Source organism: Zootoca vivipara, chromosome 1 (genome assembly GCF_963506605.1).
Source record: "Zootoca vivipara chromosome 1, rZooViv1.1, whole genome shotgun sequence".
Taxonomy (NCBI): Eukaryota; Metazoa; Chordata; class Lepidosauria; order Squamata; family Lacertidae; genus Zootoca; species Zootoca vivipara.
The window spans coordinates 112,074,787-112,182,909 of record NC_083276.1 but is presented as its reverse complement, the minus strand read 5'-3'; the positions used below and the strand labels follow the sequence as shown (position 1 = coordinate 112,182,909).

Here is a 108,123-nt window from a genome sequence, read left to right as displayed (position 1 = left end):
CCTGTCTGGAATGGATTAATCCACTTTCCATTACTTTCAATGGGAAAGTTCGCTTCAGGTTAAGTACGGACTTCCAGAACCAATTACACTCATACTTTGGGTTAAGTACGTTTCAGGTTGAGTACTCTGCGGACCATCTGGAATGGATTAATCCTCTATCCATTCTTTTCAATGGGAAAGTTCGCTTCAGGTTAAGTACAGACTTCTAGAATCAATTACACTCATACTTCGGGTTCAGTATGCTTCAGGTTGAGTACTCCGCGGACCCGTCTAGAACGGATTAATCCACTTTCCATTACTTTCAATGGGAAAGTTCGCTTCAAGTTAAGTACGCTTCAGTTTAAGTACTCCATGGACCGTCTGGAACATATTAATCCACTTTCCATTACTTTCAATGGGAAAGTTTGCTTCAGGTTAAGTATGCTTCAGGTTAAGTACAGACTTCTGGAACCAATTGTGTACTTAAACCGAGGTACCACTGTATTTTCTTTTTTAGTTTCCCTAGCTGAAGAGACAAGTCACTTTCAAATGGAACAGTCATCTCTTGGGGACTGGACCAGAACCATTTTCGTTTGCAATAGCTCCTATAGTCAACCTGGGAATGTGCAATAAGGAGAAATAATAATAATAAATGCTGTACTGTTATGCTCAGCCAACTTCTCCAGATAAGACAACACCTTTCCTTCAAAAGGTGGTTACTGCAGGACTTTGGCATTTTGTCATATTTGAGTCTACAAGTATACAGGTTAAGCATGGGGGGGATGCAGTTTAAACACACCAGCAAACCTGAATGCCATTGCTCCCATATCACATCGAGAGAGAGAGAGAGAGAGAGAGAGAGAGAGAGAGAGAGAGAGAGAGAGAGAGAGAGAGAGAGAGAGAATCATAAGTTATCCAGATCCAAAACAGATCCCTGCAGCAGCAGAAACATGAAAATAAACACAAATATTCTGCTAAGGAAGCAGAAGCAAAATGTTCTTTAAAAAGAACTGACTGAGGTGTTTGATCCTTTCTCTGGAGTTAAGATAACCAACCAAAAGATTGCAATTACTGTTGTCTTAGAAGCTCGTTTCAAGGCAAAGACTGCAGAAATCCAGGAATGAATACTGTCCTCTCCAATAAGCTTTCCAGCCAAAGAAATCCAAGGCTTCCTTCTGTGCAAGGACAAATGCTCCCCAAAGCCAAACTCCTGGGGGCAGATGTTCTAGCCAGATGTGCTGCTGAAGTCAGGCATCTGATGCATTTCCAACAAAAACAGGTACAGGAGGACAGTTTTTATTACACTTGTTCATCACGTTTTGCCTCGGTTGCAACAATGCAGTGCAAGGGCTGGTTTTGAAATGGTTTGCAAGCATCATGTGGACCACTGAAGTTTTAAATAGCACTGAAGTTTTAAATAGTTGTGTTGAGTTTCTCCACCAAAAGCAGGTTATAATTCCTTATTTAAAACCCATTAGTCACCCGCAAATGATGAAATTAGTATGCTAGCATAACTTGCTAGTGCAAATAAAACTAGGGTGGGCATGTGTCCTACCTTACAGAAAGGTTACAGTAAGGGGCCTTGTTAATACAGTTAATACCTGAACAGGCACACGTCTTCTCCCTTTCTTCTCCACAAGGGTGAGATATATTTTTATTTCCAGAACAATAATCTTCCCCAGCCACTCTGGGTGGCTTCCAACAGAAAAATGAAATAAAATAATCTATTAAACATTAAAAGCCTCCCTAAACAGGGCTGCCTTCAGGTGTCTTCTAAAAATCTGGTAGTTGTTTTTCTCTTTGACATCTGATGGGAGGGCGTTCCACAGGGCGGGCGCCACCACCGAGAAGGCCCTCTGCCTGGTTCCCTGCAACTTGGCTTCTCGCAACAAGGGAACCGCCAGAAGGCCCTCGGTGCTGGACCTCAGTGTCCAGGCAGAACGATGGGGGTGGAGACGCTCCTTCAGGTATACTGGACCGAGGCCGTTTAGGGCTTTAAAGGTCAGCACCAACACTTTGAACTGTGCTCGGAAACGTACTGGAAGCCAATGTAGGTCTTTCAAGACCGGTGTTATGATATGGAAAAGTGACCATGCATTTAGTATGGGCAACAAAATTATTGCTTTAGCATTGCATCTGAAGCAGAGATCATGGCTTTTCCCACTTCAAACCCCCACACATAGAAAGTTTGTCCTTAGTTTACTAACCATGGTTGATTTGCTAAGCAAGTGTTGGTTTCCTGCATGGAAACAACTAAGGTTTAATTACCATGACAGACCAGCTGGGACACGCATCCCCAAACTTCGGCTTCCAGATGTTTTGTACTACAATTCCCATCTTCCCCGGCCGCTGGTCCTGTTAGCTAGGGATCATGGGAGTTGTAGGCCAAAACATCTGGAGGGCCAAAGTTTGGGGATGCCTGAGATGCTGGGAAGACGGATGCCATCTGGGACATATAAATTGAATAATCATTATTATCTAGTTTTCCCACTTGGAAGGAAGTCTTCAGGATAAGCAAGGTCCGTGGTTTCTTTGATCTGATGGAAGTGTGTCTCCAAAACAAAGATAACCCACATTTTGTACAACCAGGGATTGCATAATGAGATTTTTATCTTTGGAAGCTCTATTATTGCTGCTGTGACAGGGAATAATAAATCCTTATATCTGGAGAGCAATATATATATATACACACACACACAGTATATCTAAAAGACAGACAAGCCCTTGTCATCTACGGACATAACCCTCAAGCATTTACTACATACAGAATAGCTTTCCTGAAGTTCCATAGAAGCTCATGGCACGACTCCAGAGTGAGTCATTTGCAGATATCGGAAACATTTGCAGATAGGTATAGCTGGAATCTAAACAGAGCTGCAAGGATAAACCTCTTTGCTGTATAGAATAAAAAAGAGATTACATAAGAGTCAACCAATTCCTGAAGGCTTGTTAAAATACAACATTTGGCATTTAGTACGACACACAGCACTGAGGAAATGTTTGCAATTTAGACAAATTCTTGCTTTTTACAGACCTGAGATTAGAGACTCTTAAATTGTGCTCCAAGCATAACAGAAAGCTCCGAGCACACTGAACTTCGTCAGTACGGACCTACCATTATAATGTAAACTGATATCATCAGTGCTGTTGCAGTCAGTAAATTCTGCTCCTGCCACTTTAGATAAATTTTACCCAAATTAACATGATTTCTATGTGGTTTTAACTTACCTTTGGGAGGCCTCGTAATTAGTCTCAGCTGGTAGCACTTAATGGCAGGCAACCTGAACTCCAGCAGCTGCTTTGCTTGTTCAGCCTTGGACAAGAACCTTAATTAGCAGCGAGGTTTTAGGTGCAGTTTTCCGCTGTTGGCTGTTTCCCCCTTACTCTCCTCTTGAATGTTTTTGGGCTTTGAGACTGCAGTTACTGTTGTGATCCAGAGGAATCTCATAGAATCGTAGAGTTGGAAGAGACCACAAGGGCCATCCAGTCCAACCCCCCTGCCAGGCAGGAAACACCATCACAGCATTCTTGACATATGCCTGTCAAGCCTCTGCTTAAAGACCTCCAAAGAAGGAGACTCCACCACACTCCTTGGTAGCAAATTCCACGGCCAAACAGCTCTTACTGTCAGGAAGTTCTTTCTAATGTTTAGGTGGAATCTTCTTTCTTGTAGTTTGAATCCATTGCTCCGTGTCCGCTTCTCTGGAGCAGCAGAAAACAACCTTTCTCCCTCCTCTATATGACATCCTTTTATATATTTGAACATGGCTATCATATCACCCCTTAACCTTCTCTTCTCCAGGCTAAACATACCCAGCTCCCTAAGCCATTCCTCATATGGCATCGTTTCCAGGCCTTTGACCATTTTGGTTGCCCTCTTCTGGACATGTTCCAGCTTGTCAGTATCCTTCTTGAACTGTGGTGCCCAGAACTGGACACAGTACTCTAGGTGAGGTCTGACCAGAGCAGAATACAGTGGTAAGAGACCTGAGTGCCAGCGCAGTACATTTTCATAGGGTGATAGCTAAGTCATACTTAGAGTAGACCTACTGAAATTCAGTGAGTCTCTTCTGATTATGGTTATTGATGGGAGTAACCCATTAGCTTCGTGAAGTCAAACAGATCCTGTGGTTCCAAGAAACCTAGAGGTAATAGGACTTGGAAGGGGCTAGGTGCAATTTTAGTAACAAATTAGGCATATGACAACATTGAGTATTTACTTGAGAGCAAGTGTGACATAATGGTTGGAGGACCAGACACAGACTGTAGAGACCCCAGTTCAAATCCTTGATTGGACCATGACAGTCACCGAGTGTCAGGGATTGGGTTCAGGAGGGCGAGATGGAGAAGGAGGAATGGTGGAGATCACCCACACACTTCTCCTGACGCTGCAGGAGAAGAGGGAGAGAGCTTTGATTGACAGCAGGGCTTCGGGGGGTGGGTTGAGGAAAGTCACAGCTCAGAGAGAGAGAGACGGACAGAAAAGTTGGGAAGTGTTAGAAGAAAGGGGGGAGAACTGTGGTAGGGCAGCCACATGACACGTTGTCACTGGAAAGTATTTCTGATCCCCCTTCTCCCAGAACGTGATGTTTGTTAAGAATGCAGGAATGAAGGACTCAAAGACGTTTGACCATGAGTGGCCACCAAAAGGGAAGATGCTGTTGCTAGGGAGGAGGGAGGAGGAGCCCAGACTGGAGCAATGCCATTGTTAAGGCTTGTTGCGTTCTTTTGCCTCTCTCTCATTAGGATTGAATACAACTCATTAAAAAGGACTCTACCTTGTTTTCTCTGTTCTTGCTGCAGCCAGAGGAGGGTAAGCTTTCCCAAAGCCTTGACAACCTTGGCACTGGGTGACCTTAAACCACCACCCCTCTCTCTTGTTCTCTTTTTCACCTCAAGTCATTACGATGATACAATGGGATGGGTTATATCCATCCATGTATGCCAACCTGAGGACCTCGGCGGACGGGTGGGATATATAAAGTGAGGAGAACATTTGTATAGTGCTTTTTTGAATGGTCAAAGTCTTTTCACACCCAATAGTTTAGAGCTGGATATAGCAGCACTGACCAATGCTGTACGTTGCCTCACATTATGAACAAATATACCAGGCAAAAGAAATGCAAACTTTTTGCTGCCTTGACCTACAGTGGAAGTTGGAGTTCTTGGGAAAGTCCAGAATAAACGATAAATTGCAAGAACTCAGGCCAAAAGAAGATGGATTTCAAAAAAATCTTCACAAGGTTTTATTGATGTGATGCAGAGTTTAAATGGGAATCAATCCCAATTTTGAAGGCAAATAAAGATAAATTCCAGTAACAATCAGGACAAGGCCCTGTTTCGACTATTCATCAGCAAAGATTCACAGGTCCAAGTGTACCAAGTATGTTTGCCTATCAGCAGCTTTCAACTCAATCGACCACAACAGACTGCGGAATAAACTCTCAAATGCCAATATAGACAATGATTATTAATCCAGGAAGTATTTCATGGCACTGAAGCAAGCATTAGAGCAGGTGCGAGAGGATGCCTGTCGGAGGCGTTCAAGACATCAAAAGGTGTCAAACAAGGCTGCATACTAGCCCCTATACTTTTTGATTTTTTGACATAAATTGTCACCCACATGATAGATTACAACGCCCCATCGTCCCTGGTCATTGGGGCTGATGAGAGCTGGCATCCAGCAACTTCTGAAGAAACACAAGTTCCCCATTCCATGGCATAAATTAGCTATATATGCACACATGCCTATATAGGAGCAGCCCCAGCCATGTCATCATTCCCTTATCCATTCCCCTTTTTACAGGCTTGCAGAAATGGCACTCTAACTTATGCCTGCCCAAGCCAACAATAGGAACATTGTTTTAAAAAATAGATGGCTCTCTAAACATTTAAGGCATGCTCCAAACATATTTAAAATCCAGATGCTATGGCTTGATGAGACTGGTATGAATAAACTTTCAAGTTTGGAGTAATCCTCATTATTAGAAGTCGTTTCCCGCCCTGATCACGGGGTTTCAAAAGTGCAACTGAAGGCATTTGAGACTAATTGGCTGCTTTGCGATAGAGACTGTTTCTACCAGGCATTTCTAAGGATATATCCCTGAATTACAAAAAAATGGGGGGCAGACAAAAAACACTAGCAGCCTGCAAGAAAGAGTCCAATCTCCTTGGGGTCGGGGTTTTCGCTTGCTGGAAAACAAAGAGCACTGCGATGAAGAGATCTGCATTTGGAACAACATAAAAATCTCCCTGTGAAATGAAACAGCCATCTTGTGCTGAACTGAAAAAGAGTGAGAATTCTGTATGAGGAAGGGAAGACTGTGGCCAAAGTCATTATGCTGTGTGTGGGAAACCTCCAGCCTTCCAGATGTTGTTGAACTACAACTCCCATAATCCCTGGCCGTTCAGCAACATCTGCAGTCTCCACATTTTTGCATTATAAAACCCAGCGCCCAGAATCTCTTTGGCGCACTATTTTGTGAGGAGGTGGCTACAGCTCCCAGGACTCTTTCAGGGGTGGAGAATGGCTTTTTAAAAGTATGGGATATGCACAACTTTTGAAAGATATGTGGCTGTTCCCACTCACCCAAGCACAGGTGGTCTGAATACAAATGGGTGGTCTAGGCATATGGGACTCCGAGATGTGGAAGCTGCAGGACAGTGTCTCTAGATGTTCCAAACCCAATAATAAGGCCATGATTTTGGATGTCAACCGTCAAGGGCTTCGTCCTCGTGCTATTTTACCCGAAGGGATATACGGCAATAGGAATTTATCGTTTATGCAAAAGCAGCATCCTGCTCGTTATCCGCAGAGACTCTCATTGCATATTTGCTCCCTGAAGTCATCGTAAACAGATGTGGGGAAAGGTTGTGGTTTTAATCAGGCATCTTCTGCATCCCCACTGGACCCAATCACACCCATGTCTCTGTGTCTGTGCTATATGACAAAATATCACTGTTTCCACAGTTCACTGACGTATGGTCCAAATTGGCTGTCACATGCATTTTTATCAGCTGATTCAGCCCATATTTTTTGTGACTAGCCCAAGGTCACCCAGCAGCTGCATGTGGAGGAGCAGAGACGCGAACCTGGTTCACCAGATTACGAGTCTACTGCTCTTAACCACTACACCACACTGGCTCGCTTCCTCTCCTCTTCTTTTCTGTTTCAGTAGCATCCCAGAAAGATGGTTGTGTGGGATGGAACACTGGGGCAGACAAGTCACAACAGTTCCTAGAGTGTCCACTAAGAGGAACTCACCTGGAGGGACACCTGACTAAGTTCAGTTCCTGTTCCTCCAGATATGCAGATGAGATGGATTAGCTGGCAGACAAAAGCCCCTAGCCAGCAGCCATTCTCTCTCTTAGCCTTTTCTCCTTCAACGGGAACACATCTCCAGAGAATCTCCAGTTAGGATGGTTCTCCCTCTTGGCCTGCTGCCAAGAGAGATGCCAGATGGAGCCTTACTTTACTAAGTATATATGTATGATATGTATATATTTGTAACTTTTCTACGTAAGCCTGCCTTTCTGAGATTACGCTGTTAACTCAGGATGTCATGTGAGTAAACTCTATCTTATTTTAATACTATTGTGTTGTGTATTTCTTTTAAGAGGGACAAAGGGGATTTGCCAGGAAGTATAATATTGAAGTATAATATTGTTGCAGAGGTTCTAACAAACCTAACGCTCACGCTTTGCTGCGCACAAAAGGGGAATGTCACTCTGCTGATATTGGAAGCTTGCTAACACAAGCTTGGATAGGATCTATCTAATAATATATCCTAATCCACACCCCTAACATTCCCACAGGTTGAACATGCTCATTCTCCCCACCCCACCCCCCACCCCTACCCCACACCACCTGAAGAGCCCTAACTGAGTATGGTCAGTTCTGAATGGCTAGCCCAGGCATAGGCAAACTCGGCCCTCCAGATGTTTTGGGACTACAATTCCCATCATCCCTGACCACTGGTCCTGTTAGGCAGGGAGGATGGGAGTTGTAGTCCCAAAACATCTGGAGGGCCGAGTTTGCCTATGCCTGGGCTAGACCTTGGATGTGGCCCTTCCAAGGTCTACTGCCTCCTATTATTTCCACTGGTAAAGAATGAGTCCCAGCAAGTGAAATGAATTATCAAGAGTTCGCGGACATGTTCCAGCCAGGCATAGACATTCAAGGAGGGTGCAAAGCAATGTTGGTGAGGGGCGTGGCCAGTGGGAAGTGGGTGTGGCCTCATAAGAGTCTCGAGGGGCAGAGAGGCCTGTGACGCCACAAGACTCCTTGGGGTTGCCTTGGTCCTTGCTGCAACAGAGCAGCACAACTACCTGGTAGCGTAGCTTGCTTGGGGGGGACCGCACCAGATTCTGGGGGGGCTGTTGTGCAGCATGCTTGCTGCTGGGCATTGTGGGGTGGGCTTTCAGGTGGCAGGGAAGCTGGAGGTCAGCATGGCATTTGCTGGGTGTGTTGGTCATTACAAGGGGCGGAGCCACAGCCCATCTCTCAAAATGGCAGCTACAGAATTTTGGCAGCTCCTCTAAATAAAGCTCAACTGTGGTCTGCACCAGGCATCAGCAGGGGTCCCTACGCCACTTCAAGTACCCTTCAGGGAATTCATTTCCAGCGGAAGGCATCGTCGCTATCAGTGAGAAGGCTGACGCAGTTTGTAACATAAATGTTTTTATTTTCTGCTAAAATATTTGATTTGTTTTAGTTCAGTATTCTACTGATATTTCCGTACTTTAATATAAAAATAATAGTAGTAGTAGTAAGAGGCAAAATTACATTTTCCCAACTATTGGCACCATTACGGAAAAGCTTAAAGGATGAGACGATTGGAACTGAAATATGTCAAAAAGCTATTGAAATGTACATTTCCTGAAAGGGGAGGGAGGGAAACGAATGTCAGGATAAAGTCTCTGTTCACTGAGAAACGTGGCATGGTGCTTGGCTGTAATGTTCATAGCAGCAGCCATTATTCAGTTATTGAATCTCCAGTGCTGACCATTGAACGCTGCTGTTGAATGGAGCCACCGAAACACAATCAGAGCTACAATGTGGAAATGACACAGCGCAGGCTTCTACCCAAAAGGAGGCCTGGTGAAGATAGTCTACTCCTGTGGCTCCACAACAAAAGAAGGGGCAGGGGGAGCAAGTTTAACATAACTTCTGGCAAGACTTCACAATTCTATAAACCTTTCCCACAAGGATTAAGACGTTCAGAAGCGAGTCCTCCGTGCGGCATTTGTCACGGTCAACGTTTTAAAGCTAGACTTAATGTGAGTGGTTTATTGAAGAGGAATCGACATCTAACAGACCTGCTCCAATAGGTACGGAGCTCTTGGTATAATCTCTTGGTATAATCCTTCTTTTCCATACTGTCAACAAGGGTTTTAACAGGTTGAGGGGGGTGGGAGGGTGAACTCTTAACAGGTAACAGAACCTCCACCTTGCTCAGATTAATTACAAAATGCAGGAAATGTTATGCCATGCTTGGTCCAACGTTCTCTTGCCCGCTTTGCTAAACTTGCAAGTCATCTTGTCTTCCCTTTTGAAATTTTGACTGTTAACCCCTGCAGTTCCCAAGTCATGTATACATTTGGCCCTTTCGTTTTCCAAACACAGGAAATTTCAGGGTCTGAATGTCTGTGTGACTGTTCAGATGATTTCGCCGAATTCCGAATTCCAAATATAGGCGCTGAGCGTGGTAGGGGAACCAAAATGCACCCTCCGGCCCAGATCTCAGTCGCACAAAGGACTGGATCACACAGTTGCTCCCCAGCCTGGAATGATAAACACTTGGGGCCTGCACATACTGAAATTTAGACACATAAACCCTATGTAAATAATCTGCAGCAAGCTGGGGTGCGCCTGGTGAGAGGGCATATAAGGCACAATCTCACTCCTTCACTGCACATAGCTTTTGCCTACAGTCAGAGAAGGTGATCTGACCCAACCCTGCGTCACTGTTTCCATTCCAGACCTCTGCAGCGACCCGCCCATGGTTTATGCATAGAAGACAATGCATGAACGCAACAAGTCCCTCTGCTAAACAGAATGGGGCAACTTGAATATTGCATGTGTTCAGAGCGCATACACAGATTCAGTTGACTATGGACAAACAGTGACCCTGGCCACCTGCTAACCGTGTCACATTTGCCTTTTTTTTTTCAAAAAAGAAAAAAAAACCCCCTCTCTCATAGAAATGGTCCACAGATATTTGTGAGGATAATATACCAAAAATAAAAATAAAAAAATCTGCGTGTCTATACTCCTACAAATACAAGGGGCCAGAAAACACAAGAAGAAGATAAAACTAATCTGGACTACAACATGATCTCATAGTAAACAATAGAATACAACGTGCAATAGTGCAATTTCTTCTTGGCTGCTCCAACAAGGCAAGTCTTTTAATTTATAGAAGTCCGTGGATCGTTATTATTATTTTTCCTGACACGTGACATTTTTGCACCTAGTTGTGCCTTTGCCGTGGGTTGGTGCTTCTGCTGGGTTTTTTAGCAGAATCGCTTTGTCCAGGTTCGTTTCTGCCCTTCCCAGGGTGGCGGAGTTTCTGATCCCAGCGCTGAAAAATAAGAACAAGCAAACATCTGTTTCAAAAACAGCGCCACAAAGCTCATGGAGGAGGTCCTGTTGCAGGTTCCACCTCCTAAGAGTTTGTTCGAGCTTGATCCCACCCCTCTTTATTTTCAATAAACTCTGTTTTATTGCTGTATCCTTTACAGTGGCGTAACATTCCTATTAATATTTTGATCTCCAAGGAAACATCCATGCCTACTTTTAGAAATGTTGGCCGCCTCCACGCATTGCTATGTCAGCATTTACGTCAATACTAGTTCTACCAAATAATGTCCGACTTCCCCTTTAAAATCAAAATTCTATAGTAAAACAAAAAAAAAGGAAGAACTCCTCGCTAAAACAACTGCAGCTGCATTTGTCCTCTCCACTCAAAAAAATATGTGCTGCTTCTCATCTTTTGAATAAAAACAATTCAGACTATGCTTAAATGCTAACTAAAATCTTTTATATCTCTGTGTGAAGGTGAACTGCTTTGATATTTCATTTTTAATTAAAAGAGACATCACGGTGAGAATAGGTCTATCTACTGTCTCTCCTCCATTTCCGGTCTAGCACATGGCATTCTGGCTCCACACTGTAAATGGGTTCTCAGTACTGAAACAACTGTTTTAAAAACTGAGAACGGATCTCACCTATACTTTTGCTTATATAAACATAATATGACGTAGCTGCCAAGTCTCCAGTTTTCCCCGGGAAACCCCCGTTTTTCCAGCTGTCCCCAGCTGAAAAAATGAATTTTTTTTGTTTTTTCCCGGTTTATTCTGGCGCGGCGGCCATTTTGGAACTGGGCGGAGCATGCTCAGAAGCGACTTTTGATGCTGCTGTGCCCAGTTCCAAAATGGCTGCAGTGCGACTTATGGTGCGGCAGCCATTTTGGAACTGGGCACAGCAGCATCAAAAGTCACTTCTGAGCATGCTCCGACCAGTTCCAAAATGGCCACCGCGCTACTTCCGGTATGCTAATTTCAGTCCAGTCCCTTATTTTCCAGAGAGGAACTTGGCAGGTATGTAATATGAGTACATATTTCTATAGTTGCAGGTGGGTGAGCGTCACATTCATCTTTTGCTGAAAATCTGCCCAGAATGATTCTACACCAGGCAACTGGTTAATTAGGGACCATCACATAATATTCTGGGTTTGCACATAACACTAAACCATAAGTTATTAAGCTATGCTTTATTAAACTGTGGCTTAGTATGAATCCTGACCAGCTGCTTCACAATGCTTTATTTGCTACCAAGAAGCCACAATCTGAAATCAGGATTTGTTGTTGACTTTATAAACCTCGGTTTGCTTCAACTATGGCTTGGTGTTCTGGGTGAACATAGCCCTTCCTTAATCATTGTTGACCACCCCACCTCAGATGCTCCCCACAACTGCAAAGGAATGAGGCAAGAGCGGCTGAAAAACAAAACAAACTTGGGAGAAATGAGTCAAGTTTTGCCTTGTGTTGCAGTCTTACCTTCCAAGTCCCGGACTGCAGAATCCGGAACCGGCAGCCGTGTGACACCGGAAGTTGCGCCGACGTAACTTCCGGTGTCGCTTTGCCCTTCTATGGGCACCAAAAATGGCCGCCGCCAGCTTTGAAAGTCGCTTGTACGCATGTCAGGTAGTATGTCGACGCAACTTCCGGTGTCGCTCCGCCCATCTATGGGCACCAAAAATGGCTGCTGCCGACACTGGAAGTCGCGTCTATGCACTTCCGGACATGCGTAGATGTGACTTTTGAAGCCGGCGGTGGCCAATTTTGGTGCCCATAGAAGGGCAAATTGAAAAAAAAATGGCCGCCAACAGGAAAAAATAACGGAGAAAAACAGGAGACGAAGTGATACGGGGGACCACCGGGAAAAGGTAAGTAAAAACGGGGGTTTCCCGGGGGAAACGGGGTACTTGGCAGCTATGGTTGCAGTTTGTGGGACAAATCATGCACTGAGAACTGTTCCTTGTTATACTGAGAGGGTGAGGAAACACCATGAAGATATTTATCACCATGGTGAGTGTAATGTTTTGTTGGAAACTTAGTTTGGAAAAAGTTTGTGTTAAAACTGCCCCTGGATTTTTTAATATTATAAACATCCTTTGAGAAGAAAGGGGGAAAGAGGTAGATGAAGGAGAGATGGGTGCTGATTTGTAAAAATGTTAAATGCAGCTGCAGTCAAATGCACCATAAAACATACCAAAGTGACAATATTATAGCTATAGGGGAGATGGGTGGCGTGGGGACCCAGTGATTTACAGTTGCCTTTTTAAGGTATTGAAAATGCCAGAATAAAGATAAAGATGATCAAATCTGAGTCAGAGGAAATCAACAAGTGACGAATAAATGTGTTATTTGTTCGCTGTGCTAGAATGAGAAATGCAGTGGTAACATTCAGCCTTTTGTTTTATTTTCACTCTAAATTGGAAGTCGTCTTCACTTGGTTTGGCCATGCTATCCATGGCCTCCAGATGTGCTTGGACTCCAGCTTCCATCGCCCCCCCCCCCAGCTAGCACAGGGATAGAGGAGCTGGAGTCCGTTCCCGCCTCTGGTGTAATGCAAAACAACAGCAACAACTGCAGTTTTAATTCACTGCATCAAGTTGGTTCCCACTATTTTGAGCCAAAGGTGGCTTCTGATATTTTAAGAAGATGGCAGTTTGAGATGCAGAAACAGAGGCGGTATTTTGTATTGTACGGTATGCCTCGGTTTGCATCTGACGAAGAAGAAGCAATAAAATGTACAATGAAGATCACACACCTTATAACAAGCTGACCCAATACAAGATGAGTCATAATAAAAATGAAACTTTAAAATAAACAACTTATAAACAACAACAACAACAACAACAACAACAACAACAACAAATATCAATTAAAGTAATATTCAAAAATAATAATCCATTAGACTACAATGAAATTAAATATCAGCAAATAATGATGAAATAGAAATTCACTCTTAACAATTACAATAAATTACTAAACTCTAATCTAAATAAATAAATAGTGTCTGTCGTTAAGGTGCTACAAGGCTCTTTGTTCTTTTTTTATGCAATAGCCTTACACAACTACACCTTTGGATATTACCTCTTTGCTTGGCTAACTACTGTGTTTAAACCCCAAACCCTGCCCCAAATCTATTTTGGGGACAGGGGGTGGTGGAAGAGGTAGCAATTCAGTTTTCATTATATGCACCGGCCTATTTAAAACCACAGCAAGTTGTCCAGCTCGGACCGAGGTCGTTGCATGATTTGTACACACAAGAATGTCTGTAAGATTAGCCCCAGGGGTGTTATTAGAAACACAAGAAAACAAGAAATAGGATACCATCTATATGAATGAACGGTGCATAGACACACGATTCTTAAACGTTGCCCTTTCCCCCTCCAGCATGCTTTTAATCAAGCAATCCCAGGCCACCCTAGCGATCGTATTAACTGTGCAAATGAACTGGCCAACACCAACGTGATGACTCAGCCAGAAACGGGGCTTTAGTTTTATTTATTTAAAAAAATAAATAAAGCCTAAGTGAAGCCACCTGTGGAACCATTTGAGAAAACAGAGCAGAGAAAACCGTCAAGTGATGTGAGTGCAACAGCCGGGCGAGACAGCGACCAATAGTATGAGGGACAAACCACAACTTGTGGCTTCTAGGGCTGGGGGCCAAGACTATATGTTTTGTCCCATCTCATGCTCACACTCGCCCTTTCCAGTAACTGTCACTGTGGGTTTCTCTTCATGCATTTTCATCTCCTCTGCCATCGTTCAGCCCGGACACTGAGGTCCAGCTCCGAGGACCTTCTGGCGGTTCCCTCCCTGCGAGAAGTGAGGTTACAGGGAACCAGGCAGAGGGCCTTCTCAGTGGTGGCGCCCGCCCTGTGGAATGCCCTCCCCATCAGATGTCAAGGAAATAAACAACTATCTGACTTTCAGAAGACATCTGAAGGCAGCCCTCTTTAGGGAAGTTTAATTTAATGTATCATGTTTTATCGTGTTTTTAATATTCTGTTGGGAGCCACCCATTTCTTTAAAGAGGACGAGTCTCTGGTTTCTGTCAGATGGTATAAATATTATTATTATTATTATTATTATTATTATTATTATTATTATTATTATTATTCAACAGTGGAACGGTCTCCCTGGGGAGGTGGTGGTCTCTCCTTCCTTAGAGGTTTATAAGCAGAGGCTCAATGGCCATTTGTCAGGGATGATTTAGTGCAGGCATCCCCCCAAACTGCGGCCCTCCAGATGTTTTGGCCTACAACTCCCATGATCCCTAGCTAACAGGACCAGTGGTCAGGGATGATGGGAATTGTAGTCCAAAACATCTGAAGGGCCGAAGTTTGGGGATGCCTGATTTAGTGTTTGTGCAGGGTTTTTGTGTCAAGAGTCATGTGGGTAGATCCTTTATTTATATATTTATCAGTTGACAGCACAGGTGTCAAAAAAAAAAAGGCGGTGGGGGGGAGGAGATTCCAGCTACATCTGTCACGCAGAGTGGTCAACAACGGATGAAGGATCTAAGTGATGATGATGTAATCCTGTCAGCCAAAATGGAGGGTGCTATCAGTCTCTGCTGCTGGGTAAACTTTAAAGTATATTTTCTTGCAATTTCCTGTTTCTCTACCTCCTGAGAATCTCCCTGATGGAAATGGCAGGACTGTCATTGAAATATCATCTCTCAACAAGCAACAACATTTTCCTCTCCTCTTTGGACCTATATCTTCTAATCCAGGCATCCCCAAACTGCGGCCCTCCAGATGTTTTGGCCTACAACTCCCATGATCCCTAGCTAACAGGACCAGTGGTCGGGGAAGATGGGAACTGTAGTCCAAAACATCTGGAGGGCCGAAGTTTGGGGATGCCTGTTCTAATCTATACATTTGCTAGTTGTCAGGAGGGCAGTCGAGACTCATTGTCTTTCACCCAATACTGGTTGTCTTAAAGGCAATCCAAAGGGCACCCTACCCTGTAAGCTCATCATTTCCAGAAATCTTTTTTTAAAATCTGTTGGCCCTCGCTAAAAGGCAAATACAACATTACTGATTCATAGCTGAGATTGTTTGTTTTAAGAAGTTGCCAATCCCACATGCTGGGGTCGGGGTGTTGAACAATTGGCTTCGGAGCGAGGGTTTGGAGAATATGACATTAAATACGAAATGCATATGAAAAGCCATTAAGTTTGAATAATATTTTTAAGGTTCCAGATCAATTTGGCTTGAGAGAAGCAATTGCATTTTAAAAGAAAGGTGTCAAAGCAGGGTTGTGCAATGTATATATTCTGTTTGTGGTGAATGAACCTTGAGGTACTTTGGATGTGCTTTAACACACAAAGTTTGAGCTACAGAGCTCACATCATTTTAGTCATGTTGCCAAGTCATTCAAAAGCGGGGACTTGAAGTTCCCGACTTAATGCTCTCTAAACCACTGAAGGGACAAACTGAGTAAACTATTATTTCATGTTCTTGGCAGCGGCAAAAGAAACAGAAGGGCAAACACAATTGAGAGAAACAGATATGGGGCTTAAAGAACAGTGACAACTTGAACGGAGGCAGCGAAAGGATCTCTACCTGGTCAGATATAACTAGCAGCAATGGATAGAAACCACTGGTAACCTGTTCACTGGTGTTGTATCCACTTTCAAATGGAGTTAGCTGCTTACCTTCCAAGTCCCGTACTGCAGAATCCGGGACCGGCAGCCGTGTGACACCAGAGGTTGCGTCGACGTAACTTCCGGTGTCGCTTTGCCCTTCTATGGGCAACAAAAATGGCCACCGCCGGCTTCGAAAGTCGCTTGTACGCATGTCAGGAAGTGCGTCGACACAACTTCCAGTGTCGCTAAGCCCATCTATGGGCACCAAAAATGGCCGCCGCCGACACCGGAAGTCGCGTCTATGCACTTCCGGACATGCGTAGATGCGACTTTTGAAGCCACCGCCGGCCATTTTTGGTGCCCATAGAAGGGCAAATCAGAAGGGGAAAAAATGGCAGCCGGCAGGAGAAAATAACGGAGAAAAACGGGAGACAAAGTGATACGGGGGACCACCGGGAAAGGGTAAGTAAAATCGGGGTTTTCCCGGAGAAAACGGGGTACTTGGCAGCTATGGTTAGCTGGGGTGATATTGGCTATTAATCCACCTGTCAGAAGCAGCAGTGGGTTTACTGCTGACAGAAACCAGAGACTCGTCCTCTTTAAAGAAATTTGTAATAATAATAACAATTTATTACTTATACCCCGCCCATCTGACCGGGTCTCCCCAGCCACTCTGGGTGGCTCCCAACAGAATATTAAAAACATGATAAAACATCAAACATTAAAAACTTCCCTAAACAGGGCTGCCTTCAGATGTCTTCTGAAAGTCAGATAGTTGATTATTTCCTTGACATCTGATGGGAGGGCATTCCACAGGGCGGGTGCCACCACTGAGAAGGCCCTCTGCCTGGTTCCCTGTAACTTCGCTTCTCACAGTGAGGGAACCGCCAGAAGGCCCTCGGCGCTGGACCTCAGTGTCCGGGCAGAATGATGGGGGTGGAGACGCTCCTTCAGGTATACTGGACTGAGGCCATTTAGGGCTTTAAAGGTCAGCACCAACACTTTGAATTGTGCTCGGAAACATACTGGGAGCCAATGTAGGTCTTTCAGGACCAGTGTTATATGGTCTCGGCGGCCGCCCCCAGTCACCAGTCTAGCTGCTGCGTTGCATATTAGACCTGATTTGGTATTTGAAGGGTGCAGAGGCTTCCTTGCATGCAGAGAAGCATACAAAGTCTCTCGCAGAGCTGAGAGCATGCAGGGGACTGGAGGGGACAGGAGAAGGAGAGAGGAAGTTCCAATATCGTGTGCACGGGACTCGCTTCTGCTGCATCACCGGATACAGCATCACGGGCATCATTTCTCTACCTTCAAAAGAGCTTCTCTTGTCCCCTGGCTGCTTCCTGGCCCAGTTCTGAGTGCTGGTGTTTTACTTCTAAAGCCCTAAATGACTCGGAGTCCAAGTGCCTGAGCTGCTAAGCTGATACTTCAATATCAACTTGACCATATTCTAACATCATCTGCTGATGCTCTTCCCCTGTCCAAAGCGAACCAGAAGGCATTGGCTTTTTCAGCTGGGAGCCTCTGGTTATGGGATGTATGCCCTTGCGGGGGGGGCACTAATGTTTTTTTCTTTTAGCCACCAGGCAAATAGCTATTTATGTGACTGTGCTTATAAAACGCTTTTCACATTCTTTTAAGTTTCATTGACTAAACCTTTATCTGCTGACCTCTCCTCTCTCTCTCTCTCTCTCTCTCTCTCTCTCTCTCTCTCTCTCTCTCTCTCTCTCTCTCTCTCTCTCTCGTTATAAAAAAAATGCATTAGTGGTGTTTTTTTGGGGAGGGTCATATTTAAATCTTGTAAACCACTCAGCAATAAAAGGGTGGTATGAAAAGTTTTAAAAGCTTTAAATAAATAAAGGCTGGATTGTGATCAGAGAGATATTTGTGCACCCTGCTACCTTCCAAGATACTGTTGGAGGGGGAATGTTTTCTGTTGCAGATTCCAGGCTGATAAAAGTGCCTGTCTGTTATCTTGATGGCATTCCGATGCCGGCAAAGAGATATATTTGCTCCAAGATCCTTTTGCCTTGTGAAATCTTTTATTTGTCTAGTTCCCAAGCAAACAGAGACTTCTCCGGCTGACCTCAGGGGATGGGCAGAGTTGTTTTGGGGTAGGAGGAGTGTGTGTTGTCTTTTAAGCATCCTATTTCTAAGCCATTTAGAGTTTAAAGGCGATGGTCAGGCTTATATTCAAAGTGCTTTATTGCATAAACAAGTAGTAATGTGCATTTTTTTATCATCATCATAGCAGGTGTAAACACAAGATAGTGCGGCTGGTACTAACTTGATGGCTTTCAAATTTATTTTGAATGTTGACATGGTTTTGGGGCCTCGGTTTAGTCATATTTTGTTTTATGGCACATGCCTAAATATTAATATATTTGGGGGTGGAATCACTTTACAGCAATCTTTGGAATGTTTACATGTTCATTTATACTTTTCAGAATAAAGAGTATGGTATGAGATTTGGGATCACTGAGAAGGAGAACTTCATTTGCTGAAGATGCCAAAGGCTGGATTCCTCTGCAAGCTTAGGTCAAACATGATCAAACAAGTCATGAAACTTTGTCTTACCTTGACTTTTTTACCAAGTCGATCCTTCCATTTCTCAGCTATGGAGCCTTCTACCAAGAGCAACCTACACATTTACAGGGAAACAACATCAACAATGCATTGTAATATATGATATGACGATATTATATTATATTATATTATATGATGATGTGATGTGATGATGTGATGTGATGTGATACACACACACACAGGCATAATGAATATATTTAGGGACAATCTTCAAGAAGGGAAAAAAGCAACATATGAAGGCAGAGGTCACCAATACGATGCCCTCCCATCTATCCCTGCCAGCATGACCAATGGTAAGGGATGATAGCAGTTGTGGCCAACTATGAACTACCACTCAACTGCTGGTCACTTCCCTGGCAATTGCCGCCACCACCAGCCCATATCCCTACATCCCTAGAAGTGTTTTCTGGCAGCTCCATTACTCGCTGAGGGGAAGGTACTTATGTTAATTTCATTTCCACACTATAAACCAGGGGTCAGCAAAGTTTTCCAGCAGGGGGCCGGTCCACTGTCCCTCAGACCTTGTGGGGGGCTGGACTATATTTTTTGGGGGGGATGAACAAATTCCTATGCCCCACAAATAACCCGAGATGCATTTTAAATAAAAGCATACATTCTACTCATGTAAAAACAAGCTGATTCCTGGACCGTCCGCGGGCCAGGTTTAGAAGGCGATTGAGCCGGATCCTGACCCCAGACCTTAGTTTGCCTACCCATGGTCTAAAACCTTGAGCAGTCTGGGCCAATGTGTCTACGGGAGCATCTTCTTCCATATGTACCAGCCTAACTGCTGATACATCTTCAGATGAGGCCTTGTTCAGCATACTTACAAGACCTTTGGAAGGCTAGGTCCCAATGCGCAATGGGACCTTTCCTGTAGTGGTACAAACCGATGTCGCATCCCCTCTTCAGGAAGGCCCGCCATAGAGAGCGGGGGGGGGGAAAGAAAAGTTACCTCGAGCGCTCTTCGTCTTCGTAACCCATGATGATGTATTCTTCGTTAGCACTGAGAGGTGGGCAGAGGCAGCCAGAGTTTGTGTACAAGTTTACAGTGTCCCTAGGAATGTTCACCAAGGAAGATTTTAGTATCTCCTTCACTTCCACTACTGCGGTGACATCGTGACATTTGGTCTTCACCTCCTTCACTTTAGCTCGAATGACTGGAGAAAAATAACAGAAAGAGGAGTTAAAGTTATGGGACCCGGAGCTGCAGAAGCCTAAAGCTTTTGCTCCTTTGAATATTCCGTCGCTTCTCCTCCTGAGACCAATGCCATGTCTGCTTGTTTGTTTTAAATGGGAAGTCTTCTCGTCATGTTATGGTGCTATTTATTTTGTTATCACGCTAATTATTATTCCACGCGGGGGCCCTGCAACACAGCGGCTTGTTTGTTTGCCTATATATACTTCTTCCTGTCCAAATCAGCTTCTATGGCAGCTCCTACTCTGCATACTTTTATGAAGTCTAAAAAAAACACCAGTTACACAAAATATAACCACCCGTAGTTAAAATACACTATCAAACAAGCCAATCGAAACACTGAAATGGATAAAGACCCATAATCAAAACACACAATAAAACAGCCTCATTAAAATGAAAGCACCATTAAAAAAAGAGGATGAGACATTGAGGGAATGTCTGTATAAAACAGGAGAGTCTCCAAATGCTGGCAGATTGGCAATACAAGTGGCGCTTCTAATGTTTCACCAGGAAGTGCATGCCATAAACCCAGTGCTACCTTTGAAAAACCACCCCCCTGTTGCAACGAGAACATGTGGCAATGTTCTAACCTAGGCACCCCCCAAACTCAGCCCTCCAGCTGTTTTGGGACTACAACTCCCATCAGCCCTAGCTAACAGGACCAGTGGTCAGGGATGATGGGAATTGTAGTCCCAAAACAGCTGGAGGGCCGAGTTTGGAAATGCCTGTTGTAACCACTCTCTTCCATGCTCGCTTTCGCCATTTTCTCTCCTCCTCTCCCCATTCTGTGCCTAGTAATCCATCCTCATTAGTCCTTTGGGGTTTTCGCCCTCCATTTTGGAGGGATGGATGCACTTGTGCCCAATCCTGTCATGGCATAGCTGCCAAGTCTCCCGTTTTTCGCGGGAAACCTCTGTATTTAAACCCGTTTCCCGCTGTTATCCCGAATAGAGAAAAATCCCGTAAATCCCCTGGATTTCCTACCTGCCAGGGAGGTTCCTTCTGCGCAGGTCTGGACATGCGCAGAACCGATTTCGGGTGCCACTCTGCCCATGTCTGGGCACCGGAAATCGGGCAGCACTGGCACCAGAAGTTGCTTCTACGCATGTCCAGACATGCATGTCCAGCGACTTCCGGTGCCATGCCGCTTCTGATCCCAGATTTTTCTTACTGGAAGTTGGAGAGTATGCTCATGGCCTGGGGTCAGACTCCCCTTCTTCAAAGGATGAAGGCAGGGGGTCTAGAATACGAGAGGGAATAGTGCTCAGGGCCAGAAGCAGCTAATCAGCTGGAAGCATTTCCACAAGCAAAACCCATAATGTTTCTGGCCTAAGACATCCCTCCTCTGACTCAGAGAGCAACCCAGCAACAAGTGAGAGTTGCTCAGACCATCAGTCCATCAGGAGAGTGTGGAGTTTAAGCTGGAAACTGAGAGTTGAATGGTCAGGTGGGGATTTGACCAGGGCCGGCCCAAAGGCAAGGCTGGGTGGCGCAATGCGCCAGGGCGCCAGACAGCCGCGCTGGGAAACGGGGTGCGGGGGCGCCGGAGGGATCTTTGCACCATGGCACCAGGGCGCCAGATATGCTTAAGACGGCCCTGGATTTGACTCTCAGTGAGGGAGAGGGACTGTCCATGTGTGTTTGGACTCTCTGAGTGGTGTTAGTTAGGACTGCACTTTATGCTTCCTAACTTTCTTTCCAGAAGGGCTTTCTTTGACGGAAAGCACAAAGTCTGGGGCAAAGTCCAGTCCCCAGCCTTCCATCGCTGCCTCTACTGTTATACAAAAGCTATGAAGCACCAACAGGGGAGGCAGAAGCTAAGAAAGTCAGCTCTCCATTAACCTTCCCTGTTGCTGCCTCTGAAATGCCTTGAGCTAACACAGCAGCTAGGAGAGGGTGGGAATGCATCTCTCCCATATTTCCATCAAGAACCATCTTTATAATCCTATGGGCAGTGTAGTGTAGTGTCACCAAGGACCTAGGAGACCAGGGTTCAAATCCCCATTTGGCCATGAAGCCAATCACTGGGTGACCTCAGGCCAGTCATGGCCTCTCAGCCTAACCTACCTCACAGGGTTGTTGTGCTTGGAGAACCATATTTGTCACCTTAAGCTGCTTGGAGAAGAAAGGTATGATATAATGACAAGAGAGAGGAAGGAAGGAAGGAAGGAAGGAAGGAAGGAAGGAAGGAAGGAAGGAAGGAAGGAAGGAAGGAAGGAAGGAAGGAAGGAAGGAAAGAAAGAAAGAAAGAAGGAAGGAAGGATCTACAATAATCTAATCTTCACATTCTATTCTATGCATGGAAATGGAAGGGTGTGGGGAAGAGGAGCCATTTGACAGGCATTTAAAATTAATTCATTTTCCCCAGCAGCTCTGGCTGAGATCACTTGCCTCGTGGGGGTGTGGACTGGCAAGGGCAAATGCCAAGGAAACCGCTTCTATCAACCGTTTCCTGCTTCCACTGAACCTTCTGCCCTACTTCAAAGGTAGCTGAAGGCTGCTCTGCTTACCGTAGTTGTAATTGTTCCGAAGATAAGTCTTCTGGGTTGCTTTTATTGGCTTGCATTTGCAGCGCTCTGGGGGAGAAACACAACAGAAATTCCTTGCATCAGAGGAAATAAACACTCCAAAAGCCATAAGCCACACTATTCAATCTTTCCAGAATTTATTCATATATGCTGAAATGGTAGCAAGTCATTTGTAGTGGAAGCCCAGGCCCTGTTGAATTGTGTGAGTGCCAGCAACAACAGCTAACATTCCCTCTTGGAGAAAACTATTAAAGGTTCAGTACACACACACCCCAATAAAAGTACAAACAAAAAACAATTTATTCCTGAGCCTGAAGTTAATAAAACCATGTCAGGCTAGGGCATGTCATTTTAGGGAGTGAAACTAAATTTTTTGCAAATTTTGTTCACTGAGGAGTCTTAAAAATATGTTTTGGGGTGTGAGGAACTGAAATCTGCTATTATTTTTGTGACTGGACAACATTTAGCTTGGTAAGTCTATGCTTGACAAAAGTGCACATAAACTGTCTTTGGAAAACCACAGAATCTCAATTTTACCTTCTGGAAATGTCAGGCATTGCTAAACAACAATGGTTTATTTATTTTATTATGTACCGTGTTTCTCATATTTTAAGGCGTCCCTATAAAATAAGCCATGGCACAATTTTCATGCTTTGAAAAAATATAAGACATACCCCGAAAATAAGCCGTAGTGCTACCGTAAGTGCAGTTCTGGAGGGCCTCGCCAAAATACCCAGCAGTGCGCGCCGTGTGGAGCCCCGAGCCAGCGGGACCCAGCTGAAGCGCCGACAAAGCCTCAATCATCCTGTGCTGGGAAACGTTGTGGCTGTGGGGTTGTGGAGGTTACTCTGGCTACCCGGCGCTGCTCCTTTCACCCTCCGCTGTTTGTGGCGTGCAGCAGCAGCAAACTGGAAGGGCCAAGCAGCGCCTCGTGGTCTGCAGAAACGCTCACACAGTGCAGGATTGTTTTCCAATTATCTCGGGACAGTTGCTCCACCTGGAGCCATAACTTGCCTTTCTCTTTCGCCGTGTAGCGCCAGCGATTATTCCCCTCCTCCCTTTCTGCCCGCTCTCTCTCCCCTCCTCCCTTCCTTTCCCCTTGGCATGGGACCCGCTGAAGCGCCGACAAAGCTCCTGGCAGCGCTGCGCAGAGCGCCCCGAGCCGCAGCAGGAGTGGGTGAGGGTAACGGAAGTCGGAAGTGGTGTGTCTGCCGCGCGCCTTTCCTCTATGGTCTCTACGGGTGCCGCGGAGGAACCTCCTGGTGGAATTGCGCTCGCCCCTGGCTTGCGCTCGCCCCTGGTGCTCCTCCTGCGGCTCAGGGCGCTCTGCGCAGCGCTGCCGGGAGCTTTGTCGGCGCTTCAGCGGGTCCCGCTGGCTCGGGGCTCCATGCGGCGCACGCTGCTGGGCGCTTTGTCGGTGCTTGAGCAGCAGCAGCAACTTACCGGTTAGTAAAAGAAATAAAATAAGACATCCCCCGAAAATAAGCCATAGGCTTATTTTCTTGAGTAAAAATCAATATAAGACATGTCTTAAAATGTGAGAAACACGGTATTTATTAAATGTATATACTACCCTTCATCAAAAGATCTCACAGAATAAAATACAGGATAAAACAAAAGTAAATATTTAAACCGAAACAAGACAACAACCCCCGGTTCCCACATAATAAATAGTAAACGTAATATGAGTACTGTATACAAATGGCTGACAATCGTTCTTAATGATTTCTATGCAATTTTTCGATTTTACACACATTTCACTAAATTACGTTAATTTAACCAAAATATATTTTGAATCCCCAGGTCATGCTATAACTTTTTAGCGCCTGTCGTTTTGGGAATTTGAAAGTTGAAAAATTCGGGCACCAATCTACAGGTGCCTTGTATCTGTCCCACCTTTTATTTTATTTCTGGAGCACTTGACCAGTGCAGGGATAGAGGGGTATCATCAAACAGCTGGCAGGTTAGGATATGGGCATGGAGACTCTTTGTAGCTGGCCCTCTGAGCTACCCAACCCCCAGGCCACATTCCTTACTGCCCCTGCTAAACACACACATCCTTTGGGGTTTTTTTGCCTGGCTGGAGTGTGTTCTTGAATTCTGATAATTCTTCTAGTTTTCCTGGATGGAGGAACGAGAGGGGTCGACATAGCCTGCTACAAAGGAAAAGGGCACATTGGTTTCTGGGCCTACATTTGCCTCAAGGCATGCCCACCACTGGCACGAGAAAGGGATCAGATAGCTCAGTTGTTTAGGAGTATGGTGCTGATGATGCCAAGGTTGCAAGTTCGATCCCCTTATAGGACAGCTGCATATTAATGGATCAAAGAGCTTCTATGAATGGTTACAATGGGGTGTGTGAGTGACTAAAATGTTTTGATTTGAAAGACAGTTAAATTGACCTTTTAATCTACTCTTTGATGATACCTGATGGGTGCTTCTATTTATATGTTTTATGACAAATATTGCATATGTGTGTTTTAAATTCTGTTTTACCTCTCTGGTTATTTGCAAGGGGTTATTGGGTTGTTCCTGTTTTTATTTTGATTGTGTATTTTGTTTTTTTATATATATTGTGATTTTATAGGGCAGTATGTAAACTTTAATAATAATAATAATAATAATAATAATAATAATAATAATAATAATAATAATAAACAAATAAATATTCCTGCACTTCAGGGAGTTGGAGTAACTCTACAATTCTATAATCCCTAGCTTAGGGGAAGGAAACAAGCAGTTTGGAGAGGGGAAACTACCCAATATCTACTCCCCCCCCCCAACTGAGGCAGATTTAGAAGAGTGTGACCAGTTCAGTCGTATTGGGGGCTGAGCCAAGAGGGCGTTGCTGGGATGCCAAAACAATGATGTAGAATGGAAGGCGAGGGGCAGGGGGCACCAAATTTTGCCATCGCACAAGGCACCGCTGAAATTTGAAAGCCCAACGTCCGCCACTGCCTCCAACCAAATACTTACAGTGGAGAAAAGTGAAACCAAGGATTGAATGGCTCTGTAACATAGGCAGCCATCGGACCAAAAGCCTCCCTTTAGCATGCTTAGAAATTTTCACTCTCGACTATCAAATCAGCTGGTAAGGCTGCCCAGCAGGCAAATCTCCCCTGGTCAGCCAACTGGTGGTCTATACCAGAAAATAGCAAGGAAGAGGAAGGACCCTGAGGAAGTAGAGAGTGGCTGAAGGCTGAAGGCAGGAGGAAGTCTAGCAGAAAAGGAAAAATAAACTATAGAGTAAGCAGGATTGCTGAGGGAAGGAGACGTCCACAAGAGGCAGGAGGAGTTGGGTTATGTGTTAAGGCACAAAATGGGGGCAATGGGACAAAGGAAGGAAGAAGAGAGGAAGCAAAGGGTCTCAGAAAAGGTGGGAAATACATGCAATTTTTAAAATGTGAAAAGCAAGCACAACAAACATACAGTGGTGCCTCGCTTAACGAATGCCCTGCTTAACGAAATTTTCGCTTAACGAAAGGTTTTTTCTAGCGGAGGTTGCCTCGCTAGACGAATTCGTTTTCGTCAAGCGAATCGCGGTTTCCCATAGGAATGCATTGAAATTCAATTAATGCGTTCCTATGGGCAAATTTTTTTTTTGAAAAAATCCAATGCATTCCTATGGGATTCGCTAGACAAATTTTTTCGTTATAAGAAAAGACCTGTGGGACGAATTAAATTCATCTAGCGAGGCACCACTGTACATACATTTGCAGGAATGTGGCGGGGGGGGGGGGGGGAGAATGGTCAACTGGAAGCGAGTATCCGGGAATATTGTCACTAGTGAGAGAATAAGAATGCCCACTGTGTTTTTCGCATGAATCTTCAGAAATTTGTATCTCAAATCGAAAGAGGCAAGGGGGCGGCTGCATTCCAGCCTTTGCAACTACCCTTCCCTTTAATCACCAGCTGAAAGGTGAGCCCCAAACTTCACTGAAAAGATGGGTTTGGGGCTAGGCACTTGAGGGAGAGAGGGCAGTACTTGGGACGGGGGGGGGGGGAGAGAGTGTGTTTCTAGTCATAACATAAGGCACAGCAAGGGATGATGGGTAGAGTCACATGAGAGAGCAGGGGACCTCTGGGTGGCAGAGCAGGAATGGAAAAGGTCACTACAAATACACAGCCACTCTCAAGATTATAATGGCTCTTTGGCTGCATAAAACTCAGGCGACTGAAGTATTTGCACCACTCTAAAATATAGTTTTTTAAAAACAGAAATCTGGAGAATCTTTGAAGCAACTTTTTTATGAAAGAAAGAAAGAAAGAAAGAAAGAAAGAAAGAAAGAAAGAAAGAAAGAAAGAAAGAAAGAAAGAAAGGCTGGCTGGCTTATGAAACAGACAAAAATGTCATTTCCTAGCCAAAGGAAGAGGGGTAATATTTATACATAAGGTTTTGCCAGCTGACGTTGCCAGGGATGAGACTTGACTTGATTCGATTTTGCACAGAGACATTATTCACCAGCGAAAATAACACACCAACTTTCTTTGGAAATGCTCAGCCCAAGGTTTTTTTTCTTTGAACAATAGGGTATAATCCTCACTGGAGGGCAATGCTTAGAATGCAGAAATAATAATGCTCTGTGTGTTCCTACAGCACTTTTTAGAATAGCTCAAAGAGTTTCACATACATTTTTCTCATTGTTAATTCTTATAGCAAGGATGGGTAACCTGGGGCCTTCAAGAGGCGGTTGGACTACAACTCGCATCCTTCCTCACCACTGGCCATGCTGGCTGGGGCTGATGGGAGCTGGAGTCCCAAGAACGACTGGAGGACACCAGGTATCCCCATCTGTGCCTTACGAAAACTGTTTCCTGTTCCTGGTACAGAAGATAAGGAGCTGGATGGACCAGTGGTCTGATTCAGTAAAATGCAGTAGCATCCTTTGACCCTAACCTCTAGTGTCCTTGCATATCTTTATTCACTTCCAAACCAGATAAAAATAAGATGTCAGGCTATTGGTCTCTCTAACCCAGTACAGTCGTACCTTGGATCCCGAATGCCTTGATACTCGGATGTTTTGGCTCCCGAACGCTGCAAACCCAGAAGTGATTGTTCCGGTTTGCAAATGTTCTTTTGGAACCCGAACATCTGACGGGTTCCGCGGCTTCTGATTGGCTGCAGGAGCTTCCTACAGCCAATCAGAAGCCGCAATTTGGTTTTTGAATGTTTTGGAAGTCGAACGGACTTCCGGAACAGATTCCGTTCGACTTCCAAGGTACGACTGTACTGACCATGAGGGTTGCTTGAGGAATTCCAGCTTCTGTAAGTTCCTATACAAACTGGCCCCATCCTAATGTGTGTGTCAGAACTTGATTCTCCACCCGCATTTTCCTTCCCAATTGTTCTGAATACAGTTCTCAAATTTTTTTTAAAAAAAGCTTTGAAATACACTTCACAGTTTGAGAGAAGATGCATTAGAAATATGTTTTTGAATTTGTATGCAGATTTTTTTTAATTGACAGATTAACATAGGATCAGGACAGTACAGTGGTACCTCTACTTACGAATTTAATGCGTTCCGAACGCACATTCGTAAGTAGAAAAAAATTGTACGTCGAATCCCATAGGAATGCATTGGGAGAAAAAAATCGTAAGTCGAAGCAACCCTATCTAAAAATTCGTAAGTAGAAAGAATCCTATCTAAACCACATCCAAGATGGCAGACGGAGCTCCATTCATAAGTAGAAACATTCGTAAGTAGAGTTATTCATAAGTAGAGGTACCACTGTACTGATTTGTGGGTGGGCATATAAGAAAGTAACACAAACAAGAAATGAACTGCTTCCCCCATCCTGATGGTCCACTATACTATTAACAGTTATATGACTCCAGCAGAGACCCTTCCCAGCCCTGCCAATAGAAGGAGGCATTCAATGTCACACTAAGTAAAAATTCATTAGCAGAACACTAGCTGAGCTTGTGTGGAAGAAGTTAAATGCAGTATTCACTATAGAACACAATTCAAAACTGAATTTAAAAACACACAGGGTAAAGTCTTGGCTTGCTTGATTCCTTGTTTATTTGCAGGTGCGGGATGTGTTACTTAACAATTTCACGACGAGGGGAAGTCGTGAAGTAACGCGCCCCGCAACTGCGAATAAACAAGGAATTAAACAAACCAAGACTTTACCATGTGTTTTTTTTATTTAAAAAAATGCAGTTTTCTAATTGTGTTCTATTGTAAAGAGCAGAAAACCAGTGTGATACTCATGGCCAGTGTGCAACAGATTACTGTAATTCTAGTACTTCCTGTTGCACAACAAGCTTCTGCTAGTGCAACTGTTGCATCAGATTTCACACTGCACAACCAATATTCTTACCCTTATGCTAGCACTATGGCCATTCACTGGTGATAAGACAATGCTGAATCCAGGCCAGTGATTCCTACATTGCAGGGGGTTGGACTAGATGGTCCTTGGGGTCCCTTCCAACTCTACAATTCTGTGGTTCTACGATCCGTTTACCTGGAGGTGCCAGGGTTTGAACCGGGAGCATTTTGCACACCAAGCATGTGCTCAGCCACTTAAGTAAGTAAAAGGCAAATTTATACATTTCTCCCTGCAGTGCTCTTGATGTGGGGGGATGATGATAATAATAATAATAATAATAATAATAATAATAATAATAATAACAACAACAACAATAATAATTTATTTATTTATTTATTTATACCCCGCCCATCTGACTGGGTTTCCCCAGCCACTCTGGGCGGCTTCCAACAGAAAAATAAAATACAGTAATCTATTAAACATTAAAAGCCTCCCTAAACAGGGCTGCCTTCAGATGTCTTCTAAAAGTCTGGTAGTTGTTGTTCTCCTTGACATCAGATGGGAGGGCGTTCCACAGGGCGGGTGCCACTACCGAGAAAGCCCTCTGCCTGATTCCCTGTAGCTTTGCTTCTCACAGTGAGGGAACCACCAGAAGGCCCTCAGAGCTGGACCTCAGTGTCCGGGCAGAACGATGGGGGTGAAGACGCTCCTTCAGGTATACTGGACCGAGGCCATTCACCTTGTACAAAATCACTGCAAAAAGGGGTAGGCTGGCAGAAAAGTAAGCTAGGCAAAAAAGAAGCAATGAAATAGAGGGAGCAAAAAGGACGGAGGCCATCCACTTTCCATAGGGGCATCTTGTCACACACTACTGAATAAACACAGAGTTTGAGTTGCAGCCCCAAAGGGCGACAAAACTAGTGACTTTATCAAACCTACTGGTCAATGTGGTGTGTTTACAATAGATCCACAGACAGGCTAGAATCCTAACAAGAGAGAAGTTCTGTTCGTGGGGGTGGGCTGGTGTGGAGGGCTCCCTGGTCCTGAATGGGGTAACTGTACCCCAGAAGGACCAGGTGTGCAGCCTGGGAGTCATTTTGGACTTCTCACAGTGAGGGAACCACCAGAAGGCCCTCGGAGCTGGACCTCAGTGTCCGGGCAGAACGATGGGGGTGAAGACGCTCCTTCAGGTATACTGGACCGAGGCCATTCACCTTGTACAAAATCACTGCAAAAATCACTGGGAGTCCATGGAGGCACAGGTCAATTCTGTGCCCAGGGCGGCGGTCTATCAGCTCCATCTGGTATGCAGGCTGAGACCCTACCTGCCTGCAGACTGTCTCGCCAGAGTGGTGCATGCTCTAGTTATCTCCCGCTTGGACTACTGCAATGCGCTCTATGTGGGGCTACCTTTGAAGGTGACCCGGAAACTACAATTAATCCAGAATGCGGCAGCTAGACTGGTGACTGGGAGCAGCCGCCGAGACCACATAACACTGGTCTTGAAAGATCTACATTGGCTCCCAGTAAGTTTCCGAGTACAGTTCAAAGTGTTGGTGCTGACCTTTAAAGCCCTAAATGGCCTCAGTCCAGTATACCTGAAGGAGCGTCTCCACCCCCATCATTCTGCCCGGACACTGAGGTCCAGCTCCGAGGGCCTTCTGACGGTTCCCTCACTGTGAGAAGCAAAGCTACAGGGAACCAGGCAGAGGGCCTTCTCGGTAGTGGCACCCGCCCTGTGGAACGCCCTCCCATGAGAAGTTAAAGAAATAAACAACTGTTTGACATTTAGAAAACATCTGAAGGCAGCCCTGTTTAGGGAAGTTTTTAATCTGTGACATTTTATTGTATTTTAATCTTTGCTGGAAGCCGCCCAGAGTGGTTGGGGGGACCCAGCCGGATGGGCGGGATACAAATAATGAATTATTATTATTATTATTATTATTATTATTATTATTATTATTATACCCAGCTTTGTCCAAGAAAGAACCTACTTTTTTAAAAAATGAACCTCAGAAGGAAAAACCCTTTAACTACAGGATTTTAAAATCTTCTTTTACATCACTTCCAACCTTCCTCATCACAGAAAGCAATTTATATAATTTTACTCTTAGACGGGGCAAGCCTCATAGCAACGCAAGAGGCAGCTTTTATAAAATACAACTTTCAAGGGAGACCTGCTGCCATTTCAGTAAAGGATGGCGTACGTATTCGAATGTGAAGCAATCCTAATATGGCAGCCCCCAGCCCAAACGGATACATCTCTCTTTGAGCAGGACCCAATTTTAACTCACAATTGCATTCAGCCTCCACCATGGCTTGCCTCTCTTCCTTCCCCTCTCCAAGTCAAAAAATCTTATATCAGAAAAGCAGGGGAGGGGGCTCCCATGGTCCTCCAAGAGGGTCCCACGGGGCTTTCCTTATCTGCAAATGATGCACAGGCATAATTTCTCTGAGAAATAATGGAACTGCTCGTCATCCCATCATCCCTGGCCAGAAATAACGATCTGTGCATCAATTGCTATGGGACCTGTCTGTATCCATGCAAGTCCTCTGCCATCTATCATCCTCCAAGCCTCCTGAGGTGTAGAACAGAGATCGGCAACCTCTGGCCCATGGGCCGGATCCACCTCAAGGAGGCCGTTTATCCAGCCCACGAGCCGCCCAGTCACCAAGCCGCCAGCTTGGCAAGTCCCCTGCACGCTGCGCTAAACCAGCACAGCGCGGGGACTCACCGAGTGGTGCCGGAAATGGCATCCAACCGCTTCTGCGCATGCCCAGGTGCCCAAAATCGCTTCTGCGCAGGCACGATTTTTAGCTTCCGGGCATGCACAGCACGGCGCCGGAAATCGCTTGTACGCATATCTGGGCCACGGCCGGAAAACGTTGCCGACGCCTGGTGTAGAAGATACTGATCAAGATGGACTCGCTATCAAGCGCTTCCTCTTACGGCCACGGACAGTATCATGGCACACATGTAGGCTCAACTGAACAGCGAGCCACGATTTGTGGACACCACCCATGTCTTCCCTCCCACATTTCAACATCACACTGAACAGAAGTGGAAGCTGTCCTTTTGCATGTCTGTACAAGTAACCCTCACTCCCCAAGAGTGCTCTCAAGTTGATGGGAAAAGGGATTTTGTGTCGGGAGAGACATGGAGATTAGCCATGTGGACAGTAGATTTGCAGGACCCTGATAAAGCAAGAACTACCCGTAAACTACCCGTAAATTCAGCAGCTGCATTTCATGAATGTACTGGCTCTTTGACACATGAAGGATAGAGTTCACTTGCATTCAGCACCTCTAAAGTTTTGCTGTTTTCTTAAATCTCCAGATATCTTTTCTTGTTTCCTGTCTGGCTCTGTGGGCAGAAACAATCAAAGGACCTTCCCACCACCACCCGGCCATCATGTTGCTGTCATGACATGATCACGACACATCATGGCGTTATCACGCCACTGTCGTAACACATCAAAACGCTATTGGGTCACTGCATTGTTAAGATCTGCTCTCAAGACAGTGATACAGATAGCTCAACTGGTCGAGCATGAGGCCCCTTAATCTCAGGGTTGTGGGTTCGAGTGCCACATTGGGCGCAAGATTCCTGAATTGCAGGGGGCTGGACTAGATGACCCTTGTGACCCCTTCCAAATCTACCATTCTATGATTCTATAAGAAAAAGAAGAAATGATTAGATAAAATGTACTCACCATTGCCGGCGCCTCTACAGTTGCCATTATTAGACTCCATAGGGAAATCTGGCATGAATTGTTAAATATGTAAAGAAATGTTAGTATTTTTAATATTGGATTATGTCAACACAGCCACATCAAAATGCTCAAATTTTAATACACTAAATATTAGAAAATAACAAAGACTATATTAATGGGAGGGATGGGGGTGTGCTCCCTATATGTAGACAATGGCTTAAAATCAGGACCAAGCGTATGATCCCAGGTCTCCTGGTAGCAAATGGAGTTGGCTGCACACTCAGAGCACTTTTGGGTGCTTCTATTGACAACTGGGCAGCCTAGCTTGTGTGCAGAGCTGGATCAGAGCCATTCTTTTTAACAGAAGCAAGAAAAAGATGAGGTGTTAAAAAGCTGGAGCAAACCTATTTGTTTTTAAACACTTATCCGTGACTTATGGCAGTGGTGAGCATGCCCTCTATCTCCCACCACGCATATGGAGAAATGCTTTTTGGCTCTCAAGAGCAGCGACAAAAATTCACAAAACAGTGCTCAAAACCAACCAACCTAGGGCTGTCAGCCAGCTAAAATGTGTTCATTAATCAACTTCCATTTAAATGGTAAATCACCCCATCAAGTAAGTTTAAATATATCTGCATATCACAAAAATACTTAAGGGTCTTTATTGAGATCCTGAAGTTGATGTCGTGTGCAGCTCAATTAATCAAAGGTCTCCTCTCATTGCTAGAAGGACCATTCTTGATATTTTCAGTTTCCTTCCCTAGGACAACAGCACATCAGAACCAAACCAGACTAAAAAACAAGCAAACTTTGCTACCCTATTAGTTGAAATGTTCATTTGCGATTAAAATTGCCCACCAGTTAATCAAATAAAGCTTTTGTTGCACTATCTGTTGGTCAGTGAATTAAATGTTGCAGCTGCACATAACAAAATCATTAACATGTTGCAAATTACTGTATCTGATTTAAATGGGTAGAAGGCACAATGCCACATTTCAATTTTTTTCCTACTTAGGAAGAAGTGTGCTACTTAATGTATTCCACATTTACAATGCAGCCAATGTTTACAGTGTTTCAGCATGTGAGATATAGATACTGTATATATTTTTACTATTATATCTACTAAGGGAGGAATTCAGTATTGTGCTATGGCGATAATTCTATCAGGACAAGAATTTCAACTTGCCATAAAGAACAACCCCTCCTCAACTCTCCCCCATGCACTATTCTGGGGGTTCTCCATTTGTGGGGGCACAAAGGGTTGAGTGGGGAAACCCAATTGCACAAGCAGAGGTCCTTGCACAGGACTTCCGCTGACGGACTTGTTAGTTGAATTTTGCCCTAGATGTTTGTTCACTATGCATTTGGACACCTAAAGAGCTCCTAAGTTTGGATACAATTGGATTCAATTATGAAAGTAAAGAATTGACTGAATTTTTCCAGTGGCGGACCTTGGAGTCTCAAATTTCAGAGACGCCCCCTTGCCTCTCGCCTTCCATTCTACATCATAGTTGTGCCCCCCCCCCCCAAAGCTCTGCACCCAGCGCGACCGAACGGGTCATGCTCCCCTAAATCTGCCCCTGACTTTTCAAAAAATTCACTGATTTTTTGTTGTTGTTGTTTCGTAGAATTCCCAAGCAACGAGGCTGCTTGAACATGTGTATGCGTGTATATTGCACTATGCATAAAATTCGGAACCGGCAGCCTGAGCATTAACTGCTACATTAGTAAATACTGAGCATGAGAAAAGAAAAAAAGTAGAGAGAAGAACAACAGCTTCACCGGATTCAAAAGCCTCAAGCGGCTCTCAAGGGCAGCGGTCCTGCATCCTTTACGAGCGTCTGCGGGACGCAGAGGGTGAACAGAACCCAGCCCAGTCCTCGCGGTCAACACCGCTGGTTGCAATCATGTGGGGCACAGAGGGTTCAGGGAGCCTGTGCTCCAGCCCAGCCCGCACCCACTGGAGGGGCTGTACTGCACTGCCTGCTGGCCCAGCCACCCACCCAGGGAGGGGTCCAGCTGGCCAATGAGGCTTTTGGCAGGTGAATCCCCCATCCCCAATGGGCGGTCATTCAGTGAGAGAGCTGGGGACATGGCAGTGAGGCCAGGCCAGGGACCCGGAACAGGAAGGGTGGGATGGAGATCCCTGCATGGGGGCACCTGGTTTGCACTCCCTAAAAATCGAGCACCCAGGGCTATGGCCCCCCTGGCCCTCCCCACGCTATGCCCCTGCTCAAGGTTTCAGGTCTTGCCTAGCCCCACCTGGGGCTGGCAGGGTTTGAACCAAGGATCTTTTTGCACACAAAGCATGTGCCACAATGCTGAGCTGTCAGGAAACTCTTTAAACCAACAATATGGTGGCCCCTAACACAATGTAAGCCGTATGGTTATTATTTTCCTCCTCCAGTCCTTTACCTCATAATGTAGTGGTAAATGCCAAACTCGTGCAATGAGTCCCTGGCAACACGCACTGCTCCTATACTGCATCCCCAAATTTCGGCCCTCCAGATGTTTTGGACTACAATTCCCATCATCCATGACCATTGGTCCCTTTAGCTAGGGATCATGGGAGTTGTAGGCCAAAACATCTGGAGGGCCGCAGTCTGGGGATGCCTGGCCTATACTGAATGATACCTCAGATGTGCCCACCAGGCTGGCCAAGATTTGTGGCCAAAAATTGCCTATACACTGACCTCCTTCATCTAGGCACTTCAGCCTACATCTCAAGTGGAATGTGGCTGTCACTGTGGTCTAAACCACTGAGCCTCTTGGGCTTGCTGATCAGATGGTTGACGGTTCGAATCCCCGTGATGGAGTGAGCTCCCGTTGCTTTGTCCCAGCTCCTGCCAACCTAGCAGTTCAAAAGCACGCCAGTGCAAGTAGATAAATAGGTACCACTGCAGCGGGAAGGTAAGTGGTGTTTCTGTCACGGTGTCTCGTTGCACCAGAAGCAGTTTAGTCATGCCAGCCACATGACCCAGAAAGCTGTCTGTGGACAAACGCCGGCTCCCTCGTCCTGAAAGCAAAATGAGCGCCGCAACCCCAGAGTCGCCTTTGAGTGGACTTAAGCATCCAGGGGTCCTATACCTTTACCTTTCACCTTTACTCCCCTAGTTACTCTGTGACAACATTCTCAACTCCAGAAACCAGATCCAAATTAACAACTAACTAGAATAGAAATGTTTTATTCTACTTTTAGAAGGCAGAATTATATTCCTTGGGGGAAAGTGGGTGGAGTGGGAGACGAGAGAGAGAGAAAGAGAGAGAGAGAGAGAGAGAGAGAGAGAGAGAGAGAGAGAGAGAGAGAGAGAGAGAGAGAGAGATGACTTCTACATAGTGGCCAGCGTGTTTGTTTAATTTTTTTAATCAGAATTTAGAATGTCATCATGTTCCCATTCAGTGAAAGAAAGTGTTCATGGATTTCAGGCTGGAATCATTCAATGAAACTATTGTGCTCCTTCTGGTCCTTCGTAATAGGTAACTTTGGGGCAATTTGACAGAAAACGACTTCTCTCCGCTTTTGAATGCGACTGCTCTTAAATGGCTGCAGGCTCTGCCAAGGCTGGTTTCAGTGCAGATCTTGTTTTTCAGCAGCGCTGGGAAGCATCTCCACATGATGGGAGGAAGATGTTTGCAAAAACCTCAATATGAGACATTCACTAGCTCCCTCCTTGCTTGGGCACTCAAAACCACTTGCGCTGAAACCTTCCCAGCAGGTATCAGCCCAACACAGCTGCAACAACAGTCTGTACTCTGTCTACAGACAGACCCGGGGAATTAGGTTTAGAATGGCTGGAGCTTGAAGAGCAGATGTCAAAATACAAGGCAAAGAGAGGAGGAGGAGGAGGAGGAGTTGGAATTAGCCTGAGGAGGGAGATGGGGACCAAGTCAAGCTGTTCTGCTGAGCCGAAGGCAGAGAAATGGTGAACGTTTTGACAAATCAGCAATGGCTGATGTTTTAAATGGGTCTGACTCCAACACTGTAGCATATCAGACATAGCAAACGTGGTGGCCCTCTGGATGTTGCTGTTTTTATGGCTCTGTTCTATTGTTTGTATTCATGCACATAACTTGGTGATTTTGAGGTTTATAAATGGTTTTACATAAAATAAATACATAGTACAGTATCATCTTTAACCAATAGCCAGGTTGGCTGGGGCTCAGGGAAATTGGTGTCCAACAACATCCCTGATATAAGCTATGCAAGAGCAAACTAGTGTGGAGCCAACAGGCGTTTTGCACTTTGAGAGGGCAGAGAACAAACTATCACAATGAAGGCATGAGCTGTAAAAGGACCAGCTGTAAAAGGACAACCCTCATCCACAACTTCTGCATTTTTTTTTTGCTCTTCCCATCTGTGCTGCTCCTTCTCATCACCTGACCATATGAATGCCCGCATTATATGTGCTCATCCCATATATATTCATTTGTCTACTCCATGTGTCCCTGGGCCTTCCAGAGCCCTGTATTTGTAAAATAGTTAACAGCCTTCTTTACTAGCTATGAAAAAGGCCAGATACACTGGACTGAGCCTGCAAAACTCAACAGATTTCTCAAAGCCTTACAGTGACAATCACCATCATAAATATACAACCTCATTATTGCTTTGACAATTAAAAAGGTTGATAATCTTTTCCCCACAACAAAGCTTGGTCAAAGTAATCTGCATGTCCTCAACCCCATAAATTTTTATTGCCCACTTTTGTAATTTAATCCCAGTGCTTTCTTTTCCGGTGCCATTCTTCCACCATCTAGGGAGAACCTGTTTGCTGGAAGAGCCAGTGAAATCAAAGGATCTCAATGCTACCACCACCAAAAGACAAACAAGCAGAGGGAGGATGCCATTCCTTTGACAGAGAGGGACATCAAGATGGTTAATCTGATTGAATTGCATCTGATGGTAAGCTCTTAGGAGACTGCTCTGCTGTGAGAGATCAGAGGGAAGTGAGAATTCTGCGTGAGAGAAGTGAGAATTCTGCAAGAGATCAGAGGAAAGCGAGAATTCTGCGTGAGAGAAGTGAGAATTCTACAAGAGATCAGAGGGAAGTGAGAATTCTGCAAGAGATCAGAGGGAAGTGAGAATTCTTGCCCACCCCATTGCTACTGTTCCTGCCATAGTAACACAATGGCCATGCCTGTCAATGTTTGCTCTTGCAGCATCAGCATCACAGCCACCAAGTGCAGGAAGTTATATAGAAAAGTGAGACTGGGTTCCATGAAGAAGAAGTTTCCTTCCTTTGGGACAATCCTGTCTCTGGGTCTTCACAGTGCAACCCATGGGGCTTCTGCTCTGAGCCACATAGTGCTAGTGGGAAATAAAGGCATCTCAATCTACGCAGCAGTTGTGGGAAGATGGAGATTAGAACCTTCCCAGGAGATTTGCTCCCCAAATTAACTGTGCAGATACATCCTTGCGTTTAGCACTTCGGTTACAGGGAATTTACATGATTTCCCCTAGAAATCCAACAGGACTTCCTTCCCTCTCAGCTAGCACATCAATGGCAATACTAGATTTTACTTTACTTATTTGTTGAATTCCTATCAAGCTATTTTTCCAAGGAGCTCAGCGCAGTGCCCCTTTTATAGCTGACAGATAGTGATTGGTCCATGGACACCACGTGGATGAGCAGGGATTTGAACCTGGGTCTCCTCAGTCCTAGTCTGACACTCTAACCATTTCACCATACTGGCTCTCAGCATGAGAGGTTGCATAGATTTGATGCCTACTTGTTTGATAGTACTCATAGTGCAATTTCTTATAAGCAGCACGACTCCTTGTTCCACAAAATAGCACTTACTCCTCTCCCCTATAGCAATGCTTGACCTTTTTAAAACAACAACACCGTTTCCCATGTTTTGTTTCTTTGCTTAATTCTGCAAATTACTTCCCCATTTCCATCACTGGTATTTAATAAAAGTAATTTATTTTTATTTATTTTTTATTTTCCCCTAAAGTAAGGCTGCAGTTCTCTCCTTCCCACAATGTATAAAAAGGGGGTGGGGTTTCATGCCAGTGAGACACTAACAAAAATAACCTAGTTACAGGTAGGTAGCCATGTTGGTCTGAGTCGAAATAAAATTTAAAAAATCCTTCAGTAGCACCTTAAAGACCAACTAAGTTTTTATTTTGGTATGAGCTTTCGTGTGCATGCACACTTCTTCAGATACCTATTCCAGGGTTTTGCCACCATTAGCTCAAGGGTCAAGCAAAATGTTGCATGAAACTTGCACAATTCAACCCCTTTTCTTTTTCTTTTTCTTTATAATTCTTTACAATCTTTTTCTTTACTGCTTGGAATGATGAGAAGCAGAGAAATCAAATCACAAGGGAGGGGGAGTACTTAACCCTTTCCTGCATACCCTCACCATATTTCTCTTTCAAATTACCCCTCTCCAAACTGATTTTGTTGTTGTTGTTGTTGTTGTTTGCCCCTGGCAGTGTTCGAAAAGGCTTCTGGGGAGCATTATTATGTATTTGTAGTTAACATCTGCTTCAGCCCTCTAAGCAGTAGGTTAATAATTGGTGGTGAAAAGCCACCTTTGGATTCCATAGGCATTCTGTTTTGAGTCTATCTAACAGTCTGTGAGCTTCGATCCTCAATGATTTCCTGACTTCTGCCAAGTTTAGGAAAGGATTTGAGGCTAGAGAAAATGGCAGGAAGGGGCAAGCTGGGAACGGATCGTGACAAAATATGGAAGTGCTGTGACTTCTTGGGTGCAACCACTTCAACGTGCAAACAGAAGCATAGAATCATAGAATCATAGAGTTGGAAGAGACCACAAGGGTCATCCAGTCCAACCCCCTGCCAAGCAGGAAACACCATCAAAGCATTCTTGACATGTCTTGGCATTCTTGGCAGTCTTTGGGAATTCTTGTAATGTGGGAATTTTAGACATGTGTGGTGGGGATGGTGCAGGAAAGACTCCATCAGTTCCAACCCCCAACCCTGCCACCCACTGTGAGTTGAAGGTCAGCCATTAGCAGCGAGGAGTCTGCTTCTACCCATGTAGAATGGTGCAAAACCCTGATTTCTGCAAGTTCTGCAGCATGTGCGACACCTCCAGGAGCAGAGGCTTACCATGTCTCAGACTCCTGGAGGACGGGAGGGACCCCACCAAGACAACACGAGGAATTCCCTGATCAGAAATAAAAACTCCTGAAGAGGGCTAGAGCAGGCATCCCCAAACTTTGGCCCTCCAGATGTTTTGGACTACAATTCCCATCATCCCTGACCACTGGTCCTGTTAGCTAGGGATCATGGGAGTTGTAGGCCAAAACATCTGGAGGGCCACAGTTAGGGGATGCCTGGGCTAGAGAGTCACATTTGTTAAGGATCCCCCACAATGTAAAGCAAAGGTGAGGGAACATCTAATTTGGCCCAGGAGTCTGCCCCGCCCCCCGCCCCCCCCAAAAAAAATTACATGTGATGTCAGGTGTGGGGCAGGTAGAAGGCAATGGCTGCAAAGATGCAACCAGGAGCCTCAGAGTGTGCTCCAAACTTTTCCTCTGGCACTTTTAAACTTGGTGCTAAATGCAAGCCCCACTAGGACTGGTTTGGCCCAAGTGGAACTGGTCGCTGTGAAAAGCAGGCATTGCCATCAGCTGACCAGCAGCTGCTGGGTTACAAGGATCTTCCTCTTGCATTCAAGGTGGGCTGCAAGAAGAAACACTTGATCCAGTGGTTTTCAACCGGTGTACCATGGCACCCTGGGGTGCCTTGAATGATGGTCAGGGGTGCTGCGGGCAACACTGGCCTCTTTCTTTCTCTCTTTCTTTCTCTCTTTCTTTCTTTCTTTCTTTCTTTCTTTCTTTCTTTCTTTCTTTCTTTCTTTCCCTTCCTCCTCTGGTGCCCTCTCCTCACATTTCTTTTTCCATCAGGCCACTAAGGCTGGGGGCATCATGTTCCCAGGCCCCTTGGGGGGGGGTTGGCATGAGGAGACACCTCTCTTTGGGGTGAGGCTGCGGCTCAGAGACCAGGGACAGTGGTAGCAGCTGCCCTGAGGACTCTTAAGGAGAGGAGAGGAGCAGCTCCTCCACAAAGGAGGGTGTTCAAATAGGGGTGAGGAGCTACTGGTTCTGCAGGCAAGAGTTGACATAACTGGGCTCCTGAGCCCCACAGGGGTGCCAGAGAAAGGAAGTAATTGGTCAAAGGGCCATGGACTCAAAAAGGTTGAGACCCTGTGTCTTAATCTAATGCAGGCATAGGCAAACTTGGCCCTCCAGATGTTTTGGGACTACAACTCCCATCATCCCTAGCTAACAGTGCCAATGGTCAGGGATGCTGGGAATTGTAGTCTCAAAACATCTGGAGGGCCGAGTTTACCCATGCCTGATCTAATGCCATGGTAAAGCCAGGTGACTGACAGGTGGGCCCATATGTCAAAAGTGGTCCAAAGATGGGGGGGGGGCATGTCAGGATCTGGCCCACCAGCCAGATCCAATTTCCTATACCTAACGTAGAACATACAAACCAACCCACACATAGAAAAACCTGCACAATGAAAAGTCTAACTGCACTTTCTCCCCTTGGCATCTAGTATTCTATACGAAGGGAAATTGTATGAGAGGGCATTCAGTTATATGATCCCCATGATGTGGTCTGAAGTGAGTCAGTCTAAGAACAATTTTGCCATGTGATTTCTGTCAACTCAATCCTAGAGAGAAAGTACAAAGAATGTATGGGCATCAAAAGGAATGAGACTGAACATTGACTACAATTGATGAAGATTGCTAGGTGTTCCTTATTCTAAGGAGCATCCATTGTCTGGTTATATAGTATTAGACAGGACATCTAGAGCTGGAAAACGTGCAGGAAAGGGTAGTGAAAATGATCAAGGGGTTACTTAGAGTGCATTCCTTATGCAGAAAAGCTTTTATAAGAGAGATTTAGCTCATGATTGACAGCACGGAGAAAAGTAGAAAGGTGTTGCCCGCCCCACAGCCACCCTCCAGTCTCATAATACTAAAAATCTGGGTTTATCCAATGAAATTGACTAGCAGGAAAGTAAGGGCAGACTAACGTACAGTCGTACCTCAGAAGTTGAACAGAATCCGTTCCAGAAGTCTGTTCGACTTTCAAAACATTTGGGAACCAAGGTGCAGCTTCTGATTGGCTGCAGGAAGCTCCTGCAGCCAATCGGAAGCCGTGATGTACGTTAGGGTTCCAAAGAACATTCACAAACCGGAACAATCACTTCTGGGTTTGCGGCATTCGGGAGCCAAAAAATTCCTCTTGCAAAGCGTTTGACTTCCAAGGTACGACTGTACAGTCATACCTCATGATACGTCTGCTGCGGGTTGCGTCTTTTCAAGTTACGGACACGCCGAACTCAGAAGTCCCAGAATGGGTTATTTCCATGCTCCGTGTGTCTGTGACCTGCGCGCATGCGCAGAAGTGCTAAATCGTGCTTTGCGCATGCGCAGAAGCGCTGCATTGCATCACGCATGTGCGCAGTTGCGGTGCTTCAGGATGTGGCCTTTTCATGTTGCGAACGGGCCACCAGAATGGATCCTGTTCACACCAAGAGGTACCACTGTACTTAGTTCCTCACCCAAGAAATAATTAGTCTATTAATAATTAGTCTATTAGTCTATTAATTCTCTGCAACAAGATGAGGTGATGGCCACAGGCTTAGATGGTTTTAACTTTGGATTAGACATTTGTCTAATCATATCATATCAAGGTATATTAACCAGGAGAGTGAAACAGAACCTTCAGATACAGAAGTATTCCCTTAAAGGCTGGTTTTGGGGGGCAAAACAGCAAGCTGGCCACTGTTAAAAACAGGATGCTGTCCTACGTAGATGGGCCCTTGATCTAACCCAAAAAGCTCTTTCCACGGAATATAATGGAAACTCCACTTCTGAAAAGATTTGCCCCTGTTGGCCCAGGATTTGAGGTTCACTGGGGAGGCCTGCTCCTGGCCCCACCAACAGCAGAAGCCCATTGCATGGCGACACGAGGGCAGGGCCTTCTTTGTGATGGCCCTGATTCCCTCTACCTGTTAAATTCCCTCCCCCTGGAGGCGTGGTTGTTGCCCGCACTCACTCAGTTTCCGGCAGCATCTTTAGACACTTCTTTTCACTCAAGGCTTTGGGGAGAGGCTGATATGTTTTAGGAACTGGTGAACTGTATTGGTGTGATGGTTGCAATACTGTTTTAAAGCAACAGCTGAGGTTTTAAACGGCTTTTGCTGGACACGTTGCTTTTAATCACCTTTTGTAAACCACCCCTTTCAAAATTGAACAAATCAACCGCTAAAAGAAGAAAGCTTTCAACCTTTCGAATGAATAAGTGACACACCTGAATAACAACCTTCAAAGGTGGAAGGAGAGAGCGTGAGGAACTAAAGGAGGCTGGCTGACGTCTTAATCATTTGAAACCAGAGAGGCTGTGTCATTGGCTGGTGCCCATTGGGAGTGGTAGGTCAGAAGGCTGGGAACCTAACAGTAGGTGGTGCCAGAGTCAACTGTCCCCCATCCTCCTCCCTACTGAGTTCTACAAGGGCAACACTGAGATTAAGGCGGAAGGGAATGTGACAACCAGGTGCAGGCTGGTTTAGGGAGGCTGAGAGGTTGGTGGGGCAGTGCCCCACCAGCACAGATGGACCAGCCTCCACTGCAGAGGGGGAATGAGTATGGAACGCTATGAGGGAGGACTGTCTCAGGTGATTAAAGACAGAGGGTTTCAGATATGTTGAGAGCTATGGTTTGCCAAAATCAGGGAGCAGAAATGGTTATAAGCAGGAGGTGGACATCTATGATGCAGCCATCTAAGAACAGGAAGCTACATATTCCAGGGGACCAGAAGAAGATCAAGAGCACTGGGGGAGCGGGTGTGGAAAGACGTCTGATTCTGCAGTGCTTTTGGCTTGAGTTTTCTGGGATCAAATTGGATTACTGAAGGGCGGAGGGAGGGGGGAGGATCTGAAATGGGCAAGGTTAGCAAGCCTCACTGAGGTTTTTTGTTGTTGGAATTGTGCAACAAGCTGTTTAAATTTTGGGCAAGTGGACATGGAAACTGGAAGGATTGGTCCGGCTTACTTTGAATGAAGAAGAATGATGGCTAAGTGGAGAGGGGGAAATCTGCAAATAGTGGATGCTGGAAGGATGCAGTGAGACAAGCTTTGGGGGGGGGCATTGGTGGACCCAGAAAAGCTTGAGCGTATTGGTTAGAAGACTGGTGGGCTTCAGAAACTTCAAGATCTGCTGAAGGATCATGCAGCACAGGGGGGCGGGTTGAGATCCTGTTTCTCTTCCAGATTTGTGCTGGAATGCCAACTCCCATCCTCCTGGACCACTAGCCACGCTGGCCGGGGCTGATAGGAGTTGGAGTGCACAATTTTTGGAGGGCGCCTCTGATGGGAGTTGCTGGGGAGGGGAGTGCCAGAAGGTTTAAGGTTAGGGTAGGGGGCAGAGATCCTGGGGGCGTCTTGGAAGTGTGTGTGTGTGTGCTGTGGGTAGGGGGGGTTTGGTGGGAGGTCAGGCCGGCGAGGCGGAAATGGCAGTGTCCCCGGGCGCGTCACTCACCGGATCCCTCGGCCGTGACGATGGCCTCCGGGGAGATGCAGACGCCTCGGTCGTAGACGGGCAGCTCGTCGCAGGCCAGGCTCTCGGGCCACGCGTGGCCGTACTTGACGAGCACGGGCTCGCAGCCGGCGCGGGCCCTCTCGCACACGGACTTGCAGGGCTTGATGGGCTCGTGCTGGAAGTCGATGGTGCAGATGGGCGCGTACATGGCGCACAAGAAGAAGAGCAAGTCCGCGCTGCAGTGGATGCCCAGCAAGCCCTCGAACTGCTCCATGGCCAGGATGGCGTTGGCCTGCGTGCTGTGGTGCAGGTGGTTGGGCATCTTGGTCATGTTCCAGGGCAACGACTTGCACAGCGGGATGCGCACCGGCTCGCAAGACGCGCCCGCGGCCGGCGGCGCCCAGCTCGCCAACAGCCCGCCTAGGGCGGCCAGCAAGGCGGGCGGCGGCAGCAGCAGCGCCACCATCGCCCTCGCCGAGGAGGAGCCCGACGGCGGAGACGTCCGCGGCGGCGCCCCCCTCCGGGGCAAGACCCTCGCGCCGCCGAGAAAGCTCTTCTTCCTGTCCCCGCGCGGCGGAGGGACTCCTCCGGGGTCCGCCGCCTTCTCCCCCTCGGGGACCAGGTCGACCCCTCTTGCAAAAGTCCGGGTTGAGGTGGGAGGGTGGGGGGTTGTGGAGATCGGAGGGAACTGGCTGGTACAAGGGGTGGGCGCTCCTCTTCTCTACATCGGGAAGGAAGGCGACTTTGGAGAGGCGCGCAGAGGGACTTGGAGACGTCGCCAAAGAAAAAGTTTTGGAGGAGAGAGGAATCGCGCTGCTGATCGATCTCGGCTCGGGCTGCTGGCTGCACAGGCGAGACCGGCTTCGCTTGTGTGCGGCTGGTGGAATCAGCCCCTTTTTCACTTTCCACCTCCTAGCCAAGGAGCCCCGGCTCCTCCTCTTTCTGCGCCGCGCGCTCCTGGTCCCACCCCTCTCCGCCGCCTCTCTGTTCCTTTGCAAGGGAGGAAAGAGGCTGTTGGGGGGTGGAAGACGAGAAGGAGCGAGGAACTGCATGACCTGAGGCTCGCATCCACTCCCATCAGTTATAAGTCACTGTTTGTCGTCTCCCACCCCTGGCTCTTCTGCTTATCCCCTTGGAAAGTTGCAGGCGCGCGCTCCTCTCCATCTGTTGCTTTCTCGTTTCTTCCTCCGGCTGCCAGAAAATAAAATAAAGGTGATCTTGTGAAGGGATTGACGCTCCGAGGTGGCGGGCGGGACACCCACACCGTCGAAGGAGCATAAATCTAAAAGTCAGGGGGCAGAGAACAGACTGGATTTCCAAAAATAATAATAAATACTTTAAAAGGCAGCAGCGCGTGCTCGCGCGCGCTTTCCTTCCCCCATAAATATCCCTAATGAAAAACAACGATGGCGAGGTGTTGATCTCCATCTCTGCTTAAGCCTTAAACAATCCTGTTCGAACTTTGTTTTCTTTCTCCAGCAACTGAAATAAAGGGAGCTCTCTCTCTCTCTCTCTCTCTCTCCCCGCAGCTGCCCTCTCTGCAAGAAAAGAGGCTTTTCATTGTCCTGGCTGTATCCCCGCTTCTCTCCCCCCCCCCAATACATATCTCTGGGAAAACTTGCTCCGCAGTGGCCAAAGGAAGCTCTTTCCACGTGGATCCAGATGCATTTAATCTAGGGGAGAAAATAGAAAGCAGATCTTCGCTCACCAGCAGCAATCCACCCAGCCCACCCCCACCCCTCTTTCCAGCTTCCAGCTAATCTCCTTTTCAGGGCATGGCAGAGAATGCAGTGACCTAGGGGGGCACCGGTGTCCCGCTCCATGGCAGGGAGATACATGCACACACACACACCGAGGCGGAGCGGTTGGGGGAGTAGTTTGAAACTATTCATCGGAGGGCGGCAGAACTCTCCGGGAGAGGCAACATAACAGGAAATCACCTTTGCTCTCTCTCTCCTTAAAATATGCCTTTGTTTTCTGCCGGTTCTTTCTCTCCCAGCTGATCCGGCCCAGAGGAAACTGATACCCTCTGTTCTCCCTCTGCTGCGTCTTTCCCAAAGCGCCCAGGATAATACACAGTGCTCATTGATTTTGACTTGCAGGGGAAAGTTAGAAGGGGATGGAAGGATGGATAGAGAGACAGAGAGATAGAAAGATAGATAAATAGATAATTCTGCTTCCCTTGAGATGTGCAAGAGGAGTTCCTAGCTGTTGGCATGGGCATAGCGGGGGGGGGCAGTTGCCCCCCTAAATCAAGTAAATAAATAAAAATACGTTTTGTTATTGATATTTTATTGATAAATTTTCAATTATAAAGCAATAATGTGATACAAAGAGTGTGTAAAGGGGAAAATATATATGAATATATACAAAAATATCCTAACCCATACATTCTTTATTATGTTATCATATTATCAATCCACTGATTAAAGGAGATCATTTCTTTATTCTTCTAGTTCCTGGCCTTTTTTTGTTGAACTGGAACTGGAATAAATAAAAATACTTAACAAACTGACTATTCACCTAGCAGATAACTCTGTTCTGTCCCCCAACATAAAGCCAGCCTCCCCCCTTAAATAAATCCTGGCTACGCGCCCATGACTGCTGGCTGGTGGGGAAGATCATTAACAGGGACAAGGAAAATAAAGCTGCACCCTACATTGAAAGATCTGTTACACCACTTTAACAGTCATGGCTTCCCCCAAAGCATCATGGGGACTGTAGCTTATTAAAAAGTGCAGTTAGGAGATCCCCTCTTCCCCTGTCAGAGCTACAATTTCCAGAGTTCACAAGTCTGAATGTTAAGCCATTCTGAAAACTTTAGCTCTGTTAAGGGAAATAGGGCTCTCCTGCAATTCCCACTACATGGGTGTTAAGTAGCATAATAGTGCTTTAAAAATTTGGTGCAGATGTGGCCTTTAATATATTGAATTAAATTACTGTGCCATTCATATATTAAATTGCATAAATTTGGGAACAAATAAGACAAGGTTTTTGTTGTTATTTAAGGCATGCTGTTGTTTTTTAAGAGAAGACTCAGGTATGCACTGCGTCAGGAACCATCTGTGAAGAGGCATACCGAGAATCTCCTGTGTGAGAGACAAGGAGGACTCCTCGTGGATGATACTTACAATCCATAGTTTTTACTATGTGCTAATATTTAAAAAAATATTAATAACAACTGTTTTAAAAATGTATGTCCCAATTAATCCAAAGCATCAGAATGCTTTTTCAAGTGATTAATTTAACCTCTTAATCAGGCATCCCAAAACTTCGGCCCTCCAGATGTTTTGGACTACAATTCCCATCATCCCTGACCACCGGTCCTGTTAGCTAGGGATCATGGGAGTTGTAGGCCAAAACATCTGGAGGGCTGCAGTTTGGGGATGCCTGCTCTTAATCAACTAAAAAAACCAGCAGCCCTATCATTTACACAATCTGAAACCACTTTATATAAACCAGAGAGCAAAGCAGCATTCAAGCCCTCAGATTTCAGGAGCCTTAAAGAAGCTTTACATTGGGGAAGTTATTATATTGCTTTAAATGGACCTAGTTGATCTAATCATGGCTAGCTTTCTGTTTGCAGAGACCATTGGTAAAATAAGCTTTGGTGTGTGTTCTCCTTCCCCCCTCCCACCTTTTGCAGGTGAGTCTTCGTCAGATTTCTTAGAGGTAGCAGACACACCAGTGCTCTGAACAGCACAGGACAGCAGGGTCTGGAAGCTGCTATTGAAATTTCCAATAATGCCCCCATGTGGTGTCACACCAGGGCATTGTGGGAATATCTTTGAGCAAGTGTCAGTAGTGGGACCCGGGTGGTGGCATGCTTATGCTGGGCCTGGATCTGGAATTTTTAGTCTTGTTTCGAAGGGATGAGATTGGCTTCATCTTCCCTTCACAAGCTTTCTGTGTTGCTTTCTGTATTTCCATCTCTCTGTCTGCCAAGACTCAAACTGCAAACCTGATTTCCAGTTAGAGACCTACTGTGTGTTTTGCAGAGAATGTATGGCAAGTGGGAGGAAGACAGGACTGCAAGAAATCTGTCTGCAAATCCATTACAGATCTGCTAATACAAATGGTTGTAAAAACTCACCCCAGGCTGACACTTGGCAGAAATGTTTGCCGGTAAATCACAGCCCCGAAGAGAATGTTTTGCTGGGATTCAATTTCCACAAACATCTGTTGATTTTGTGTGTGCACGTGCGAAAACCAAACAGCCATCTCATCCCACATCAACAGCAAATCAGATGGGCATATTATAGTTTGATATTATCCAAGGTTGCATGAGGATTTTGCAAGTTCACTGCCATCAAGTTCATGGTTGCTCTAGGATTTTTATCAGGCTCTGGATGTTAGCTAGTAAAGCTTTTCTGCTTTGCAATGCAATAACAGTGTTGCCATATTTACGAAGTGTTTTTACATATCTGAATATGAAGGGAATGGCCATAGAGCAGATGTGAGATACCTAGTTATCTCCCACTTGGACTACTGCAATGCGCTCTACGTGGGGCTACCCGTGAAGGTGACTCGGAAACTACAACTAATCCAGAATGCGGCAGCTAGACTGGTGACTGGGAGCGGCCGCCAAGACCACATAACACCGGCCTTGAAAGATCTACATTGGCTCCCAGTATGTTTCCGAGCACAATTAAGTGTTGGTGCTGGCCTTTAAAGCCCTAAACGGCCTCAGCCCAGTATATCCGAAGGACCATCTCCACCCCCATTGTTCAGCCTGGACACTGAGGTCCAGCTCCAAGGGCTTTCTGGAAGTTCTCTCACTGTGAGAAGTGAGGTTACAGGGAACCAGGCAGAGGGCCTTCTTGGTAGTGGCGCCCGCCCGCCCTGTAGAACGCCTTCCCATTTGCACATCTGGAATGTGTGGCCTACTGTATAAAGGTAAGACTCAGGTCCCTTGTTTCACCAACTTTTGCCTGTGCAAAAAATGGCATTTGGCCCTCGAAGCATTGCCCATGGGAGAATGTTGGCTGGAAAAGGTTCTCCATTCCTGGTATATGGTTATGTCCTTAAAACTTACTCTGGAGTTGCAACTACACCAGCTGAAATTCCTCAGCCTTACAACAACAAAAAAAAAGTATATTGGCTTCTAAATTGTGGTCAAATGGCTCTTTTCACCATGTAGATCAGCTCCTTGTGTATACTTAACCAATCTGTTTACCTTCGCCCCACAGTAAGTGCTTTCTACTAGCAGGGAAGAGTCAACACAGCTTAGGGACACTGTCAATTTGTACTCTGGCTAACACCTCAGCAGTTTCTAAACAAACTTCAGCTCACCTTAATTATCTGTGGCTAGTGCAGCAGGATAATTAATTCGACTTCGGCCAGATGGTTATCTGTCTGCCATGATACTGCAGTAAAAATCCCTTTCCCTAATTTCTCAATAATTCAACCCAAAGTGAGAATTGAGCAAAATTTTGCAGTATGTGTATTTTTAGAATTGCATTTCTCAATTTCCAGTAATATGTAGGCTCTGCACGGTCACCCACCTAAGACCCAGGATAAAGGTAAAGGTACCACTGAACGTTAGGTCCAGTCGCAGACAACTCTGGCGTGGCGACGCTCATCTCGTGTTATTGGCCGAGGGAGCCGGCGTACAGCTTCCAGGTCATGTGGCCAGCATGACTAAGCTGCTTCTGGTGAAACCAGAGCAGCGCATGGAAATGTTGTTTACCTTCCTGCTGGAAGTATTTATCTACTTGCACTTTGACGTGCTTTCAAACTGCTAGGTGGGCAGGAACTGGGAACTGGGAACAACGGGAGCTCACCCCGTTGCAGGGATTTGAACCGCTGACCTTCTGATCAGCAAGCCCTAGGCTCTGTGGTGTAGACCACAGCACCACCTGTGTCACCTAAGGCCCAGAATACTTGTATTTAAATACATATGCAGACCCTCCAAGTGTCCCTATTTTCTAGGGACATGCCTGATTTTTGGAAAACGATCCGGTTTATTATTTGATCCCAGAATATCACGCTTTTCCTTAGGATATCCCTATTTTCACTGGGAAAATGTTGAAATTATCTGACCCCCCCCCCCAAGCAGTCTGAAGGCAATCCTGTACTGTATAGGGAAGGGTTTTTTTAAAAAAAAAAGTTTAATGTTTTATTATGTTTTTATATATGTTGGAAGCCGCCCAGAGTGGCTGGGCCAACCCAGTAAGATGTGTGGGGTATAAATGGCAAAATTATCATCATGCAAGGGGACGTCCCTGTTTCCACTGGGGAAATGTTGGAAGGCATGCCATATGTAGTTTTGTTTCAGTGTTTTTAAGCAATTGTGTTGGCATTTGTGAACACCTCTCTCAGGGGGAGAGCGGCAAGCGCACACGTAGAGCTGTCTCCATGGGGTTTGTTCCATGGCACAACCTCTTGGCACCTGTGCTAACGGTCCATGGGTTAAGGGGGCACAATACTTGCCTTGCCCTGGGTGCTGGCAACCCACGCTAGGCCACTGATTTAATTTCACTGGCCTCGGGTGATCTATTGCTCTTGTTGCTGACCTACACCTGACTCAAGCCCTGAGACCTGCTTAGTTTCCACATGGTCAGTGCTAATGAAACAACCCCTGTGTTGCAGACTTGAGTCAAAATACCAAAAAAAGAGAGGCAACACGTTTTTTTTTTTAATTTTTCTGTATTTTTTCAATGTTAAGATATTATTATGTTCATGCTGGCCATTGGCCTCAATATAATGTATGACATAATTAATGATACAGTATATATTTATTTGATTTATTTTTTGTAGTTAAAAAACTGAAGAAGACCAAACCTAAACAGTATGATTACCTTGGATCACTGTCTCGCATGTCGTTATAGTTTATAAATCGCATGTCGTTATAGCTTATAAAGATAAAAACTGATATATTTCGCCCCTTGGAATTAGTTTCCACACAGTGGCAGCATCATTTGACCTTGGGCAACCTTTCTGGGTCCACAGGTACATTTGCAAACCAGAGGAAATGGTGCTGTCCACTAAACACACTCACACAATGCAATCAAGCACATACCACAACCTGTTCTATTGGTTCCATCCGGATTCTTCTTCCAAGGGGTCAGAGACAGGACACTGTGGATGCCAGAAAAAGCCTCTGTGGACCACGCTGGCACATGGCCTGATATCATTTTTTGGGGGGGGTACATTATCTTCTGTCCAGCCCCAGTATATAGATCTCTTTGCTTTTCTCTCAAGTTACATCTGGGCCTTTTCAGTGTTTCCAACATTTCTGAAGTAAATTCCAACTTGCGTCATCTGAAAGTCTGATTGCTTTATGTTATCACTCTTGTCTCCAGTAACCAAGGAAAATATTCACAGACACCACACGCTTGCGAGTCTAGACAGCAGTTATTTCCCAGAAACTACAGTGGTTTTCATTTGTGTCCACACAACGCTTCCATAGTGCCCTCCTTTCTGTTATTTCCACAGAATAGCCTCTGATGCCTTCAAGCTACATTTTAACTTAACAGACACTGATTTCAAATTCTTTCCTTCTTCAAATTTTCTGAAACAAAAAGAGGCGAAAATAATGCGTTCAACTTTCATTACGTAATTCAGACAATCAGACTTTGAGGACAGGACATACGCAGTTGTAGGCTGCAAACTCAGAACAAGATAGCACAATCCCCTTTACACCTACATTTACAACAGAATATCTGAAATAATGTTTCCTTCTTAAGGTGCAAACCTTGCTGTGGATAGGTTTGTGCCATGACAGATAGGCAAGTTACAGTGAACACAGACCAGCCTTCCCCATCTTGTGGTCGTCCCCCCCTCTGTGAAGTTATTGGACTCCAATTACCATCAGCTCCAGCCAGAATGATTGATGGCCAGGAGCAATGGGTGTTGTTGTTCAACATTTGGAGAACCACAGTTTCCCCAGCCCTAAGCAAACCATTGGAGAATCCTTGAGTTATTAGCATTCCCTCCAAGGGACTGAAGATGGCATGCTTCTTGCTGCTGTTGCCTTCCTTAAAAATAACAAATCTGTGAGCATAGGTTAGGCAAAGAGTGTGTGCAAGGTTGCACAATGCACATCAGGGGTAGATCTGCAAACAGGGGGAAAATGCTATGAATAAGTCAGAAATTAAATTGTTATTACAAAAGAAAAAACTCTATGGAAAATCGCAAATAATTTATTTTTGCTCTCCAGCGCCCTCTGGTGTTGCGTGTTTATAATGCATTAAAAACACTGTTTTTTGACTAATGTAGCTGAGTCCAAAGTCAAAGTGGGAATTTTAACTTCCAGGTCTAAGCCTACTGCTCTGAAGGGGCCTTCCAGATGTTGTTGGGACTCCAACTCCCATCCACCCCAATTGGCATGGCCAATGCTTACAGATTTTTGAGAGCTGTCATCCAGCTACATCTGGGGGTATCATAGATTCCCCATCCTGGACCATACTCTCTCTGCTAGTTAAACAGTTAAAGTCTAACATCTGGCTACACATTTATTGCATCCTGCATACATTCAAGTAATAACATATGCAAACAAGGCTATAAATTTGATCTGGCATCATGTTTTTGACAAATCCATATAGGCAGCTGCTTTCTGCGTTTCGCAGACAGAAGTGCAGAGAGAGGATCCAGCCATTGTGAACAAGCATCCCTTGTTACAAATTCTAAGAGAGATCGCTAAACTCTGGTCATAATCCTTCTAGTGATGGGGAGAAATATTTAGCAACTGCCATATTTCATTTCCTTTAATTATTGTAGTTACAGGGGCGGGGGGAACCTGACACATCAAATGTGACTTTTAGAAGGTTAAGTCCAGACCATAATACTTTAAAAAATATAATGTGGAGGGGGTGGAATTCAATAAGCCCCACACCCGCTTGAAAACCAGTAAGAGTGTCAATGACCAATGCCCACCAATTTGAAATCCTATTTTAGGATTTTTTTTTCCAATTTTCATCACTATGCCTTCTCATCCCAACCACCACACAGCCTTGCCCTGGTTTCACCTCTAGTATGTGTTTGTACTATGACATGTGTCCTTTTTAATATGAATTCAGAATAAAAACGAAAGTTTATACTTAAAAGTTCAACTTTGCCGTGCAGGCCTGTGATATAGGCAGACATAGAACAAGTCGTGAACTCAGACTCTTAGACACATGAGCAGGGGGTGGGGTGTTAGACCTTGCTAACTTAAATCGAGAAAAATATGATTGTAGGCTTCCACAGTTCACAAATCCTTTTAAATAAGTGTAGATTAAGTGTGTGTGTGTGTGTGTGTTACATATAAGACTCTGGACCAGCCTTCCTGGAGAGGCTAGTCTAGCTCCCTCCTTGTTGTTCTGCTGGCAGCTTAAGACCTTCTTGTTAATTTTGGAAATTAACTGCATTTAATGAAAGGGCTGGTGCTATGCTGTTTTTATTGTAATTATTTTCATGTTTTAAGTAGGTTTCATATATGTATATAGTCTTAATTCTATCATTAATTGCATTTTTAAAGTTTAATGTTTTCAGCAGTTCTTGTTTCTATCTGTAAGCTACGTTGAGTAGTCGTCGTCGTCGTCCTCCTCTTCTTCTTCTTCTTCTTAGGACCACTTGATTCGTTCCTCTGTCGAGTGATTTTTGGTTTGTAATTTTAGGGGTAGTAATCATCTGTGTGTACGTATTTTAAAAATACAGTGGTACCTCGGTTTATGAACACAATTGGTTCTGGAAGTCTGTTCATAAACTGAAGCTTTCATAAACTGAAGCGAGCTTTCCCATTGAAAGTAATGGAAAGTGAATTAATCCGTTCCAGATGGGTCCGCGGCGTTCGTAAACCGAAAGTTCGTAAACCGAGGTGTTTATAAACTGAGGTTCCACTGTAAACCAGAGTTTTGTTCAGTAAACTAGGAAGAACACCCTGCCCCCTTTTAACCACCCTCCCTCCCTGCCAAAACTCCCACCACCTACTAAAAACATTTGCCAGGTGGAAATTGGCTTGTCTGGTACTTGTTATGATGTTTGACATAATTACCGGTATCAAAATAAAAACAAAATCAGCCCCAGTGTGTTTCCACTCACAATGCTGTCAATTAGAGATCTACAAGAATTATTACATATACAGACCTTGGGGAGGAACATTTTCTCCTTCGTTATAAATCCTGACTCCGCAGAGTTCTTTTTTTTATTACTGCATTTCTCCAGTTGCCTTCTGTGGTTTTTGCCGGTTTCTCCTCTTGGCTTCCATTTGGAATTTAAAAGGTTTCTTCTCCCTCCCCCCCCCCCCTTTGAATAGCTGTGTCCGACATCAATGCCACGTCTCGACACGAAGCTGACTATTAAGAGTTGGACTCCATTGGTTTGTGTAGCTGAGTATTGCTTACTGACTGGCAGAGGCACGCTACGGTTTTGGCCAGGGGACATTCCCAGCCCTTCCTTTGAAATGTTCTTAATGGAACCTGGGACCTTCTGCGAGTGAGCTTTAAGTTTCTGTGTTATTTATGCATAAAGTAAAGGTAAAGGGACCCCTGACCATTAGGTCCAGTCGTGACCGACTCTCGGGTTGCGCGCTCATCTTGCATTATTGGCCGAGGGAGCAGGCATACAGCTTCCAGGTCATGTGGCCAGCATGACAAAGCCGCTTCTGGCGAACCAGAGCAGCACATGGAAACGCCGTTTACCTTCCCGCTGTAGCGGTTCCTATTTATCTACTTGCATTTTGACGTGCTTTCGAACTGCTAGGTTGGCAGGAGCTGGGACCAAGCAACGGGAGCTCACCCTGTCACAGGGATTCGAACCGCCGACCTTCTGATCAGCAAGCCCTAGGCTCAGTGGTTTAACCCACAAAGCCACCTGGGTCCCTAATTTATGCATACCCTCCAACATTTCTCCAATGGGAATAGGGACATCCTAAGGAAAAGCAGGACGGTTCTGGGGTCAGATCAGAAACTGGGCTGGCTTCTGTAAACCCAGGACCATCCCTGGAAAATAGGGACACTTGGAGGGTCTGTTATGTGATGGTTGCCGTCACCTGGTTGCTGCATGTGGCAGGACCGGGAGTGCCCTATCGTGTCATCTGATGTCATCTTGGGACACCAGGTGCTTCAACACAATAGATTAGAAGCTTTCAAGTCTCCAGCTAAGCTTAGTGGCATGGAGAAGCTATGTAACTTCTCCGTGCCACTAAGGATTTCAGTTATGATAGGAGACAGCATAGGACATCTCTTGGACTGGTGCAAGTGAGTTAAGAGGGCTGTGCAATGTGTGGGGAAACTTGAGGGATGTTAAATTATCTGCAAGTTGTATGGAGAATAGGGTGCCGACTAGCTCATCTGATGCCCCCAATTCTTCTCCATTGTTCTCCATTTGTTCCATGGCTACCCTATATCCCAGACTTGCACCTCATAACTCTCATCAAAACAAAGAACAAAAAGAGAGGAGGTGAATAATGCCTTTGTTATTAATTCAAACTTAACTGAACCCCTTTGTGTCAATACTCAAGTCATAACCAATGACAGAGATGGAGGAGAATGACATGACATCAACTGGGGAGAAGAGATCGCAAAACATACAAACCACCATGAGTGTCATGGTTAAAATGTGTTCAGTTGCAATCCAGAGCAGATTATATCACAATATTAGCTTTTAAATGAGTAGATCTGAAACATTTGTGAATGGATAAGGTTTTTACTTTTTAAAAAAATGGCATGATTTTTTTTTAATTGTTGGAACCTGTCTGGGGACTTGAGGGCGAAGGGCTGGTAACTAATAATAGGCAATACGCCAAGTCAGTGATGGTAAATGTACAATGCTTCAGTGATGCTGTATAAGCCACTGAGTCTGTTTGCGGTCCTTCATTTTCAGGAGGAAACCATCTGGAGCACATTTCTGAGGTTTCAAGACAGGCTGACATGCCCGTGTTTTCTCCATAACCGTAAGATCCAGAAATTCCTTTTAGAAGGCTTCTCCAGGATTTATCAAGAATTGCTTGTGCACTTAAAAACTCCCAAGTGGAATGGCAGTGCCCATTCTTATTTGGGTCGGTTCTTGTTCCATCTTGCCCTAAATGAGTCCCCTAGAAAGAGGGCCAGTGCTGCACTCAAGCTGGTGTTGATGTTTAAAGCACCTCAATAGTGGCTGGAATGAAGTGTGTGCAAGGAGAGCATAAATTTTAAGAACCTCGCTACCCTCTGGACCTGAATCTCACATGTTCTGAATAGATAATCCCTACCGAGGGAGAATATCCATTGCATTTTCAAGAGAGAGAAATAAACTCCTTGTCTCTATACCCATGATGATTTACAAAATACATTGAAGCCACCACCGTAATAAAACTGGAATCTTAACAAACATACCACTGATTCAAGGATGTTGGGCAACATCAATTCTCAATGAAATAAAAAACAGCTCACATATTTACTGAATCACCACAAGGAAAAGGCTGAGATGGGCTTCACTTAGGAGCACAATCCTTAATTTATGACTATAATCAGAGCCAGTTCTTCAGCAGCAGTTCCAAATCCCTTTTCATATCCTGCCATTTCACTATTAATTTCAGTTTATAAATTTCTCCACTGACACTGTGTCTACCAAGTGGGTCATCCTGACCAGCCAATGTTCTAGAAGAACTATAAAGTGAGTTAGATACGGAATATTTATTTTTTTTGAAACAGGATGTTATTTTCTATTGTCTTTGCCAGTGGTGTAGCTAGTCGCCTGGCCGCCCAGGGCGGCAAACCCGAAGGCACCCCTCCAGGGGGCGGGGCGTCCATCGCATGCATGTGTCGGGCGCCACGACGCATGCGCACAAAGGAGGGATACGCTGCGGCACTGCGGTGACACAGCAGCCAGCGGCAGGGGGCATCTGGCAGGCCTCTCCCTCTGGCCCTCCCTCCGCCCATCCTTACTGCTCTGGAGGCGGTTCTCCTCACAGCCAGTTTGCGTTGGCTCCGCAGGGGCTGGTTCTGCTCGCCCGCTACTTGGTTTTCTTCAGGGCCATCGTGAAGGCGGGCGAGGGCTGTGCTGCTGGCTCCTCCGGCGACGGCGTGGAGGAGCCAGGCTTGGAAGCCACCGGAGCTCTTTCTGCAGCACACCCCGGCCTCGCCTCCACGTGGGCGGCGAGGGGTGCTTGCAGCGGCGGCCATTGGAGGTGGTCACCCCCGCCCAGCTTGCTGCCCCCCCGCCCAGCCTGCCACCCGGGGCGGCACGCCCCCCCCCCATTACTACACCACTGGTCTTTGTACTCTTCCCCAGGAAAATCTTAAACTGTTACATCTTTCAATACAAATTCTACAGTTTCCACTTCCCATTTCACATGGTCTAACATCTCCAACTGCATTGCTAAACTTTCTGATTGGGTAAACCATTAGTCTCTCAAATATAATCTAAACCTGAATTCCTATTTACCCGTCAAACTTTTTTTCTTTTCTTTTTTGCCCCCAAAAGAACTGGGGTGGTGGCAAATTGGAAAAGGGGGTGAGAGGTAAGATGGTGTGAACAGTGAGACCAATAGATATTATGGGACAGTGTTACCATAACCACCAAGCTACTAGTTCCTAAGGAATGCTGGCTTGATTTTTTTCCCCAGTGAGTTATTTCATCTTTATTTACAGATTATGTTTGTACGCTCTCAGTTTCTGCAATATGTAGTAAAGTGAGTTAATGCGAGTGGATTTAGACACTACAGTATCATTACACTCTGCAGGAGTCAATAGGTATGCCTTTCCCTTTAATAACATGTTAGCAGAGAGTGCTGCCCAGGAATCTTCAGAAGCCAAAAAATATATTGTGTATATAGCGTAATTCATGAGTTTGGACCTGACACACCAGAAACCCTCAGGAACCTGACATTTAAAGTATGCCAAAAAATGGGTGAAGTTATGTCAAAGTGATGTCTCAGCCCACCATCACTAAGTTGAAAGAATATGGAGAGAGATAGATAGCAAGCCAGCAGTGAGATGTTTGTAAGCCTATTGATTTTTAAGTCGGTTAGGTGACAGCCATTAAAGTAAAGCAAATTTTAATGTGGATAGACAGTGCTGAAGATCCAAAAATGGGTCAAACATGCACATTTAACTATCTGTAGACTGAGTCAATGCACGTTGCTCGATGCTTAGAACAATGAATTTTCAATAGTCAACTGAGCAAAAAACCCAAGGAAAGCCACCAGCACGTAATACAGTGTAGTGTTTATTGTATGTAATGGAAGGTACACTTGAATTTCAAAAATTTAAAACATATAAAAAGTGGTTAAAGGGCTAACATTTTATCAACATTTGATAAATGCATTAAGAACGTTTATTATACAGCAGGGTACAATGTAGTGTTAATGCCAACGGGGCACCATGGAAATTAGTCTTTAAAAAATTCCACTATGTAAGCTTTATACAAACAAAACCACTTGCTGCTGTTTAAGATTGTATGGAGAAGACTGCTGTCTAAGCAGTCTTACAACAATTTTTAATATTAGATAGCATCGGTCATTAATTTGGGTGAGTGTTTCAAAAAGAAAAAAAAGTAGAAATGTTGTCATTCACAGAAATGCACATCCAAGTCTTTTTTCTGATAAGAACAATAGGTACAGGTTGTAACTCTCCCTATATGAAATAATTTACACACAGATGAAAGCTAGGAACACTAAAATAATCACTAAATAGAGTTCTTCCTGGAAATAAACAAGCCATTATGATTCCTGCATGATTGGATATGAAAAAAACAAACCCATAGTTGAAATAGTATTTCTCTTTTTAAACATAATTATGATTATTCTAAAATAAAAAGGAAAACAAATCAGCAAAATGTGCAACCTAAAATCAGCCAAGCTTATATTGTAGTACAACCATATTAAGAAACCACTGGTCAGAAATACAACTGCATTGGGAAAAAGTTTATAATCCACAAAACTCTTTGCCAGGCCATAAAATAAAACAGCTCCACAGTTTACACAAGTAAAACTGAGGCAACATAGATGCGTGCTTAGGTTGTCTCCAGTTAAAGCAGATATTCAGGCAGACGATGTGACACTTTGTTTGTACACAGCATGGTATGCATTTCGGAGCAAGACATACGGAAAGCAAGACTCCAGAAGATCCATGGTCAGGAATGGAGACTCCTGGACAATCTAAAGTGAGAGGAGAGATCACATCAGAAACCTGGCAAGGAGTGGAAATCCTGATGCTGCCAAAATGACAAGCTACCAGCAAGGAGCGGGGGAGAAGAAGGAAATGCACACAGGCTCAAAAGAGTAGGGTTCAAAAGCATTGCACGGTTTTTGCTTTTTAAAGTAATTGTTCTGCTATGCTGCCCAACAGTATTTTGACCATTTGTTGAATTCCACACAGCGTGCTTGTCAAAGCCTCTTTTACCTAGGATAAAACTTTTGGAACGATCACCGGAATGAGAGCTTACCATGTCTAGCAGTAGGTAAACAGATTCTCTGTTCCTTGTAGTGGTTTTGTCTGTCTCCTGACCGATTTTCAGTAGACTAGAGGATGCAAGCTAAAAAAATTCACACATAACAAGTAAGATTTCTACTAATCTAAAGCCACTTTACAAATCATTTTAATTTCACGACACATGCAATTTCAGATATAAGATTTAACATGACATCATTTGTAATGTTAGATAATGTATGGGGTTATGGATGTGGAGCATTCCACAACAATGAAATGAACAGGACAGACCAATTGTATAGCTCAATTTGTGTACTGGAATCCCTGATCAGACCAGTTATTCTGCAAGACAAAGTTCACACATGCTTACAATATTGACTCAAATCCTTTACAGTCATTGTTGCAATCACTACCATATAGAAAAAGCCACTTTTGGCCTGAAATCAAAAGTTAAGGTTGTAAATGTTAATCGCAGTACAGCTGAAAGCCTTGGTGGAAATGAATGATTTCTGTAGCAGGTCAGCCCAAAATAAAAATTGTACATACAGCCAAGAATTCTTTGAGACGGTCTTCAATGCTTCCCTTGTGAATGGTAAATAAAGCTGCAGCAATCTGGTTGATTGCTTTGGCCAGGCAATGGATATTGTTGCAGTGACCTAAACAAAAACACATTTGTGATATTACTTTAGCTTCACTCACACTCTGAACTTTTTAGCTGAATGGAATGTGTCGTTTGAATAGCAGCAGAGTTAAGCAAGGGATTAACTTTCAAATATGTTATAATATGGATAATCTTCATTTAACAAGGAGGAAGTAAAGATCTTTAAGAACCTTTTGCATGGAGTAAAAGACATTACACACAGGTCCTGCTATCTGCACACTCAATACCCAAAAAATCACTAATCCACACTTGAAAGAATTATGCCCAAACCTCACTATATGCTCCACAGATTCTCTTATCCAAACAGCCAACTTTCTTCCTTTTTGTGTGTGTTGGTTGGTGGCAGCCATTTTTAGGCAGAAACCACAGAAAGAGGGAGGGAGGTCAGATGACTCGGAAAGCAGGAAAAATGAAACAAATCAGGGACAGGAGAGATTGGGCAAATCATTTCCCCCACTTTGCCTCTCTTTTGCTGATTGGCTGCAGCCATTTCAAGAAGAAACCATGGAGAGAGGGAGGAAACAGAGGGGACAAATCTCACATTAGAAATGTTTCCATAGGAAACAATGGGAATTGTGGAATCGTTATACAAACGATTGCATAACAAACAATTTCCAGGGAACTCATAAAAGCAGGACTACATTTATTCCAAAATCTGTTTCAAAGACTGAATTCTGGTTTTCTTCTCAATTTATCAGTTCCAAAGTTCTGTTCTGAAGACCTGAATCCTGCTAGGTGCAAACAGAACGGTGTGTGTATTCAAGTAAAGACGGGGCAACATGGTAACTAGCACAGGAATATGAGGATTATGAATGCTTCTAATGCAAATATCTAGTATGAAAACTAGTTTCAATATGACTTCCAAATAGTACTCAGCATTGTTCCTGTGCCCCCAAAAGCCTCCAGTCGAGTTTTAACATTTCCTAATCAATAGGACATTTATGTGCAACGGGTAGAACACATTCTTGGTAAGGATCCCTAGAACCAAAGTATGACTTGAGGTGAGAGATTTTTATTTCCTCTTTCAAAGCAACCATTGTGAGATATAAAATTGATGTACTATTCAACACCCAAAAGGGCCAAACACCAGTATCATAAAATGAAAGCAAATAAATATTCCAGATGAACATTTAATATAATTTACCCCCTCCCCCCCAGAACAAATTTTCACACCGGTTTGTCTGAAAATTACCTTCAATGGCAGGACTGTATTGAGACATCACATTACTGGCCAAAGTTGGTAAAGAGACAGCCACAAAGACCATCAGAAGGCAGGCAATTTTATATTCTTCCTCTGGACTAATGTTTTCTGAAATTAAATACAAATTTAGGAGAGATCCATTATAACTGGGTGGGTTCAAAACTCCGAAACTAATACTTCATCCATTCACAGCATTGGTAATATTTCTGAGCCAAATTCTGTGTTATTTGGCTAACAAAGACCAGTACTTTAGAGTAGCTGGGGAAACCCAGCCAGATGGACAGGGTAGAAATAAATTATTATTATTATTATTATTATTTCAATTCCACCACGTGTGGCATAACCAATACTCTTCCGCAACAGCTATCAAGAGTATCTTGGTCGCATACCCCAACACAGGGAAGGAAAATGTAACTTAAGAAAAATAGGGTGCATTTTTTTAATTCCTAGAAGAAAATGGATCTAACAGCTATTCAAAGATTTTATACCTCAATCAAAAGTACCCTAAGGACAAAGTGCAATTGCAAGAGGTTTCTTTCCTCTTAACTCCAGTGGTGAGCAAAGTTATTTCAGGCTTCCTTTTGAAAGATGCTCAGAATGTCTACACATGGGAAACAGCTCAGCATGGCCACCAATTGAGAGCTGTTCATAAATGAGTGCTGCTCCTCTAAAGTAGTTTCTATACCAGTATTTCACATTCCTGGGCCAACTTAAATAAAATATTGTTGGGGGGGGGGAGGTAAGCCCCACCCCACATAACTGATCACATGACATGGCACATGAATACCACTGGGATGGCAATTCCCATAAATGGGGGGGGGCTGGCCCCCTCAAATATTTTTTGGGGGGGCCAAAGGGACCTCGGCCCCTAGGGGCATGTGAGAGAGCCAGCCATAAAAAGTCACTCATCAATAACAGAAGCATTTGCAGCCGTTTCAATGTAGTAATATCACTATCAAGCCTGAGAAATACTAAGAAAATATAACTAGAGATCAGAGCTGCAACATTCTGTCAAATACAAATTTAATTGTCATATATTTAAGCTGACAAAACCCTCAGTTTTGGCATCTTGGTTAAATTACTTACTTATCAAACCTTTATTAGGCATTTTATAAATAAAACCATAAAAGAGAAAATAACATATAAGAGACTTGAAATATATATTAAAAAGGCAGCAGTTGGCTACATAGATTGATATTTTGTGTGTGTGTGTGTGTGTGTGTGTGTGTGTGTGTGTGTGTGTGTGTGTGTGTGTAGAAACTGTGGTTTTCCTTGTTAACCTGCTCCTTGGAGGACTGCTACCAAAAACTCGGCTATCCCCGCTGTTACCCTTTGGTTAACGGCAGATAGGCAGAATCCCACACTTTCACCTTGCTGGGGATCCAGACCGCCCAAAAGAGGGGATTATGTGAAGTGATCCAAGTGTTCTGGAGAAAACATGCATATTTGGTACTCAATGTGCGCAAGTATAGTTTCTTTGATATCCTTCAGGCCTCTCCATTTAGAACGATATCATGGCTTAGCATTACATGCAAACACAGCCAATATCCAAAAACGTTATACAGCAACATACCTGATTTTTGAGAAGAAAGTGCTACAACCAGCGCAGGATCTATCTCACAAGGCAGTCCCGCAGCTGATGAGAGCTCATATACATTCATTGCAACCTGAGAGACAGAAAGGTACTGCAGAGTGAAAAAAGCCAGAATAATTTTGTGGAATTTGTCAGAGCAGACATTGTAAAATCTGTTCAGTATTCACATTAAATTACACAGGAGAATGGAACCATGGAAGAACAGAAGCACCTTTGGTGGCAGCAATACACCTAGTCTATAGTGAAAAGCTCCATTAGCACCACTTCTGCTAGCTGGCTGTCATCTCTCTCATACGCCCCTCTGCCAAAAACTTGTATACTCTCCGAAACCATATTCAACAGCAACTTTTTAAGATTCCAACAAGCTCCCAAACTGCACAAACAGAAAACTTTGTTAAGCCAAAGCATATAATGCATTAAAATTAATGCTGCCATACCGTGTCTGCCAAGACTAGGTTCTGAGGCCTAAAGTGCAAAAAGGGTTTCATAATCCATTAGGAGAATGGATGCGGATCAACTCAAAAACTAAATTGTTAGAAACACTTTTTGAATTACTCCCTCTGAAATGCTGTGTCCTTTTTATTTTATGACTTGCTCTTAGTATAAACCAGTGACTCCCAGCAGTTTGCAAAACAGAAATACTGGAACCATAACTAACCACAGAAGTACGAAGCTGAATTAATTTCATTTTAATGAGGTTTACAAAAATATATACAAGTGCTACATCTGTCTATACATTCCTGCTTTTGGCATAATATACATTTTTAGAAAACTAAACCCATTAAAAAACAAACCCATTATTCTCACAAGCTATTACCTTCATATCCGTCTCTCTTGGAATGTGATCCTTAAAGTCTTCAATTGAACTTACAAGGAAAGGAATGTGATATGATAAGACCTAAGACAAAGAAGCATGCAACAAAATTGTTACTTTGGCTACTGTATCTCCTAAGGTGGCATGTTATGACTTTGTTGCATTTATTCTACCCTCTCCCCTCAGTTTATGCATTAAGAGTCCTGGAAGCACCATGCCAGAATATTGCAGCAGGAGTAGAAAACACTGGCTAACCAAAGTTTTGAATACTGTATTGCTTTGGGTCTAAAACAGTCGTACATCAATTTCCTTTATTTAAAAGAAAAAGAAAAAGTGAAATGGTAAAGGTTTGATTCTTTCCGCATATGTATGCAACATACTTAATTTAAATTAAGATTTGATTATTCGTATTTAGTGTTGCAATCCTTTCACCACAGCATAAGCAAGCTGTGTTTTATTCAATCAATTGATCATTTATTGTATTTTACTAAAAGCCATTACAAATACATTTACAAAACCAGCAAATCCAATAAAACCTAATTAAGAAAGATCCAGAAGCAAGCAACCATTTACAATAAATTAAATTAATGAATCCCCTGTACAATCTACAGCATTGCCTTTTATGTGGCTAGCACGAATACTTTTAGCAGCTTTTGCAAATAAAGCTGTTTTATATGGGACAAGTGGGTTGCAGTCAGATAATAGGCAACATATTTTCACTTTGGGGTTCTGTATCTGTAGCGCTGCCAACATCTGTTCCAAAAATCGCTTTCTGTGGTTTTGATAGATCTGAGAATGGAGTATGTAATGGGGACGATCTTCTACTTCACCTACCCCACAGGTACAGAATCTTAAATGCCCTGGAATGTGCTAGTATTTAGTGATTTAATCACTTTTTACTTTTACTTATCTATTCTTAGGCTTGCTTGTGCTTAAACGTTTAACACAAAAGTTATAATGCCAAATGCAGTACTTACATCTCTAAGAGCTTCTTGTGCCAATGACCGGAAAGATAAGATAACACCGATAATGGTCATCCTCTTCAAAACACTATCAACAGCTGGGGGGAAAAAAAGAAAATGCCAGGAACAAGAATGCTTTCTCCCTGCCTCTCCCTGTTTGATGTCTGTGGGAGATTGAGGCCATGCATAGTCGCCTCTCCACCAGTTTCAGTCTCTCTCTCTCTGTGTGTGTCTCTACATGAGTCACAGCATCACCCAGTCATGGCATCTGCCACAGACAGACTAATATAAACAGCAAATCAAAGTGACCACTCTAGACGAAACGCAACTAATCAGGAACTTTTTTGGCACATTACTCATCATATGGGGGGGGGGAGCATCATTAAGTACCAAGGGCACACCAGACTCACAATAATGTTTCTCACGTGGCACCAAAAGGCAATTTTAATTCCTTTACAAAAGTGCTCCAACAGCTATTGAATAATTTGTTCATCCACCAATTCACTTCTTGCTGGCTGAGCATTATGAGAATCTGGGAGAACGTGGCGACCAGCAGAAAGGAGCTCCTCAGTAGGCAAAGTATCAGTTTTAAAACATTTAGGTTATCTTTCCAAAATTAAAAGGTTTTCTGAGGCAGCCTGCACATTATAAGGCATGAATAGATGAAAAAGGCTACTAATGTGGCTACCGACATATATATATGCATACACGAGTGGGGATGTATACGTCACATGCATCTGTATGTTTGTGTCATGTATGTACATTACAGCCTTAAAATGGAGACGTTCATACAAAAGACAGCATGCACTTTTGGGGGCAGTAGCAGATGCTCCCCCACCAATTCCAGTGCTTCAAGCTATATGCAGATTCCCAGTTAGGAGCATAAGCTAAAACGACACTACTTGCTAGTTACTTACACGACAATCTTTTGAAGAGTGCTGCCATCTGATCTGGTTTATCAAAACTGGTCCTCATTTGCGTTAGCACTTCAACGTTCTCTACCACAAGTTTCTAAGACGAAGCAAGATCTCAGGTCAGGCATAGATCTGAGTATAGTAACAAGCGGGTGCTTTAGGACATTTCAGCGTGGCAAGCCGGAAGCAGAGCTCATGAAATCCAGATGTTCCCATTATCTGACTAGTTATAGTAGGTAAGGCCCAGCTTATGCACCAAACAAAAAGCATAGAGTGTGATAATAAAGGCTCTCTTCTGTTCCACAAAGCACTTATTGCTCCAGTTGTCTCATTAAACTTGAGCAGGGCTGCTGTAGAATAATGGGGCTGCTACAGTTTGAATGTCTTTTGCACAATGTGTAATGAAAACTACATTGGGGGTGAGACACAATTTGCATATGATTTGCCATTCTTTGTTCCGTTTTAGGATTTCCCTTCCGTATGTTTTCATGTGGATGATTATCTCTCACAAGATAAAGAAGGGGCACACACTTTCTGTGACTGGTCTAGACCAATCTCCTAATGTCTCAACTCTATGATTAAAACCTTCTCTCCCTCCACCCCCAATGAGTTTACACTTATTCACTGTAAACTAAGGACAGACAACTGAAAGCCCCAGAGCTCAATGCAGCACTTAGGGGTTTTTCCAAACTGGCCCATCCCAAAGGGATTTCTCTTCCTCCAGTCGAGTTTGGGCACAGACTTTGTGCCTCCAACCTGCTCGCTGACATTTGATTTGTTGTACGCTGGAGTTAGCAGCTGAGAAGCATAAAGGCAAATGTCACCAGGGAGAAGAGCCACAGAATCCTTTGCCTTGCAGGGGAGCAAGCTAATGGAAGGAGCCAATGCTGTGAATTCTTCAGCTTTTACTCAGCAGTTTATCATCCTTGCAAAGTGGTGGTGATGCACCTTTTCCCCTTTCAAGAGCTGCAAGCTGGTGAAGGGTGGGCTACCCCTTCTTTCTCTACCCCCCCCATTCTACTACCCTCTTCTCTGTATCTCACCCTTTTTGTCCAACAGCTCATGGAGCATGGACAGCTTGCTGTGGCTGAACACCTGAATTAATCACTTGCCAAGTGCATTCCTCTCCCTACTCACTCCATTTGTTTTGGCTTCTTCCCCTATCCTTCCCCCAACTCCCTATCCTTTTCGCTGGACTCCCCATACCACATAAAATTAGGTCAAGGAGCACATGTTTACTATCCCTGCTGACCTAAGCTAGAGACCCTTCCCCATTTCCTGATGCTTTCTGTTAGTAGAAGCTAAACCATAAGCTAATTCAGAGACCCCCAAACCAAGGTAATTTCTTCTGGAGAAGCAGCATACAGGAACACAAGTAAATAAAATGCATATGAGCAGATCCAAAGATCTCCCCCACTATTTCTGTGTAGAGTGTTTATATATTGCTTAAAATGTCACTCCAACCAATGGCATATCATGACAAAAGACTTTTGTGTGTGAGGAGAATTGAAACGCCTGCTTGTAGTATGTCAATGAGTGTTCCTCATTCAAAGGAAAAGGGTCAAAACTCTGATGAGCAAATGCTTGGACTAGTCTAAAGTAGTTCTTTGGATTCAGGCCATGTATTCTTGCTATAAAGCAACTTCTGCTTTTAATTATAAAAGCAATGACCAAAGAGAAGCAATGGAAGTTACCTTGAGTTCAGCAACCTGTGAGGAAATGTGCCACATAAGGCTTTCACTCAAGAACTTCATGCCATATGGACCAAGGAGTTCTGACAGGGCTCTCATTTCTGAGGAAGAAAAAGCATTTATTCTGCTGCAAACCAATTATATTGTCTTAATTTAATGAACACACTATATTTTATTAATTCATTCTATAAGGGCATTCACACATTTTAAATTTCCAGCATCCTATTTCAAATGCTCAGGATGCAACAACTGTAATATAGCTATGTATTGCAGTACAGTATGAATATTAAATAGGTGAAAATAAAAATGAAAACCCTCCGTCTTAACTAGCTTAGCCTGTACCACCAGAGGTCAAGAGGCCTGATAAGAGCCTTAGTTCTCCCTAGATATTAGTGAGGGTCAGAAGCATCAAGGGGGACTTGTAGTGCTGCTTACTGTCTCCAAAGTTTGGTATAAAAACGAGACTTGGCTTTTCCACCCATCCTGAGCCTTGGGAAAACTCACCTGATATGTCTGAATATTCTTCTGCATTAAATGTCAGTTCGTTTTCAGTAGGCAAGTTCACAAATGCTTTCATCGCTGGGAAATAGGCTATGTGGCCATTACTGACTTGCCTGAGCAAGGTTTCCAGATACCTTCATGAAAGAAACAATGATCTATTTTCACAGTAGACTACAAACATTCCTGACCATTAATTTCATTTACCACCTTAACTTTGATGAAAGCTGCATTGACACTGAATTTGTCACAGAGAGATGATCTTGAAAGTCCACGTAAAGCCACATCAACACACATGTATTAAGAACTGCAGAGTCCTCAATGATGTTTCCCTTGAATAGTCAGCAACTTCAGTTTAAATAAAAGTGTAGTTTGCTTTTAGTATGCAATAGAAAGCTAAACGCTATTACTTATTGGCATCTATTGTTCAAGTGGCATGCAATTCAGTTTTTCTTCTACATTATCTCAATTACAAGTTACATAGGGAAGCGGGGCACAGCTCAGATTAAAAGCTGCAATTTGCCTCACTTTCACATTGGCACTCTCCTCCTCCCAGATTTTCTTCTTCTTCACATGAAAACTTTTATCTCACAAAGCAAAAGGGGTACAGAATGAAATATCAGATTCTTACCAATTTGTGTATAGACTGGTAATGGTTGGCTCCCCATGACTATCTAAGTGCTGGGTTTGTTGAAGGAGGACGTTATTAAACACTCTTGTGATGTCAATCTGTACATAATTTTCTATTGATTGGAGTACTGTCATATAGGCTCTCACACTTGTTAACAGCTCAGAAGGTTTTGCGATCTCTTGTGTTGCTTGATTATACATAGTCATACCAACAATTGACCTTTGAAAAGAAATTAAGTTATTAGCATGCTACTGAAGTGAACCATGAGCGCTATGTCCTGCCTAATATCAAGGTGAGCCATCACTCTTCAGACCTGGCATGTAGTGTTAACTGACCATTTGGGATAAATTTGCACCAAAAGGCACCTGTACTTTTCTGACATTATCTGTTGTCTACTCTGACTTTGCTGAATATTGCCAACATAGAGTGAAAGCACACTGCAGCTGGGTGTTAGAAAGCTGCAAACTGGAGCTGAAGAAAGCTACTCCCCACAGCCATAGTACAGAAAGATGTATGGAGGGAAATTCAGAAATCCTATATTGAACTACTGCTATCTATTTGACCCTTGTATAAAAGTCAGATTTGCTGTTTAAAAATTGTACAAATTTAGTCCTAAGAGTTACAGCTATGAGAAATTTTAAAATTCTTGTTTCCTATCTGTTCCTCTTCTTCCTTGAGATGCAAGTCTACTATTTGCTTATTAAATCAGATAATGGCAATGCCAATATACTAAAAGCTCCCACATACTAGCAGGATATGAATCTTTCATCTTCCACTCACCAACTTTGCATGTACATAATTTGATTCATGCATGCACATAAAATAGGATTGATTCCTTAAATTTTGGGGATTTTGAAACTAGCAGGTAGAAACTGTTATGTATGGGCAACCACTAGGCTGGCTGGAAGTTGGAGCAAAAGAAAAAGAAGGGTAATGTCAGCTCAAGATTAATTATTTGGTTATATTGGACGAGAATAAATTTTTTAAAATGAATGCTTTTATTAAGCTCTAGCAAATAAGACTCAATGCTGAAAGAACATTGCTAGTTATTTTTACAAGCTTGCCCCTAACACAAGCATGCTTTCAGAGATTTGTATCAGAAACTGTCACATAACAAAAATAAAAATGGCACGGCAGCAACCAACCCACCCACACTGAGAAATAGTCACTGATATAAATAGTAAAAATATGTTTATATGGGTTACTAAACTAACCATATTTTTAATGGCAGAATGGTCTGTTTTTGGGGAATCCAGCACTGAAGACTCTTTAGTTCACAATTGCTTTTTAAAGACTTGAATCGCACAAAGCTACCTTTGCAGTATGGAATCTGCTCCCACACCATTTGAGCAACATCACAAGCCCTAGGCCATAACATGGTAGTCCCTCATATGATCTTGACACTGTGGGAGGAGGAACACTAAAAAAGCATCTGCCATGGTACAAAGGAAGTGCCAGAATAAACCTTTTGTTGTGTGTTTGATAACTATCAGACAACACACAGAGACTGTGGAGTTTGATATTAGTACAATATATAACTTTGCCCAGACATTCATTTTAAGTTTGCAGCTGCAATGGGGAGCTCTGGGTGACTTCATGGAAGTTTTTAACTGACTTTAGGGATACACTGTTCCACCACCTCTACCAGTGGGGGAATTTTTTGTTAATGGGATTATATGATGAAAAGCAGGTTAAAGTATTCTTAAAAGTACTCAAGACAACTAAGTATCAAATGTGCAAGTTGGTACCACTTACTTGGTAAAACGGATTTCCAGGTGTGATGTTAAGTATTCCCTTGGGGTAAAGGTGTGTTCCCACACAATCATGTTTGGAACGTAATTGATTGAGAAGCAGAGCTCAGAAAGTGCCGTGTGCAGTTTGTCTAGACTGCAAAAGACAAAACAAAAAATATGCACACAAACATGTAAGCCACAAAAGCAAAGTCATTACTATTACAGCCCCCTTCCACCTCAACCCAAAAAACATTAAAGATGGGTAAGGATATATAATACCTCACCCATTATTTTTTTAGGACGCTGAATGGGAATGCAGAAAAAGATTACTGTTCATAAAGATAAGTTTGTTTTGCAGGATCATGACATATTTTTTATATAAACACATAGGATGGCATCCAATTGGTGTTTCTCTACTGATAGAAGGTACCACTCCGTGAAATTGGGAGGGATATATTTTCCAGGAATTCCCAGTCTGCAGCAGATGATTCGGAGGAAGCCATTGATGGAAACCTCCTCTCTTATTGTTCCACTGCCTGATGCCTTCTTGTCAGCAGATGACATCAACTGGATACGACCCACAAGAGCACTTTTTTAAAAAAAAAAAAATCTACAAAATGCCAGTGAATGGGTTCAAGACATACGGTTAGACTGCCTGTTAAGCAACATTCAAAAGAGAAGATAAGGATGAAAAAGACTCACTTGGTCACAACCAGCCTGTTTTTTCTCATGCTTTCTACTCCTGGTTTTTCTCTTTCTGGTTCTCCTTTCTTACCCGTCTGTTTTTTTGACTTTTTATTCACTGCTTGACTGATGGTTTTGGCACAATGCTTTGGCAGCAACTTTAAAAAAAAATGCAGTTAGTTTCAAAATAGAGCTGCAGTTCACAAAACCCAACCACCATTCAATAGATCAAACTTCGCATTTCGATTTTAAACTGCTCATTTTGTTTCCAGTATACTGAATACTTGCAAACTACTCGATACCAATTCAAGTGATTTCAATGTAGTTACTATTCTTTCTAGTTAAACTTAAGAACAGAAGAAGAACAGCCTTCTATTACAAATATTATGAACATAACTTTTATTAGAACCTTATGAAAAACATTATCATATACTGACTGTATTAAGAACAAAGGAGATGGCACATTTATGTGATGGCCCTACACCAAGGGGCTTGCAATCTAAAAATAAACCCAAGGAAAATAGAAAAGGGGAGGGAAATGGAAGCAGGAACCAAACAAAGAATGTGCATTATTTCAGTGACTCAGACAGAAGCACTGCCACAGCAGGGTAACGGGACTAAAATTAAATTCTTACCTGGTCACTTAGAGTACATTGCTCAGTGCAAATATCTGTGATAAGGTTACGAGCCTGCTTAGCCATTTCATCCAGGAACATGTTACAAAGGGAAAGGCTACGGTCCCCAATGTGATGTCTCTATCAAGATAAAAACAGAAACCTTGTTTTTCCAGTGTTGCCATAGTGCTTAAAAACATTTTTAAAAAATCATTATCAGTGAAACATGCTTGCATTACGGTAAGTTCATTTAAACAATGAACCAATGGAACAGCAATAAATCAAGTCTCACAACCAGAAGTTATCTAAATCTATTTGCTGAAGATCCAAAAAGCTTGCTTTAAAAAAACACAAATGTATCCAAAGCTGCTCTAGTAGAGCTGTGCTGGCACCACAGTACTTCCGTTTCTTCTCCTCCCCCTGTGCCCCCCTTTTTCTGGAGGGTCCTTCTGGAGCTGATTTTGAAGGTGCACAGGGGGCTGCAGGGGAAAGATGAGGAGGGAAAATTTCACTTCTGTATCTGCACATCCCTTGCACTAGCAGAACGGGAGCACTGCATACTGTTCATTATGTATACAACTTGTGTATTCTTAAAATGTCCACTTAATCAAATGTGCCTCCCTAAAAAACCAGAGTTAAGAAACAAGTTTTTGTAGCTGTAAATTTCAACTTACTTGCCACACTTCTCTATCCCATGTCCCCAATTTACTTATGTTTCTCTACCTTACTCTCTTCTTGTGAAAACCAATATCAAAGAGAAGATTATGGGTTCTTTACCTCTTCTGGGCACAGCTCGTGGGTGCAGCTCATAAAGTGAGTGCAAAGCAGTGGGAATGCAATGGAGTATCTGGACTGAGAGGGCAGTTCCAAACACTGCTGAAACATCTTCTCAAAAGCACGGCTATAGAAACTGTTCAGAAACACAAGTTAAGTTTTCATTCCACTGAGACAAAATAATTACTACTAATAATAACAACAACAACAACAACAATAATAATAATAAACCATTTAACAGATGCAACTAAGCACATGAAAAATGTCAAATGCCAGCAATTTTCTCCCATGTCCACAAGATCATTGAACGAGCAATTACAGTACATGCACTTGTAACAGATCCTAATAATAAAAGAGTTGCACTCATGGCCCTTTACATTACTAAGGGAACTGAAAGCAGGGGGAAAGAATGTATTATTAAATCCTCCCCCTACATGTACTGTAGCATAGCAAAATCAATGCCTTGATGGGGGGCGGTGAAATTAATGGGGGGTGCAAAGCATTGGATTATGCTACCCCCGTTACACTTAGGGGTAGTATAAGCTGCTTCTAAAATTTTCAAAAGGATTAGTAAAACCCAGCATAGGTTAGGGTTACTCACTTTCACCCTCTACAGCATGTAGAACTTACTAACCAGGCAATCCTAAACACATCTACTCAGAAATCCCAATTGAGTTCATAAAGCTTACTGCCACTGCATTTTAAACATTCATGGCACTTCATAATTTGCACCTTCTCTTCACAGAAATCCTAGAGATACCGGTAGGTATTTGTAATTTTCCTTTGTACAAAATATGTTATCTTGCTGCTGCTGCAGAAGGAGACCCGAGAAATTCAAGACAGTTTCCAGCTGACTGCACACTGGCTCTTCCCCAAGAGCAAAACAAAACAAAAATCACAACCACGAGAAAGCTTTAGAATGAACTTTAAAAACATACCAAAATATAGAAAGATCAGATGTTTCCACCAACATCTCCACCAAGGAATCTACCATTTTTGTGTGGAAAATGATTGTGTTCATCATCTTTCCAAGTTCTCTGTGGTCTGCGAGGCCAAGTGAAGCCTTAGATACACTAGTATAGGCCTGTGGGCACATAAAAAAGTTAACAATTCACATTATCCAGGTTCTAATTCTCATCTAAAAATCTGCCTTCATTTGAATCCAAGCATTAGTTGTTGTTTTTTAATGAGCAAAATCTACACACACACACACACACACACACACACACACACACAGCAATGTAGCTTGCTTGGGGCAAGTCAAATTTAAAATATAACCCACTAAGCTGCCTTACTCCTCCATATCTACTTTTGGAACATGCTGAGGGTTTGCTCGTTCTTGAAACTGGGACTTTAAAAAATGTACAGATCCACAAAAGAGGTTATATGAGGATTCACTAAGCAAGCCTTATTTTTCAGTTGCTTTACTTATAATTAAGAGTCAAATTCATATTTATAGACAAAACCTGCTTATAATATTTGTTGAAGAAAAGATAAATATTTTCATAGTGCACCCTACTAGGATCAAAACAATATCAGGGCATAGTAATGACATACTATTTTGCTACTGCTGCAGATGTTACTTGAAAAGGGCTGGTTGTTCAAAAATCCCTTTTAGTTTGTAGCCAAAGATTTACTGGGCCCAATTTCAAAAAAACAGAGCTTTAAGCATATACCGTATTGTCTTATTTTTGGAAGGTGGGTTTTTTGGGTTTGTTTTTTTAAAACCTAAATCCAGCATTGCATAAAAAGGAATGCATGTTCTTCCAACTCTGTTTTCCTTTACAACTTCTTTGAACAACTGAGGAAAACCAGGCCTTTTACATTATCTCCAAAACAACTTCTAAGAAAAATGACTGGCTTAGTGTCTGACAATGTGACCTTTCTACAAAGGTTCTCTTTGAGTATGTGTAATAAAGTGTTGAAGAACAGGACATAACCTTCTCAACTCTGATTTGGCCGTACAGCTTTGTTATTACAGACTTCTCTTCTATCCTTATCACTCTATTTCACGCTTCCTGAAACTGTTTGATGTAATTCTGTGCTCCTGCTTTGAACAATGGGGGTGTGTATGAAAACGTCTGCTGAAACGTCCTATGAAAGAGTTTTCAATTCAGATTAAATTTGTACATTGACATATGCTACTTCATGTACATTGATATATGCTACTTCATGTATTTCATGTGCCATTCTACTTTAAAAAGTAAAAGCAGCACAGGTTTTTTGAAAATTTTATCTCCTTTTCACAATGCCTGCCTTTTGCATCATTCATATTATGGGCAGTAGCAAAAGCAGTGGTAGTCTACTACTGAATTTACTCAAAACTAGTCAGCTTACATATTTTTCTCCACCACAATCTTGGCTTTATCCTCCTTTTAGCTGTTTTGTTTGTTTGTTTATGAAAAATACCCTGGTCATACTGTGAACCTTTCCATTCCTGAATGCCAGTTCGGGAAATACATGAATTTCAAAATGTGAACTCAAATATTTAAATCAATTATTTTAAATCACTTTGATTTAAAACTGATTTACTCTTTAACACAGGTAAAGCAATATTGCTTTGGAGAGTGCACAGAAGTAATTCTTACCTGTAATCTAAACCAATCGAGCCTCATTCCTCTGAAGTCAAATACCTCCCCATCTTCAACTGCATCATGTGGAAAAATAAAATATGAAAAAATCATTTGGACAAATGTTTCACCCACTTAATACACATATTTAAAGTCAACAAAAAATGGAGGGGTGGGGAGAGTTGGCGTGTGTATCTTATTTACAGAGCAGTCTTATGCGTATTTACTCAGAAGAAAGACCCACACTTTTTAGTATAATTTACTTCCTAGGTAAGCATGTGTAGGATTACGGTCTCAAAAGTATAAACGCCTTACAGTCCAGTCCAATCTGAACTTAATGGGATTAACTCCAATCCAAGTATATATAGGATTGCAACCTTAGTTTTTCACAAGCCAATGGATAGCAAATGTAGGGTTTCCAAAGGTCATCATCAGAAGGCAGCAATTCATAAGACGTGCATGCTCCTCTCATGAACATGGCAGTGTCCTCTAGATGCAGAAATGCACAGAGGATCTGAATGTTACGTATCTATCTGCAATATGTACAGGAATTAGTACTCTCTAAGTTGGACTGTAAGTTCCACCTTCCCTGCTATTTCCCATGCTGTTGGGAGGTGCTGGGAGTCAGCCCAACAAAATCTGCAGGACCTCATGTTACCCACTATACTATTTCCAATTCTGCTATGGCAGACATAGTTTAAGTTCATGGCTTACATATACATAACTTACCTTGCTTCACACTTAAGGAGGTCATGGTGTTTACAAAAGAGGACATAATGATGGACTCATCTTCAGGGCATACCGAAAGATTCTAAAAATCAGAAACCAGGACGCTACTGTGTTATAGCAGTTATTTTGCCAGCTACACAATTATCACTGCATCACAATAAAGTGGAGAACACATCAACAGGTATGTGGCTGGCAGGAAACATCTGTGCAGCTCCATCGGGACCTCAGCCTGGTGCTAGTCTGTGTATGAGATCCCAGGTTATGGTATGAAGGCACATGAGGCCACCACTTAAGTAGGTCTGGGCCTTATCTCCCAGACAGGCTCCACAATGAAAGCAATGTGGGATATAAATATGAGGACATAAATTTAAAAAGTAGCGGGATAAATAGTGAGTAGAGCACATGTAGGACTAAGATGCACATAGTTTATGTATGAGAGAGGACTGAGTGTGAAGTACATGAGAAGAAGGGCAGCTGTATACAGAAAGCCTGCTTTCTTACCACCTCAAAATCAGCCCACAAACTTTCAGACTTCCACATGGGCAGTTAAAGTATGGAAACTGGTTTTTTAACATAGGGTTGCGAAGTGGGGTTAGTATTATTTCACGGGTGCCAATGTCACTTAATCCACCTAATGTCACTTAATCCACCAAGTCTATGATGCTTGTAATTTGTTCCTCAATATAGGGAATCAAGAATTTAGCACATTTTTAGCAGTAGTCCAAAATAATGAAAGTTATGAGCGCTGTATAATAGGAGCCTGAATATTTATTTGTGAAAGCAAGATCATTTTAAAGAGCTCCCCCGCCCATTCAGATGTAATAAACAAATGCTATAACGTACACAATTAAAGGGACTGAGAACTGCAGAGAAGAGACACTGGTTGCTGATTGACTCCATTTTATTTTCAAACAGCCTTCCCTCATTACAATGTCATCTTAACTACATGCTATTGGAAATTAACAAAAAGATTATTTCCTCCCCAATACAAGCAGCTTTATCCCTGGACAGGAGGATTACTAGCTACAGTTTAAATTTTGAACATCTACACGGATGTGTTGTGTAGTATAAAATCTGAGCTCCATCTAGAGGGCAATGGAAAAGTAAAATAGTCATTTTTCAGTAATTGATAGTAACTATGTATCTGTGATTGACTGGTGTCTGTACAAAATATGTAGGTTCTATGGAACCTGTATATCCTGTTTTAGTCTTCGGGTTGCCTAATAGAAGTTCACACCTTACAGGGCAATTTAAAGGGTATTTTAACTTCTTAGCTTTTCTTCACTCAGGATGAAAATCAACAAGTCAGTACTTAATTCAGTACTTGCAACCTTTTTTATAGCAATATCCTCACCACTTACCTGCACAAGTTCATTTAAGACAACCGCATCAAAGCCCGATAGGTACTGCACATAGTATCTTTGCATAACTGGGCCATATTTTCGTACATGTGCCCTGAGCTCTTCCATGTAGAAAATCAGCTCTGCTATGTGCCTTAGGAACGAAAGAGAAACAAAGAATATTGACTAATGTAAGCATGTGTGAAAAATGTCAAGTGGTGTGAAATTCTCTCATTTTCAGGCTATTTATTGGTCCTTAAATCATGGTTATTTGCTACTTAAGTATATCCAAATTTTCAGTGAGATAGAGAGAACACTAGCAGGGAAACTACATGTGGAAGGCCATAATTAAGTAAATAAACACATTCACTTTATTACTGAAAAAGCTCTCTAGCTTTGCCCGAGCGAGCCCACATAATTAAAGAAAACAGCTATTAAAAGATATATTGGGGGGGGGGGGCAAAGCAGTGGAATTAAGAAAACAAAGAGGGATGGTTTTGCTGACATCACCACTCTTGTTTTCAACCCCAGTGGGAAGCTACTTGCAGAAAATGTTAAGGGCTGGGTCACAACATGCTTTGAAGTTCAAAAGAAACACTTTAGAAAACAACCTATGGGACAAATGTTCCTATTGATCCTCTAGAACTGACAATCATTAAAAGCGCATGTGTTGTTTTGGGGAGCAGATTGCTGGGTGCTGAACAGCCACAAGAGAAGGCAACACTCCTCCAGGATCCTGGAGTACTGTCGCCAAACTGATCTTGAAGGTATTACGGTATCTTAGCAGACCAAGCTTGGACAACTATTAAAGGCCTGCCACTACTCGTTTATTTTGTTGTGATATCAGGATTTTCTACATTTTGTAAACGTAAATCAGCTAATGGTACTTTAAGCATGTGAATGCCGGTTGGGAAAAAGGCATTCAACTATTTGTTTATATATAATAGTGAAGTTTCAATACAGAAACAATTTGCAAAGACAGAAAAAGTGAATCTAGATTCAGGTAAGTATCTGAAGAAGTTTGCATGCACACGAAAGCTTATACCCAGAACAAACTTAGTTGGTCTCCAAGGTGCTACTGGACAATTTTAATTGTTTTTAGAAAAAGTGAATGTACAACTTGCTATATAGGGCTTCATATTTACACCAGGAAACTATTCCCCAATTATTGGATGTAGTTTGGGGAGTCGCAAGACTGCTGCTTTTGCTGAAACAGACTAAAAGTTATCCCTTTGGAAATGGTTACAATCTAGAGAGTTATGCAACTAACTGTTGCACACTCAGCGCAGCTTTTGTTTGTGATCTGCACACACAAACACACAGGAATGATAAGCTGCTTTTAAGACTTAGCCTGCACACACATTTCTGAAAGTAAATACCACTGAATTAAATGGGGCTTACTTTTAAGTAGATATGTATAGGATTGCACTTTTAATGTCAGTTCAAGGCAGGCCTACACTGTAGCAGCTGGTGTGTGAAGAATCAATGAAAATGTTTGAAATCTTTTTAGGGAAGCTTCTACATAAGCTCTTTGGACTAAGGCCAATGTGGCATTTTTCACCACTACTCTGCCCAATGCATGCTGACTGCTTAAATGAGCTGAGTATGGGGACGTGGCTAGATAGACACGAGACCTTTGCTATATGAATTCCAGCACATTATTCTGAACTAAATGGCTTTGCATTCATTACACTTACAAATGAAATTTTGTTTTCACACCCCACAGCAGTGAAGGGAAACATTATTTTAACATATCTGGAAAAACAGTGATCAACCAAGTGAAGGAAAGAGCCTCCATATATCAATGCAATCAAGACCACAATGTGCCAGAAGAAGAAGAAAAACAAGTAGTAGTACACTATACCAAAGTGCTTTGGCAACAGCGGGTTCCATATCATGCAAGAAATCTGAATTTTAAAATATATCAGATATGAAACGTACTTATCTATGAAATCATCCGCACTCTTCTTTGGCATGTTATCTGCATGTCGTAGAAGCCAAATAATTTCATCACGGGCAAACGATAATGCCATAAAGACGAAAAGTGCCTGGAAAAAACCAAACAAACATTAAAATGTTTCCCCTTGCAGACATCATGTGAATGTACAGCAAATGGAATGAACTCTGTAGATTGTGCCAGTAAATAATTTCCCTCCTATTTACTAAGCTTACTTACCTTGGGACCCAACAGTCCAGGCTGATCTGACAGGACAGTAGCTAGTTCTTTCAGTGCAGACCGTAAAAATTTGCGCCTTTCTCTGTGCATTGAACCACTGTTTTCAGAATACAAATACTGCAATTAATCACCAATATACCATACTTCACAAATCATTTCAAGTTGTGCTTAGGTCCATGGCAGTCCATTCTCAATTAAAAATGGTGTTTAGAAACATCGCTCCTTGAGATCAAGTTTTAATACATTTTTTGAGGCCATTACATTTTCATGTTACCAGTGGAAATAAAGATTTAAAGAAAACAGTTACGTAAATTCTGATTTTGACAGTTTTTTATATTGACTGGAACATTGCCTCTGACTTTTATGTAATGTATACAGCAAGCTGGCCTGAGACAAGAGGTGGGAAGCCTGTGGCTCTCCAGATTTTTCAGGACTCTAGCTCTTAGCAGCCCCAGTCAGCATGACCCACAGTCATGGATAATGGGAGTTGTAGTCCAGTAGTACCTGGATGGTCACATATTTGCTACCCGTGTACTAAATAATAATATCCAAGATCAGACCAACCATGCCTGGATAGCTCAGTTGGTTAGAAGGTGGTGCTGATAACACCAAGGTTGCAGGTTCAATCCCTGTATGGGACAACTGTATATTCCTGCACTACAGGGGGTTGGACTTGATGATCCTTGGGGTCCCTTCCAGCTCTACAACTCTATGTAAGGCAAAGGTGGGAAATGATTTTCAACCCAGGGTTGAATGGGCCAGAGGTCAAAGCAGGCAGAGTACTTAATATGAAATTTTACCATTGTACAGGAGGCTACACACAGCAACCACTCTGCCCTCCATCCAAGCAGCATTACCAGAGTTCAAGGACATGTTCCAGTCAGGCAAGAAGAGTGAAAAGCAGAACTGCAAGGGATGTGGCCTGTGAGGGTGGGTGTGTGACCTGGAGAGTCCAGAGGGCCAGATAGGGGTCTGGAGAGACACATTTGGCCCCTGGCCCTGAAGTTCTCCATTCCCAATGTAAGGGAACACAGAGTGGAATTCATCGTATAAAATATAGGCTTGGATTGAAAGATCCAGCTGGTGAACAGGAAGCAAAACCAGCTACAGAGAGATGGACCTTCCAAGTATGTAGGAGAAGCAGATGAGGAAAGAGAAACTGGCAACTCTCTCCCCAAAACAAGCAGGAGATTCTTCTGTTTGCCATGAGGGAGTTTTAAGCAACTATCTTTCAGCATTGCTGATACAGTTGTATAATTTGGCTAAATACTGAAACATGTAATTAGTATAAAAACATATTTTACAGTACACTTACGCATGTGATACAGCAGCTTCCTTGCACTCTCTTATGTCGTTAATACGTTTGTTATAGCTGCAAGTATAAATAAAATGTATAAACATATTGGTGATAAAGACTTCCCATCTCTCTGCAATTGCATCAGAAAGAGCAACTTTCCTTTAACTAACCAGTTCCTGGAAAAAGACTTCCCAATGGGTCAGTTAAGGCCCTGTATTTAGATCAAATGCCATCTCAGACTTATGAATAAGTGAACGTGGAGCTAGGCTTCCATTTTTGAACAAAGTTGAAAGGCATGCAAACAAAAGCAAGGTTTAAATTTAAAGCAGCTCCAAGAATTAGGTGGAGAAAAACCCAATTCAAGCACAATGAAGAACCTGGGTAAAGAAAAGTGGGGTATTTTATGTGAAGGGAGAAAGTAAAAGGAGGGGGAGCATATGCAAAATGCTGCTGCTCTCAATCTCAACCCTAGATATCACTGAATTCCACAAGATTTCTCTTGTTCATCTATCTCTCATTTGCCACTATATGCATATATATAGCGAATGCAATAAAATCTAATCTATATATATATTTCAAAAACCGTACCCTCTTATGTTTACAAACAAGTCTTCTGCAGCTTTGTGAATATGGAAAACTTCATCCCGAAACAGAGCCAAGCAAGAACTGCTTTGAAGAGCAAGCTTCCAAAGGGTCAAAGCAGTTGTATCACTGTTCAGGACTCCATGGCACAAAATAAACCCAACTTTGAAAAGAGAAAGAGAAATCAGCATTATGGAGAACTCATGGTGACAAATTCACACTGTTGTCTGTACCACCAGTGGTCCATAAGCTTCATTAAGGTGGTCTACAGCATTCAGTGGATTTGTAGTTGAAGATAGGAGATGACACATCCATTGTATTAAATATTCATTCTGATTTTTAATGGTATTTTAATTCTTTGTCCTATTTATTATATTGCATTTAACTGTATAGGTGTCTCCCCACTTGAATGCAATCAGCATGTGTGCTCTCGCTGACACACATGCCAAAAACGGTGCAAAAAAGGGGGTGGAACAGGGCCAGAAGTGAAACGGGGTAATCCTCACTTATGCACATCCTGGTGATGCACACGGCTGGCACAAAATGGAACCCCCATGTAAGTGGGGATTCCCCTGTACTACAATTGCATGGAATGCAATAAAATCTAATGTAAGAAAAAATAACCAGCACTAAAAACACAATTAAAAAATCATACAACATCTAGCACAGTGCATTACAATTGCTACAACAAGCTGAAAAAACATTAAGTGCTCCACTAAGATCCTCGGCTATTTTCAAGGGGTCCGGGGGTTGGGAACCACCATTTTATAGGCACACAGGAAGCTTATAATGAGTTAAACCATTGGTCCATCTAGCTCAACAAGGTGACTGGCAGGAGACAGAAAGGAGCTTCTGCATGCAAGTGAGATTGCATGTGTCACATGTGTGGTACTCCCCATAGATTTATTTTACTGCAACCAACAGGTAAATCCTCAACCTACTTGTCATCCAGCAGTCAATGGGCTGTAGTCGGCTAAACAGTCCCATCAGGACAAGAGCTTTTGGTTGTGCAGCGGAATTTCCCTTCCCTCTCCTTTCCCACTATCTGAATCTGCTCCAAAGAGTGGAGGGTGGGGGAACCCAGAACATATTAGGAAGGGGACACATGAGGGATGTATGAGTAAAGGAAGCTCCATTGTGTGGCCAAAACTGCTTGTGCCAGTGGAAATGTTTCGATGCTGTCCAATTATCCTAACGTAAGTCCACAGCTCACAATAATCAGTTTAGGAATAAAGGCTTAATATAGAAAATGCACGGTATAAAGAAATGCTGATAAACGTGATTATAAATTTGGAACATCAACGTGGGAAGCAATTTTTGAAAGAGAGGCTCAGGTCCCGCGCTGCTGGATACGATAGCAAAACAATGTTTGTGCCCATAAATAGTTTATCTTTTTTCTAGCACATCATCTTCTGCATTTATTCATGCTGCAAAATGAAATTCTACAGCATGTGTAAGTACTCTTGAACTGGCCAAATAACAAAACAGCCAATGGTGTCAACTTGCCCAAATAACTTTATCACATGCAAAGCAGTCTTTCTCTCCTCCACCTTTCAGCTCCTGCTCCCACCCTTCTAAAACTCCTCTGGAGATTTAGGAGAACCTGTCAGAACATATTTGAAGGGTGGGAAAAGAGAAGGGGCAAGTCCATTGCATCCGCTGATGTGATGTTTGATCTCACCCATAGGACACAATCCAGCCAAAGTTAAGCAGTTTAAAGTCCTATTACTTCCCTGTTGATGCCGATGGAATTAGAAGTGCTTAGCTCTGGAACATGCTTACAAAATTCCAACACCTCAGAACTTAGAGCTTACGCAATTGTAACATTGCCTTTTATTATTGGGATGATGAGATCAGAATAGCCTCAGCCTTGCTCCCATATATGAGCTCCCTGCACACTGCTGCCCAGTGTCTTCACTAAGGTAATAGCTAAATCAACCCCAATGCTAGCCATGGTTATTGCTAAGCACAGTTTGTTTTTAAACTGGGTTTGAAAATTGTTAAAGAATCCTGATTAAGAACAAACCTTGGTTACAATTATGTTGGTTAGCAATGGTTTAAGCTACGAGTGCATTTTGCACATATGAAGACTGGGCCTTGGGAGACAGAATGAATGCTCCTGCTCCCTTAACCATGGCTAAGAGGTGGGCACTGTTACATCTGAAGTGATCTCATGGCTCCATTATACATGAAAACAGCTGTAAAGAAACAGGAAGCACTTCAGTAGAACATCAAACTTACATATGATCCACTTCTCCATTGCATCCAGAGACAGGTATTCGCATGGCATCTGTTTGTAAAAACAAGCTGTCATCAGAAAATGAAACATTGCAATCTAGTTAATACATGAGCTCTGGGTACAATACTTTAAACAAAGCTGATGAAATAATAACAGCTCTCTAAGTGAAATCATTTATTTAGGGAAGGGCTGCTTCAGGGGTACAAAAGGGTTTAAAGTACACTTTCAGGGCTTCTCCACGTTTGCTCTAAACCAACTCTTCCTGATCCTTTGTGTGAGCACACCCTGAAAAGACATGGTCCATATGCTGGGCACAGTTCTAACTCTAGGAGCTTATGGTACATCTTTTTGGTTCCAGGAACAAATGGACAATCTATGCTATGACCTAGCAGCCTAATGAGGTACAGTGGTACCTCTACTTACGAATAACTCTACTTATGAATAACTCTACTTACGAATGGAGCTCCGTCCGCCATCTTGGATATGGTTTAGATAGGATTTTTTCTACTTACAAATTTTTAGATAGGATTTTTTCTACTTACGAATTTTTTCTCCCAATGCATTCCTAGGGGATTTGACTTTCAATTTTTTTCTACTTACAAATGTGTGTTTGGAACGCATTAAATTCGTAAGTAGAGGTACCACTGTACACAGATCGAAATGATCTTAAATTATCTGAGATCCACTTGTTACTCTGGCTTTGTGGCAGTGGGAAGACAGCTGGAGGACAAGTAGAGTAAAACTCATGGGAAGGTTATTCAAACACTAGCAAGAGACTATTATTGGGCCTACTCTGTGGCGAAGAAACTATTCTTCTGCATCTTCTGTGTCATTCAGCAGAGCTTTGGAAATCTGGCCCGGGGGCAGATGCAACATAACCTTTGGTATAATGCTGCAAAACATCTGCAAGACACTTTGAGGACAAAGTTGTCCATATCCATGATGACTTATGACTCCACTTCTTGTCCTGTCACCTTCCACACGTCCCTCAGAGAAGGCACATGGAGAAGGGTCTCCGATGGTGAATGCAGTCTTCAGGTAGGTTCATATGAGCAGAGGTGACCCCTGAGGTATTGGGGTCCTGAGCTGCATAAGGTTTTATATATCAAAAACATAACTCTGAATTGAGTTTGGAAAATAATTGGTAACTGGCACAGTTGTGACAGAATTAGTGCTAGACACTCAGATCAGAGTCAGAAATCTGGCTACCAAATTCTGTGCTAGCTGCAGTTTCTAAACCATCTTCATCAGCTGCCCCAGATATAATACATGGCAGTAATTAATCTAAAGGTTACTAGAGTGCAAACAGCAAAAGTTAGGGTCATATCTGGGTCACCAGCTGATGCTGATGGAAGGCATTGTATGCCATTGAAGTCACTTGTGCCTTGAGTAACAGTAGATCTAGAAGTACCCCCAAAATGCACACTTGTTCCTTTGGGGGGAGTCTAACCGAGAGAGAGAGAGAGAGAGAGAGAGAGAGAGAGAGAGAGAGAGAGAGAGAGAGAGAATAACCTCAGCTGGGAATTTTCAAAAGCAAACCTCACAAACTAAGTTCCACAGAATTGAATCAATGTAAAGTATCGTACTGTGTCTGACTGTGCAGGATTAAGCATTGTGCTGGGAGCACTGATGAGGCTCAAGAGTTGTGCGTTTCTCCATTGGTCAGCTGAGAGGTTTCGTCGAGGATAGACCATCTGGAGTGAGATTAGGGCATCTGAAAGAGCCTAGAACACAGTAAATACAAGCATATTGTTTTGAACGATTAGCAATTAAGTACAATAAATACAATTTAACGTTTTTCTAATCTATTCCATTATTACAGTACTCTCAAGCATCTAATGGTCATGTATTTTAAAAAATTCAAAACAGAACTTGAACGTCTATCCAACGCTGTATGAGACAAATGCTGGGGCTTGATATATTTTTTCCTTGCCTCACATACTTGCAACCTTTGCCAAAGGATTTTAAAATTTAAATTATTATTTTAAAGTGCAAATTGTAAGTTCTTAAATAACTAGGTTGATATTAGAGAATTTGGTTATAAGCATGTTATCCCTACAGTTCAATTTCTAAGCTGAACCAATGTCTCTACCAGACAGTAAAGCCTCCTTTAGCTAAATATATGTAAATGAAGAACCAAATTGATCACTTCTCAAAGACTCGAAGCTTGCTTCAAACTGTCATGGGCACTGCATATTTATTTCCTACTCTGCTTTTTTTTACAAGGATGGGGATAGCCACGGCAGAGTAGGACAGAAAGGAGCAACACCAGAAAGAAGTGAAGATAACAGACCTCAGGATTTTGTGGAGAATGTACATGGGCTAAAAGTGGGAAGTTTATAGGCACGATCCCCTCTTCAGGTGTTCTAATTTTAAGAGGGTCTGAAGGGGAATTCTAACTGCATTCACCTGAACGTGCTTAGAATCCCCCTTCAGACCTTCTCTCTAAATATGGGAAGGTTTGAAGTAGTATCAGTGTGCAGGGAAACAGTCCAGCAGGGATTGTGCATGCCCACCCCCAACTTGACCTTTTTAGGCCCACACTTGTGTCTGAAGAGGTGGTTCGGTGTGCTGGTACCTTATTCCCACACTTAGGATTTCTGCAATCCTATGCTCACTTCCCTGGGAATAAGCCCCAATGGATTCAATGGAACTTTCCTCTTCTAAGTAGACATCTTCAGAATTGCCATTAACCTCACAAACTGTCATGGGTTTGGGTTGTAAAAAGTACCCTATATGGGAATATCCTGAAGACTTTTCCATTATAGTGCTAAATTTAATTCTTTTAAATGCACACAGAAAGAAGGGAAAGCTTGACAATTTTATTTAAAACTGCTTATCCTCAATTTTCTATTTTTTAGAAAAATTTTATTTTTATACACACATTTATTTTCAGAAAAAAGTGGGGAGAGACAGACAGACGAATGGTCAGAAAGAGGAAAAAAGCTTATACTGTACATACTTTACTATGTGGTACAAATTCCTCCATCATCTTCTTCAAAGGGTTCTCATAATCCACAATCATCTGGCCAAGACGTGGGTATTCCCTATCACTAAAGTAAGCAACAAACGAGATTAAGGAAAATGCATTGTATAGCATGCCCCCAATCCCCACAAAAAGACATTCAGTGTGCAATGCATTTTTACCTCGCTCCATGTGTCATCTCATGAGCATAGTTGTACAACCCTATGATGGCCTTCCGCTCTTCAATCCGAGACAGCAATATCATTAGTGTTGTGTAGGTTATGATTAAATCTAGGTAGTTCTTTGTTAAATCAAAATTTACAGTCTAGAAATGAAATACAAAAAAAGTTTTGTATTGTAACAGATTACTCATATCATTTTCAAATTCTAATCCTTCATACATTTCATATGTATTTGAAGTCTCACACAACTTAACATGATCTCTTAGCACCTATTAAACATATAGAAGCATCTTAAATATATTATCTTTATTTACTGTATTTACTGTAGCACATTCTAAACACTAAAATGTGTAATAGGTTAGCACAACTCAATGGACTCACTCTTAGAGGACTCCAGGCTGAATGGCCTTTTCAGATATTTTCAAGAATTATGTTAGAAAGCAGTGACTCTCAGTCATAACTAATACATTGGAAGTGAGCTTCAGCATCATTTGACTATTTTCCACCTTTACTGCAATTAGAGGAATAGGTCAAGACCAATGTTTAAACAGCCACTTCAACTCCCAATCCATGTCCAGGCACAATTCTTAGTATTTATATTCATGTATAAAGGCCTAAACTATTTAGGACTCAGGTCATTTTTATCTCAGCTGTGCAGTGTAATCCTATGCATGCTTACTTGGAAGTAATTTCCCAATGTGTTCACTTGCGCTCGCTTCCTAGTAAATGTATTAAGAATTGCAGTTCAATTGAATTTCAAAAAACTTTCAGGGACTTACAATATCAAAGAAGACTTGGCAAACATCAATAGTGTTCAGCAATTCACAGACATGGTCCTTGAAAACAAAAAAAAGAAAGGAAAAATCTGATTGTTTACTGAAATCATTACTGGACATTTTTTCCCGAATTTGGAAAAAAAAACACCCTCAGCGAATAACAGCAATAAGTTTTTTTTTAAAAAAAACATTTCTTTTATAAAGAAAGGTGCACATTATCCATTACTTAACACAGAAAGCACTTTAAAAAAGCAATTCATAATAAATTATTTAATCTGTACTCGATGGTTGTGAAATTCTATCAAGGCCTGCAAGAGCAGCTGAACTGTACTTCAGGTGCCTTACCTTAAATTCCATAACATCAACAAACGTGAAGTAATATAAAGCCAGATTCTTCAGAATCTCTGATTTCTCTTTCTGCAGCTGAGCAAGCTGTTGCTACAAATCAAACATACACACATATAAACCAAACAGTTCTTGAAAACAAATGCATAATTATAATAAAGCCAAGGAATCATACTTGCAAGAAGCAGGTACACAATTTTTTACAGTGATCAAACGTTTACTGCATTTCTCCAATAGGTTCATGGTTCATGGTTAATATATGAACAAACTATGCGGCACAATTCCTCCTGCCATAAGCTCAATAAGTCACTCTCCCCCCCACTGATGCAAGCATCTACCATTCTGCTGGCAATTGTCAAGAAAACAGGAAGCCAGTGCACTGTTTCCCCTTCCTGACCTCTGTCCAAGCCAGACTCTGACCTGGAGAGGGAGGGCTAGATGGGCAAGTAGCAAATAAACTAGCTTCCCATTCCAGGAACTGGCAGCACACTGCTGCACATGCATACCTCCCTATCCACATGAGCCACGGGGCAGAAGCTAGAAGCAAGGATACACCTTTGGGCTATATGCAATCCTTCCAAGCATGTTAGAAAGTGATGGTGCCCACATTCTGCAACTAAACGCTTCTTCTAATAAGTGCCAACTACCAGCTAATTAGTACACATTAGTACCAAAATTATTAACTACAAGCACTAGAGATTAGAGAGTGTTAAAAAGGTATTGGTTATACGAGTAAATTAGCCAAAGCAAAACCATTTATGAGCACAAATCAGCATGAAAAAAAATAAGGACAGATTTCTTGAGGTGGGAAAAGAGGTGACAGCAGAGTTTACAGATTTTACTACGGAGAAAACAATACGCTTTAAATTCAGAACTTACCAAAAAGAATATCCAGGCAAAGCCACGTTAAGCATGCAAAATAAAATATAGATACAAACATAAAATACAGTCACGGTTCTTTAAGCAGTCCCATATAACACAATATACATTAAAACACAAGCAACAAAAGAAACAAAGATGAAAAAGAAGCAAGAGGATAGCGTGTTAGACACTGGTGAGGAAATGGAAGAGAGACTATGAATACAAGGATATTCAGTAGTTGTAAAAGTAGATTTTCACACAGTATTTTTCACCAGTGCTCAAATGTGTTATTCCTGCAGAATACAAACTAATCAGTAAAAAAGGAAAGAATAAAGTTACACAAAAGACTAGTGAAGAATTAGAACATCTTCTTTCAACTTCCTATATTACCGTAATTTAAAAAATAATAATTTCATGCCCTTCAAATGTACAAAGAGCCACACAGTTGTGAGCATAAACTAGATAGACAATGTCTTCCACAAAGTTACACAGGGATTTTCACTGACAAATACCACACTTTAAAATTACATTCTTCCATTTGACATTAATAGAGGAAAAAATATTTTACCCAAATTCAATTTTCATGATACAGATATGGATCACAAAAATGGAAAGCGTTCCCTGTTTCATAAAAAAGCTGGTTCTCACAATCAACAGAACTATGAAATTGAAGGTTGGCATTTCAAGACTTCTGGCTACTGTAAAAATGAAAAATCCTGCCCACTCTAGTTTTTTGTGTACATATCTAGGTCAGTGCAGCCATCCATTTCTACTTTGTCTTTACATAGACATCTTATATCAAAGTCAAAAAGCAATAAGAACATTTCCAGTACAAAATAGACTGAAGTCTAATGGAGCCTGCAGGCAGCATATTTATGTAAAATAAAATTTACATATTTTGCATGTAAAAGAATGTTCAGCATAACCTATGTTTAAACAATATGTAGAGCCAATTAGACTTCAGTGTATCTTGTACTGGAAATGTTGTCATTGCTCATGTCTGGGTCTATGTAAAGAAGAAATGCATGACCAGTTCAACTACTTTGATACCATAGAATAATCAAAATATTAAAAGAGGGTGGCATCAGCAACAGAATCTTGATAAAAGTTTACCTTTTGAGAAAAATGAAAGGTAAATATTGCAGACCGAAATTCAGGAGGGTCTGTATGGTTCTCCAACTCATGAACACATAAAAAGTCTAATATGATTAAAGGCCTTTCCACAGTCACCTTCTTTCATATGCATCTAGGTAAATAACTCTCCCTTGATATACGGTATATATTACTTATATTGCACTCATACACACACATCCTGCAATTGGATAACATCATACGACATCGTACTGGGTAGACATAAATAAGAACGGGAACAAAATCAAGGAAAAGACACTGAAAGACCACACTGAGCATTATAGAGCATAAGACAGTAGCTTAACCACATTAAAATGTACACACTTTAATGCATTACTCAATCTTATGGCTATATCCTTATATATTATAGTAGAATATTTATACAGGAAAGTATAAAAAATGAAGTTTGTTTGAACAAGTATTTATTTCACCAAAGCTATCAAACCACCCAGCCTTTTACAGCAGTTTTTAATGTTTTATGCTTTTAATGTTTTCTGTAGTCAAAAAGCAGGACTGGTAACTAATTCAACTTTAAACAGTGTTTACTTATACCTTTCCTGAATTAATGTTACTAACTGATGCTAGTCATTACATGCCTTCAGATAGGGGGCTGATGAAAATATTATACCCCATCTCAGACTACTTGAAATGAAGTTTTTCAGGAATTTTTGTCCAATTAGATCTATAAACTATGCCAGCCATACTCTTCACCTGCAACATATGCCAAGATTCAAAGAACCACAAAACCAGTCCTGTGACCCCAAGAGAGCTTTAGATTCACACACACACACCCTTTTCTTTTCAACCTCTCTGGCCTCCCAAACACTGCATCATAACACACTGCTTTTGAAACTGAGGAGGACTTCAATAGTAGTTTGGATGAGGGGGGCAGTGGGGGAATTAGCTGGAAATTCCAGTGCAACATGTGTTCCCACATGTGTGATGACAGGTATGAGTCATCCCACCTATGCTAGAGCTGCAGAGGTGTGTGATCTCTTGGGAGTTGAATGATGACCACCTTCTCCCCAACATTAGGAGAAAAATTTGCAAATAGTTGGCTGCTGAACTGCTACAGAGCCTGGAGCACCCCACCAGCACCTCCCCTCCCACTTTTCCAATTGCAAGTTTGAAGCAGGGCTGGAGTCTGTCCTTGGCCTTATACATCAGACAGCATACCAGAAGTGAGTGAGCATGTGAATGTCAAGCCTGCTTCTGGACTCGGCCTACTGTACATATAACCTATAACCTACCGTAGGACTGTATGTGAACAGCACAAGTCACAAGTCCTCAGGAACAAAGGCTAATGCAAATTATTGCAATTAGTATAATTAACCCTGTTCTTTTTTACAGTTATAATACAATTAGATATCTGACTACTATTCTGTTACCATTGCTGAGAACCAACTGCTTTTGGTCCACTGTCACCTGGTGGTAGCCATTCTCTCAGGCTATCTGAACTATTTCCATTTTAGCTGACTGTAACTTTTAAAACTGTTGCCCGAGTATGTTTTTCCCCCTCCTCCTTCCCCATCCCTTTTCCACTGAGAGTATATATTTCATATTGTAAGCCTGAGGGCAGGAATTCTTTTACTACTAATCTTTGTAAGCCCCTCAGAGAGCTTTTCTAGTTAAAGAACAGGGCAAAATTGCTTTAAAGAAGCAAGCCAAGTAAAGAGTGGGCAATATTCAATGGGTTGTTTGGTTATTTTCTATCCCTATCTAAAATTCCACTGGGCTTTGTGATTCAACACATCTTTTTGGTCTCAGGACCGAGCTGCGGTGTGTGTGTTGAGGGTCAAGGCGGATTAGTTATTCTAGATGTGGGATTTCAGATAGATTTCTAAAAATTGCCTAAGTAGGCTAGTTGTCCAATATTCCATAAAATAATATCAGTATTGTTCAGCAAGTTACGCTGCCAGAAAAAATGCAAATGTTTTAAATTATTCATTCAAGATCTTGTCTACAGGATTTCAACCTAATATTAAAATAAAGCTTGGATCTTTAGTGTTACAACAAGTATTCCAGAATGGCTCATTTGCATGCTTAGCCTGAGGGCTTCTATTTAAATACAGATATAAACCCTATTAAAGTACCATCTCATCTTGCTCCTAGTTAAACAGCAACTGATTGTTTAAAATTATTTAATACAATCCTGCAAGAGAGAGTTCAAAAACGGCAAGATTTCAGTGGTTTTGCTTTTAACAGAGCTGGAGTACATAAAGTATCAGGAACCCAAAGCAGCTCAATAAAAGAAACTGAGAAAATCAGTTTCTGTTTGGAGGATTACCTAAACTGGAAGCCTCCTGGTCAACTGTTTTCCAGTAGTAAGTCATTTCCATCTTCTGTGAAGATACGAAGCACTTTCCATTCTTAAGAAAAACCCCAGAGCTTTATTCCCCGATGGGTTTGTTAATATACTGAGCTGTATACACGTAGACTTTCAATGCACTGTCTGTAGAAGAAACTTACTGACAGCACTCACTCCAAGGAATGTAGCATGCAACTGAAAGCCTTATATGAATTTCTGCCATCAATTCAGCATCTTACAAATACTCATACTGCAATTCTGTTTTCAGAAACACTGCCAGGCACTGTCTAGGATTATTATATTCCAAATTTCACAAGGCCTCTGTCCCTTTATAAGAACTGTAAATCTTAAAACTCAATCCAGGACACTTTCCCCATAATTCAGTCAACAGAAAAAGCTGCAGCTGTGGAACATCTGCCTTTTATACAGTACTGGTTCTTCTGGCATCTTATCAACACACCACCGATATTTAACCAGTGTCAATATCATCCTGTGCTTCCCTTATCCCACCCAATGGGCATTGCCATTAGTAGAACTGCCAGGTAATAATTATCAAGCAAATCCAAATATTTACAGTGTTGTATCATTACTTACATTGTTGTTTCGTGTTTCGACAGCTGGAAATTTTCTGACAATGAATTTGACAGCCGATTCAAGATTTTTGTCAATAAGATATGATGGTTTTGCTTTTGGGTCTCCACATGCCTATGGAAGAAAATGAGAAGAAGAAAAACTAAACATATATTCTTTTCACTAAATACTATATACTTTTAGCTGATCTCCAATTAGAAACTAGATAGACTTCTTTAGCTTTTTAGTGAGCAGGTGAAAAAAATGAGTGGGGATTCTCACAGCTGGACTATGTAATGTGACACAGCACAGAGATGCTCTTCTACTGGAAAAAATGCATGGAAATTCAAAGCAGTTAGTGCAGAACAGCAGTGAAGGGGAAGTTCAGTCTTAAAAGAAGAAATGGAAACTTTGGCTAGAAGTAAAGCATGAGGTAGGTTCACCATGTATTTAGTGATGCTAATCAACTGGTAGAAAACTCTAGCCATCACCACCTATACAGGGCAGTGCTGCACTCATTGCATTATTAGTGTAATTTATCTGAAATAAAGAACCAAGCAATCTGTAGTTCACAGTAGTTCACCTGTGATTTCTCTCTAATATGCTAAACAACTTGGAGTAGTTCAAATGGAGTAGAACTATTAAATTACATTTTAACAAGCTTATCAATAGGCAGAGCTTCTGAACCTAGAGCCACATTCATTATATTTAGGCCTACAAACATGCCACAGCCCCACAAAGAGTTGCTTCCATCACAAAAAGCAAGTACTTATTTATGTGGATTTGGTATTGTCATTCCCCATTGAAGTCTACTGTTAGTGAGGTGTGTGGCAAGAAAAAAAGTTGACTATTAATGTCACAAACAGCAGGCATGTTTCATTGCCACATGCTATTTTCTTATCAGCTTGCTTCCTAGGGCATGAATTTAATTTGTATAGAGCAGCTGCATACAATTGCTGAAGGACTGTAATTGGACTGTTGGTAGACTGTAACTAATGTGCATGTAGCAAATAGATTGCACCCCAAACTGAATGGTGAGTCCATCTGTACATTAATTTGGATATTTTAAATCTTTCAGTGATCTCAAAAAAGACATTACTCTCTAAATCACCTGTCACACAATTCTGTTCCTACACAGCTTACATAATAAATTTACATAATAAATTTGGGATCCCTTGTAACAGTAGAACTCTTTTTTAAAAAGTGCTACATTCTAACATATAGTTAAAACAAGCTGGGACAGAAAATGGGGTATAGCTGAACTGTGTAATTAACACACCACTGTTACATACTCAGGAGAATGCTGTGCAGCAATCCCGTTTCTGTACCAAAATTCCTTCCTAGGTACAAAATTCTAATTTAATAGAGAATTTGTGGCTCATGCAAATTATAACATGCTATGCATTTTTACAAAACATAGTGAAATGCCAAGATGGCAACTTATTAACTTTTCTACAGTTGTATCGTGAATTATAGAGACAGAAGTCATGAAGTATGAGACTGATCTGAAATCGGGCAGAGGGAAGGTGAAAAAGCTTTGCAAACCTTCCATACTTGTCCTTGCTGGGGAAGCATTGCAATGAAAAGAGAGAAGATTACACATAAACAAAAAATTTCTTGGATTCCCACAAGCATTATGTCCAGAAAAGCAATCTACTGTATTTACTCAAATCAAATACTCACCTTTTTTGGCCAAATTACGTTGCAAAAATTAAGGTGTGCATTAGATTCAATGGCACATTTACATTTGGCAGCAAAGACATTTTTTTTGGTTCAATGTTCTGAAAATTGAAGTGCGCATTAGATTTGATGGCGTATTAGACTCGAGTAAATACGGTACTTCTATTCAACAAAGTTAAAGTCAAGTGCTGGCATAATTAAATATTTCTACTTACAGGCAGCATTCTAAAAGGCACTATTTCTATTACATATATGGTTCTCAAAATGTGTGTACAACAATTTCCAATGCACAATATGTTGTATCATATCAGCTTCCAATATATTTGTTCCGAGCAAGAGGGATAGGTTGGAAAGAAACAAAGTTTAGAGCAAACAGCACATGCAATTTTTAGGAGAGCAACTATCAGTGAAATATTACATACCTGAAATAGAAACGGTAGCCAAGAATGAAAAAACAAACAGTCATTATAGTGGAATCCTAATGCTACCTTTATACAAAATACTGTACAGCTATGATCTTCAAAAATATGACCTTTACATAGGATGGTTTTCAAATGAGTTAGTCAACATGCCTGTTTCCTATACAGTACAGAAAAAACACACTGGCTACCATTCTTAAACCAACTTAAAAGTAATATATTTACATATTTTTAAAAACCAGTAAAGCGAGATGAGCGCCACAACCCCAGAGTCGTCTGCGACTGGACCTAATGGTCAGGGGTCCCTTTACCTTTAGGAGGTAGATTGAAGTGTTTGGGTACAAGAGCAGCACGGCCATATTATAGCACACACTAGTTTTGTTGTAAATGCAGAATTCTTTAGTCAGCAACTTCTTCCCAATACCAACAATTCAAACTGTCATAAAAAGAGGTCAGTGAGTCCACATATCTCAACAGTAACCAGAGAAGCTTTTGTAACTAAGAACGGAGTTGGGCCTTTATCTACCATACATTCAGGCACACTAGTAAAAAAAAAAGTGTATGAGGGGGGCTAGTAATTGCAGATTTATTTGCAAGGGGTGCTGGAGCATAAAATCTTTGAAACAGGAGTATATGATGATTCATTACTATCCTTAGTTTAAATAAAAGAGCAACATTTGCTCTTAAACTAGTTCTCTTTGAACTATGTCCACAATCCAGACAAGCAAACACCTGACTTTACATCTCCATTGGGATTTTCAACTTGCTACAAAGTCCACACTCATCATGTAGCCAACAACTAATTAAATTCAGAGGAATTTCAAAATAAATTTGAGGTTAGTAACAGGGACACTCCAGCTGTTTTCTTAAAAATAAAAAATCAGAAGACTAACACTTTAATTCCTCTAGCTACACCTAAAGCAGATCCTGGTAGGCTGAGGTTGATGACAAAGGTTACTATTTTATAAAAGGCCTAAGTTTGAGAAGATGATTACAAATGCCACAGTATATCCAATGAAGAACAACAAGAGCTGTGCCTTAGAAACAATTTATTCCCATGAGAAAATAGGCATGAAGAAAGACTTCATCTGGCAAATCAGAATATTACTTTGAAAAATAATTTGTGCATTGTGCTATGAAGAAAAAATGCATTCTCTAGTAATCTATGAATGTCTTGGTATTTCCAAGTAAATATATTTCCTTCTTCTATACTAACAATTAGCTCTTCCATTAGCCAGCGATGTGGATTTTCCTGAAAAGTTTCTTATACAAATAAGCGTAACCTGCACTGGAAAAATTTTCAGTTTGAATCAGAAAATTTTCTAACTCCCTAATTTAACATTCATTCTACTTGTCTTTTTTAGAACTGCCATGCTTGTTTAATATTTGCAATTGGTACCTATTCTTTGCTACTAATGAAATTATGAAATGGAAAATTCTCCAAGGGAAAAAAAGCATTGAGAAAAAAATCACCCCAAATCACTGTTTAGAGCAGTGGTGAAGAACCCTTTCCAGCAGGCTGAAAAAAAGCCAGTATTTCTCATTTTGTCTGAACCAGATGCAAACCTAACACCTTGATATGACTGGGGAAGTTAGAATACTGTACGCCATATTTCCCTGCGCCCTGGTTGAGCTAGCTTTAAAACACCGAAATAACTCAGCTGGGTGTATCCGAGGCAAAGCTCTGCTGGTGTAAATTGTGCCAGTGTGGCGAGGGGGGGAGAATACATTGTCAAGAGTGGGTATGTTTGTATCAGAGGCAGGGAGAAATTTAAAACAAAGTCATACTGCATGTTATTAATTCCCTTCATTCACTGGTCCTGCCCACAGAGCTTGGTTAAACTTACACCTGCATTTTTGGTGGTGCAACTGAATTTACCCTCTAGGAGCCAATGGGCAGGCAGAAAATGAGGGTTTATACTGCTCTTCCACCCAAAAGAATCCCTGCCATTCTAGTAAAAAAACAGTTAGAATGAAGCTTACTGGTAACTATGCTATCTTTTCTGTTCTATGACATAGCTGCCTGTTCGGATTGCTCTGTTCATATCTGTTAATAAAGCAGAATGTGACCCTGTTTCATTCACCTAGCTTGGTAACTGACATTAGCCAAGAGTTCTATTTCAGAAGAAATAATGAACTTGGCTGTTGTGCAACAGTGGGAAAGGAGAAGCAAGGGAGAAGCGCACAGCCACAGCTTGTGTAAACCATGGTTTATAAAGCCCTGGATGATAATCCAGAGAAAGGCATAGCATCTCCCTCTTTTCAAATAAGGTTGATTTAAAAGCTATCACAAGCCAGTGCCTTAGAGAGTTTTCATGAGTATTCTTGCTGTTGCTGTTTTTTAAGTGAACAGTGTTAACATAAAATAGGTGGTTTTATTTCATCAACACTGTACTTTATATTGCCCTGAAAATACAGATAAATTAACTCTTCTTGGGTACAAAGATCACATTAAACAAAAAGAGTGTGAGCCTGAGCTATTGCAGCTAGCACATTCCCAAACCCTATTGCTCTAGTTCACGGGTGTCAAACACAAGGCCCGGGGGCCAAATCCGGCCCGCCAGACCTCGTCATGTGGCCCGCCGAGCGCCCCAGCCAGCGGGACCCAGCAGCGGGACCTTGCTGCTGAAGCGCCACGCCGACAAAGCGCCGACAAACAGCTGGGGCCGGGGGGGGGGTAGAAAGGCGGCCGGAGCAGCGCTGCGTGGAGTGCCCCGAGCCACAGCAGAAGGAGGAGGCAGCTTGCCGAGTCAGCGCCCGGCAGCGCCGCACGGAGAGTCCCGAGCCATGGCTCGGCGCCTGGAAACGGCTGCTGCTGCTGCTGCTGCTGCTGAAGCACAGACAAAGCACCCAGCAGCGCCGCATGGAGGAGGAGGAGGATTCAAAGTGTTACAAAGCACTGCTGCGTCCCAGAGGCTCGGGACTCTCCACACGGTGCTGCCGGGCACCGACCTGGCAAGCCGCTGCCTCCTCCTCCTCTTGCCTCCTGAACGTGAGCTCAGCAGCGGCTCAGCCTCACGAACGTGCAACTCTGAGGCTTTACGCACTTCTCCTAAAACGGACACCCGCTGCCTCACGCTGCACGGGAAATGCTTTTTGCCCCTGGGTCCCTTCGTGCTCTTTTCTGGCGCTGAATCAAGGCGGCGACCCCCCCTTCCCTTTCTTTCTTCCTCTCTCTCGTTCTTATTCTTTCTTTCCCTCTCCTTCCTTCCTTCTTTATCTCTGACTTCTCTCCCTCTTTCTTTTTCTTTCCTTCTTTATTCCTTCTTTCCTACTCTTCTTTCTCTCCCCTCTTTCCTTCCTCTCTCCCTCCTGCTCCCTCTTTTCTTCCTTCCTTCCTTCCTTCCTTTCGTCCTTCCGTCCTTCCCATCTTTCTTCCTCTCCCTCATTCTTATTCTTTCTTTCCCTCTACTTCCTTCCTTCTTTCTCCCTTTCCGTCTTCTCTCCCTCTTTCTTTTTCTTTCCTTCTTTATTCCCTTCCTTATTTCCTACTCTTCTTTCTCTCCCCTCTTTCCTTCCTTCCTCTCTCCCTCCCACTCCCTCTTTTCTTCCTTCCTTCCTTCCTTCCTTCCTTCCTTCCTTCCTTCCTTCCTCCCTCCCCTCCCTCTCCCTCTCCCTCTCCCTCTCCTCAGAAACATAGGATGCTGCTTTATACTTCTGGCCCTTAAACCCTGGAACCAGGAGAGCAGCTCCAGTGAGTCAACCTCAGCCAGTCCCTTTGGTGAAGGGTGGTGGCTCACTGGCAGAACATCTGTCCTGCATGCAGAAGGACCCCAGCATCTCCAGGTACTAGTAGCTCTGCAAAGGTCCTGCATGAAACCCTAGCGAGCCTCCACCACCCAGTGCAGTTACCAAAAATCATTTTTCAATAAATTGTACAATAATTGTACATTTGAATATCTACTTGCCATTATTCTGACTATGTTTCTGCTTTCAGAGCTAGTTATTACTTACATTTTTACAAAAAACAGTAATAATTGAATGCAGTGACAATAATTTATGATAATAAAGAGTGGACACATAGTCCTACAGATACAACCGGCCCTTTGACGGTGACCAAACTACTGATGTGGCCCCCGATGAATTTGAGTTTGACACCCCTGCTCTAGTTAGAATAAAATTAACAACTTGAGGCAGGAATTGAATGGGCTGGGTGGGGAAGAGTTTCATTTTAGGTCAGGAGAGGTAATAATATACACATATAAATTAGGTGTGAATTAAAAATAATAATTCAGTCCATTTTTAAAATTATACAATAGGGAGCAGAAACTCTGAAAAATCAATGGGGTTTCAAAAGTTAACTTTAGCCACAACAGGCCAACTCTCAGCAGCAATTACTTCCTCTTTTCTAAATGAAGAAAAAATCTTAACCAATTTATCTAACCGCAATACCACATATTGCACAGTAAACCTTTCTTGTTAAAAAACCCCTACAAAACAAAAATACTCAGTGGTAGTGGAGATACATCCTTTCCTCTTGCAGTAATCTAGCTGTGTGGCAAGAAGAAAAGATACAGTCATACCTCGGGTTGCGAACGTAATCTGTGCGGGAGGCGCGTTCACAACCCGCAGTGGCGCATCTGTGCACGCGCATGACGCGATTTGGCACTTCTGTGCATGACGTCATTTTGTGGTTTTGCGCAGGCACGAACGCCGAAACCCAGAAGTAACCCGTTCCAGTACTTTCGGGTTCGGTGCGGTCCACAACCCAAAAACGAGCAACCCGCAGCGTTCGCAACCCGAGGTATATGACTGTACTTAGAAAAGTTATCTCCTTGCTTTCAGAGGGCTTTTGCAAGATAGCGGAAGACTCTAGTGCAAGCACATCCAACAGGTAGATCGTGATCTACCGGTAGATTACTGGACGTCTGTGGTAGATCACTGTCTCCCCCCCCCCCAGGGAAGCTCAACCACTTTGGCTCCCTTAAAAAAGCTCATTTTTTTGCCCTGCACCCCCCAAAAACAGGGCTTCCCTTCTCCCTAAAAAAAGCTCAGCAACAACTTTGATCTGAATGCCTAAAAAGCGGGTAGATCACTGCCAGTTTTTAACTCTGTAAGTAGATCGCAGTCTCTTGGGAGTTGACCACCCCTGCTCTGGTGTAAGCTTGTTTGAGATCTGGATCTCACTACTCCAGAATGTAATATTAATGGACAAACTGAGTGAAAACCCATGCACGAGAAAATCACAACTTTTCCATCAACCTGGCATAGTTACCATATATTACATATGCCACACTGACTGAACATGGTTATAGGCCTCCAAGACACATGGAGATTTAGGGGATGGCACCTTTGCTTAAAAGCTGAAATGATTTTTAAGTGAAATATAATTAAATAGGCATTCGGTGCTTGGGGGGGTTGTAAACAAAACTATCAGCTGTGTAAGCATAACTGTATCTCTATAACTATATAGTAAATATAGAAAAACTAAAAAAAGGGCTTTGCGACAGCATGAGAAATAGCAAGACTGCACTATTCAGAATCCCATGAATGCCATTCTTTTTGCTCCACCTACTACTAGACCACATTAGCAAGACCCTTGGAAAGCCACTGTTTTAAACACTGACCCTTCATTACCACAGCAATTTCATAAAAATTCAGATACAAAAATGCAATCCGCATTAACTACAAAATGAATTTCTGATCTGCTATAAAAAGAACAGTTTCAAGGTCAGCTGTTTATGATGGCCCTTATTTTCTACTCAACACTTTGTGACACTGGGGCAAGATGAGGGACCTGCAATTTTGTTGAATGTTATAATTAAGTTATTGGAGAAACATTCAAAGTCATGCTATGCTACCAGGGTTGACACCTTTAAGTCATGTATCCTTTTTCATTTTTCAAAAAAAGAAAATAGTCAGGCTTTGAGTCTACACTACAGGAAGAAAGATAAGATAGTACAAAATTTCAACAACAGACAACAATTTAGAACAAAAACATATGAGCTTTGAGTACATACTATACAAGCTGCTTTGCTATTAGGCTTTTTTTTAAAAAAAAAAAAAGTTCACTCGCTCTGATACTCCCTTACAAATAAGCTTACAATAGTTACTAAATCCAATCCAATAAATCTCTACTGAGAAGTAAGCACCACTATGGTTAATGGGACTTTGATATGGAGTACATGTATATTGAAGGCAAAAAGTGAGAGAATATTTTGTAGTGTTTGCATGTTTGGTCTCCTGCACTCTCACTTGCCAGATAACCTGTCATGTTGCTATTATTTACAATCTTACAGAGCAACATTTCCATGCTAACCAAGTATCATTAGCAGAAACCTTTTCATTAAGGCACCTTTAATTTTCGCTAAAAGCACACTAAACACCATATAACTTTTTAAAAATCCGGAATGCACTGACTTCAGTCTTGTACATCCTGTCTTCTTTTTAGCCATTACAATAGTCATCTTCAAATATCTAAAGGGCTGTCACTTGAAGATGGAGCAAGCTTTTTTTCTCCTACTCCAGAGGGCAGGACCCAAACAAAAGCTTCAAATTACAAGAAAGTAAATTCTGACTAAACATCAGGAAGAACTTTCTGTTGGTAAGAGTTGTTTGCTGATTGGAATGAACTCTTTCGGAAGGTGGTGGGAGTCCCCTTCCTTGAAGGTTTTTAAGCAGAGTTGGATGACCACCTGTCATGCTTTAGCTGAAATTTCTGCATTGCAGGGGGATAGACTAGATGACCATAAGGGATCCCTTCCAACTTTACAAATATATGTTTCTAAGATTCTATAACCTGTGTTAAGTAATCCTATGTACTTCAGAATATATGTGACTTGCAGAATATAAAGTTCACCTAGTCCCAATTGCTTGCAGCAATTCCAGCAGTCAAAGGGCAGTATGTAATAATACAGTATGCAAAAAGTTTTTTGCTGCCCATGAAAACAGAACACCATCTCTGTCTACCCCTCTTTCTGTAGAGTTGAAGTCTTTAAATCAATCAGAGTATGCTTTATGCAGCTTGAAAATTTAAAGACCCTGGCAATACATAATATATAAAAATAACACTATTCAGTGTCAAGAAAATTGACAATGAATTCTCATTTTTTAAAAATCAAACCTTGTGGTGACCCTAGGAACATTCATGTTAAACTCACTGGGACTTAATTTTCAATAATATGCCTAACTTTGACCGGGGTGGAATTTTTAACATCACTTAAGAAAAATGAGTATTTTAGAAATATTTTATAATTTTCATAGTACAGGTGCAGCAGATGAAATCATGACCAGAAAATCAACCAATTGTTATTTTTGAGCATTCTGTCTTAATATTTTGCTACTGACAACTCTCACAACACTACATGATTGTTAAAGCACTCTGTGAGGGGCAGGGGGGAGAACAGGGCACTGATTTTGTGCAGGCCATGGCTTACAGAGTGTGCCAAAACTACCAGAAGCAGAGCCTGTCAACAATATATTAACTTCCCAAAATGTACCTTTTATTTTTTGGCTAATCCAACCAACCAAAGAAAGCACCTGCTATTTAAACCTTCTGCACAAGGGTTCACTGGAACCACATGAATGTTCCAAATCCAGTTTCGCTTCCAATGAGAAAGGGTCCAAATCGTATTTCCCCCGCCCCACAGCTTTGTCATTATTTGGATCGCCAGTATAAGAAGAGGTTAATCCTGCCTTTCTCTCTCTCTCTCGTTGCATGACTCACACACAGGCTCCATCTACTACCGGTACCTTCCCTCGATTTGTGCGCCCAAGTCATTTTAAATCACATACAGTACTCGACAGGGAACGCGGCGGAGACCCTCCTCTGAACCCATTTTCTGAAAAGGCGCGCCGGTGGGGGGGGAGAGAGGTTGGTACCGAAAAAAATTGACCTGACCGAGATTTCTTTTTTGGGGGGGAGGGCAGAGGAGGAGGTCCTTCCCCACAAAAAACCACCTCCCCCTTCCCGATACATCCTCCTTTTCCATGGGGGTATGTGGGGAGGACAGAGACCAGATGGATAAAACCAGATGGTGCATCCGGCGGCCCAGATCCCACATTTTTAACCCCTCCTTCCTCCCCACAGGGCCTTGGCGCAAAGGAAGCGCCTCCGCCCCGCAGCCGAACAAGTCCCCACACCCAGAAGGCCTCGCTGACTAAGATGCCACTACGACGGCGGCCTCCTTTTTCCTCCCCCTCGCTCTCGGCCGGGCGGGAAAGGCGCGAGAGAGCCAGTTTAGGCCGGAGCAGAAGCCTCCCCTCAGCCGCCCGCCCGCCCGCCCGCATCCCCGGCCATTTCCTCCCCATCCCCGCAGCCGGGCCCGCGCACCTTCTTGATGTTGTAGAGGCGGGTGAGCATGCCGATGCCGCGGTCGTTGAGGATGGTCAGCTTCTCGGCCAGCTTCTGCTGGCTGGGCTGCAGCACCGAGCGGGACATCCTGACGGAGGGCGCTGAGGCTCTTTTTGCGGCCGAGGAAGAGCGAGCGGACGTTGGGCCGCGTCGCTCGCGCTGAAGGCGGCGGCGGCGGCGGAGGGGAAGACGGCTGCTCCTCGCTTGCGCACTCGCGCTCGCCTCCGCCAAGCCGACGCGGCGCCTCCCCCGCCCGACCGCCCCTCAGCCGAGCTCACAGCGCCGCCGCAGCAGCCGCGGCCCGGCTTGGCCAGCCGTCGCCGCCACCCTCGTCGTCCTCCTGCTCTCGGCAACCGCCAATCTCGGGCTTCGCTAGGCGTGGCGGCGGAGGAAGCAGCGGCGGCAGCTGAGGCACTCGCTCCCCCTCCCTCCTGCACCCGGCCTCTGCCCACAGAGAGGCTGGGCTCCGGTGCCCCACGTGACCAGGCGCCTCTCTGCTGCCCCTCTAAGGTGAGGCGTTCTCGCTGTCACGTGGGAAACGGGGAAGTGGGAGGCAGAAGGGGCAGGTTCCGAGGGCCGGCGCGCAGCAAAGGAAGAGATCTCTCTCGTATTCCTTTCGTGTCTTTTGGAATCCGGTAGATCTCGCTCTCTCGTGTTCCTTTCGGGTTTTGGTGTGTTACACGCCCTCCCAACATTTCTCCGGTGAAAATAGGGACGTCCCATTCCATCATCATCATCATCGTTAGGCTACTGTAACTGTTATTGTTATTTACCCCGCCTATCTGACCAGGTTGGCTCAGACACTCTGGGCGACTTCCAGCATATATACCGTAAAATGTAAAAAAAAACCCTAATACACGTCATTAATGAATGTTTTAACATGTTTTTATAGATATTAGAAGCTGTCCAGAGTGGCATATATTGTATATACTGTATAGCAAATATGCTGTTTAGAAACAAAAAAAATAGTAAAAAATGGTAAAAATAAAAAATAGTATAAATAATATATAAATTATATATAATTTATATAAATTATATATAATTTAAATATATATGATGTACCGGTAATGATGTATTGGGTTTTTACACACGTAAAAACCCAATACATCATTAAATCATGAAAGTTTTAATGTGTTTTTATGTGTGTTAGAAGCTGCCCAGAGTGGTTGATATATAAAACAAATATATAAAAACAAAAAAAATAGTGAAAACAAAAAACAAAAAATAGTAAAAAAATAATGGTAAAAACAAAAAAATAGTGTACACACACACACACACGGGTAAAAGCCCAATACAACATCATTAAATCATGAATGTTTAATGCTTTATTATGTTTTTATATATGTCAGAAACTGCCCAGAGTGGCTGGTATAAACAGTAAAAAAATTATTTAAAAACTTCCCTATAAAGAGAAGAAGAAGAGGAGGAGGAGGAGGAGGAGTTTGGATTTGATATCCCGCTTTATCACTACCCGAAGGAGTCTCAACGTTCCCTTCCTCCTCCACAACAAACACACTGTGAGGTGAGTGGGGCTGAGAGACTTCAGAGAAGTGTAACTAGCCCAAGGTCACCCAGCAGCTGCATGTGGAGGAGTGGGGAAGCGAACCCGGTTCACCAGATTACGAGTCTACCGCTCTTAACCACTACACCACACTGGCTGCCTTCCAATGGCTCAGGGGTCCAATAGTAACTCTTCACCCTCCAACATTTCTCTGATGAAAATAGGGACATCCTAAGGAAACGGGCATTCTGGGATCAAATCAGAAACTGGGACAGCTTCTGTAAATCTGGAACTGTGCCTGGAAAATAGGGACGCTTAGAGGGTCTGTGTTCTGTTCACAGAATCACAGAATTGTAGAGTTGGAAGGGACCCTGAGGATCCAATCCGCTGTAATGCAGGAATATACAGCTAGCCCATACAGGGATTGAACCTGCAACCTTGGCATTATCAGCACCACAGTCTAACCAACTGAACTATGATGGGCCATTCAGTCAATTACTGTACTTTGGTTATAGAAATACAGTATCCATCATCTTGCCTAGCTTGGGAATCTGTTTTCAAGTCAGGTTATTTTGGAGATTCTTTAATATGGTTGGTATCTTGACTGGTCGTTCTGCTTCTGTTGCTTGAAGACTTTTTAATAAATTGGGCAAAGTTGTAGGATGATGTATAGCTGTAAATTTCTATAGCTGTAAATTTGGTTGCATTCCTAGTTACACTTGGAATGCCACAGAGAAAGAAAAAGGAACCAGCATTATATAAAGGTAAAGGACCCCTGGATGGTTAAGTCCAGTCAAAGGCGACTATGGAGTTGTAGCACTCATCTCCCTTTCAGGTCGAGGCAGCTGCTGTTTGTCCACAGACAGCTTTCCGGGTCATGTAGCCAGCATGACTAAACTGCTGCTGGCGCAACGGGACACCGTGTTGAAAGCCAAAGCATATGGAAAGACCGTTTACTTTCCCGCCGCAGCGGTACCTATTTATCTACTTGTAAAGGTAAAGGGACCCCTGACCATTAGGTCCAGTCATGACCGACTCTGGGGTTGCGGCGCTCATCTCGCATTATTGGCCGAGGGAGCCGGCGTATAGCTTCCAGGTCATGTGGCCAGCATGACAAAGCCGCTTCTGGCAAACCAGAGCAACACATGGAAACGCCGTTTACCTTCCCGCTGTAGCGGTTCCTATTTATCTACTTGCATTTTGACGTGCTTTCGAACTGCTAGGTCGGCAGGAGCTGGGACCAAGCAACGGGAGCTCACCCCGTCACAGGGATTCGAACCGCCGACCTTCTGATCAGCAAGCCCTAGGCTCAGTGGTTTAACCACAGCGCCACCTGGGTCCCTTTTATCTACTTGTACTGGTCTGCTTTCGAACTGCTAAGTTGGCAGGAGCTGGGACGGAGCAATGGGAGTTCACCCCGTCGCAGGGATTCGAACCACCAGTCTTCTGATCGGCAAGCCCAAGGGGCTCAGTGGTTTAGACCACAGCGCCACCCGCATCCCTACCTGCATTATAAGAAAATATGGAACTGGATAAAAGTTTAAAAGTGGAATAAAGTAGTGAGAACATCTGAACTTCCTGTACTTCCTGGGATTTTAAAAATATATATGTGCTCAGAATAGGGTGGAAAGCGTAGTGGAGGTTGCGGATGGAGTAATCTAAGATTGCATGAAAAGCTACTGGAATAACAAATAAAAAATAATAATTAAAATTTATGAATGCCTTTTCAGAAAAAGCAAATGCTACTTCTGTTTAAGTACCACCTTTTGCTTGGGGGGGATATGGCTGAGGATCAGGAAATTGACTTAAGAAAAATCTGAGAAGCTGCCAGGAATGTTGCTCCTGCTAGCTTCTGTTCTCCTTCTCTAGGTGTAGCTGGGCAATGAAACTGCGTAGATGAGTCTAGCAATTTACATAGAAAGAGTGGAAATACAAGACCAGGCAGTATCGAAATAACTTCCATAGGAGTGGTGAAATCAAAACACAAAAGGCAGAACAAAATTCAAACCAGTGCCATGGGGAAGCAAGTAGTATTTAAAGTCTTAAATGGGCTACACCTTCCAAGCATCAAAGCCGTTTGCAAGAAACCCTTCATTTAAAGAATAAAACAATTGAAGCCGTGGCAAGGAAAAGCAGTCTGTGATCATGATAAAATCAAACAACAACAAAAACAGCTGCCATAGATCATCTATGAAAAACTTCGGAGAAATAAAAAGTCTTAATTTGGCATTTAAATTATAAAAGAGTTGGCGCTTTCTGAACCTGCCTGGGGAGGGTATTCCATAACTGGGTCCTCCACTGAAAAGGCTTTCATCCCAGTCATTACCCACCTCGCTTTCGTAAGCCGGGGCAGTCAGAGGAGGACTTCCACATGAGATCTTAGGTTTGGGACAGGTTGTGTATCTTTGAGAAGTTGCTGAATACTTTTTCATTTAGACTTAATCTGGCTGTGTCGTAAATTTAAGCCAGTAAAAGGTAGCATTCCAGTCATAGCATTAACTGGTCTGGGTTTGGGAGTTTTAAAGTGTCTTTATTATTTGCCCCCAGGTTTTCATACGATAGAACTTGCAGACTGCGTTCTACTCCCAGACCCTCTTCCTAGCACTCTGAAGTTGTGATCCTATGCATGCATATTTCTTGGGAGTAAATCTCATTAAAGTCAGAGGGCCTCACTTGTGAACATTATGGTCATCAAACTTCTGAGCAGGGATGGGCGAATCTGTCAAATTCAATTTCTCTCAGTTATTTCATTTCCTAAAATAACATAGTCATTTTAAGGTGCATAATAGCCACCCTACCTTTTTTTTTTTAAGCTACTGTACTTCAATATCTCCCTCATCACATTTCCCCCTCAGTCTTTCCTCTGGTCACAGCCATGCTCTCCACTCTCAATTGTCATTCGTCAACAGACTCTCTTGGCATTCGTTTCCACCCCCTTACTGTCAATCAAAACCCACACGCCTGCTTTCAAATAACTGTCTGAATTTCATAGCCATGCCCATGACAGCAGTTGGCGATTTTACTGCAAACCTGAACATTGCAGTTATGACCTCCATAAACACACTAGCAGGGTTTAATATATGAACACCCAATTTACCAGTCATGGGGATGGGCACAACAGGAAAGCAGATCTTAAGATACAGGTAGGATAGTATGTGTGCAGGTGGTTAGATAAAAAGAGTTTGGGTCCACACATTGCTCAGGTCTCCTGTATGGGTTGGTTTGGACGATGCTCAAGGATCTAACCAAATGTGTAATTTGGTAACTGCAATATTGATGTTTGTAATAGAGGGAACCTGTTGAACTGGTTGAGTCAGTTTCTTTGTTAGGCAAATTTATCAAATTTTTAGATGACACTAAACTGGGAGGGGTAGCCTATGCCTCAGAAGACAGAATTCAGAATTGGGATTCAATGTGACCTTAACGTATTGGAGAGCAGGGCCTAAACCAGGGGTGCCCCAACTTTTTTTTCAAAGGTGGCCAGATTTGATGAAGTGAAAATGCGTGAGGGCCAACCAAAGTTGTTGCTGAACTTTTTTAAGGATTGAAGTTGTTGAGCTTTTGGGGGGATTTTACCATAGGGGATGGAGTGAACCGGCCGGCAGGCCAAATTAGGCCCCCCCCCAAAAAAATGGACTTTGGACATGCCTGGCCTAAACTAACAAAATGAATTTAAATAGGGACAAATGTAAGGTTCTACACATATGCAGGAATAACTAGCTGCACCAGTAGAAGATGGGGCACACCTGCTCTTGAGGGTAGGACTCGAGGCAGTGGCTCCAAGTTACAAGAAAGGAGATTCCGACTAAACATTCGGAAAAAAAACTTTCTGACAGTAAGAGCTGTTCAGCAGTGGAACAGACTCCCACGAGAGGTGGTGGACTCTCCTTCCTTGGAGGTTTTTTTAGCAGAGGTTGGATGGTCCTCTGTCGTGGATGCTTTAGCTAAGAGTCCTGCATTGCCGGGGGTTGGACTAGATGACCCCTGGGGTACCCTCCAACTCTAAGATTCTATGATGCTAGTCAAAGTTAAGTTGCACCATTGACAAGAGCAACTCAGGTTGTGGTCCAAATATAGAATA

The 108,123-nt window shown here is 42.9% G+C and overlaps 2 protein-coding genes across 6 annotated transcripts; both read right to left on the bottom strand.

The window, feature by feature from the left end:
- Window positions 1–8,655: 8,655 nt before the first annotated feature.
- Window positions 8,656–44,891, bottom strand: FRZB (frizzled related protein). Of its 2 annotated transcripts, XM_035112019.2 has the most exons (6): window positions 43,976–44,891; window positions 32,446–32,493; window positions 22,442–22,507; window positions 19,689–19,893; window positions 18,725–18,788; window positions 8,656–10,562 (listed from the first exon to the last, which is right to left on the bottom strand). In XM_035112019.2, the coding sequence occupies exons 1-6, from the start codon at window positions 44,439–44,441 to the stop codon at window positions 10,452–10,454; spliced, it is 960 nt and encodes a 319-aa protein (XP_034967910.2). In that variant the 5' UTR covers window positions 44,442–44,891; the 3' UTR covers window positions 8,656–10,451. The 2 variants fall into 2 exon arrangements, with proteins under 2 accessions (XP_034967910.2, XP_060136431.1); XM_060280448.1 differs by lacking the exon at window positions 32,446–32,493.
- Window positions 44,892–58,083: 13,192 nt separating this feature from the next.
- On the bottom strand, window positions 58,084–102,986 carry NCKAP1 (NCK associated protein 1). Of its 4 annotated transcripts, none has more exons than XM_035133562.2 (31): window positions 102,521–102,986; window positions 92,174–92,284; window positions 87,280–87,372; window positions 86,938–86,994; window positions 86,159–86,301; window positions 85,974–86,064; window positions 84,598–84,735; window positions 83,014–83,062; window positions 80,779–80,935; window positions 80,209–80,265; window positions 78,894–78,990; window positions 78,659–78,765; window positions 76,739–76,871; window positions 75,378–75,459; window positions 74,667–74,725; window positions 73,017–73,162; window positions 72,082–72,214; window positions 71,326–71,445; window positions 70,709–70,848; window positions 70,029–70,160; window positions 68,274–68,492; window positions 67,649–67,779; window positions 67,148–67,245; window positions 65,457–65,550; window positions 64,555–64,637; window positions 63,581–63,661; window positions 62,743–62,854; window positions 61,161–61,277; window positions 59,854–59,963; window positions 59,324–59,413; window positions 58,084–59,036 (listed from the first exon to the last, which is right to left on the bottom strand). In XM_035133562.2, exons 1-31 carry the CDS (start codon window positions 102,626–102,628, stop codon window positions 58,920–58,922), a joined length of 3,405 nt encoding a protein of 1,134 aa, XP_034989453.2. In that variant the 5' UTR covers window positions 102,629–102,986; the 3' UTR covers window positions 58,084–58,919. The 4 variants fall into 4 exon arrangements, with proteins under 4 accessions (XP_034989453.2, XP_034989471.2, XP_034989462.2 ...); XM_035133580.2 differs by having other exon boundaries at window positions 62,743–62,836; XM_035133571.2 differs by having other exon boundaries at window positions 87,280–87,366.
- Window positions 102,987–108,123: the final 5,137 nt, after the last annotated feature.

What these genes read in the sequence shown, in the direction of transcription:
- FRZB (XM_035112019.2), bottom strand. Translation starts at nt 44,441, where the DNA reads ATGGTGGCGCTGCTGCTGCCGCCGCCCGCCTTGCTGGCCGCCCTAGGC. An exon ending in CTGTAGAGGCGCCGGCAATG is followed by an intron (nt 22,508 to 32,445) that starts GTGAGTACATTT and finishes TTTCTCCCCCAG; the next exon opens with AGCGCTGCAAATGCAAGCCA. An exon ending in GAAGACGAAGAGCGCTCGAG is followed by an intron (nt 18,789 to 19,688) that starts GTAACTTTTCTT and finishes GTAAATGTGTAG; the next exon opens with GTTGCTCTTGGTAGAAGGCT.
- NCKAP1 (XM_035133562.2), bottom strand. Translation starts at nt 102,628, where the DNA reads ATGTCCCGCTCGGTGCTGCAGCCCAGCCAGCAGAAGCTGGCCGAGAAG. An exon ending in TCGATTGGTTTAGATTACAG is followed by an intron (nt 73,163 to 74,666) that starts GTAAGAATTACT and finishes ATGTGCCCACAG; the next exon opens with GCCTATACTAGTGTATCTAA. An exon ending in CTGGAAATCCGTTTTACCAA is followed by an intron (nt 68,493 to 70,028) that starts GTAAGTGGTACC and finishes TTCTTTTCAAAG; the next exon opens with GTCAATTGTTGGTATGACTA.